This window comes from Camelus dromedarius, chromosome 2, assembly GCF_036321535.1.
Source record: "Camelus dromedarius isolate mCamDro1 chromosome 2, mCamDro1.pat, whole genome shotgun sequence".
NCBI classification, from domain to species: domain Eukaryota; kingdom Metazoa; phylum Chordata; class Mammalia; order Artiodactyla; family Camelidae; genus Camelus; species Camelus dromedarius.
In genome coordinates this window covers 120,606,448-120,723,712 of record NC_087437.1, presented here as the reverse complement: position 1 = coordinate 120,723,712, position 117,265 = coordinate 120,606,448, and the positions used below count along the sequence as shown (strand labels likewise).

The 117,265-nt window shown below is 54.8% G+C and overlaps 1 protein-coding gene and 1 long non-coding RNA gene across 5 annotated transcripts; one reads left to right on the top strand and one right to left on the bottom strand.

Annotated features, from left to right (window-relative positions):
* Positions 1-11,388: 11,388 nt before the first annotated feature.
* On the bottom strand, positions 11,389-90,019 carry AGPAT3 (1-acylglycerol-3-phosphate O-acyltransferase 3). 3 transcript variants are annotated; one of them, XM_064476460.1, is made up of 10 exons: positions 89,883-89,990; positions 67,211-67,312; positions 30,460-30,686; positions 24,280-24,449; positions 23,565-23,726; positions 22,572-22,725; positions 21,953-22,055; positions 19,128-19,203; positions 14,197-14,395; positions 11,389-13,632 (listed from the first exon to the last, which is right to left on the bottom strand). In XM_064476460.1, the coding sequence occupies exons 3-10, from the start codon at positions 30,635-30,637 to the stop codon at positions 13,544-13,546; spliced, it is 1,131 nt and encodes a 376-aa protein (XP_064332530.1). In that variant the 5' UTR covers positions 30,638-30,686; positions 67,211-67,312; positions 89,883-89,990; the 3' UTR covers positions 11,389-13,543. The 3 variants fall into 3 exon arrangements, with proteins under 3 accessions (XP_064332530.1, XP_064332527.1, XP_064332535.1); XM_064476457.1 differs by lacking the exon at positions 67,211-67,312 and having other exon boundaries at positions 89,883-90,019; XM_064476465.1 differs by lacking the exons at positions 67,211-67,312; positions 89,883-89,990 and adding an exon at positions 88,341-88,479.
* Positions 90,020-90,195: 176 nt separating this feature from the next.
* Positions 90,196-99,315, top strand: LOC105106084 (uncharacterized). 2 transcript variants are annotated; one of them, XR_010377537.1, is made up of 6 exons: positions 90,196-90,463; positions 94,396-94,514; positions 94,748-94,833; positions 95,005-95,182; positions 98,578-98,729; positions 99,003-99,315. It is a non-coding gene; the product is annotated as an uncharacterized LOC105106084 (long non-coding RNA). The 2 variants fall into 2 exon arrangements; XR_010377535.1 differs by having other exon boundaries at positions 98,578-99,315.
* The last annotated feature ends 17,950 nt before the right edge of the window (positions 99,316-117,265 follow it).

The following is a 117,265-nucleotide window of genomic DNA, read 5'->3' as shown; positions in this document are numbered from 1 at the left end:
GCTGGCCCCCCACCCCGGGCAGCCCAACGCAAGTGCAGGGCTTTCTGCAGGCTGGGGGGCAGCTGGCTGACACCCTAGCTGCCCTGTCCCCGCCTCCACCTTGGATGCTAGAAAGCCAAGCATGCACATTGCCAGCCGCCTTCCAGCCGGGGTGGCCGAGGCAGATGACACGCTGGCCAGGGAGGTGCAGGCTCTGGCCTTGGCCTTGGCCGGCTGCAGAGCAGGTCAGCACGGACCTGGCTGTGTTCTCACTGTGGGCAAACTACTCCCGGTTTAGGTCACCGTTAGCATGTCCCTGTCACTTGCAGCCAGTGCCGTGAGTCACAGACCCCAGAGTGTGGGCTCTGCTCTGTGATGACTAAGGACTCAGACACAGTGCCATCCGTGGGCTTGGGTGAAGAGCATGGCTCGCTGGGGCCCTGAGGGGACAGCAGGTGCTCTGGCCGGTGATGGTCACAGCAGTCCTGCAAGGGGAGGCTGGACTCAAACCAGGGGCCACTCTGGAACCTGAGAGGCACAGCGACAGCCCCTCCCTGTCGGCCTGGGAGCTGCGATCCAAATCCACTGGGGTCCCCCGAACCACGGCCTGCAGGGTTGGAGTGTCAGACCCCGCAGCCTGCGCTGGGGCCGGTACGCTCAGAGCGCGGAAGATGGAAACCACCCGTGTGGGTTGCTGACGCGCTTTGGTGCCTTTGAGCAGGAGACAGGCCACACACAGCAGCCTCACCCTCGCAGCCTGGGCTCTGTCCTGATGCTCTGTGCGTGTGCAGGCCCTGACGCCTGCTAGGCTACAGACAAGCCCCAGGACAGGAGAAGCCTGTGACAAAGCTCAGGGCGGAGCATTCGCCCCGGGAGACGTAAAGCAGATGCTGTTCCAGGGCCCCCGGCCCTGCTGGACAGACTGCGGAGTTCCATCCTCCCTGGGCCACCTGCACCTGGCTGGAGCCCAGGTCATGCATTGTTAAGTGGCCAGTCATCTGGGCCAGCCTCTAAGTGGGTTGTGTGGCAATGGAGGCTCCAGCTGGATGGCAGGAAGGCCAGGGGTGGGGGGCTGCAGGATGTGGGCACACCTCCACCCATGAAGGCCTCCGGGCAGGACCACAGTGTGACCACTGAGAATAGGCCCCTGTGTTTCTATTTGCCCTGTCTGTGTCCCCAGATGACTTCTGAATCCTTGCTGGAAACTCAGCCTATCAGTGAGAGGAGCGCAGGGCCCGGGACACAGGAGAGTCCCCCAGATGAGTTTAACCTCAGGTCTTCAGTGACCCAACCTCACTCCCTGTCCATTAGTTAATTCCTAATTCTGCATTTTTAAAGTAAATGAAACCACCTATTGCTCACTCTTGGGGTCCTCAAGTTCCCCTTATTTGAAGACAGTGTTATTTAAGAGACGTTTCCTTGATTTAAATGACGATGGTTCCAGCTGGGGCTTGGTTTCAGGTGGCTCTGGGTTCTGTCCCTGATAGTCACCCCACTTGTCATCAGCCTGCGCTGAAAATCAGGCCCAGGATCTGACTGTAAGCTGGTGACTTACTGTCCCGTGACAACTGCCTGAGACTGAAGGGTTTTGTTTCCAGAATGTGGGACTTCCAGGGTTAAACCCAGGACTGTCTCAGGAAAATTGGGATTGTGGTCACCTGAATCATGAGGAAGGCAGAGCCGCAAGGCAGTCCTGTGACCTTGACGGGTCTCCTTTGCAGAGGACGAGGCATGCGGTCGGAATGGGACTCAGGAGAGACTCAGGAGGGACAATCTTACTAGACAAGCCCGCAAATCTCCAGCTCCAAATTCCCCGCCCTCCGGGCCAGCAGAAGCAGCCTCCCTCTCCCTTGCGAGGGAGAGTGTCTCCCCCACCCCGACCCTGTACCCGGAGACCTGCGAGACCCCACCTGAGTCAGGTGTCCCGCAGGTGATCCCAGGCCGGGATTGCTGACGAGCTGGGAAAGGTGCACGGAGCGGCCCTGCCCTGCTGTGGAGGTGGTCCCTGAGTCGTTGTCGTGGAGACACCACATAGCCGATGGAGCACAGAACTGCCTCAGTGGAGTGGTAAGGGCAGGGGCCAGACAGCTCAGGAGGGGAAAAGCTGGATCAGGTTCTCTGTACAACCAGAGAACCCGCCATCTGACTAGTGGACCCAGGGAGGTCAGAGGCTCCCACACTCTTCACCGAGGCAGTGGGGATGTGCTAACATGGGGCACTGTCATCACAGTGCCAACTAAAACAAATTGCACAGCCTGCGAGTTGAGAGTGACATTTTCTTCTGTGGATTTCCTGAGGACTCGAGCCCGGGTAGGCGGCCTCTCAGACAGATCTAAGGGACGGCTCCAAAGAGGCAGGGAGGAGCCAGGATGTATAAGAGTTTCTGCAACAAAGACAAGGGTGGGTGGGCGCAGCACGGTCTGTTGGATGATGGAAATGGGACATTTGGGACCAAGCTCGAGCACGAGAAGTTACACAGACCGTGGTCCAGACCCTCGTCTTGCCTCTGTCACCTGACCCCCCCCCAGCCCCCCTTGGCCCCTTGGGGGTGCTCCCTAAGTCCCGAGGGGCTGCTAGAGGGAGCATCGTAGGTCTGATTCTTGAGTGGCTCAGCCCAGTGTGACTGCACAGTGGAAACGCACCGCCGCGCCGCAGCCCGAAGGCAGTGGGCAGAGGTTAGAGAGCTGCCCGGGCCGGACCTTCGGACGGAGGGAGACGTGGCTTGTGGTGGTGCTGTGGGGTGCTGTCTAGGCGGCTCGGCTCGCTAGTCCATTGCCAGAAGCAAAACTGGAAGCAAAATCTGTGAAAATAGCAACAGTGACTTTGGGTGTAAAAACGGGAAAGACCTCAAATGCTGGGAAGTATTCAGGGGTGAGCAGGTGTGAACACTTTTTTTAAAAAACTATTTTTTGTTTTTTTGTTTTGGGGGGGTAATTGGGTTTATTTTTGAGCTCAGGATCCTGTGCACGCTAAGCATGTGCTCTACCACTGAGCTGTAGCCCCCCGCCCCACCCCGAACACTGACTTAAGCTCCTGCATTGGTTGGAAGGAGAGGCAAACGTGCCCCTGAACCTCAGGACGAATCACGTTAAGAATGTGTGTTAAGAGTAGCCACTCAAAGAATAAAAATACCTTGTAGAGGAGGGAGAGTTGGGGAAGGAAGCTTAACCGGAAGGCAGAAAGAGACAGAAAATGCTGAAAAGTGGTAAAAATAAAGTGAGTCCTAAAACCCATGAAGCTCACTGGTTGAAAGGCATTTATTTTCTTACTGGATTAAAACCAAAATTGACCAGTACATGTTGTTTGCAAGAGATATAAGAGACAAACTCCCAAATATAAGGACACAGAGAGGTTAAAAGAAAGGAAAAATTATACACTAAGCAAAAAAAAGTAATATGTAGCTATGTTGACATTAGATTGGGAGGAGGGTACAGCTCAGGGGTAGAGCGCGTGCTTAGCATGCACAGTCCTGGGTTCAATCCCCAGCACCTCCGTTAAAAATAAACAAACAAATAAATAAATCTAATCACCCCCCGCAAAGAGGTCCTAAGACAACCTGTTCCCCAGGCAGAAAGTGTAACTGAAATAAAACGGGATATTTAATTCTGTTTCCCACACCACCTCCAACTTAGCTCCAGGTGGACGAAAGTCCCAAATGAAAAGTAAACGTTACGGTTTTCAGAACAAAATGTAAGCGAACCGGCTGTGACTTCAAGAAGGGAAAGGGTTTCGTAGCGAGACACAGAGTGCACAAAGCACAGAGGAGACAGGGCGTGCGCGCAGAGCCATTAAACGAGAAAGTTCTACACATCAGAGACACAAACGTAAAGGGAAGAACAAACCAGAAACGGGAAGGCTTTGATAATGTGTAAAATCAACCCCAAATCCGTGCGTATGACGTATATAGAGAATGCTTAGGAATCAGAAAGAAAAGGCCGGCAACACCACGGCAGACCAAGGGATGTCCCCACAGCCCTGCGGAGGAAGCGCCCGCAGCCAGGCGAGGGCTGAACCACTCAGACCCCTGCGCGCAGCGGGGTGTGCGGCAACGCACTTGCCTGGGGAGACAAAGGTAGGACCCGAGAAAGCAGGGCCTCCTCCTCCCCAGATGCACCCATTCCCGCTGCAAACGTGCGCCCGACCAGAGCAGGACCAGAGCACAGAGGAACGTGGACGGGAGAGTCACAGCGGCACAGAGCACTGCAGCCAAACACGGGACACCTGTAGGTCCAACTGGGCAATGGACGGACTCGAGATGGTCACCCAAGGAAGCGTGATGGGGTGGCAAGGATGGACTGCACCGCCTGCATGATCACCCCCTCCCCCCAGAACACTGAAAGAGACAAACAAGAAGCAGAGTGACCGCTCCATGCGCTCCCCATCCCGCCCACCTGGATAACACCCTGCAGGGCCGTGGGGGAGGGCAGAGGCGGCGGGTCCAGGCTGACCGCTGGCTGGCCACGCTCTCTCCGCTGTCACTCTCTGCGTGTTAGTGTTTCCTCCTGGGTTGATGTGACCTTAAGCAAGTACCCCTGTGAATTGCCCAGAACAGGGCCAGGCCCACAAGATCACCATGGAAGTCTCAGCTGTTACTGTTTAGGGATAAATGCACAAGGCCACTGGGCAGGATGGGTGAGACGCGTGAGGCTGCAGTGTTTGGGGACAGGCACCTGGGCGTCTATTTCACTGTTCTTGATGTCTTTCGGTATGTTTCAGACACTTGGTTAAATGGTCACTTTGTTGGTGGTGCTCTGTTTTTCCTTAAGCTGTTTTTCCTTCTGAAAGTTCATCTTGGGGCTTCCTTTCAAAACCACCCCACTCATCCCTCACCCTCCCACCCCAGGCCTTTGGAACAGTTCCCGTAGAGTGATACACGGGTCATGCGCTGCTGGGGACTTCCAGTGTCATTGTGAGATTCCCCTTCGAAAGTCACTGGCCTGCCACCCTCCAGGACCCTCCCAAGTTCTGGCAGCTTCTGTGCAGGATGGCTCTCCTTTGCTCTCCAGTTCTCTTGACCCCAGCTTCAGGGGCTCTGGGCCCCTTGGGGCCACACCAGGAGCAGCCAAGATGTCTGGGGGGTGAGGGGCAGGGAAGCTGGCATGTGTCCCCCTAGCTCCTCCTGCAGGGGGGTGACATCTGCAAAGACTCTGGAACAAAGGGCTCCTTCCAAACCCTTAAGGGCAGTCATCAGATCCTAGAGACTGTGAGACTGACCAGCTGTAGCACCTGCCTGTTCAAGGCGCTGCCCTGGGGCCACCCCGGGCCCCTCAACATGCTCAGTGCTGCCAGGTGAATTTCCTGCTCGTCCCAGCCCAGACCTGGTGACAGGCAGGGGCCCCTCTCAGAGCAGTTACCTTGGCCACTCCTGGTGATGAGTCCTTCTCTGCCCTTCAGACGTACCTCTCCCCGCCCAGGGCCGTCTCTCCAGGACCAGGGAGCAGACACTCACTCTCTCCCCGTCCCGTCCCTGGGGAGGTCAGGGCCCAACCTCTGGCGCCTTGCTCAGTGCACCACTGCCTCCTGCCCTCAGGGTACCTCTGGGCACGTCCAGTTAGCCCACCCGGGTGGCCTGGTCACGTGGCCCCCACCTCACCCTTGTGCCTCCCCTCCAGGGCGCCCGCCTTCCGAGAGCCTCCTGCCCGGGTCTGGGGATGCTGGGCTCAGCTTCCTGCAGCAGCTGTCATGGAAGAAACCTGCCTTTGCCGCCTCTGACTGGGGTCTGGCTTTGTTTGTCTTTGGCGGGGGTCAGAGCCGGCTGCTCCTTGCATCCTCCATTTGGGGCCTTGGGCAGCCGCTGCCCACTCCGGGGGCAGCCCCTCCACTACCTGCTCCTAAAGGGCAGAACCTGTCTTTGTCGCTTTCTGGCTGGGAGGGAGCTGGTAACACAGGCCCAGCCAGAGCAGATGAGCGAGCACGCAGCCAGCGCTCCTGCCTCTCCAGGTGGCGTGGGGTAACCAGCTGTGCTCTGCAGGCCCCCGGGACCTGGGAACCAGCTGTTGATTGAGACCCAAGGTCCCTTTCCCAGCCCCCCTCCCACCTCCCCCAACCCTGGAGACCCAGACGGCCCCCTCTTCGAGGGGTCCACTCTGCCGGCTACCAGGCCCTGAACGAGGGTGGCCTTCAACCTTCAGACCGTTTTTCAGTGCCCGCCTGGGGTGGGGGAGCGACCGTTTCTGTGTGTGTGTTCTGGGACCAGCAGGAAGGTCGCCCCGAGTCCTCACGGGTTGCCTGCATCCTACCAGCGAGAGGAGCCTCCTGGAGACCTGGGGAGAGCCCACCGCTGATCTCCTAACCAGTGATTGTGACAGAAGTCAGAATCCCCTTGGGCTCAGGGCAGGAAAAGGCATTTCAAAGAGTCTAAAAGAGGGAACAGTGTTGTTCGGGGTAGTAAAGCGGATTTCCCCCCTGGGGCCCTCTGCTGCGTGGTCTGGGTGGGTGGGGGCTTGTTTCCCGCTCCTTCAGTCCCCGCCCCAGCTAGGCAGTCATCAGATTCTAGCGTGCGTCTAGGAGACTGACCCAGCAGGAGGACCTGCGTTCCGTACAGCTGTCCTGACTCAGCGCCATCGCAGCCCCGAGGACCCCGGAGATGCACGGGCTGTCCCAGAGAAACAGGCAGCGAGGGCCCAGGAAATTGTTCTGGCCCAGGTACCTCCCTGAGGGTAGGGTGCCCTTCCAAACCCGGAGTCCCTCCTGTGTGACCCCAGGGGTGGCCCTGTGGCAGGACACACTCCCCTGAACACTGAGCCTCACTGGGGCCCTCAGCACCCATCTCCTCCGGCACCAGATCTTTCACTAGCGAAGAAGACATGGCAGGTTGGCCTCCACCCCTGATTTTCTGGTTGGAAGCAGCAGAAAAGGGGGCTGAGCAGGAGGGATGGCTGTCTTGGGGCTTGAAGACGGCATCCTGAGACCAGGAGCGTAGCCCCAGGCTTGTGTCCTGATGGCAGGGTCTCTGGAGGTGGCAGCTACCTCCCCACTTTCCACAGGGTGGAGGGTACTTCCACGGCCCTGGGCTGGCCCAGTGGGTCAGGTTTCTTACAGCGTCCTGGGCAGGTGGGACCGACCATGCGATCAGAGACAGCATTGGAATTCTTTACCAGTGAGTGATCACAGTTTAAACAGTCTGTGGGGGAGCCATGTTCCAGAGGCTTCCTGGCCCTGTGTAGTGACTGAGCTGGGAGGGGCTGAGGAGCCCTCGGGGCAGGTGTACGGCCTGGGCGAGGGCAGACTCCAGGGACGGACAGCACTTGGAGTCCTTGTAAGTCTCTGATCTCTGGCATCACGTCTGGGCCAGGTGGCTGATGGCAGGAGAACCTCATCCTCCAGATGTGTCCCTGGAAGGGCCTGAGATTTTACAAACAGGATGGACCTGCCTGGCAACAGGCGGCAGCCCCCCCCACCCCGACCCCCAACCCCTGTTTAGGGCCACTGAGTGTCTCCTTGTACCCCGACACCCCGTGCGCTGCACAGCCTCCTGGTTCAGGGCCTGGAACCCCGTCCGCTCCTGCCCTGGGTGCGGAGGAGGGAGCAGGGCTGCGATTGCACTGGATCTTGCCCCTCCTGACGGAGCCCACACCCTGTGCTGTGAGACTCATCTTTCTGGAAGGCAGTCTGAGGGCTGTGCTGGACTCCTGGACTTCAGGAGTGTGATCTTGGGGGTCCAGCTCCAAGCCAACCATTGGGGATCACTTCAACCGCAGGCAGAGCCCAGTGCCAGCCCCATCCCACCTGTCACCCAATCCATCCATGTATTCTGCCCGCTTTCCACAAAACACGCCCCTCGGCATAGTGTTCCTGTGCATGTCACGTCCCCCCACTCACTGACGGAGCTGGAGCCCGGAGCAAGGGACATTGCCCACTTCCCTGAGCTGTCACACGACCATTTGCTCTCTTCACCGAGTTTTGGGCCTTTGGGGAGCACTTTCTTCAAGTCCAGGGCTGTTCAGGGGGCCTAGACCACGTGTGCCCTCAGGCTTTACGCCCCTGGGAGGAGGTGTGGGGAGGGGGGGCCCCGGTGCAGGCCTGTGGTTTCATCCCATCTCCTAATGGGGCTGTGTGGCCTCCCTGAGCTTCCCCCTCACTCTCTGGGGTGTGTGCACCTGTGTGTGTCCGTGGACAGGGCCCGTGTGTGTGCCTGTAGGCGCGTGCTGGCCCGTCCACACTCTGAATTCAGGATGTACACTTGAAGATAAACCGCGTGGAGACGTGCGACCATCAGGAGGCCGGCCTTCCCGGGCCTCAGGAGGGCTGCGCTGAGCAGCCGGGCAGCAGCCGGGCGCGTCCGCCGGGGCAGCTCCCAGAGCACACGGGACACCGCGCTTCTTTTAGCTCAGTTTATTTTCACAAGACAGACAGAGCAGACCCTGGAATAGCTCTTGGTTCTCACAAGAGATCTTTCCTCTATAAAGAAGAAAAAGGGTTCCTGGGTTTTCTCCACGGAATGAATTTGGTTTTACAAAAAAATAGTTTTTGATATATACATGCCTACTTTGGAAAACCTCATCCTCGATGGCTTTCAAGACCCGTTTTAGGTAGAGGGCCTCAGCCTTGTGCACCAACTGGTTTTCTCCCTTGCTTTTGCCAGATGATCACTCTCCGTCTCAATTTCCCTTCCAGAAGCAACTTATGGGCAAGGGAGAGGCTGGGAAAGTGTCCTCAGCAGGACAGCCTTGGAGAAACACGCGTGGCCTCGGAGTGTCTGCGCAGGCGAGGCCCCGGCCCGGACGTGTGTGCCCGGAGGGCCCTTCCTTCCCCTGGGAAACCCTCTGCAGACCAGAAGCAAAGGGACAAAAGGAGGCGGCCGCTCCCTCCTGCAGTGTGATTTTTATCCCTCACTTTCACAGCAGCAATTAAAAAAGCAAGTATGACGCCCACAGTGTTTTATCTAGAAAACACCGTCGCACAGGCAGGCTCAGGCACGCCGTGTGCAGAGACCAGCGCAGAGCACGGCGATCGCGGCCGGCTTTTCAGGAGACAGGCTTTTAGGGTCTCAGTTAGCACCCCCACGCCCCCCAAGACCAAAGCCAGAGACCAAAAATACTGCTATCCTCAACTGCATAAAGCTGTAGCAAAATTGTAAAACTGAAGCGTACAAAAGGAAACACGCGTATAATACATTCGCACCCTGTATACAACGTCTCCCTCTTTGAACCCGGCCAGCATCAGGTCGGCAGAGCATCAGTAGAAAAAGAACCCAGCGTCTGTCCCACACGTCTGAGTCGGTGGTTCGTGTGGTTTTCCAAAGAGAGAGACTTTTCCGTTACAGTTACAGTACTTGCTGACGGTCATTATGGTTAAGAAGCCAGCTGAATTTCCTGGCAGTTGGGCAAGTAACATTTGATTGTCACAACGTACAATTCTGAGACAATAAATACAAGGAGATTGGATGCATTTCTTCATCGCGTCAAGTCACCCCGGTTGGATTTGATACAATTCAGTGCACTTCAGTATCTCACTCACTGCTCAACCTCTGTCCAAATACTCTTGCAACAAAAAGTTAAGAAACTGAAAAGTTAACGGAAGAAGAAAACCCCAAGAGGCCTTTTCATCACAAAGCGATTCAAAGTCAATTGTTTTTGAGAAGAGTGTGGGGCCACTGATGGGCTCACTGGCATCCAAGCCTCTGGGATGTCCCGGGCTCCCTAAAGTGCTCCAGTCCCTGGACTTCCCGAGGGTTCTGTGAGAAGGCCACCGATTACCCTGACTTAACCAGCGGCCAGTGCTTGTGGTAAAACTTAATGCACGTGTCCATCCCTTCAACCAAGCAGAGCAGTGTGACATCTCCTACCTAAAATGTCCCTGTGTTTTTGTGCCCTGGCCCTGAAATGCAGGAATGTGGGACCCGCACACCTGCGCCCTGGCAGCCCTGCTCAGGAGGCGGGACAGTGTGACTGGCCCCACTGGCCAGGCCCAGGCGCAGGGGGGAGGCCTGCCTTTGCTCGGGGAAGTAACTCACTGGAGCACTGGAGCAGGGCGGGGGCGGGGGCGGGGACATGCTGGCTCCGGAGGGGAGGCAGGTGGGCATGTCAGGCCCACTGTTTTAACCCTAAGCCTGGTTACCCTGCAGAGGGTGGCAGCCACTTGACCCTACAGACCCGTGTTGCCTGCCGGGGCTGCACGAGTTGCGGCAGCAGAGGGTGAAACAATTCAGCTGCAGACCAGCCGGGCTGAAAGGTTCTGTTCCGCGTGTCCTCTAGGTGTCTCGGGCAGGGACAAAGCAGCATGAAGAGTCACTCTCCACCCCAGATCTGACACAGCGGGCGGTCACCTGGATGTGCACAGCCTGGTGACTCCAAGGCGCAGTGGCTAAAGCAGTGTAAGAGAGTGCTCCTGCCCCGGTGTACACGGCACAGGGAGTGAGGAGGCAAACAAGCCGGAGATGCCGGCCGGACCCCCGGCCACACCGCACTGCCTTTGCCGGACGTGCCCGCATGGCATTGATTCTCGCTATTACTTGGCGGGCTGTGCACTCAGAGCTCATCCCTTCCACCTGACCCTGTACTTCTCGAGGGATGACGGCGACTGGGGAGCACCTCCCCTGGGCCATGCACCCAGTACACTGCCACCAAGGGCTGGCTGACTTGTGTCACTGCTTGCTTTTGGGTTAAAATTCCGTCATTGGGCAACCGTTTCAAACCCTTCTCAAAGCCTCAGTTTGGGGGAGAAGACGGGTAAAGAGGCGTTTGCAGCCTTTCCCCAGCATCTGCTCATCAGCGTGGGTGGAGGCAGTCCCCACTCACCATGCTGTCAGAGACCCTGAAGAGGGAGGCCAGGAAGTCTACAGGAGCTGCGGGCTGCCACAAAGTCACCAGGAAAGGCCACAGTCACCTTAGAAGCCCCTGGAACTCCCCAGAGGGGACTGCTGGACACATAGGGAGGGCCCACAACCCAAACACAGCACCTGGGCCTGAGCTGAGAAATACTAGTTGGCGGCCCCCTGGGCTCAGAACTCAGCCTGCTGGTCACTCCTGGGAGGGGCCCAAGGCCTGGGGCCGCCTCTGTGTACCTCTAGTGGGAGGGGAGCTGACCCCACAGAGAGGCTGAGCAGACCCCTCCTCCAACAGAGAGGCTCAGCAAACATCCATGCTCACACACCCTCCCACAATGAGGCTCAGCAAACAGCACAGAGACCCCCTTTCCTGACCCAGGACCTAGTGTAGAGGGCACCAGCGACTTCAACCTAGAGCACACTCTCCCCACTGTGACCAGCACAACTGTCCCAGCATTCAGCCTGATCTGGACATCACCAGCAGCAGAGGGGGTAAAGGAGAAAAAATAAGGAAAGCACTGTTCTGTGGTTTATTAATTGAGGGAAAAAAAAAGAAGAGAGCTTCTCTCCCCCTTTCCTTCCGAAATGGATGAAAAGCAGAGTCTACCCCTCCAAAAAAAAAAAAAAAAAAACCCCAAACATTCATGGTGTAGTTTTTATTGCTGTCAAAGAGCTTGGTATTCAAGTGCACAAGCTAATCTGCGTTCAGTGGGAAGGAAGTCGCTGAGATTTGAAAATTAGAAGTGGTCAATCTCCATTTACCTCGAGTCTTCACAGCTCATCACTGCCTCCACACAGAATTTACACATTAGGTATTAATTTCAAGGGGAGGGAACTTATCCCAGAGGCAAGAACTATTAATTAAACGGTAAAAAGATCTAATTTTGCATTTTCCAGGTAATGTACCCGCACAGTAGTACTCTTCAACTGTTTCCTTTAAGATTTGCAGGGTTAGTGAACTAGCAAATAACATAAACACACAGAGAGACGGATGAACAGCACACCGTGTGCAGAGAAATGAGACCTAAGGTAGCGCTGACCGCAGTGGGAGCAGCTCTTCCGCAGGGGCTCTGCTATGCGGGGGGGGGGGGGGGTTGGAGGGGCGTGCTTTGTGGCAGAGGGAAGCACGCGTCTAAGAAAAGCACTTCAAAGCCGGTTTGTTTTACCCTTCAACCTCACCAGGACTCGTGTGCACCCACTGTCCCTCCTGAGCGAGTACAGAATCGTGGTTCGCGTCCCTGCGACCTCGGTCCCTTCACCAAGGTCACTAATGCAGAATTCAGTAGTGTCGTTACAAAGGATGTGGGCTGTTTCCCTAGACCTCCCCAAAATACGTACTTAGGACCAATGCATAATTATTTTTCCAATTTGGTTTATAATTTTTTCCATGCCTCTTCCCTCCATTTTTTCCCCTAGAAAGTTCACCCTGCCTCTATTCAGGATGCTGGTTACAGTGCATCAGAGATAACACCCGTTATTTTTCGTTCTCTTGCTAAAAAAGATGAGGGGAGTGTGACTTTTAAAAAGCAAGGTAAAGTTTCAGAGGAAAGCCGGATGCGGGCGGGGGGCGGGGCTACAGCGGAGGGAGGCCGGGCGGGGCGGCCGGCCCCGGGGGCTTCCGCCCCGCCGGGCGTGCGCTGGAGGCGCCTCCCTCCGGGAGGAGAGGCGAGCACCCCGGCGGCAGGCTGCGGGGATGCTGTGCGGATGCGGTGCCGCCAAGCACAGGCGGTCAGCACACTCGGGGGACAGCCCTGCGGCAGGAGCCGCCGCCGGCCCTCCCCCCGGACACATGCAGCTGCCCGGGGGGGAGGGGGGCGGAGGTGGGGAGGGCTCACCACCTCCCGTTTTCGTCAGGACGCTGACAGCCGTCCACAGGTCCACTGTCAAAGTATAACCTCTCAAAGCAGACGAGCTCCGTGCTGTTTCCAACCACCTCAGAAGACAGGGTGATGGTGACACTGCCTTCTCAAAAGCGTCAACAGTCCTGCAGGCTGCGGGCCGAGGCTCCCCCACCCCCGACCCCCGGACACAGCGCCTCCGTGCGGGTGGCCGCCCTGCGCTCGGCGGGGGACCCGAGTCTGACGGTCGCCGGGGACAGAGGAGCTGCGCCCGGGGCACCGGGAGGACGCCGCACCTCGCCGAGTTCTCGGGCTCCATCCGCCTTGAAACGGACTGAAGGTGTTTCCACGCGGGCTCAGGTAGGAAGGGGCAAGGAAGCTCTGGAAGCTCAACGGGGCGAGGCGCGTGTCCGCCGCCGGCTCGCTCGGTGTGCTGCTGGCCCAGAGAACTCTCCCGGGGCCCCGCGCCCACCGCCTGGAGGCCACGGTGCCAGCAGATCGGGACGAGCAGGTGCTCTGAGGCCCGGGGGCCCGGGAGGAGCCTTGAAGATAGTGTGCTGGGGGTGCAGGGGGAGAGGGGGGGAAACTCCCAAGATAACTGGTAAAAACCCAAACCGGGATCTAAGTGTGGGAAGAGAAAGCGACCGAAGGCTCCCTCGGCAGACAGCGCTCTCGGAGGTGACGAGTCGGACGGCTCTCCGGGCGCCACCTCCCCCCAGAGCGACGCCCCGGAGACCGGCTTCCCGGGGGAAGCGCAGGGGCGAGGCTGGCGTCTCCATCCGCAGGCCTTCCGACTGCTTTACTCTTGGCTCAAGTTTTATTGGTCAATATTAGTCACCAGTTAATAAGAAAAATAGTTTCTAAGTGTCTTTTTCCCGCTCTGTGTGTGTTGTTCTGTTTTTAATTGAGTTAATTGGATACCACCGTCAGGTTATGTGTGTTCAATCACAGCCATTAATTATTCCTTTTTCTTAAACTCTTGGTTTCCATAGCTGGAGCCCTTCTCTATTTCAGTCACTCCTATTAGTCGGCGGACTCCAAAGGAAGCTTTAAAATAGGAAAAAGGCGAGGTTAGACGGATTGCTTTGCTGTCAAGCTGGGAAAATCAAGCGGGATGGCCTGCACCTTTGGCCTCAGACTCTCCCCCTGGGGCTGTGGGCCCCTCCCCCTCTTCCGTCTTCCCTGACGCGGCCGGCCATGCACCCTGTCCGGGGGCATCAGAGGCCCCTGCTCCTCCAGCCAGCGGGAGGTAGGGTGTGGGCTCCTGGAGGGGTGCAGTTCTCACCCAGGTGCCCAGAGAGACCGTGTGCCCATCCGCCTTGCGAGAATAAAAACGTCCTGGGAAACTTCAGACCATCACGCCAGCCCCCGCCCCTAAGTGCCCAAGTGCAACCCGAGTGGCCCAGGGCCCTCCCCACCCGGCTCTCAGAGCACTAGCCTCGCTGCTGCATGGATGCCTGGCGGGCAGATGGCCCTAGAATCTGGCTGTGGTCTGAGCAGCCGGAGCCACATTTGGCGGCCGGCAAGGCTCAGGTGGGAGCCCGGCTGCCAGGCCACTGCGGCGGTACAGGACTCCCAACCTCAAGCCATGCCTGCGTTCCCGTCCATTACCTGCCCCGACAAACCCCAGGAACGTCAGGATCAGCAGGGGAGATCCACTGGCGAAGACCCCCAAGACGAAACTGAAGAGAGGAGACAGGAGAACCGTGGCCCAGGAGAGGAAGTTCAGGAGCGTCCATGGCCGCCGAGCAGGTCTGAACTGCTCCCCAGGGAACACACCCTTCTGGTTGTACATCTCCTGCAGCGCGTCCTGGAAGAGGCAACCGGGAAAGTGGCTTCACATACTGCTGTCATAACACGACAGTGAAAAATGACTCTCCCCATAAACAGACTAGACGGACCACGCCTGCTGCAGGTGGGAGATGAAGTTGGAGTGACCATTGCGGGGAACCGTGGCGGCCTGTACCAAAAGCTTGAACGATTCCTTTCGACCCGGCAAGTTTCCTACAAAAACAATTAGCCAGTGCCGGGCGCACAGCACACACCTCTGACCCCCGGGACTGCGCTGCCAGCCGGCCCCTTCTCTCCCCACCACACTTTAAGGCAAGGGCGGCGGCTACCCCTTGCTGGGACTTCAGCCGTCTAGGCATCACCCCTGCCAGCTGCGTCACCCACGGAAAGCTACTTAACCTCCCCTTCCTCTGTGTCCTGGTGGCTAACGATGGAAGGAGGGAGGAGCAGGTGAGGACAGCAGAGCATCAACAGAGACATGGCGACGTGTGCTCCACACTGGGCAGCGGCCAGCTGAAAAACCAGAACGCCCAGCATAACAGGTTTCTCTGCAGCCATGCCAAGAAGCATGTTAGCGAGCATGGAGATACACTCGTGTTTTCAGTTTTCTGAAAGGAGTTAAGTCCCACATAATCCCATGTAAATGACAAGTATGCGTGACTATGTACTGGTATAGGATCAAGGTTGGAAAGATGCACACCCACTTGACCTGAACTTCTCGGGACAGTGGAATGTCACCTGTCTTCTTTATTTTCTGCGTTTAATTTTCTACAGTTGTGGGGGTTTTTACCTAAAAATGGGGCAAACACCTGGGGCAAACACCTGGCCTCGCAGCTTCTTCCAGCCTGTAGAGAGGCAGCTGCTCCTTCCGACCCAGGGCGCACAGGGTGGGCAACTTTCTGTGGCCTTTACACTGGAGCAGACTCCTGGGGGTGACCGCAGTGCTCCCCTGCGCCACCTGGAAGGCCCTCCCCGGCGCGGGGCAAGAACATCTTCAAGCCCAGTCGGCGTCTCCAATCTGAGCACCTGACGCTATGCCCGCGGGCCAGGCCTCCCTCTCCGCCCAGAGCTCCTGTTGGGTGGGAAACCGTGGTCCCCCGTACAGGGGGCACAGGGCCTCCCAGTGGGCTCACAGTCAATGGCTGTTCAGGTGAGGTGGGCCCAGGGGGACACTGACAAACCAGAAGGCAGGCCCTTGCCCTGCAGGAGAGCACATCGTGGCTGCAGATTTAGACCAGGTTTGTGACAGGGTGTCTCTGGACCATCTGTGCACCACCCACGTGCACACACATGGTCCACCCAGGGCCCGTCCTCCCTGGCAGGGTGCCCTGTGGGGTGAGCCCTCAGACAGTGGTGTGACCTCCGTCTGTCCTGACTTGTCAGCAATTCCATGCACAACTGAAAGGGCTCCTCTCCTTACACCCGTCCCACCAGCAGACGGCCCCCAGATGGTGGTCCCCCTTCCTGCAGGCCTGCTCTCCTTCCAGTGGTTTCTCCAGGAGCCCTGAGCACCCCCCAACCCCAGCTTTGTCGTTCCAGGAGGCACACGGCAGGGTCCAGGGCTAGCCAGGATCTGCCCACCATCTCCAGCCGGCTACTCAACTCCTCGGCTGGAGTCCCCTCGCCTGTGCTCTGCTGGCAGGCGGAGGTGCAGCTAAGCGAGGTGACCATCAATGGCTCTCCGGAGGACAGGCCTGCCACACATGTGCTGCTGCTGTGACCAAAGGCACAAAGTGCCACGCCTCTCAGAAGTGTGTGCATTACAGCAGGACCAAAGAGCTGAGTTTGGTCACTTCAGGGTCTGTATCTCCCTGGCAGGGGGCAGTGGGACCAAAAGTGTTCCAGACCCTGCCGTCTCTCCTCAAGACAGGGAGAAAAAGCAACTCGCGCTCAGCTGGGGAGTGACGCACAGCTTAGAAAAGTTCTGCAAAGGCAGACGGGGTTCTGCCGCCAGTCACAGGGCTAGCTAGTGTCTCACAGAAACGCTCCCACACTTGCATAGCTAGTTCATAAATGTTCACAGATGGGAAGACACTTAACTAAAACGGGGTGTCATCACATGGTGGAGCTCGGCATCTGAAAGGAATGGACTAAATCTGTCTATGTCCATGTGGACAGGCAGAAGAAACAACGGTCACTAGAAACAGAAAAAAATGGGAGAACATGACACGCAGTATGGTGTCCTTAATGCACATTAAAATATAAGTTATACAAAAAGCAGTATTATATGTTTCAATATTAAAGGAGAACATAGAAAAATATCCGTATAAATCAGTTACATCAAAACTTGTATCAGATTGTTTTAGAAAGCCCCCCTTACAGACTGGAGATGAGACCTGTGGTTTCCCCTCTAGAAACGTCATGCTTGTGGTGGGGGGGAGATCTCCATCCCCAGGCAGGGTTTACACCTGCACTACCTGTGCGTGGGCACTTCTACGGTAATATACGGTACTGCTCCCGTGCCGGGCACCTCTACTACAATATACGGTACTGCTCTGGCCTCCTGTGATCTGAGAGTAGCGTCCTACCATCCACCCACTGCAATCTGTTTTTACACTTAACATTCTCAAGATTCAGTTAGACTGATAATACACAGTTCATTCACTGTAACTGAATCACCGCAGATGAACACGAATACACAATGGCCTCTGTCCTAATTACACACCTTTAGCTTATTTCTCATTTCCTGCTAAATGCTGTTGCGTGCACGTCACTCCGTGGAAGAGTTTCAAACTTAAAACTCGACCCAGATCCAGAGACGCGCTCTCCGCTGCAGCCTCCTGCGTGCGCGGTCCCTCTGCCCATCCATCTACCTGATGCGCACACACTGCGCTTCTTTTCTGTTTAGGTTTCTTTATCTTCTGGAGAGGCTTTGAATGTTCTTGGAAATCACACATTTTATCCAAGTTTCCAAATGTATGCGCATGAAGTTACTCGTTTTGCTCCTCTGTTCTTTTCACTCCCTGCTCTTCGGTGGTGCCATCTTTTCTATCCCCATTAATACCGTCACTCTTTTTAAATTGGTCAGGCTTGCCCAAGGCTTTCTATTTTATTAATATTTTTATAGAAAAGTTTTGGTGCCACAGATTCACTCTTTTGTGGCGTTGCTTCCTGCTTCAATAATTTATGCTCTTTATTTTCTTTGCTCTTTCCCTGGGTTTACTCTATTTGGGGTGTGTGTGTACAATGCGTGTGTGGGGGTGTGTACATACGTGTGCACATGCCCGTTCTTTCTGTCCATCCTGTTCCACGCTTGTGCTTCCTGAACCTGATGAAACCCGTTCAGGGTTCCGGAAGCTGCATGTCACTGCCAACCACTCTTCCGAGCTTCTCCTCTGGACCTCCCCCTGGACATACTTTCCCGTCCGTGTCCTCACCTCCCTTTCGTGTCCCCACTTCCTCTGCGCTGCTGCTGGGCAGCGCCCTCAGCGCCTCCCAGTTTGCCGCCTCCCCCTGCGGCCGTGGCTTTACAGTCACTAGGCTTCCTATGCCTGTGCATTTTGCTGGGTTTTTCTCAGATCTGTTTCTTTCTTAAAAAGGTCTTGTTCCTTTGTTTTCAATTCCTTCTCTTTTGCTTAATCATTTCAAACACACTGCTTCTGGTTGCTGCCTGGGAGCCCCACAGCGCAAGCTTAGTTTTGTGTCTGTGTGTCTGTCGCACCTGCCCGTGGCGGGTCTTGCTGTGAGCGTGTCTCTGGCAGACGCTCGCCTGAGGGAGTCGGGGCAGCTTAGGCTTGGGGTCGTGTTCGTCCAGTTTCACACGTGCTTCTCTCAGGGATTCTAGGGCGATCATGTAGAACCACTTTTATGCTGCTGTTTTGGCTTTGTTCTTCCTAACCCGTGCTGTTAGTATAAATTCAAACCCTGCACCTGTCTGCGGATAGCACCATGATTATGAGTTACCAGGGAGACTTTTCAAGACCAAGAGGGGAAAGGCCAGCTTCTGAGTCACTTCCTGTGCTGGCAGGTACATTTTCCAGTTTCACTTCTCTGAGGGCGAAGCTCCCTGAGGATCCCAGCTTCACTGGGGTCTTCAGTTCTAGCTTCTGGCCTTGAGTGCAGGCAGACCTTCGTCTTCTGTTTCCACGTGGGCACTAAAACTCGACTTCAGGCTGTGGGGACCAGCAAACTCCACGAGCTTCCACCCACCGCCTTCCCTCCTGGATTTCGGCCCCCCTCTTTGATCCCTAGAGGGCTCCCCTACAATCTCAGAGCTTGCTGATGCATTTAAAATGCTATGTGTTACATACTGGCAGGATTTTCTGATTACCTAAGCCTCCCTTAATGCTGAAAATGAACACCTAGTGTCTGTATGTTTGTGTCTATAAAATAAACTGAAAGTAAGAGTCAGAGGTGAAGCGTCCTTGGGGGAGTGGAGAAGGGTGAGGTCATCATAGGAAGCCTGTCATGTCATCTAGATTGTAATAAGCCATATGTATACACACGTACAGTGTGTTATAGAGCTATAATTTCCTTTACGTGAGAAAAAGGAAATGAACATAATGAAGTGTTACCGGCCACGGGCACACAAGAGTTAGGATATCCTTTAGACTTTTCTCTGGTTTGTCAATTTCTCAGAAGCTAAGAAAAATGAAGGAAGAAGGAGAAGGATCAGAAAGAAGGATCTGAGGACGGCGCGGCGCTCCTGTCCCCAGAGCTAGGCCGTGGGACGCCCGCCTGCCCTGTGGGCCGCCCCTTCGACATCTCTTCATGAGACCCTGGGGTGCTGGGAGGGGGGCTAAGGCCTTTACCTTCTCCTGGTACAATTTATGAAGCCACTGAGCCGCTTCCTTTTCATCCAGTGGAATCTCTTCCAGAGGAAATCTCCTGTTTTATTAAGAAAAGTGAAAGCAAAGTGAATCACCAGATGACATCAGACTGGAAAGGGGAGAAACAAATCATTGTGCATCAGGGCTGGTTGTCTATCGTGCCTTTTCTATTCAAATCTGACTCTCAATTTCTGAAAACACACAAATGTCAAAGCAGCCTCTCCTTGGGCATACGCTGGTGCTCCGAGGGGGCCGGGAGGCGCTCTGTGTTCACGGGACCGTGGGAGCACCACACAAGGGACGCCCGGGAGCAGGTAGCTGAGCGGGCCCCGCCCCCAGCTCCACCACGAAGGCTCATCGTTTTTTCGCAAGAGTTCTGGTCTCTCTTAATAGTTCATTCCTTGGAAGTAACCTTGACTGGGTGTGTCTCATGATTACGAGTTTCACAAATGAAATCTACAGCTTCAAATATGAGGAGCAAGATAGATTTAGAAACTTTAATCTCAGTTAACAAATGACTGACTTCAATTAGGAAACGGACTTACATTTAACCTCACCACCAGCTGGCCTGCCAGCCCCACGAGGGGCAGTGTCTACCTGGTGAGACACGGCAGGGCAGGGGCCACGTGCCACGGCCACTGTAGTACCTCAACATTGCCGGGAGGGGCTGCCGAACACACGCGTGAGCTAGAATACTTAACCCGGGGCCTGGCTGCCCATCGGGGAAGGACCACAGTGAGAGAAGAGACAGGAGAAATTTCCACGGCCAGAGGTAAATCTCCTTGTTTCAAGGTGTCTCCATCTTTTTCTCTCTGAGAACTGAGAACGTCAGGTTTTGTGTGTTTTACCTGTTGGTCTTTACCATATTCTAAATGAAAACTTGAGAAATTTTACAAGCATGCATGTGATCAGACATCCGAGCAATGCTGGTGCCACACATCACGCAGCCTCTGGGAAACTCTACTGTATGCGCAAAGGAGTGAGGAAGACATATAACCTCCTAGTAAACAAAATGGGTTAACTTTGTGGACCATCAGTAGCAGGTATGGAGCTGACACAGAGGCGGGGCTGCACGATTTGTACACACATAGGGAATGCCCTGCCTTTCTGGCAGTGGAAAGGTGCTGGGGGGCTCCAGGAGTCCCCAGACCACAGATACCACTTCAGGAAGGAAAGGCATCCCCCAGGGCTCTGCCAAGGGGGCCGGGAGGTGCTTTGTGCTCATGGGACAGTGGGAGAACCACACAAGGGATGCCCAGGAGCAGTCAGAAGGGGTTTGTCTACAGAGAGAGACGACCACCAGTGTCAAACTCACATGATTGTGTTCCCCTGATTTCATATGTGTGACACATATGCCATATACAGGCTCTGCTGTACATCTATTACATGCAGGATAAAGTATATAAAATAACTTTAAGTGATGATAATAAATACAATATTTATTAAATACTTCATGAGGCAGAGAAGCTTGGAAAGTCAGAACATGGCAGTGACATGGCCCACCTCCGGGAATGACTCTGATCCCTGACCCTGAGCTTGTGTTTCAGACAGGGATCTACTCTCCAAGTGAAGCCTCAAATGCATTTCACAATGAGCCCAACCAGTGGCCCAGGACGGCTCCCCTCTGACCCCGAGATCCCTGCCCCTCTGGGCCGAAGTCACCAGTGCCAGCAAAAAGTCACTCCGGAAGCAGTGCAGCTTCTAGAAGTTTCCATAGGAGGGAGAGCCTGCACTGCCCCCTCAAGGAGATATCTGGGTTTCTACATGGGCTGAAAGGCCAGCACCCTGTGTCCACCTTGGGGAGCCCCCTGGGGCCTCCAAGGAGGTGGGAGGAGAGGGTGCAGGGGCCCCTCCCTTCCCACCCAACTACAAACTAGGCAGAAGGGCAACCATGTGGTCGTTTCCCTCCCTCTGCTCCCAGAGTGTGCCTGGAGCACAGCTTGCCTGCCTGAGGCCTGGGGGGGAATCCAGGGAAGGTACCCCCTCCACGCCCCACGGTGTTCAGGTTCCAGGGCAGGCCTTGGGACAGGCCCGTGAGCCGCAGCCACCTTCCCCCAAGCCCCACGGTTCTGCAGCTGCAGCAGCGAAGCCTTTCAGAAACTCTGTTCTCTCTGATCCCGCTGCCTGCCTCCACCTATCTCTACCCTCCTGCTCTGCATACAGTAGACACTCAATAAATGCTCACTGCACAAGTTAACCAGAACAGTTTCTGATAACCTGGGGACATTTTAAGGGCTACGTGGGGCCCCGCTTCCGACTGAGGTTTGCTTCTGGAGATTTCTCCGGTGTCCCTGCGGCCAGCCAGCCCCAGCAGCCCTGCATTAACCAACCGGATGTCCTTGAGGCAGGGCTGACTCTGAGCAGTGCGGCTGAGGCTGGCTGGGGTGGAACTCCAAGGCTCAGCCCAAGGTCGCCAGGAGCTGGAGGCCAGGTGCGTGGCCGAGGTCAGGGTGGCCGTACACCATGAAAGGGGGCCACGTGGGTGTTCCACTTGGGCTGGGACAGCTTGTCCTTCTCCTGCCTGTGAAAGTCCTACACACCGCAAATCTTAGCTCAGACGCTTCTTCCGAAAAGCCCCTGCTCCCTTCGAGGGGAGGGGTCACTCTTCCCTCAGAGCTTCTGAAACATTCTGCATGCACCTCGCACCCCACTCCTTGGCTTCCTACTGTCCTCCCTGGTGCGGGTCCTGGCTGGATGGTGGAACTCCGCACCACCCCCACGTGGGAGCAGCGGGGAGGTGAGAGGGGCGGTGCGCCGCGAGCCCCGCCCCGCCCGGCCCCGCCCCCGCGGGAGCAGGCTGAGCTCACCTCACACACATGTCCGCCTCGTACTTCTTCCCGTACAGGATCCCCAGCAAAGACGGGTTCTTGTTTCCTCGGAAATTCAGCGTGACGTCGTAGACAGCTGCGACTGCAGGGAGGGGCGCAGAGGGTGAGCGGTGCCAGCTGACATCCTGCAGCCCGGCCCACCGCGGTTTGCACCTGGATCGCTGGCTTCTGCGGGCTCCCATCTCTTACTGGCGCATCCAGCTGACTCACATCACCGGACTTACGGCACGTTTGAGTTTCAAGTTGCTGTCTGGCTGCTTCCTACCCGCCTGCTCTTTGTCCCTTTCTTTTATCTTGCCTCCTTTTGGCTTAATTTGCTATATACATGTATTCCCCCCCCCCCTTTTAAGGTTTTGGTTACACACTTTTTAATTTAATTATCACTTCAGTTACTTTCCATTAACTAGTATTTTATCACCTCAAAAATGACCCAAGAATCTTACAGCACGTAAGGTCCGCTTACTCGATTCTCCCTGTGAGGCTAGCGGCCTCCCGTATTCTACGCGCAATTCACTGATTGGCGTTTTGGCAAATCACTGACTTCGCGGCTAGCTCTGCTCGGGGCGCAGGGGCGGCGCGGTCCCGGCGGGGCGCTCACCTGTCCCGCGGAGGCACTGGACCGCGGTGGTGAAGCCCTTGGTCCGAGGCAGCAGGTGGTACTTGAGGGCGGGCAGCCCTTTGGAGGCGGCCACCTCCATGCTGACGCGGTGCTTCTTCTCCGTGAAGCGCGTGCCCTCGCAGTACAGGAGAAACTGGGCCGGACCCGGGACGCGGGTCAGCGCGGGCGCCGAGGCCGGGCGCCACCCCGCAGGCCCCGTGACGCCCGCGCGCGACCCCGGCCCGCGGCAGTCTTGTGGGGAGGACACCCGCCCCCGTCCCGCGCGCGAGCAGCGAGGCGCGAGCAGAGAGGCTGCGCCGTTCCAGCCGCGGCCACGCTCGCGCGCAGACAGCTTTGCCCTTCCAAGGAGTGAAAAGACGCCTCTCCCAGAGAAGGCGCAGCGCGCCCCCCGACAGCAGCGTTCGGAGGGCGCCCGGAAGCCGTCTTGCACCCACTAGCCCAACGCGAGTCACAGACGCCGGGCACGTAAGAGCCGGTTCTCGAGGAACTGCCGTCAGGGACCAGTAAGAGGGGTTCGGCGGGGAACTCGGGCCTAAACCGACTGACGCGAGCTTCGGGACGGCCGTCCACCAGCCTCCGTCCGCTCGGGCCGGCCCCGCCCTGCCCCGAGGGGCAGCTCTCTTAAGTGCAGGGCCAGCCTCCGCGGAGCCCAAGCACACGGCGACCCGCGGGCGGCAGCTCCCTCACCTGGCTCCACACGAGAGCCTGCCTGCAGAGAGGCTCCTCAGCCCGGGCGCTCGGCAGACGGAGCGCCGACTCAGCCCAGCAGGCTCTCCTCCGGCGGCCGGCTGTGCAGTGGGGGCGCCCTGCGCACAGCGGGTCCCACGGGGCCGGCGGGAAGCAGGCGGTCCTCGAGGCCCCGAGGGGCGGGGCACAGCTTCCCTGGTGCTCAGAGGGCCTGCTCGGTTGACAGCTAACAACTCGGGCTGCCTTCCTGGCACCGCGGGGCTCCCCTCACGCTGCCTCACTCACCCACATGTATTCGGGGTAGTCAGCCAGGCGCTTCAGTCCTTCGATGACGGTGTCCCGGTCTTCCTCCCACTTCCGTTTGCAGAATACGATCTCCAGGAAGTACCAGGTCCAGCCGATGAGGGGCACGTAAAGCAGCTCCCTTTTAGCCAGGACTTTGGAACTCTGGGGGGGAGGGGGCAGCTGGTGCATCAGGGCCGCCGGGTCCCAGAGGGCAGCACTGCCTCAGGCCACCCCCAAGACTGGCTGTCATCGGGAGCCCCTGACTCTGAGTGTGGGGACCAGCACGGCCCAGACGAGGAAACCATGGAAAGACCTGGCTGGCACAGGCCGATGCTGGCAGGCGGGCGGGCGGGGAGCCCAGGGCACAGACTGCACACTGGACTCCTGGGGCTGCTCTGACCACCAGGCCCAGGGGTCCCTGGGGATGATGCCAGGGTCATATCCCACAAGCTTCCAAGCAGAGGCCCCCTCGGCCTGTCTTATCTGAGGCAGCTGAGCTGACCAGGGAGGAAGGAGCTATGAGAGGAAGTGCAGCGACACCTGATCACTCGAGCCAGCCCCCCGGGGAGCTGGGGGCAGCCTGCAGCCCCAGGCACCTGCGGGCAGCCATTCACCCGGACTCCTAGCTTGGAGGGACTGGGGCGAGACCCAGAGGCAAGGGAAACCCAGAGCCACGCCCGCACCTCCTGGGGCCCCGGGCCCCCGCGCTGCTCACCCCCAGCACACCGAATCGCTCGCACATGGTCCACCCGCAGAGGAAGTCGATTTCGAAGTTGTGATTGAGGATAATGACCGCGTGCTCCTTCCCAAAGCGGGCCACCGTGGCCTGGTCGGTGAACAGGGTGCACGCAGTGCACGACCACCACTCCAGTAGCATGACCAGCTCTGTAGACACACGGGGAGGGATGTCAGCGAGGTGTGGGTGGCCACCCTCCGGGCCCTCCCTTCCCGCTCCTGATGTGGGTGGGGCTCCTACAGCCTTCATCCAGACTGGGATTTTCTGCTAGAAAGGAGTTTTGATGGCTTATATTTAATAAATTAAGGTTTCTAAAATTATAATTACCCTCTCTAAGCAGAAGTCGGGGAGAAGTCAAATGAAAAGCAGGAGAGATGGAGGAGGAAACACATTTTACGTGGACTTTTCTCTAATCATTGTATCTAAAGGACGTGATTTAAAATATTTTTTCTTAAAAATCAGATATTCCATAAAATAGTACAGTGAGCAAAACATTCACTTAATAGAACACACCATTATCATCATCATCATCATATTATTATTACTATCGACAACCACTTCTGAGTACCGACGGGACACCAGGAGCTCTGCTCTGTAAGTCGCACCTGGCACCTCATCTAACTCTCAGGCACCTCGGGGTGGCGCTACTATTGTTCCCAAAGCCCAGAGGAAAGGTAACTTGTCCGTGAGTGCTGGAGCTCCGACTTAAGCCCAACACGCCGACTCCAAGGCTCTGTGGAAGGTTTCAGAGGAAGCTTCAAAACGCAGAAGTAACAGCAAACTCGGGCCTGGTCCGGCCATAAAGGGACCTTAAACTTACATATGTCAAGCACAGTCACTCTCATCCACATTACTCTTTACAGAAAGTTTAGGTGGATTTCTTCATCTTCCTGTCGGACTCCGATTCTCCCGTGCGCCGTGGACTGACGGGAAACCACACGCTGCATCCACGGAATAGGGGAGAGGCGGCTGCGGGCACACAGCCAGCCCGCGGCGGTGGCCAGCATCACGCCCACCATGGCCAGGCACCCTGGAAGGGTGGTCTTAGATCAGAAAGGACGGCTCCCAGGCTCAGGAAGGTGGCCAGACAGCCTGTCCTTTGTGAGCTGGACACCAACCCCTCCGCTTTCGGAGGGGACCAGCCCTGGAAGACAGAGGCTGGGGAACGCTGACAGGCAGGCAGCCCGGTGTTTAGAGAGGCTCCAAGCCTGACCGCCTGGGCCCATCTCCCCGGTTACAGGAAGGGGCCGACAGTGGCTTCCTCACAGGGCTGCCGGGAGCGCGGAGTGGGGACCAGAACATGAAGTTAACACCTGAGAACCAGGGGGCCAGGGCTGGTTCCCCTCCCCAAGAGCGTCCCCACCAGCCCAGGTGGAAGTGTGGGGACACACAGCTCTGTCCCACAGGCTGGGGTCCCAGCTTCCTCTTCAGCACAAGGCGTGGCTGGGCGAAGGCTGTCTCTCGGACACCCCCACACTTCTGGGCCCGATGGCCAATCGGAGGAGGGGCCCTAAGGGGGCCAGTGAGGAGGAATGAAGTGCAGACAGACAGACAGAAAGACGCAGGTGGTTGTTCTCAGCATCCTGGAGGGGGCGCCAGCAGAGGCCCACCTGCGGGAGGCGGCCTTTCCACGCAGCGCTCTCCCGCCAGCTGCCAGCACCCGCGGGGCGGCGGCTCAGCCTTTCTAGACACACTGGCCTCCCGGTGGACGGATGTGCTGCCGCGGACGAAGCTGGTCTGCTCACAGCCGGTCTGGGGACTATTTCAAATTAGGAGTTTTGCCGGTTGGCTCCTGGGTCCAGCACTAATTTTTTTGTGACTTCTTTTCATTCAAACACGGGCTTGCCCTTGCACACATGTGAGCAAGCCGTTCTCTGCACACTTCAACCAATGATTTTTGGAAAAAACTCAAAATCTGCCTGTCGGTAGTAACCTTCTGGGCAGTGCTGCCCACAGATTCTACACACTGACGCGACATCTGAGAGGCGACATCTGCTTCCCCGGTGAGAAGGGCAGAACCTTGGCTGGGTCAGCAGGGAGCCAGGGCCCAAGCCGGGAGGCCTGGCTCCACGTCTGTGCCCTTCACACGGCACGGAGGCTCCTCAGCCCGAGGACGACAGGGTCACACCAGAAATGGGCTCAGGGTGGGCAGCGTAAGGTGCCAGGCATCACAGACTGAGGAAGGTGTGGCCGCAGACTTGAGCACAAAGCAGTGGCCCAGGGCCACCTAGACAGAGCTGTGACTCCCGCGCTCACCATGAGCCACGCAGTTGGGGAAGGGCTTCCACCAGCTCGACTCGGGCTCACATGTTTGAGAAATAAGCAAGTGAGAACCTCCCCAAATCCGCTACCTCCTGGGGGCAACTCCCACAGCGCGGGGGTGTTCCTCCCAGACAGACAGGGGATTTTACATAAATCTTAATTTCTACCTCAAGTTTTCTTATTTTTATGCTTTTCCCCCCTACTTTCTTGTCTTAAAAAAATGAACTTGTCTTTGCTTTTTTTTAATATACTCTTTTTAAAGTATGGTCAGTTTATAATGTGTCAATTTCTGGTGTGTAGCTTTAAAAATCCACCTTTTCTAATCGTTTGGAAGTTCTGTTTGACTTCTCTGTCCTCTTCCCTACACGCAGTTAACAAAGCCTGGCGGTGAGATCCCCGCTCTGTTCCCAACAGACACGAGAAAGACAGTCTAACTGTGACCGTGCCGTTCCGGGTACACGGGCTGCGGGTGTCAGCCCCGTGCACTTGCAGCCTCGCAAACTGGGCATCGTTACTGCTGGTAAGACTGTTTAGACTCACCTGCTAACCAGTGTCTCTGGTGCCGGACCCTGTAACTCAGACCCGACTTTGAGGATGGCTTCTGTTCTCACTGAAGAACACGCTTTACGGAAACGTCAGGTGAAGGCGGGCGGGCGGTGATCAGCTCCCTTTCTGTTTCCTTCGGACTGTTCCTCTGTCTCCTCGGGAAGCTCCCTCTACTGGACGTAGAGTTCTGGGCTGGGCTGCCGCAGCCCAGGGCCCCGGGCTCTAGCCACGTCCGCAGGGGCTCCGTCCGCCTTCAGAGGTGTTCCAGCTTTCCCTTCTGGGGGTTTGTAAGATCTTCTTTTTGCCTCTGATGGTCTGTGATTTCTCTATGATGGGCAGAAGGGTGGATTTCTGTTTATCCAGCCTGCCTGGTGCCCACGTGTCTCCCAGAGCAACAGGATCGTGTGTTTCATCCACCCAGGGAAGTTCTCAGCCACCATCTCCTCCAGTGAGAACTTCTCCTTACTCTCCCTGCTGGGCCAGGGGTCCAAGATGGCTTCACAGACCTGCATCCTCTCCTCACACCTTTAACTCAGATTTTATACTTTTCATCTGGTCGCTCACTCTGCGGCAGTCTGATGACTTCTTCACATTTATGTCTGGTTTACCTACTCTCTCGTTAGCTGCATCTAATCTGTTGTAAAATCCAATCACTAGGTTTTTTTACTTCAAAAAACATTATAATTACAATTTTTATTCACCGAAGTTCTATTTGGCTGTTCTTCAAATCTGGTCACCTGGGCTGTCTTTTGTCTGTCTGTTGCTGTATGTTTGTTGTTCTTGAGCTCACATATGGTTTGCCTTCATCTGTGTGGCTCCTCAGGCCTGAATTACAGACACTTCCCCCCAGGGCATACTTCTCTTGGCCTCTGCTGACCCACGGGAACTGCTAGCTTCTCACTTCAGCCGTCTCTCAGGATTCTGTTTTGTTTTTGTTTTTAATTGAAGTACAGTTGATTTACAATGATGTTAGTTTCAGGTGTACAGCACAGGGATTCAGTCATACATACATACATTTCTTTTCCAGATTCTTTTCCATTATAATTTATTACAAGATATTGAATATAGTTCCCTATGCTGTACAGTAGGACCTTGTTGTTTATTTTCCATATAGTAGCTTGTATCTCTGAATCCTAAACTCCTAATTTATCCTCCTTTTCCCCTCTGATAACCATAAGTTTGTTTTCTATGTCTGTTAGTTGGTTTCTGTTTTGTAAATAAGTTCGTTTGTGTCATTTTTAAGATTCCACATGTAAGTGATGTCATATGGTATTTTTCTTTCTCTTTGTGACTTACCTCACTTAGTGTGATGATCTCCAGGTCCATCCATGTTGCTGCAAATGGCATTATTTCATTCTTTTTTATGGCTAAGTATTATTCCATTGTATAAATACACATCTTCTTTATCCACTTATCTGTCAACAGACATTTACGCTGCTTCCATGTCCTGGCTGTATGTATAATTTTTCAATTATAGTTTTTTCCCGGACATATGCCTAGGAGTGGGATTGCTGGATCATATGTAACTCTATTTTTAGTTCTTCAAGGAACTTCCATACTGTTTTCCATAATGGCTGCACCAATTTACAGTCTCACCAGCAGTGTGGGAGGGCTCCCTGTTCTCCACACCCTCTCCAGCATTTATCATTTGTAGACTTTTTGATGACAGCCATTCTGACCAGCGTGAGGTGATACCTCATTGTAGTTCTGATTTGTATTTCTCTGACAGTGACATTGAGCATCTTTTCATGTGCTCAGGATCCTGGTTTAGACTCAGCCCCTTTCTTGCAGCTGCCCAGGAATTTGGCTGTTTTGCAGTGTTTTACCTTCATAAGACTGCTGGAAGTGGAGTCGACAGCTTTCATTAACTAGTATTTTCCCTTCTGCTATGCATTCCTCTCCCCAGTGACACCCATGAGTAACTCATCTGTATATTTTATATGGTAGGATTTCTGACTCTCCCTCTGACACACGCAGAAAAAAGGTAGCCCATTATTTAGTAAAAAATCACCTGGGAATTGAAACGACTGCCCTTCTAAGGTGAGAAGCCCGGGAGGGGCTGCTGTCCCTTCCCAGGGGGGCCGCATGCACTTGGGCTCAGTCACCCCCACAGCCGCCACAGCTGCCATCTACCTGCTCCTGCACTAGGCAGGGTGACGGGGTGACGGGGCGATGGCGTCAGGTGCACAGAGTCACTGCTGCCCGTGCGACATCAAATGTGTGTTACTTTCTCTTTATTGTAAAAGAAACGTGCTCTTCTGCTAAGATCTTCTGCTAAACAGCACACCCTGAATAAGCAGTGTCCCACCTTCCTCGGCTCCCCGGAGGCACGTTTTCTGCTCATCCTGCAGCGTTTTCCTGTGCAGGTGCAGCCACAGCACACACACGTCTTCAACAAGCAAGGAAACAGTAGCAACTATGCACTTGGTGCTACAGATTCCTTTTTCACTTAAACATGTGTCTTGAGGGTGGTCCTCTCCCAGTAAAGAGAGATCACCCTTGTTGCTCTGGACGGTTGTGCAGGATTCCATCCAATGGACAGAGTGGAGCTGGTCTCCATTCATGGGCATTTAGGCTGCTGCCAAGTTCTGTGCTAATATCAAAATGATAAAGCGAGACTACCTGTGCACATGTGTACTTCTGCAGGTATCTTTCTAGGTTACATTCTTATTTTGTGGAAAAATTGGGTCAAAAAATAGACCCGTTTTAAATTGCTGATCACTCCTGACCAAAGCTGCCGACCAAAGATGTGCCTTGTCACCCAGACCCACAGTGTGAGCATCCACCGTCGTCAGCAGTGGGTGTTGCTACCAGGCTTTTAAGTCTCCGTCCATCTGACGGGCAAAGACTGATTGTATATGTACAAACGCACACACATCACAAGTGCATACAGGTGACACCTGTACACGTCTGAACACATGTATTTAAGAGACGGGTGAGAGTCTTCTTCTTTCAGAGAAGGATGCTGAAATATTTACACGTGAAGTGACAGGCCACACGAGGGTGGCCTCACAGTGCTCCGGAGCCAGGGAGGCTGGGGGGTCGAGGGGATACGAGACTGGCCACGTCCTGGCAGTGGTTAGGGCTTGGTAGCCATGAGCTCTGCTTACTATTGTTTGTTTTCAAACATCCCAAGTTCTAAGGAGTCAACCTCAGTGTCCCGAGCTCCTGGTCAGGGAGTGAGAGGTGGCCCACTGCCCTCCGTCACCGCAGCAGGAGTGAATATCCAGCCCCGGGGGCCCTGCACACAGGAGCATCAGACTGGTCTGCACAGGGGTCAGGGGTCCTCCAGCAGAAAGGGCCCCCCCCCAGCCACCCGCCCCCCCCGCCGCGCGTCCCCGCCGCACTCACGGCTCCAGAGTGAGTAGGCGAGGCGGCAGTTGAGCCGGCGGTACAGCTGCTTGTTCACGGGCCAGAGGATGAGTGTGCAGAGCTGGACGAAGTTGATGACCAGCCCGCTGACCACAAAGACGAAGCCGATGAGGAGGTGCACGACGAACTGGGTCTTCAGGAAGGCGAGCAGGCCCATGGCCACAGCTCAGTAGCGCGTGCAAGGTCCCTCACTGAGAACGGCCGTCCTGGAAGGAGAAGCAGTGGTCAGGGAGTGCCTGGGACCCCCGGAGGAGGGGCTGCAGGCGGAGGAGAAACCCACGGTCCTCAAGCCAGAGCCAGACCTGTGCGGCCTGTGAGCCAGCAGCTCACCTGCAACATCCTCTGCATCTGTCCCGTCTACAGTGACACACGGTAGACAGGTGAGCGAACACACACCATTCACACGGGCGTCATGTGCACACGCACACACCATGCCACACCATATACACATACGCCACACCACACACACACATCACATACACACATACACCAGACACACACACACACACTCCCATGCATACAAGAAAGGAAGAAAGAAAAGACTAGCAGAAATGTACACAAATATTAATAGTGATTGTCTCCAGGTAAAGGCATTATGGGTAATTTTTCTTTTCTTTTTTAGCATCTTATTTAAAAGATCAAACCAGCACACCAAATCTCTATAAAAACACTTCAACAACAACAACAAAAAAACACTTCAACGAATGTCTTTTAACCCCCGAGCCGTTGTGCACTTTCTTAGCTGAAAACCTTTCATTTTGGCCTCTGACGCAGAAGCGGGGACCCCAGGACTTAGCCAGCCTCTCCCTTCTCCTCAACACCGGTTTCCTGGCTTCAAAGGCAAAGCCAGAAGCTGGCCTTGCCTGGCGGTGCCTGCCCTGTGCGCTGCCCTGAGCCCCTTGTGTGGACAGAAGCAGGCGGGCAGTGGGGGTCATGCCCCGGCACCATCGAGCCGGCCTGGTGACATCCCAGTGGCCGCCCGCCACCAGCCCCACCCTGGGTCCTTGGTCCTTGGGAGAGGTGACCACACGCTCTCCTTGGTGCTGCAGGGGGAGCGGGCTCTGGAGGCTTCCAGGTGCGCCACACCGAGCACACGGTGGCACGAGGGACCTGGCTGCCCCCCACCCGAGGTGCCCGTGCCCGGAGAGGCCCAACTGTGCCAGCAACAAGGCCAGTGACTCCCGGGGCTGAGTTGTAGGCAGGACGCCCCCTGCCTGCCCCAGGCCCCAGCGGCCATGGAAGGAGGATGCCCTGGAGGACATGGGAGGGGCTGAGACCCGGCCTGGGCCTGGGAGCCTCCGGGAGGCGGCCCTTCAGACGGGATGCACGTGAGGTGTCTCTGCCGCTACACGGTGGGTCACAAGAGCGTCAACGCAGAAAGCGAACCATTACTCTGGTGAGTCAGCTGACTGGGCGCCCACCCGGGATGCAGAGGGGAGACAGCACCGCAGGGGCCACTCCCGAGCCCCCCAGGCCCCGGCACCCTGTCGCCGCCCCTCTTCGACGGGCGAGCAAGGGAAGCCCAGAGGCTAAGTGGCTTGTTCAGGGCCACACAGCACAGAGTGGGAGGGCTGGACTCCGATTCCGGTGAGGAGACCCGAGTCCACACTCCTTTGCGGGCCCTCCGTGGGCGGGGACCCTCTGTAAACAGAGCGTCACACACGTCAGCCAGGTCCGGCCGAGGCCCGCTTCCTTCTGGGACTAGAGACAATGGCTTTCACCAGACCTGACGATGCCGCCCAGCCTCTGGCCCCCGACCTGCACCTGGCAGGCTCTCTGCACCCCCGCACCATTCCACGTCAGGCACAGGGCTTCACCAGGTAGGCCACAATTACCAGGGTCCCCAGAAAGCCAGCTCAAGGATTGGCCCATCAGCTGTGACGTTGTTAGAAGCAGATTCCATCATTAGGGCACCAGGTACAAGACTGACAGAGAGCCAGCTTCGTCGAGGCCAGATCCACACACGCGCACAGAGGGACGACCGCTGCCCCAGCTAGACAAAGCAGCTCCACCGCCCCTGCCCAGTCCACGCCCCCGCCCCCCGCCCCCCGCAGCACCTCTCAGCTTTCTGATGGCAGATCCGTCTTCCTTTCCTAGAGGGGCACAGAAGCAGGGGCACGTGGGGTCTGCCCCACGGGCCCAGCACGGAGCCGAGGCCCAGCCGCACAGCGCGCTCTCCCGTGACGCGGGCGTGGGGTCCAGCGGGGCTAATGTGAGCCCTGGCAAGGGCTCCTGGCCTGGTGTGGGCTGGCCGGGGCCCAGAAGCTCAGTTCTGACCGCCAGCCTTCTTCATGACCCAGTCAGGTTCACTACCTGCTGGTCCAGGAGCAAGCGGGAGCCAAGCCTGACAGGACTCCTTCACGGGTGGCCTTGGCCCTCGGCGGTATATCTCTGCTGGAGCAAATGCTCCCACGTTACCTGGGGCCATAATGACCTGCTGTCTGCTCCAGGCGGTGACAGGCAGGTTGAGATGGAAGATGAACATCTGGGCAGACCCTGCCGCTGTCTGCCGACCCCCCCCACCAACCAACCCCTGCCCCAGGCGTGAGCCTGGCGGGGGCTCCTGGCTGCGGCCGTCCTCCCTGCTGCGGACCACCTGCCGGGGTTGTCAGTCCACCCTCCATGCCCAGAGGTGGGTGTGACTTCACTGCTCCCTGGGGCAGACTCCTTCCCAAGGGACACCAGCGGCTGCAGTCCAGGGCCCCTCCCACCTGCCCTCCCCCACAGAGCACCCAGAGTCCATCATCTGCTTGGACATGGCTGTCACTTGGCCCCCTACGTCTGGTGCAGTGGGGTCTGCCTACTGTGATAACACATCAGTCACACGCGCTAACTGGGAGGCCCTTCACCAATGGCAGGCCAACCAGAACCCCTGCAGAGGGCGGTGGTAGGAAGACGCCCCGCTCCCCCCACTCTCCCCAGCTCCCTCAAGGCCTGCAGACCCGCAGGTGGGAAAGCATTGGCTCAGAGCCCTCAAGAGCACTGGCTTGTGTACACCCCTTCAAAAAAGTATTTTTAAATTATGTATCACCAGACAATTTTAAGTTGATTTCTATATTTTTAAACCCAAGTTTAAATATGCAAGGGGTATAAATTCTGGCATTTCGGGAAGTTTTACTTTTCAAATATACAGATCTTTCTTGACTTACAATGGGACTACATCTGGATAAACTCATTACAAGTTGAAAATATTGTAAAGTTGAAATGCATTTAACATGAGTCCCAGAGAGGATGGGAGGCCCGGGAGCCCCAGCTGGACCCTCCTCTCAGCTCTGGTTCTGACACTGTCCCTCCAGAGGCTTCTGCTGCAAACTCTGAGCCCATGGATCCTGTTGCCACGTTGCTGGGGGCTCAGGGCCGGGGGTGAGGGAAGAGCTGGGACCCGAGCCCCGTGGAATCACTGACCATCACCCCGTGCCGGGCGTGGCTCTGCCCTGGCTGCTCCCAGCCTTAACTCGAGCGCTTCTTGTTAGGGGTGAACTGTGCTCCCTCAAAAGGGTATGTTGGGGTCCAGTACCTCGGAGTGAGGCCTCCACAATGGGGTCAAGTTCAGCGAGGCCGTCAGGGCGGCTCTGCTCCAACCTGCCCGGCCTCCTTGTGAGAAGGGGTGAGGATGCAGACCTGCAGGGAGGGAGGGCCCCATGAGGACACAGAGGCGGCGGCACCCGCAAGTGGACACGTGCACCCCCCTCAGAAGGACCGGCCCTGCCGACACCCCGGTCTCAGGCGTCCGGCCCCCAGGGCTGAGAGAAGCAATGTCTGTGTAAGCCCCCAGCCTGTGGGGCCGAGGCACGGCCCCTGGAGGATGAGCACACCTCTCACCAAGATACAGGCCTTGCTCCCGGGTCCCGCAACCCTGGATGTGCACAGGCCCCCCCGCCACGTCCCGCCGCCCGAGACCCGGGGCCTGCCACGACCCTGGCCCAGCCTCGCCCTGCTCAAGGGCGGGCTCCTCAGCCCCTGCCCGGCCTCAGGGCCCACTGCCAGACGCCCGCAGGACTCGCTCTCCCTGGCATTGGTCCCTTTGTCCCTCTTCCTCAAAAACTAGCCTCCAGTCAGATACTCTGACCTTCAGATCTCCTTCCCAGGCACCCCTCATCTTTGCCAAAACCCCACCCTTCCAAGAGTCTTTCCATAGAAACGGAAGTTGAGGTTGAGGGCCTGCCATCCTCCCCACACCCAGAGTGGCGGCCAGGCCCCTCTGTTCCTTCGTTCCAGGTAGAGAAGGCCACGGCCCTCTGCACATGGAAGACTGCTGCCTCACTGACACACAGGGCCCGTATCAGTCCCCCCAGCCTCCGCCGACGGGGTCTAATCATACACCTCGGGGAGCAGCGCCCGACCTGGGCTGCCCCCTCAGCCTGCAACAGCAGGCCCTGCCCCACAGCCGGGCGTCCGAACCTGCGCTGGAGCAGGAACTGGCCAGCCCTGGGGACACTGCTTCAGTGGACCTGCTGCCCTGGTTCCTGAGACCCAAGGCCAAGGCATGGTCACTGACAGCAACTCCAGGACCAGTCACCCCTCGGAGCTGCGGTCACAGCCGGCAGCTCACCCTGCCCTGTCGGAGCATGTCTCCTGAGCAACTGCCCTTGTGCACACAGTGCCGGTGAAGGGAGAAGACACTACATATGCCGAAAGTGCTCACTTCGGATGTTCCAGCTGGGAAGTCTGGGTTAGGATTAAAAAGAAGTGTTCAGTTACATGTGACCCAAACTCAAAGTCCATAATGCAGGAAAACCGAGGAATGGATGTCGCCTTCCTTCCTTCCTTCCTTCCTTCCCCTCCTCTGCCTCGCTCACCGACCTACCTGTCCATCCACCCACCCACCCATCCGTTCACCCTTCCTTCCACCTACCCACCCACCCACCTTGCCCATCCAACCACCCATTCATCCTCTTTCCACCCACCCACTCACCCCTTTCCATCCACCTGCCCAGCGATCCGCTCACTCATCCATCCATCCATCCACCCATCCACCCACCCATCCATCCACCCACCCACCCATCCATCCACCCATCCATCCACCCATCCACCCATCCACCCATCCACCCACCCATCCATCCACCCATCCACCCATCCATCCACCCACCCATCCATCCATCCACCCATCCACCCACCCATCCACCCATCCATCCACCCATCCATCCATCCACCCATCCATCCACCCATCCATCCACCCACCCATCCATCCATCCACCCATCCACCCATCCATCCACCCACCCATCCATGCACCCACCCATCCATCCATCCATCCACCCACCCATCCACCCATCCCATATTTGAGTGTCTACGTGTGCAGCAAGCAGAGCTGACCTGGTCTGCTAGGAGGCAGCAGAGCGGCAAGGCCGTGCCGGCTGGCTGCACTGGGGGAACATACTGGGACAAGCCCTAGGTTTCTGTTCTGCTGTGGATAGTTTTGCTGTTGCTGAGCCAGGAGATACTGGAGGAGAAAGTCTGTGAACAGGACTGACTATTGGGAACATAGGGCAGTAGAGACATAATCTTATCTCAAGCATTTTAAAAGCATCTTAAGATAATTCAGGTGGCAATGGCTCCTGTTCAGAACACAGCCAAGAACGGGAACAAGCCCCCAGCACTCCCTGAGCAGCCAGCTGGGGTCAGGAGGCAAGCACACCTCACACGGTAGCGTTCTCAGCTCCTAGACAGGTTCTTCCTCACTCTTGCTTTCAACACAGCTCGGACAAGCGGGACTGGGTGGTCTCCTGGCCCACAGCCAATCTGAAGCGCCAGATGAGAAAAGTCAGGGTGGGGGGCGCTGGAGGCAGACATCCTGCTGACGCAGCCTGAGGACAGAGGCAAGCCCGGGACCTGAGGCTGCGCCACCACGGGGCATCGGGCGTGGGGGCAGCTCTGCAGACCCAGTGCCCGCGGTGACATCACGGGTGAGAACATAATGCAGTGATTGTTGTCCCGCCAACCTCACCCGGCGCCGACGGTGCGCCATGCTCACCGGTGCTGGAGACGGCGGGGAGCCGGGGAGGTATTCCCATGAGTCGAAGAAAAATTTTAGAGTAGACACACACAGTCCTATCTGGAGGTTTAAAGAGTCTAGCGTCAGTTCTTGGGTAAATTCACTTACAGGGACTATCTCAGCTTTCAGTAAGGTTGAAAAATATGATGTATTTTTGTGCTAATAATGATCCATTGCTGGTCCGACCTCAGCAGCGTTTGAAGTTGCCAAGACGTCTGAGAAGCGACAAGGGGGAGTAAGAGCATCACCGTTCACCGCGGGTGGGTTTGTGTTACATAAACCCAGGGGCATCCACTGCAACTGAAATGCTGCTATAAACAGTAAGAGATTCCAGTACTGTTGAAAGGAGTAAAATTGATAGAATTTACAGGAGTCAATATTCTAATAATGTTCAATGAGTGGTTCCACCTGAAGTAATTAGGAGGGGCTAAGACAATAGAAAGATCTCTTTCTTTCTGACTTAATGGATCCAGGTCACTGGCCCCAGATGGTCACTTGGGACAGCGGAGGAGTTCAGGAAGCCGGGCAGTGAGGACGTGGGGGCCCCCAGCAGCCTGGCAGCTGGCCCCTGGGGTCACCTGGGGACGACTGACTGTCCTGTGCGTTTGTCTTAAGGCCAGCCTGCACTTCAGCTGCGTCACACATGGTGACAATAAACAGAACACGAAGTCGACCTAAAACCACTGCTGGGCTCATGAAGCTCTTCTGGCGTTAACCTCTCTCAACCGCCATGAAATGCCCATCAGAACGGCCCCTCCAGGCCTCCCTCACAAAACCCCCTCATAGGAGAGTTCTGCTCAACCTCTGGGAGGGGAGGGGACCCCCAGCCCCAGACCTAAGCCAGAGAGGTAGTAACTCCACGCCCAGTTTGAGCGACCGATGCAGGGTAGGCACGTGGCCCAGTCCCAGGCACTGGGCCACCCAGGGCTCCCAGGAGGCGTCTGCTTCCCTAACACCCAGGACAAATCCCCCTGGCACAGCCCCTCACTCTTCTGCCTCCTTGAGTGAGGAAGGGGCGTCTGCGGCAGCCCCCTTAGAAGCATGGAGGGACCCACACTGCGAGCAGAGGGGGAAGACCCCGGGTCCTTGTGGGCATCGGTGTGTGGCTGAAACCACGCCAGCAACTGCCCCTCAAGAGGCCGGGGGGACCAGAGCTCACCATTTCTGTCCCCTGGGCCCATCAGTTCTGTTCCTCTCACTCCCGTGGGCCTGGTGCCCAACACACGGCTGCTCCATCCAAGTTCGCTACACGGATGCTCAGATTTACTACATACACTTGTGATCATGGTGGCGTGCCTTCCTAATCTCGTGCCACTCCCACATGCGTGTGGCCGTCTCCGTGCAAAGCTTCCTGAAAGAGCAGCGTGACAGGACAGCCCGTGCAGCCCTTGGCCGGACGGTCTCATGGGGACTCTCCAGACCCTGCCAAGCTCCCCTCAGGCCAGTGGGGTAGGGCTGGGGGCTGCACAGGCTGGAGGGAGAAAGGACTCAGCAGAGGAAGCTGCCCGTCCTTGCAGCCCCCACCAGGGACGGCCGGGGCCTTGCCCCGGCCGGCAAAGGTCAGGCAAGGAACTGGCTGCCCGGGCCGAAGGGCAGGGGTCACACACGGCCAGCACCCACCCTGACCACAGGCTGCTGGAGGAGTCATGTGTATCAAAGGGTCCCCGGGTCCCAGACCACCTCTGAAGGAGGTCAGAACCCCGCCTCGCCACCGCCAGTTGCTACGAGAAAGCCTGGGAACCACAGGCCAAGGACAGGCGTGGTGAAGTGGCACCGTTTCCCCGGGGAGGAGGGTCTGCTTCCACCGTGGAAATGGAGCACCCTGGTGGGAGGGAGGGCCGGCGGGCAAGCCGACAGGGCAGGCGGACCCTCAGAGACGAGGGCCCCACTGCCCACATGCCCCAGTTCTCTGAGCTCCAGAATCTTTTGTCCTTCCAAGGTGGTGGTGATGGTTTTACTGGCCTGAGCAGCAGTGACCCTTGTGGTGGGGGTGGGAGGGATGGGAAGGGCTTCCAGGGACCGGTGACAAGCCTCCGGGCCCGAGGACTCAGCGGGCACCCCTCACACTGGGGCGGCGGCCAGTGGCACACACAGGCAGGCACACGTGTGCACACATGCACACGCCCCCACACGACAGGCGCGACTAAGTTGCCTCGGATGTAGTTTTGTGACAATGATCCGCCCTCTATAATAGTGACATTTTACTTAGAGAAACAAGTGGATGTTTGCTTTCTAATTATTCAATAAACTGGCTGTTAATGGACTTTTCAACATGGACAATATACTTCACAACTTAAAATGTCACATTGAGCCCTGGTTTCCCCTTGGGAATGGTTGTCACTCTGGCCCTGCAACAGGATAAAGCCAGACAAACTGCAAGCTGACCACTTCTCTTGGCCCCATGGGGGACCTGATATCACAGGACAATTAACAAAAAATCTGGGGTGAGGCGGGTGCCTGCAGTGGTGTCGGATGGAGCCCTCAGCTCCCTATGGCAGACACCGAGGGAGGAGCTGTTCGGAGGAGCTGAGAGCCCGGGGAAACTGCACAGCTGGGGAGAGTGCGAGGTCCCACAGCTGCTGGGGGGGGGGCTCACCCTCCTGCAGGCTTTCTCTCCATGACCCCCACCCCAACCCAGCATGACAGGGGTGCCTGGGGGAGCGTGGGGACAGCGTCTCCACCACAAACTCCAGAATCTGTTGGTGTTTAACAGTGCTTTTTAATGAGACACAAACCTCAAAGGATGAACAAGGACATTCATAAAGATTTAAAATGTCACATTTGCCATTAAAGAGGCACCAGAAGTCACATACTTAAAAAAAAAAGATTTTATGCAAAGTAAAACTACAATGAGGGAGAGAAGCAAGATGGTGGAGTAGAAGGACACTCGTAGCTCACTCTCTCCCACAAATACACCAAAACTCACATCTATGGACCCACTCAGCCAACCAGAGCACCTGCCAAACTCCAACAGAACATCGCCCTCCTCAAAAAACAAAGACACCAAAAATCTGGGAGGAGAAAAGGAAAAAAGAAAGAAAAAAAAGGCAAAACAGTGCGGGACGGGTCCCGCGGGGAGGGAGCGGTAGAGGAGGACTGGCGCTCACTGGCTGGGTCTCTCCTCTCCAACGCAGAGGCCAGCGGGACGGAGGGGGAGCCCCCGAGGCTCAGATCTGCCCCGAGCACCCCTTGACTGACAGAACTGAGTTAAACGGGCACAGAGGGTCCCCGCGACACCCAGCCCGAGACGCGGGCCGGCAGTGGGGTGGGGCCAGGCCGCCCGAGCCGGGTGGAGGACCGGGGTGGCTGCGCTGAGGCATCCCCGGGGAACTGCAGGGGGCTGCGCGCCATGGCCAGGAGGAGACACGGAGCAGAACAACCTCGGTCCCCCATAAATTGCGAAAAAAGCAAAGCAACACGGCTGGTGTGCCCTGGGGGGAGGGGCGCTGTAGCCTTTGTCTCCTCAGACCCGCCATTACCAGCACTTCTCGCAAGAAGAGAGGCGGGGCGCGGCCACGGCCACTGTCTCCTCCTGCGGGGGGGGGGGGGGGGGCGGGCCCTGAAGCTGCACCCGGGGGCTCCACGGCCTCCTGGGCAGGACTGAGACTTGTTCACAGCCCCAGGCACATTGGATCTTTCTGCCCTGGCACCTCAGAGACCTCGCACCGCCAAGACAAACAAGGAGCTGAGATTTGGCACGGAGCAGGGGCGGGGCCATTCCGCGGTCTTCCCCGAGCCCGCCTTCGGGTCGCTGAAGTAGCGGAGCGACCGGCGCTGGGAGAGGGCGGGTGGTCACCCGCCCTCCTGGCAGGAACGCAGCACCTGACCATGGTGCTGGGAGGGGGCGTGATCCGCCCACCTGCCTCGCCTGAGCACAGCATCTGACTGCGGCATCGGGAGGGGGAGTGACCCACCTGCCCACCAGGTAAGAGCTCAGCACCTGACCCAGTGTTAGGAGGGGGCGCGATCTGCTAGCCGACAGCCACTGGGAGCAGCACAGATGAGGGCACCAACAAAGAGCCTCTGGAAACAGCAAGCTGAGTTCATGAAATACTGCGAATACACAAAGATCTCTCAGTAAAATCATTAAGAGCACACTGTCTCCAGGAGAACTAGATAACTTATACTCCTTAAGCCACAGTGCCAGAGAGATATAAGCAATATGGACAAGCAGAGGAACCACTCCCAAATAAAAGATCAAGAGAAATCCCCTGAAAGCACGATCAAGGAAATAGACATTGATGGCCTACTAGATCAAGATTTTGAAAAAGGAGTGATCAGAGTACTGAAGGAACTAAAAGAAATAGTGTTTAGAGATACAAAATATGTCAAAACTGAAATAGAAGCTATAAAGAAGAACCAAGTAGAACTAGTAAACTCATTTGCTGAGATGAGAGCTGACCTAAAGGCCGTACAAAGCAGGCTAGATAATGCAAATGAACAAATAAGTGACCTATTAGGACAACAGAAAGCACCCAATCAGAACAGCTGAGAGAAAAACAAATAAAAGATAATGAAAACAATATAAGGGACCTATGGGATAATATAAAGTGTGCCAATCTATGCATAACAGGGGTTCCAGAAGGGGAAGAAAGAACAAAGGGGATTGAAAAGGTATTTGAAGAAATCATGACTGAAAACTTCCCGAACCTAAAGGAATCAGATATCCAAGTGCAGGAGGCTCAGAGTGTCCGAAACAGGAAGAACCCAAACAGACCCACACCAAGACATATTATAATCAAGATGGCCAGAGTCAAGATAAAGAAATGATCCTAAAGGCAGCAAGAGAAAAACAAAGAGTGAGTTACAAGGGAACCCCCATAAGGCTCTCAGCTGATTTCTCTACACAAACACTACAGGCCAGAAGGGAGTGGCAAGATATATTCAAAGTCCTGAATGAAAAAAAGATGCAGCCTAGGATACTCTATCCAGCAAGGCTATCCTTTAGAATAGAAGGAGAAATAAAGAACTTCACAAACAAGCAAAAACTAAGAGTTTAGCAACACTAAACCCATGCTAAAAGAAATATTGACAGGTCTACTCTAAATAGAAAAGAAGCAGGATGCTACAAAAATGAGAAATTCATAACTGGAAAGGAGATAACTGCCATGAATTACAAATAGAATAAACACAAAATTGTAAAAGAAGACATCTAAGTCATTAAGAGTAGGGGAGGGAAGCAAGGAAAACCACTGTGGAAAAGAGTATGGAGATTCCTCAAAAGACTAGGAACAGACTTACCATGTGACCCAGGAATCCCACTCCTGGGCATAAATCCAGAAGGAACCCTACTTCAAAACGACACCTGCACCCCAATGTTCACAGCAGCACTATTTACAATAGCCAAGACATGGAAGCAGCCTAAATGTCCATCAGCAGATGACTGAATAAAGAAGAGGTGGTATATTTATACAATGGAATACTATTCAGCCACAAAAACCGACAACATAACGCCATTTGCAGCAACATGGATGTTCCTGGAGAATGTCATTCTAAGTGAAGTAAGCCAGAAAGAGAAAGAAAAATACCATATGAGATCGCTCATATGTGGAATCTAAAAGAAAAAAAAAACATAAATACAAAACAGAAACAGACTCACAGACATAGAATACAAACTTGTGGTTGCCAAGGGGGCAGGGGGTGGGAAGGGACAGACTGGGATTTTAAAATGCAGAATAGATAAACAAGATTATACTGTATAGCACAGGGAAATATATAGAAGATCTTATGGTAGCTCACAGTAAAAAAAATAAATGTGACAATGAGTATATATATATTCATATACAGCTGAAAAATTGTGCTCTATGCTAGAATTTGACACAGCATTGTAAAATGACTATTACTCAATAAAAAATGTAAAGAGAAAATAAATAAATCAAATAAACACGATCACCAGTTTAAAAACAAAGTCTACAAATAAATGCTGGAGAGGGTGGAGAGAGGAGGCCCTCCCACACTGCTGGGGGGAATGCAAACTGGTGCAGCCACGTGGGGGACAGTATGGAGGTTCCTTAAAAGACTGAAAACAGACGTACCCTATGATTCAGCCATCCCACTCCTGCACATGTAACTGGAGGAAACTCTGATAGACACATACTTCCCAGTGCTCACAGCAGCACTGCATACAACAGCCAAGACATGGAAACAACCTAAATGTCCATCCACAGATGACTGGGTAAAGAAGCTGTGGTGTATGGACACAACGGCATTCTACTCAGCCATAAAAGAGAATAAAATACTGCCATCTGCTGCAACAAGGACCTGGAGATGGTCATACTAAGTGAAGTAAGACAGAGAAAGACAAATACCATATGGTGTCAATTTATGTGGAATCTAAACTACGACACAAATGAACTTATTTATGAAACAGAAACAGATTCACAGACGTAGAAAACAAGTTTATGGTTACTAAAGGGGATAGGGGTGGGGAGGGATAAATTAGGAGTTTGGGATTAGCAGATTAAAAACTACTATATATAGACTAGATAAACAAGGTCCTGCTGTCCAGCACAGGGAGCCATATTCAGTATCTTATAATAAACCATAGTGGAAAAGAATCTGAAAACGAGTATGTATATATGACTGAACCACCCTGCTGTATACCAGAAACTAACACAACATTGTAAAATCAACTACATTTTTTAAAATAGATTTTAAAAAAGGTAGGGATTGAAAATGGAGTAAACTCAATGGGTTCCAAATGCCCACGTCGGCGTCTGTCCAGGGTGGACGGGTCCCCACCCACTTCGCGGTCCCGGAGCCACCCCGACCCAGGTGTGGCCTGGAAAAGGTCAGACTGCCCCAAGTCAGAGCACGCAGTCCCCTGTCCCTTGGCAGTCTGCCTTATTTGAGCTTCCTATCCGAATACAAACTCAGACCATCTCAGACATACAAACATTTCAAAGTAAAGGATGGTTTCCAAGAACATTAATCAGACCTGTGAAGCGTCATGTAGAAAGTTAAGTGAAGGCTGCCACAGGCTTCCCCGAGGTGGCGCACCTGCGACCCCACGAGCTCGTGCCCCCAGGAGGTGAGCCCCGCCCTCCTCCTCACTGACCTCGAGACCCTGGACGAGGAGGGATCAGAGGAGTGCCCAGCACTCCAGAAATCACAGCACAGCAGTGTCTGAGGAACAGACCTTGCTTGTGTTTTTCTGAGGGGACCCAACCTCTTTCTGAGGCTCCTGTCAGACCACCCTGCTCAGGTAGGACAGGCCAGTGGCTGAGGGGGTCAGCTGCCTTCAGGGCAGCCCTAGCCCCGGGCTGGCTGCAGTCCCGCCCCGGCCCGGCCCCAGCCCTAGCGCCCAGCAGAAACTGCACGTGAGCTGAATACGAATCCCACAGGGGAAGTGACCAGTCACACATCTCTCACCAGAAGCCCCAGTACGTAGACAACACACTTACTTCCAAGGATACGAGTTATAACAAAATTTGCTAATATTTAAAAGGCATAAGAGAGAAACATTTTCTGAGTTTAATGCTAACATGGCCAGATAAAGAGTTACCAGGGAATCTGGTGACTTTTACAGACTCGTCCAGCTGTTACAAATAGTTAATACTTAAGCCTGAGGAAGAAGACGGAGCTTTCTGCCTCTTTCTAGCACTGGACTTCTCTCCTCTCTCAATAAACACTCATGAAGCACTGCCGTGGGCATCCAAACTGTTTTCGAGCCCCAAGGGATGAGGAGTGTCCCAGACCGCCTGAGGTCAGGGGGCAGGCTTTACTAGACAGAGGACCAAGAGTCAGAGTAATGCGCTGGGCGGGAGGCAAGAAAATGAAGTTCATGAAACGGCAAAGATTCAGAAGGATTAATTTCACCTACTGATTAATTTCCCATTATGGTGGTGATGATTGTGCAAATTTACATTTTTTAAATTGCTTATTAACTTTTAATTCCTTCTAGTCAGCACAAAACAGCGTAGGAAGCTGGGCAGGGCTGCTGGGAAGTCCTAGCAGAGCTGGGACGCCCGCCCCCGCACCGCGAGGGCGCCCTCCGTCCAGCTCCCTGGAACCGTCTCCCCCACCCCTCCCCCAGCTGCTCTCTCCTTCCCGCCCGGCCTCCTGGCTCCACTGCAGACGGGAGCACACACACCAATGACGGATCTGCTGACCGCACCAAGAAACAATGCTGCATTCATCCTACACGTTATCTCCATAGTGCATGTGCTGGAACGGCCATCTCACCGTTCAGTGCGTGCTCTTGGGCTGAAATCTTTAGGTCAACAGCAGTGAGTGGGGGCACAACAGGCTTTTCTCTAGGATCAGATGCCAGAGCACAATCCAATATGTGGTCACTTTACAAATGTCACAGAATTTGGGCCCTGGGACCAAGAACAGTAAATTTTAATTCCATTGATACTACTACTTTTTTCTGGACCCTTTCCTTCCCCACAAAAAAACAGTGGCTGAAATAAGCTACACTATCAGCAAGAACTCGTTAACTCAAGTTCTTTTTTCACTTTCTTATTGCTTTCTTTGATCTCTGCCTACATCTTTGTAAACAGCCCTTTTACTAAATTCTCCTCCCTTTATGCAGCTTGAATCCCATTTGTTTTCTATCAGGATGCTGACTTATACAAAGAATGAAGACAGAAATTATGATAAACTCAGGATAGGCAGGGGTTCAGAAATTTTAATTTCCACTCATCCTTTATGAAAAGATTACTTGAGGATATTGTCCAGCCAAACAAGAAGGAATCTAATGAAGAGGAAGACATGAGATTTAAGAAAAAGAAGAAATAGCCCCATTAAGAAATTAAAAGAAATGCCAGGATAACAACTTTCTAGATGGCCTGGAAAGAAATTGGTCCAAATAAAACAGGAAACCTTTTAAAGAGAAAGCAGAATTTGTTCAACAAAGATTATAATTAAGGAGCTGACAGTTTTTGCTATTGAAGAAGGAATATGTTTCTTTTCTCAAAAATAAAAAGCAAAGCAATTAAGATTTTCAAGTAATAAAAAATGATATGCAAGGAAATTGTGACCCAAACATAAATCAAATTAACATGGGGTGTGATGTCCCACAATTGGTTTAATGAGGTGCTTAAAACGCCCTCCTTCAAGCAGCAAAAACTTGGATTTCCAGTTCCTTCTTGTGGCATATACAGCAACTAATTTTTAAATTTTTATTGTGAAAAAAACTTTTTATTGTGAATGCTATTTCTGGCCTTCTAATATTTAAAATCAACCTAGAAAGAAGCATGGATATTTTAATTACAATTAAACAACAGAACATGAACATCATAAACCTAAATTATTTTACATAATAGGGGGGTCAAGAGATTTTTTTGTCTAAGTCGATCCAACAAAAAGTGGAAATTTAAGTACGTTAAAGTTTTGAGGGGGCAGTAAAATAACAAAAAATAACAATACAACTAACAAAACTTAGTGGCAGCACTGGAGAGAAGGTGGGAGGCCTGTGAGTTGACTAAATCCCTAATCCCTGACAGTACCGCCGAGGAGGCAGAGGGTCTGGTCTGTCTTACACACTGACAGCCAAAGGTCTAGGACAGTGCCTGGGGCACGGTAGCTGCTCAGTGAAAATCTGTTGGGGAACTGAGTAAAATTAGTAAATCAAGAAACAGAAGCAGTAGATCTTAGCAATGTTTTCCTAGGGCAGTCTACCCAGGTAATGGAAATATAAGCGAAAATAAACAAATGGGACCTAATTAAACGTATAAGCTTTTGTACTGCAAAAGAAACCATAAGCAAAACAAAAAGACAACCTACGGAATGGGAGAAAATATTTGCAAAAGATGAGACTAACAAGGGCTTAATTTCCAGAACATATGAGCAGCTCATACAACTTAATAAGAAAAAACAAACAACCCAATCCAAAACTGGGCAGCAGACCTAAACAAGCAATTCTCCAATGGAGATGTACGAATGGCCAACAGGCACATGAAAAAACGCTCAATGTCGCTAATTATCAGAGAAATGCAAATCAAAACCATGAGGTATCACCTCTCATCAGCCAGAATGGCCATCATTAAAGAGTCCACAAATGATAAATGCTGGAGAGGGTGTGGAGAAAAGGGAACCCTCCTACACTGCTGGTGGAAATGTAAATTGGTGCAGTCACTGTGGAAAGCAGTATGGAGATTCCTCAAAAGACTAAAAAGAGCTCTCATGATCCAGCAATCCCACTCCTGAGTATATATCCAGAGGGAACTTTAAGCTGAAAAGATACATGCACCTCAGTGTTCACAGCAGCACTATTTACAACAGCCAAGACATGGAAGCAACCTAAATGTCCAATGACAGATGACTGGATAAAGAAGTTGTGGGGTATTTATACAATGGAATACTACTCAGCCATAAAAATGATAAAATAATGCCATTTGCAGCAACATGGATGGACCTGGAAATGGTCATACTGAGTGAAGTAAGCCAGAAAGAGAAAGAAAAATACCATATGATATCACTCATATGTGGAATCTAAAAAAGACAAATGAACTTATTTACAAAACAGAAACAGACTCACAGAAAACACACTTATGGTTACCGGGGGGAAGGGGGTAGGAGGGGATAAATTGGGAGTATGAGATTTGCAGATACTGACTGATATATATAAAATAAACAAGTTTCTGCTGCACAGCAAGATAGTCAATATCTTGTAGTGACCTGTAGTGAAAACAAATACATGTGTGTACATGTGTGACTGAAGCACTGTGCTGTGCACCAGAAATTGACGCAACATTGTAAACTGACTACACTTCAAAAAAAAAGAGATATTCTTCTATTATCTCCTAAAAAAAAAAAAAGAGAGAAACAGAAGCACGTGCAAACTATGCAGAACCAGACCCAGGGCTGACTGGACACGGCCACCTCTGAGGACAGCACTACAATGGGGAGGCAGCTGGGAAACCCACTTCCCTGCCGTCCACTCTGTGCTGCAGGAGTTTTTTTATTTTTTTTATTTTATTTCTTTTAACATTTTTTATTGGTTTATAATCATTTTACAATGTTGTGTCAAATTCCAGTGTTCAGCACAATTTTTCAGTTATTCATGGACACATACACACTCATTGTCACATTTTTTTCTCTGTGAGTTATCATAACATTTTGTGTATATTTCCCTGTGCTATACAGTGTAGTCTATTCTACAATTTTGAAATTGCAGGAGTTTTTTTAAACCAGTGCACATTACTATGTTTATAGTTATAGAAACGTCAAAGCATTTACGTGCATGGATCCACGCTGATTATGAAATAACATCTTCAAAGTTGAAAAACAGACCCTTGTGTAACTCTGTCGAGCAAGAATGATCCACAGGTTTCAGTTCGGTTTAATGCATCCGCCCCCCGCCCCTGGGGCCCCGCGCCCACCGCAGTTTTCTCCACCTAGGAGGGGAACGTGTTGGGCCCGAGGCTCAGGACCCTGGATTCTTGTCCCATGTCTGTGGCCTCAGCACGTGACACGATCACTTTGAAATCCAGTTTCTGGTTTGAAGACGTGACTAAGACAACCTTACTACCCACCCGTGGCCTGGGGTGGCTCTGAGGGTTAATAAGAGCATGAACGCCACGGGGCCCCCCTTATTAACTGCTGAGGGCCGAGGGACCCTCGTGAGCAGGTTTTACAGGGTACTCGGCAGGTCAGCAAAACAAAGGTGCTGTTTTCCCTACAAATAACAGACACTGGACTCCTGCGCATGTGCAACACGGCACAGTTCAGCTGCTAATCCCAAGAAATGCCTTGCTGCCAGAGGGTCGCACTGTCACATTAGTTGGGGAGGTTCTGTTGCCCCCCTCCCCATGCTGAACAGAACAGACACGCACTCTGAGAGGCTGGGCAGGAAGGAAGCAGTCTGACCGGTGACCTTCCTGAACCATGAGCCCAGGGACGCTTTCAGCGTCTCCTGTCTGCAGTGGCACTAACTCAGACTCACTGCCCCCCCCGACTCTGCACTGGTGAGGTTTTAAATAACATTTACACACACAGGTTTCATTTCAAAGGTGGGGCTGAAATCTGATTACTGGATATGGTTATAAATCAGTAACATTAAAAACAGCTACTGTTATAATTTTGAACAAGTTTTTGGTGCTAGGGAGGAAAAAAAAAGCAAAAACCCCAGAGCAGTAACTACACTTCAACCAAGATGACAGGGAGGGAAATTTATCAACAAGCCAGGTTTGGGAGGCTGCGGACAGGTGGCACTGGCAGTGCCAACCACACACGTCCACGGCGGGGGGCCGCCGCCGGAGAGCGCGGGATAGAGTGTGAGAAGTAAGACTTCCGCCAGGGCCGCCACTGCGCACCTGCGCACATGGTACACGAGCCACTGGAATGTCTTTTCCTACTGGGTATTTCTTAGTGGCAGGAATTTTGTTTCTTTAAAGAAGAGGAAAATCATAAGCCAATGCCGCAAACAGCTTCAGCAATAAGGGCAAGGAACCTGCGAAGTATTTACAACACGAGGAAAGGGCAACACAGCTCTGCCTGTTTCCCCCAAAGGGAGTGACCTTAGCCACGCCTCAGCCCCACGCCTCCCCGCACCCGCGGGGTCCTGGGCAGTGGACACAGCCAGAGTGGAGTCCATCGGGCTGACCCAGCATCTTCTCGTGCACTGTGCTGGGTCCTGGGGCTCTTACCCCTGAATCTGAACCTGATCCTGAGAAAAGCAAGCTTGCACCCCAGCCATGGTGTCCAGACGTGGTGACCCTGCAGACAGACATGTAAGGGGCTGAGCTCCCGCCCCCCCTCACCCCGGTCAGAGGTTCTGTGGCACCTCCTGTGGCCCTGCGCTTGGCTGGACCAGACTTCCCTGCGTAAAGAGGCGCTCCCTCACAGGTGGGGTGCCTTCTCCCCAGGGCACGCCGGCCGCGTCCAGCCCCTTTGCTAGTGACGACCTGACACCCGGCACGAGACGGAGCCCACCTCGGCCAGAGTCCTTGCCCATGGACCGGACAGACGAGGCAATGGCCTCTCCCCCGGCTGCTGTGACGTCTGGTGGGGCAGCTGGGACCGCTGCGGCCTCCCAGGCGTCCGCCAGGGGAAGGCCCCACCTGCTGGACTTTCTGTATTGTTCCCATCAGCGGGAGCTGAGGTTACACGATCCACAGCTGAAAATGTCCAAGAGAGGCCGTGCACCCTTCCCTAGACGCGCCTCCACGTTTAGGAAGGTGCAGCACCTTCCGACGTGGAGCTGAGCGGTGCTCGGTCCAGGGAGCTGTGGACTCCCACTGCCCCACAGGAAGGCCTTGGCCAGGCCGCTCTCAGCAAGTCCGGAGCGGGACTCGGGGTCCCCAGGGAGAACGGCAGCGGAAAAGGCCGTGCTCAAGTCCCACACTGACCAGGAGGAGACAGCTCTGCAGACCCGGAGAGCAAAACCCTCGCTGTTTCCTCCCAGTTCTGAGCCCCGGGGACTTGACTGGCAGATCACAGCTGCGCCGGGAACGTTCTTTGAATGGGGTCTCTGCCCACCTATGGATCAGTGACCCTTTGGTCGCCGGGACAAGTGTCAGAGAAGGACACATGGATGACACACTGGACTAGAAAGCCAGCGAGCCCCTCCCCCCGATGCAGGTGTGACGCAGTCCGTGGCCCTTCTCAGGCCAGGCCGTCTCTGACCTGGGCCCAGCAGCCCTGCCGGCCTCAGAACCTGCACACACTGCTCCCTCTTGGCTGGCCATCCTGACAGGGTGACGCATCAGGCAGACACCGCCACCACCCACCCCGGGTGCCCGAGGACGGCCCCACACGGAGGCCACTTGTGGGCAGAGGTGTCGCACACCTGTGCCGTGGTCCTGCACCCTCAGAAGTGTCCTGAAGTCCATGATCAAGGAAGCAGTCCCTCTCATGGGGCCTTGCTGGGGCCTGGGGCCACTCCGTAACAACTGCCCCACTCACCCTCAAAGAGGCCAGAACCCATCTAATAAGGGACCAGTGTCTGATTAGGAATTAGGGCTAATCCCACACCAATGTGCTACCTCTTGGTTCTGTGCAATCCTCATTTGTCAGTTGTTCAACCACATTTACATAAGATCTGAAACGCAAAAAGCTCTGGGCGCGAATTCATGCTGCTGAGTTCGGAGGGGAGGCCCTGCTGGAGAGCACATGGGGCTGCACCCCTGGAACAGCGCCCCCCCCAATCAAACACAGGCATTAATCAGATCTACCGGAGAGCAAGCTTCCCAGTCAGAACAGAATTCCCAGCCCGATCGAGTGTGCTCTGAGGAGACACGACGGCCTGGGACAGAGCCCTCAGAAGATGGGCCACTCTCCACGGGAAACCACCCCACTTCCCAGCTCTAAGAACAAAGTGCTCCCCAGACTGGGGCCTGGGCTTCCTCGTGGCCCCCACCCCACCCCGGGCGGGTGGCTCTCCTCCTGTGGAGCCATGGTTGCAGACTGTGTGCAAGGTCGTGCAGACACCGGGCTGACATCCTTGTCTGCTCTCCAGGTAGAATCTGGGGGCCCAGAGCTCACAGGCCCCATTTGTGACCCCAGCCTCGTGAGGGGCCAGCTGGACCAGAGAACCCAGAGCCCCAGGCGGGCGTGGTCCCCAACCCGCCAACTCTGCGTATGCACAGCAGGAACGGTGGGCACCCCCATCACAACTGCGCCAAGGGTCATCAGTGACGCTCTGGAAACCAGGTCGTCACTCATGGCTACAACAGATCACGTCCATTGACGGAAATGACCCGTCTTCTGCTTAGCTTACAGACTGACACATAAGTCAGCGGCCCCTGCAGCACCCACCCTGGGGAGACGTGAGGTCAGAGGCCAGAGAGCACGGGAAGCAGACGGGCCTGAGCGTCAGGCACTTCTCCTCGGAGACCTCCTGAGCACCTGCTGGTACCAACTCAATGGGCGGAAACCTGAACCTTCTTCAGGAAGGCTCCGAACCAGAGCGAGTGGCGAGGGGCCGGTCAGTCCCTGGAGCAAGTGCCCTGGGCAGAACTGGCTCCTGCCGCCACCTCCCTCCCCCGCCGCGAGGTCGCCATCCCAGGGGAGGGAGAATGGAGCGGAAGGGCCACAGCAGAAGCAGACGTGGGCATGGGACCCCCCAGGTCGGCCCAGCCGGCCACGCTCACCAGTAGAAGTAATAGGCCAAGGCCACGGCCAGCAGGCCGGTGCAGACGCCCCAGAACAGGCAGGTCGAGTAGCTGGCCAGCATCTTCAGACCCTTGTGAGAGTCGGTGAGAGGAGACGGCGGCGTGGACGGGTCAGCCTCCCCAAAGGATAAGGAAGGGGATTATGGCCCCGTCTACACTGCCTGGGTCTGACAGGCTGTGGCCGCCCAGACCATCTGCTCAGCAGAGGACACTGCTTCCGGGGTGCCGCCTTCCCTGCAGCGGCCTGCGGGTCTCAGAGGCCAACTCGGAGGAAAACAGGGACGTCCTGGGGCAGCACGTAAAACACAGGCCTTCCCTCTGCCGTAGGGGGGGCTCCACTAGGCGCCCGCTAATCCAATAAGCGGCTTTCGGCCTGGAGCCGTTGCAAGCAGGTGGTGTCACGGGGCTCGGCCAGGAGACAGGTCAATGGGCTCCACCCACCCCGACCCAGGACTGTGGCCGGAGGGCACACACGGGACCCCGACGTGGCCTGGGGCGGGTGTGCAGTGGGCTAGACAGGCCGGTGCTCGGCCCTGGGCTGGAAGGGGCTGGGCAGACCCCCTCTCAGTGGGGCCAGGTCCCAGGCCCACGGGCTCCCCAGCCTCCCCACCACCCCGGACGCCGGGAAGTTCCAACTCCAGGTGCCGTGTGCATGGCCGCTCCGGCACTGCCAGGGGCGCCTCTCCCTGTGAGGACCTGGGGGAAGGGTGTGGAAGGAACCGGACACGTGAACAAGCAAACGTGGGGTCTGTCCTCCCATGCCCCCCAAGCCTGAGAAGGCTGGGCCTGCAAGGAGGGGCTGAGAGCAGATGAAGGGACCCAGGACAGAGGCATCCCCTGAGGAACCTGTCCCCAAGGCACAGGGCCCGGCACAGAGGAGCTCCTGGAGGAGTCTTCATGCTGGATTGGGGTGAAGTGACACTCATTCCTCTGTGCATCCTTCATGGTGCTCAGTACAAGAGACCCTCTTCCAAAAGCAGCTGCCCCAGCGGCTCCCAGCGCCCCCGCACCCCCCGCCCACTCGCAGCCCCGGGCTCTGCACAGCAGAGGACCTGCCCTGTGCTCCACGGTGAGTCTGCAGTGCTCTGGCACCCCGTGTGACCCGAGGCTGCTGTCCTGGGGCCTCAGACAGGCTGCCGTAAGGCTTCTTCTGATACTCGGTTCTGCACCCCGGCCTCCGGCTCCGGGCCCGAGATGCTCTCAGGAGAGGAGGCGGCCACTGCTCCCCACATAGTCCATGGGAGGGGCTGGGAGGGCTGCCCTGAGGACTGTCCCACTGGATGAGGCTTCCCGCGTCCTTAATCCCCAGAGCAGCCGGAGGAAGTGCTGACCTGGCTTGGGGGGGGGCGGTTCCCCAAGGAAGGACACCGCCTCCATCTTCTGATGAAAAATGACAGAGCCCTCCTCTCTCAGAGCGGCTCCCTGATCTCCGTCTGCATGACCATGACGGGCCACCTGACGTCCGGCAGACCCAGGGTCCTCGTGGCATCTGTTCTCGGGTCGGGGACGCTGCCCAGGAAGCTGTCTGGCTCGGAGCTCCAGGAAGGGCAGCAGGTGCCCTTGACTGACCCACGACTGGTGGCATCTGGATTCGCCCTCTGCCCCGAAACCAGTTCTCATTTAAAAAGCTGTTGAGAGGACGTTCTGTGGCCCGGCTGGCTCTGCCCCCTCTGTGTCTGCTGGTGCCTCCGGGCCTCCTCCACCATCAAGGTCGGCCCCTGTACCGCAGGAGACAGGCCACAGCCCAACTGGCTGCTGCTGGCGGCATCCTCAATGGTCGCCTTCTGACCAGGCCTTTAAGACACTCCCCACATCCCGTTCCCAGCCTCCTGCCGTGTCCGCAGGGCACCAGGCAAGCTCAGGGGTGGAGGGTCGGTGGCCCACGTGGCTTCGGGCCCCTCAGAGCCTCTGTCCTCAGACCGCACCCCTGGGGGCTCCTCCAGGGGCTGAGCTGGGTCTGTCCTCCTCTGTTCTGCACTGGACGCTGGGCCCTGGGTGGGCAGTGACGGGCCTTAGACCGTCCCTTGGGCCCAGTGCTCTCTGAGGACGTGTGGGGATGGAGGACAGAACGGTCAGGCTAAGCCTGCGTCGCTCCCACACCTGCGAAGCCCAGTGTTTGACACTGAGGGCGCAGCGGCTTGGGGAACAGGCTGTCTGGCCGATGTGGCCCTGACCCCTGGGCTCCCTGGGACTGTGGACCTTCAGGGTCTCAGCGGGTCCTAGAAAGAGTCCCGGTGAGGGGTGCACAGCAGACGTGGCCATCTGGCCAGGTGCCCCCCCCAAGCTGGGCCTCAGTCTTCCCTGCTGTAAAGTGAGGGTGACAGCTGCACCCACGTCAACGACTGGGGGAGGCCTTAGACGGTCCCCAGGGAGGCAGCTGGGAGGGTGCCTGGCCTGAGCGCCAAGCGGGCATCTCTCACGATGCCATCACCACCGCCCCCGTATCACTTCCGAAGGAGGTTAAAAGGAACACCCGAGATTTCTCTCCAGCCGTGAACCAGTGGGAAGGACAGCCTCAGACTGCGCGGGACGCGGGGGCAGCTGCCGCTGTTTGCGACGCTCCGTGTGACTTGTGTGAAACGCAGCAAACCTGAACGTTCAGTCTCTCGGTTTCATTTATTCTGAAATAAAGGCTGGCACAGGAATTTTGCCCAAGTCCCCCTGCGCAGTGTTTCTGCTGGACGGAGACCCCCTGTCAGGGGCCTGCCTGCTGGGGCTCGGGGCTCCCCGAGGGAAGGACCCTCACCGCCCTCGGCTGAGAGCCACCCCAGGAGCCAACGTCACCTCCACTACTGCTCAGATTTCACTGCCCGAGAACAAGTATCACACGAGAAAATGTCACCGGAATATAGGATCTCTAGATTATTTCCCTGGACCTGAAAATCAATGATTTATACCAAAATATTAAAAGACCAGGGAGCATGTTGACAGAATTTTCTGGTGGTTTCCAAAGAGCAGCAACATGAAAGGTATGTTTTTAAAGCTTGGTGAACCCTTCCTTAGACCAGATGACTCTTACGACATTCCCACATTCCCTTCCGTCCGCAGCTGCGTGACAGACGCTCAGGGGTGGCTGGTTGTCACCCTGGGCTAGCAGCGGTCATCACGCCCACCAGACTTGCAGAAGTACGGAAGGATGAACAGGCAGTCGCTATCACTGTGCAGTTTCAAAAAGACATTAACCCCCGCTGATACCCCTCGTCCCGCAGAGGACCCCTTGCTGTCTGACCCCAAGGACAACAGGCAGCCGTCGGGGCCCACGAGGCAGAGCCCTAACGAGACTCAGACCCCGTCCCCAGGATCTGGGGTCCCATAAGCTCCTGCCCCGGAAACGCAGGGCCAACACTCACGTGGAGAGCAGACGCGAGACAGCCCAACAGGAGGCCACGGGGGCCACACCAAGGTCACGCCAAGCGACAGGAACTGCGTGAGAATTATTTATTTCACGATCACAGTAACTCTGCCAACTCCACAGGATTCTGCCCAAGGTCACCAAATCACCGGCAGACCCAGGGCCTGAAACCAGTTTAGCCAACGAGGCCCCTGAGCCCTTGGCTGCCCCAGGGTTAGTTCCACCCCAGACGCCCCAGGGACGAGCCTGGCACCTCCCGTCCCCAGCAGTTCCCGGGGCCAGGGCGCCTGCAGTCGGTCCCGGCTTCTCCACCTGTTAAGGCACAGTCACCTGCCCCGCGGTCTTCCTGCAGACCTTAGGAGGACGGGCCCCGCCTACACTCAGAGGAACAGCAACAAGGCTCGAGGCTCAGGTTTCAGGACAAAACCCGCTTCTAAGCCCTCCTCTGCTCTGGGCCCCGGCTCTTGGCTCTCGGCGCGGGCAGAACACCCGCCCCGGGCGGCGTCCCCCTCACCAGGTCCTGCTGCATTCACTGGGTTACCGAGATGCCGCCAGCCTGCTGGGACGGCGCCGGTCCTGCAGCCTGTCTGTCCGTTGGCCCAGCACTCGAGCTGGGGAGACCCCTCAGACAGCGGCCACACGACCCACTTAGGGTCCAGGCGCCCAAAACTCTCACTAACGGCCCCCCGGGCCCCCAAGGCCTCGTGGGGCTCCTTCTGCGGAGAACGTCAGGCCCACACCTCCTTCTCACGCCCAGCACATCCTTCCACTGATCGCCGGCCACGGAGCTCCTGGTGTTTGCCGGCAGCGCTTACCTAGAAAGGTTATGAGTTTCCTGAGCTTTCTCCTCGGGCCCCAGAGGAAGCAAGGAGAGGCCGTGTCCGCAGCCCAAGCACTTCCCGGAGAAGTCGCTCGACCCGCGTGCGGGAACCAGCCCTGAACACGCGGGGGAGGCGGCTTCCGGCCCCTCGCCTGGAGCTCTCACACTCCACGCTTCAACCCAGCCTGCCCTTCCACAGCTTAAATACATGAGCAAATAAGTAAATAACCGAAATAAACCGACACGTGGAAAGCTCTTTGTTTTGCCCGGCTCTGGGGTAAAGGAGCCGGTGATGGCGGAGGGCCCAGGAGGAGGCTGGCGCTCTCGGGGACCAGCTGATTCAATGTCCTTCCAATCCACCCCGGGACCTCGGAGGACGCGGGTTACTAGGCAAACCAAACACAGGTAAACAGCCTGAGGTGCGAGCCCAGGAAAGCCCGCGGCCAAGTCCCCAGTGCTCTGAAGCACATTCGGGAAGACTGCGCAGCCCTGTTTGTGCGGCTGCACTTATCCTGCAGTGCCTACCCTCGAGGGCCACGCACAGGGGGCAACGGCACGGGGCCGGGGACAAGGCTGCCACGTGGGGGGCTCACCTCCTGTGGGGCGGGGGGCGCTGGGAGACCACCAGCTCTGATCTAAGACATGGGGCCAACCTGCAAGCCTTCCAAGGACGTGGGGCAGCGCTCCGGCCCGTGGCCACCCAGGCATTCAGATAAAACACACTGACTTTCCTAAGATTCTGCAGGTCAGGACTGGTCGGCAGGAGGCCCTCAGAGGGCGATGACAGTCCAGTGGCGACAGCAGTGAGAAGACATACACAGAGCACAGAAGCACCTGCAAGAACTACCTCGTGGTCCTGGCGCCGTGCGAGGCGCAGCGTGGTCCTGGCGCCCCAGCCCTCCAGCTCCGGTGAAATGTCTCGAGTACAAAACACCCACAACTCTGTTTTTTGAAGATTTTGCAAATTGGCGAGATTCTGCAAATTGGTAAGTGGAATACATTTTTTTGCCATAAAATTTTGAAACCATGCAGAAGTACATAGTAAGAAGGGAAGAGTTGCTCTCAGCCCCGTCCCACCCCGGGGCCGACTACTGCCACTCTGGTGTCTCTTCTTCGGACCCATGTAGCTTCTGAGCGCGGCAGTTTCAAATTACCACACACCGTGATGCTGCGGCCTCCGCAACTTGGCCTCCTCACTCAGCGCCCTGTGCTGTGGGTGGGCCGCGCCTCCCCCAGAATCACGGCTGAACTCCTAGTCGTCCCCAGTGGGATGGCACGTGCGGTGGGGCCTTCGGGGTGATTAGGTCGTGAGGGTGGAGCCCCTTGTAAAAGACCCCGGGGAGCCCCCCGCCCCTTCCACCACACGAGGACCCAGCGAGAAGACGGCTGCCTATGAACTAGGAAGCGGGTCCTCACCGGACACCGAGTCTGCCGGCACCCTGACCTTGAACTTCCAGCCTCTAGAACTGTGAGAAATAAACGTCTGTTGTGTGCCAGCCCTGTCTGCGATTTTCTGTTACGGCAGCCTGGACGGACTAAGACACCGTACCAGGAAGGTCTTCTGGGTCAGCACAAACTTCTCGTCTCCTCTGAAAGCAGCAGAGAACACGGAAGGCACTACCTGGGTTCCAATCCCGGCCTCTCCACCCAGGAGTGTGTGACCTTGACAGACGGATGGACCTCTCTGAGTCTCCACTCCCTCACCTGGGGGAGCAGGGTGGAGGCGTGCCCGATGGGCCTGGCTCTTCTGCTGTCCTGAGACACTTCTCTCAGGGACCCTCCTGCCCCTGCCTATCTGGGATCAGAAGGTGTCCTCACTGAGGGGCACACGCCCACTGCAAGCGGCCCGGAAAGCAAACTGCGCCCCCCGACCCACAATTTCTTACCTCCTGGCACGTCTCACTGGCACCAGCCACCAAAACCCCCTCCTTCCTCCAGCTTCCTCTCCTCAAGCCCAGATCCTGGGATTAAGGATTTTAATTCACAAAAGGGGAAATCTTTTTCACTAGACAGAATTTACTCCAAACAAAGAAGCCCATGTTCTCACAACAATCTATCAGATGTTTGCTAAATCCTCACAAAAACAGGATCAAGATGTGGAGAAACCAGTAAAAAGACACCCTGACACTTGCACCTACCGCTGGACCCCCGCGGAATGTCCTCCAGCACAGCTGTCCCCCGCGGTGGCTGCAGCACACGCCCAGCTCCCGACGCCCGCCTGGCCCATCCTGGGACTCTGGGGTCAGAAGGCGGTAAGCACGGTCCCTGGAGACCCGGCTGAGAGAGCCGGCAGCATGGAGCTGCTTACTGATTAACAGGAGGAAAGCCACCAATCGCAAATTTTATCATCAACTGAAAACAAGCTGTCAAAGCACCAAACAGTGGAACTGCTCCAAGGCCATTCACTGCCCTGATAAAGCCAACATCTTGCCAAGTTGCTGGTGTCACCGGAGCTGGGACAGGACGGCAGCCCCGAACCCCACCTTCACACAGGAAGACACGCACACGCACACACACGCGAGGAACAGGCGTGTCACCACACAGGACACCTGCCGGCCAGTCCAGAAAGCTGCCGCAGGAAGGGTCCCCAGGCTCGGGGGTGCCAGCAGGGTGAAGGCTCAGAAAGTACGGGCGTCTGGAGTGGAGAAGGAACAGGACAAAAGGCACGGCCCTGGGAGGGCAGGGACGGAAGTGGTGGGCGGGCGTGGCGGCCCAGAGTCACTTCTCCGAGCACCCCGATCCTCACCTGCAGAAGACGCCCAGAGCCCAGGAGCCATGGCGGAGGCTCCATGAGAGCACAGAGGGGCAAACACCTGGCACAGGGTGGCTTGTGCTCCAGAATCAGGGCTTGAAAACACTGTGAGCCCAAATCCCAGTTCTCAGGTCTCCGTGCTATTTGGGAAGAAAGCAGACACCAATGCTCTGTATCTCCGTGCACCAGGCCTCCTGCTGCCGGAAGGGCACCGCTCCGAGGACAGGAGCTGATGAGCACATTTAACAGATTAAAGTCAAGAGAAGGCAGGAGAACAAAGGAGAAGGAAGATGAATGATGAAGGTGATGAAGTAGAAAGTCCAAGTCCATCAGTGACCACAGTGAGTCTCACCAGCAGTTTAAGAACCCAGCAGCCCGCTAGATTCACAAGAGACAAATGACGCTAAGACATGATGTCACAGAAAGACTGAAACCGAAGGCAAAGGAAAGACACGCAGACAAACGCCCACGGAGCGAGCACTGGGTACCAGAGTAAGATGCAGAAACAGCTTGCAGGCAAGAGGTCCTGGAGGGGTGACAGGGGCTGGGACCCGGGGAAGAGTGGCTCCGTTCACACGGACAGTCCAAACCCGTGCCCACGACTGATCCAGACGTGGTGAGCCACCAGGACGTTCAGGTGGAGAGAGAAGGCCAGGCAGAGAGGGCTGACCCAACGGGACATGCTATGTGCTCCGATAACCAAGCAGGGTGCCATCATTCCACCCACCACGGCAGGTAAAACGACGTCGGGGCAGCTGAGCGACCGGCAAGAACAGCTCAGGTGTGCAGGGGCGGCGGGACCAGGTGCCGGGGGAGGGAAAGTCTTGGGGACGGGGAGGTCACAGGGCATTTTATTGTCCCTCTTAGTAGAGAAAGGACAGATAGTATCCAAAAGGGGGAACTCAGGATCTGATGTAAAGGCATTCATATGAGGTAGCCACTAAGGCAGAACACACACTGCCCCAACCATCAGGGCAGCACCACCAAGCAGCACAAGGCAAAACACCAGAAGGGCGACGGGAGAGAGCACTGCGTGCATGGAGCACCGTGTCTGCGCCGTGCGTGTGCTGTGCGGGCAGCAGCCTCTCTGTGCTTACCCCCCAAATGCACAGAACACCGACAGCACTAATCCAAACACGTGCATCCTATCGGTCAGTACGCGGGGCTAAGATCAGCTCCTAACAGGGAAATAGTTTCACAGCAGCTTATGAAACAGAACCCAGCCCCGCGAGGTGTAAGAGAATTACTCAGCGCGGCTGCAAGCGAGGAATGAGGGTGCACTCAGGAAACGCCCCCACAACAGGGGCAAGACCTCAGTGTCAGAGAACAACCAGGCGAGCGAAATGCAATGAGACAAACCAGGAACACCTATGATGCTCCGGACTAACGTTCTTAAGGAAGATGCAGCAGGTTAACACCCGCGGGCCAAGTAATCCAGCAACACTCTTCATAAAGCAGAAATTACTGGGGACGCCACAGGAACAAATCAAAGGCGCTAATAATAGGAGACACTAATACATCTCTTTCAACCCAGAAAAGAACAGTGGTCAGAAGGACCAGAGGAGCTGTAACAGCAAGACTGATGGAGTGGACTCCGAGGACGTGCAGCCAATCCTGTGCTTGGTAAGTGAGGCTGCCCCCCCTTCCAGCTGCTCATGGAAACACTGGTGAACAGAGCCCCTAAAATACGCAACCAAGAAATTTTCAACAAATGCCAAACAGTAACTAAACACAAACAATATTCCCTAGAAATTATAAATAAAATCAGGAAACAGAAAGGGCTCCCAACAGATGTAAATGTTTTCCTCTAAGATGCTCCTCCCGGGGGAAGTAGAAACCCAAGCTGCAGAATTTCTAGAAACATAATGAAAACTAAAGCAGTGTTTAGAGGAAAATTTATCACATTAAATACTTTAAGTCTTTAGAAACGAAAGCATGAAAATAAGAGAGTGGAGGCTCCGATTCAGAAAGTCAGAAGAAAATAAAAGAGTAACTGATGGAATTAATAAAGGCAAAAGCAAAAAAAAAAAAAAAAGAGAGAGAGAGAAAAAAAGCATTCCGATTAACAGCTAAACTTTAAAAGTGGGTTTTGGAAAACATCAATAAAACAGATGAGTCCCTCATAGCAATAAAAATAAACTAAGAAAAGGGGGAACAAAATACATAAAATAAGAAAGGAGAGAATAACCTTCAAAAGAAGACAATTTTTTTAAATCATGGAAATAATTGCACATCTCTATGCAGATAAATTTGGAAACCTAGATGAAGCAGGTAATTTTCTAATAGAAAAAATTTACAAAAACAGTGACCCCAGAAAAGATAGAAAGTCTGAACAGACCTATTTTTATAGAATTAAAAGAGGTATCTGTCAGCGCTACCACTAATGAAAGCTACCAAACCCAGGTGATTTCACAAGAGAATTCCACCAATCCTGTAAGAACAGATTGTCTTACAATGATTTAACCTCAAGAACATAGAGAAGGAAGGAAAATTTCCAAATGATTTTTTATGAAGCAAGTGTGAGAATGAATCCAGGAAGAATGAAGAAGGCAGGCAGCAGGGAGGAAACGTGTCTAAATCAATGGTTCTCAAGTGTGATGTGAGGACCCCAGGGGTTCCCAAGACCCCGTTGTTAGATCTGAGAGTCCTTAGTTTTCCAAGCACGCACTTGGTGAGGCAGAATTTTCCGTATCAACCTTCATCAAACAACCCAGTAAAACAGTCTGAATGCAGAAGCAGCTATTTTCGGGGGTCCCCTAACAGGTAAGACATTTGAGAGATTAATTGCATTGCCAAAATATAAGACAATGCCCCTCTCCTCACTATACTTTTTTCAGTTTAGGAAAGCATAGGTTTTCTTTATAAAAATGTTATTTATGTGAACATGTAATGAGTTTATTGCTGCTCTTTTAAAGGAATTATTTAATAAGTATTTTGAAATGCTCTCAGGGTTAATTTCTAAACTATTACACATCAGCAGCAGAGCTTCTCAACTGTGACACAAATGCCATTTTGGACCAGGTGCTCCTTTGCTGTGGGGATGCCCTGGGCTTCGTGGGATACCTGGCAGCGTCCCTGAATCCCCCACTAGATGCGGCAGCTGCAGCCCGCCACACACACTGTGTCCGCCAAAAACATCTCCTGATCACACCGCATGTCCCCTTGGGTGGGAGAAGGCCCACCCCCTGCTGAGAACCACAGTAGATACAACTCACAAAAGCAAAAGTTCTTTAGGGCCTTCAATAATTCTTTAAGATTATTGGTAAAGAGACCAAATATTTGAGATTCATTGCTCTTTACTTATGAATACAAACATAAAAATTCCCTTAAAAATTAGCAAATTAAAATTAAATTAAAATTTAGCAAACAGAATCTAACAGCACATTAAAAAACAATACATCGTGACCAAGTGGGGTCTATTCCATGAATGCAAGGATGGTTTGATAGTGGACAATCTACCAATAAAATCCATCCTATATCTTTAAAAAGAATGCTAGGCAGGTAATTTAACAAAATCTAACTTCACTTCCTGATTGAAACACTCAAAAAAGTAAGAGCAACTGGAAGTATTACATATGCTCACTACACGCTTCCCCCCGAGATGGCACACTCACTGTATAGTTCCCTGCGAGGTGACAGTACCTAAGACCCAGAGTCAGTGTTTACTTAAAGGACAAACACTAGGGCCACTCCAGCAAACAGCAGGAAGCAGGCAAAATGCCCATTACTTAACCGGCCGGTCACGTGCGTGAACACAGATGGGCCACTGGCAACAATGTGCATTAGCAAAGTGATTCCAGCCATGTAGTCACCAAAGCACACTTGACCGAATCTGGTTTATACCAGGACACAGGAATGGTCTACCACAGAAAATCAAGAAATCTAGTTACTGTCAGCAAGAGATAAAAGGAAAAAACCGACACGATCGTGTCATTAGATTCGGGAAAAGCAGAGGGTGAGTTCAACCCCACTCATAGCTGCTTACAGGCCTCTGCCACCGAGGCTCCTGCTGCTCAGAGATCTTACCGCAGCCACTGTGACAAGACACATAAAGAAGTAAGAGAAATAGGACTTAAAAGAAGAAAACAAGCTCTTGTCATTCGTTGATGACAAGACTGTCTACACAGAAGATCCAGTAAGTTCTTGAGGCAAGTCCCTGGTGAGGACGGGGTGCCGGTGGGCTGGCAGCAGCACTCAGGCCGGCAGTGCCTCCCCGCCGGGCCTGCCAGGGGCTTCCTTGGGAGATGCTCACGTCGCTGGAGGGACCAGAAAGACACGAAGTGGCACTAAAACCAAGAAGGGGCCCCAGGTGTGTGAGGCGACAGGTCTTCCTTCAGCATCCAGGGCTGTCTGAGCACCACGGTCCCCTGCCTGCCTCTGTCCCGACGTTTCCACGGGAGACCACTTCAGGCAACGCCAAGTGGGGGCGGCGGCTCAGGGAACCCTGGCCCCAGGAGACGCGTCCCCCAGGCGCAGCCCCACTCCTGCCCCAGTTGGAGCTGCTGGCGCGGAGCCAGGCAGGTGGCAGGATGCCTGGTGCTGGGACCTGGGGATTCAAGAGGGTTCTCCGGTTTTCAGGTCTATTCACAAGAGATGAAGCGTTGCCAGGCCATCAGCGTCCATGGGACAAGAGACAGGGCCCCGATACCGCGGCCTCGCGGACAAGCGGAGTCAGCGGAAGCCCGGCCATGCTCGGACTTTAGGTGCTTGAAGGATGCGGCCTCACTAACGAGCACTGGCGACCAGGCAATAAAATGCCTGCAGACGTGCGTGCACATCACAAGAGGAACAGCGTGGAATGTTCCAGAAAGCAGACACTCCCTGGTGGAAAGGGACTCTGGCCCAGGCCACTGTTCATGCAGGGCCTCCCCCCTCGCCCCCTGCAAACTTAGGAACTGCACCAGCCAGAGACGCCACGTGGGCAGGGGGCAGAGTCCACCTTCCAGCGGGTCGGGCAGCTGGGCCGGGCGGGGCCGGTCCGACACGGCAGAGGCACGGGGCCCTCGCGGCCGTCTCCGCGGACCAGCTCCACCGCGCCCCCGGCCCCCGCCAGCCCCTCCCTCAACACGAGTCCGAGCGTGCTGGCTCTACGACGCCTTCTGAGACACGCAAACACATCTCTGGAAAGCGTACTCTGGTCCAAATAAACTATGACCTGTGCTCTGAAACCATTACCAGACACTTCCTGTAAAGCATGTGTGTGTACGTGTGTGCATGCGTGTGGACACACGTGTATACCCAGCTCTTTAGCATATACACATAAAAGAGGAAGTCAAGTTTTTAAATGAGGTGGGTCTGTGTGCACTAAGGCTCCCAAGGAAGTTAACAATCACGTTGCACAGATGCACGTTGTGACGGGCAGACACAGGTTTAGAAACGCTGTGCATGTATGTTCTCATGTGTGTTTTGACAAGCTCTGGAAGGACAAACCACAAGCCATCTATAGCAGTTCCCTCCAGGAAAAAGGGTGGGATTCGGGTGGAGTAAAGAATAAAATTTTGATTATTTATCAGATTTGGTTCTGTGTTTTATTTTTATAAGCACGTATCACTTCTTTGATTAAAATTTAAATATTAACAGAAATTATCTTGCTTGCTTATAAAGCGCCCATCTTTTGTCTCTGCAGCGGGTACGACAGTCCCACCAATCACGCTGAACACCGGCAAGACTGTTTTCTAAGGAAAAAGCTTACCCTGTAGGGGCCACGTCTTCTCTAGACACTACCTGGCGGTCACAGTCTGAGCCCTCTGCTCAGCCCCTCACGTTGCCTTTAGAGCAAAGAGAGCCCGTCCTCAAACTCGGGCCAGGGTGGAGCCGGGCAGGGGCTCCCACCGACTCCTCCCTGTGCCCACCTCCCGCACCCCGGCCGCAGGGCCCCTCCCTGAGGGCGTGAGGGCCTTGCACTCGGTTCTGAGTCCATGGTCCACATGGGCCACGGCAGGAGGGCTGGGGTTTCAGCATCAGTGCCCAAGACAGACTAAGGAAAGCCTTCTGATCATCTTAAACCTGTAAGGAGAGTTGGCGGAAACCAGCACGAGCCAAACCTGCAGTAATTACACAGAAGAGACGCTTGCTTTGTCCTGCGGTTTGTCAGTGAGGGGCCACAGCCAGTGACTGAGCGCTCTGCCCGGGGCCACGCTGGGCTGGTTCTCAGGAGCGTCAGTGCCTGGGGGTCCACGTGGAGGACCGCCCCACAGCCCGGGCCCCAGGGGTCTCCCGGCCTCTCCCACCAGGGCAGCGATGGCTGGTTCCGCAGGGCTGGCGCAGGACGTGACTGCCAGCACGAGTGTCCTCCAGGGCACCACACATGCCCGCCCTCAGGGCAGGGCAGGGGCTCCGAACCCCAGAGGGGCCACGGGGCAGGCGAGAGCAGGCAAAGGGCTCGTCCTCATCGGAAAAACACAAATAAGAGTCACTCGGCACAGAGCGGGAGAGAACTGAGTGATGAGGGGTTTTAAGGTGCTCAGCTCCGCCGGCATTCCTAGTAAGAGTGTCAGAGTTCTCCAAGGGGTTGGACCAGGCTGTGGCCACCAGGACGCCGAGTGAGCCCCCCGCTCCTCACCCGCAGCCGCCAGCTCCGTCTCCCCTCCGCAGCCACGGGCCACACAGACCCCACACTGGGCTTTGTAACTCTCGTTGCTCTGACGATTAATGAGGGTGCACGTCCTTCTGGGTGTTTATGAGACATTTGGACGTCTTTGGAGAGGTACCAGCTCAAGCCATCAGCAAACAGTTTGCTTTTAAACTCCAACACCGGCGACAGCAGCCTGGGGCGGGGGGCGTGCTGCTGCCTCTTCCCTGCCTCTATGAAATGGCAGGTTGTGTGCACGTAACTGGAAGTCGTTTCTGTAAACGTTGAGTTAACCTGGATGCTGGGTTGTGAATCCGATCTGGTATCATTCCGTAGCTGAAAAGCATAAAGTTACTGGTTCTTTTTCCAGTCCTCAATTGTTAGGGAACGTAGAGGCCCCATCCTCAGAAAAGATGGAGATGAGACTGATTCCCGTCTCCAACCTCCCAAATTCCATCCTTCTGGGAGAAGGCTGCCTGATAGCCAGTGACCTCGGCCATTCTCCCCCCGGAAACAAACCCCTGCTGACGACATGCCTGCCTTACACAACGCAATACACTTCACAGATCAAAAGGCTCTTGGTGCCACCCACAGCTCCCGCGCCGCCGCCCGGGGCGAGGGCAGTTACAGGAAATTCTCCTTTCTGCCGAGTACAGTTGCCCCGTTGCCAGGTGATAATCAAAAGGGAAGGAACACACGGAGCACTCAATTTTAGGATACAATGTAGTTTGGCTTTCTTTTGCACAGAATAGCAGCTTGCAACAGTGTAACAGTGGAAACCATAACTGGGTACTGAATCAGTAATGAGCAAAAAAGGCGACTACACCTTTGCTGACTCGGGAGGTTGGAGACGCTCAGAGAACGCAGGGGCTGAGGGCTGTCATGGGTCTCACATCTGTCACCAGTTATCCGATGAGCATGCATAATAAAACATTTAATTATAAAGAGACACTAAGCAAAGTAATTTTAATTTGAACACTGAGGAGGAACAGCGGTGCCATTCATGTATTCAAGCAACACGACTGGTAACCAGGCAGGACCATAAACACAGAAAGCAGGAGACCAGCCCTGGGCTGCACTGACCCTGCCCCACCCCAGGGGCTTGACCTTGAGTGACGAGCAGCTCCCAGCACGCGGGGTCACTGTGACAGGAGGTGGAACTGCCAGCCCACCAAGAGCTGGGGACCACGAGCTAACCGTGTAAACTGCCAAACAGAACGGCTGGACTCGCTCCCTGCAGAAGGGGTGCTAGGAGACAGATGTCGCCCGGGCCCAAGAAGCAGCAGCAGGAAGAGGCCTCCTGGTCGAGGCTGATTAAGACAAAAGGAGCCCGTCGCTCAGGCACCTCACACAGCAGATCCCAAAACGTCTGGGTGCCGGTGCAGAAGGGAGGTGGTCAGCATGGGCCCTAAAAGGCCTGGGCTGCCCGGAGTCAGGACACGGAGGACAGGAGAGCACCCAGGTCACTTGAGGTCACTCTGTGGGACAGGCTCTGTCCTCAGTCCCAGATAACTAGGGACACCTGGTTAACACTGGGCTTCCCAGGGGAGCTCCCTGCAGAAGCAGAAGGCTCCGATGGCAAACAGGGCTCTCCTTCTCCTGGAAAACGTGCACTCTGACCACCAGATCATACGTCCACCCTGGATGTCTGAACTGGGCAGCTGCATCCATCTCAAAGACACGTACGTGCATGACTGAATCACCGTGCTGCGCGCAACCAACTATGCTTCCATTAAAAGAGAGACAGACAGAAAGACTCAGGGACTTCCAGGTCTGCGGGGTGATGCCCACAGACGCCCCCACAGGTGCCCCTGCAATTTTAGCTCGTCCCCCCAGGAAAGGACAGAAGGGGAAAGAAACTGCTCTGCCTGAACTTTTTCATTTGGATTTGGGCCAAACGGGAACTGATTATAATAAATATCCTTTGGCTGGAGGAAACCTTTAAAGTATTCACCCCTTTAAGAAAATCAACCAACTACACACTAAGGCCGGACCGCGCCCCAAGGGCCCCTTCCATGTCATCGAAGCCAGATGGGCAGGCCTGGCTCTCCAGGTGGCAGACTTCCGTGTCTGCCAACAGAGCAGGCCCGGGGCACGGGGCAAGACCCACTCCAGCGCTGCTCTGGGGGACAGAAATAAGCACACACACGTGGCTCAAGCGTCAGGCGCCTCCTCTAACTCACCGCGGCACGGGGGCAGGGGGGCAGCGGGGCAGCGGGGCAGAGTCGTCCTCAGAAGGCTCCGACTTGAAGGCCCGAGAGTGAAAGGCACAAGCACAGATTCACCTGCGCAGGAAAGACACAGCGTGAGTGAGCCACACGCAGCCACGTCACATCAGAGCCTGCACCTCAGGGAGACAGACAGTGACGGATGTGCCTTGTTTCCCGATGTACCCAACCGGCCACCAACAAGCAAACAGCAGGGACAGCCTGTTTGGGCCTTTTCGAGCACTGTTGCTGCCCCCCGCCTCATAAGGAGGCCCAACAGATGGCCCATAAATGAACAAACCAGAGAGGCCCACAGGTCACGCCCCAGGAAGGACTGCAAAGCAATTTCAACCTCCCCGCGGGCTCCCAGAGCAGCTGACAGTGAGCTGTCTCCCACAGAGGAGGCCGAGCAGACTGGCCTCCAGGCGGGGGGCCCTCTGGGCCCTGGTTCCCCGCACAGCAACCTTGCGGCCTCAGCTGCACACCCGCTGCCCCCCAGACCCCCAAACCCGGCGGGATGGGCTCTCCAGACCAGACCAGCCCTCCTGCCACACAGCTTGGCTGCAATCAGCAAGCAAAATCCCAGCCTACTGGCTAATTTAGCCCTTGTTTTTGTTTGCTTGTTTTAAATTGTGGTAAAACACACACACAAGTCACCACTGGAACCACGTCTAAGCGCACAGGTCAGTGGCATCAAGTACGTTCGCAGTGTGTGCAACCATCACTACCGTCCACCCACAGACCCTGTCCCTCTTCCCAGACAAACTCGGCCCACGACACTCGCCCACCAGCCCTGGCCCAGCCCCTGGCACTCCCCACCTGACCTTCCGACCCCGGGAACTTGACACGAAGGTGCAGTCACACAGTATTTGTCCTTTCGTGTCTGGCTTACTTCCCCTCAAGGCTCATCCATGTTGTAGCGTGGGTCAGAATTTTGTTTTTAAGGCTGAGTAATATTACACTGCATGTAGATACCACTTTTTTCTTCTATAAATCTTACAGTTTTAGCTTGCACGCTTAGATCTGTGATCCACTTTGAGTTAGTTTTTTAACATGGGACGAAGTTGGGCAAAGGTTCAGCTTTATACACAGCTGTGCGAAGGTCCTGGTATGTTTATTGACAACACGCTCGCTTCTCCGCTGAACTATGTTGGAACTTCTGTTGGAAATGAAGTGACTATAAATGTGTTGCTTTGTTTCTGGAATCTTTCCATTCTGTTGATCTTCATCTACACTTTTTTTGCTACTTCCACGGGGTCTAGATTACTGTAGCAACAGAGGAAGTCTGAAAACCAGGGACTCTTTTGTGTGTCTCTTCAAAATTAGCCCGGCTCTCCCAGGTCCTTGAATTTTCATGTAAATTTTAGACTAAGTCTGTAACTTTCTACAAAAAGCCTTGCCAGGATTTTGATTGTGACTGCACCGGATCTATGTATCAATTCTGGTAGATCGGCATTTTAAGAACATCGGGTCCTGCGGCGCATTCACAGAGCATCTCTCTCCGTTTACTTAGGTCTTCGGTTTCTCTGGCACCATTTTGTTAGATTGATCCTCCCGACGTTCACACTTTTGATGCTATTATAAATGGTGTTTTATTACAGCTTTTATATGTTCAGTGCTGGTGCACAGAAATAAAATCAGTTTGTTGTAATAACTTGGTGTCCCGTAACGTCACCAAACCCATCCATTGGTCTAGTAACTTTCTTGTGGGTTTCTTAGCATTTCCCACATCGGCCAGCATGTCATCTGTGAATAAAGACAATTTTACTTCTTTTATTCCATGCTGTATGTCTCTTCTTTCTTTTCTTGCCTTACCTTTCGAGGACAATGTTGAGTGAGGTGAGAGCAGATGTCCTCTCCTGGCTCCCCGCCCGGAAGGACACCGTCGGTCTCTCCCCATCAGGCAGGACACTCGCGACAGGCCTTCCACAGAGCCCTTTACTGGGCTGAGGGCGTCTTCTCTGTTCTGGACTGCTGCGGTCTTTTTTTTTTTTTTTTTTTTTTTGGCTTTGCTTTCGCTTTCTTTCTTTCCTTTTTACCACGAATGAATACTAAGTCCTTTCTTTTGTCTTTTCTGCACCACTGAGATGGTGATACGGTTTTTCTTTTTCTGTCTGCCAGTAGAGTGAATTGTAACAACTGATTTAGAATGTTAAACCAACTTTGCATCCCATCCGGTATGACGCAGTATCCTTTTCACATGTCGCTGGCTTTGATTTGCAAAAATTTTCTAATTCCTGAAAGATTTTGCCTATGATGGATACTGGTCCACGGCCCTTGTTTGGTTTTGGTGCCAGGGGGACGCTGGCCTCACCGAGTGAGCTAAGACGCATTCCCTCCTCTCCCAACTCCCGGGGGACTTTGCAGAGAATCCGGGCTGCTTCTTCCTTGAATGTTCGGTAGAATTCATCAGTGACGTCAGCCGGGCCAAGAGTGCTCTCCGTTGGAAGGTTTTATACACAAATTGAATTTAGGGGACAGGGTTACTTGGGTTGTCTACTTTGACTTGAGTGAGTTTTAGTGATTTGTTTTGTTCCAGGAATCTGCCCCTTTCGTCCATGTGGCAAACATTTCTCAGCATCGAGTGCTTCATGATACTCCCTGACCACCATTGTAGCACCTGTAGGGCTCGTAGCGATGCCTCCTCTCTCATTCCTGATTGTGGTACTTCCTCTTCTCTCCCTCTTTTTTCTGATCAGTCCAACTAGGGGTTTATCAATTTTAATGATTCTTTCACAGAAACAGCTTTCAGTGTCATTGATTTTTCTTCTTTTGTTCATTTTCTATTTCATTGATTTCTGCTCTTTGCTCTTTATTTTTTCTTAAGGTTGAAGTTTGAATCATTGATTTGAGGCCTGTTTTATGTTCTGATATAATAATGCTACTCATTTCTAAGCACTGCTTTTACTCGCATTCCACAAAACCTGCTGCGTTGTTGTAATTCTCAGTCAGTTCAAAACGCTGTCCAGTCTCCCTCGTGATTCTCCCTCTGGGTTATTTAGAAGTGTGTTCATTTAGTTTTCAAATATTTGGGGGGGGGTCCAGATACCTTTTAATTACTGATTTCTAGTTTAATTCTCTGTTGGTCAGAGAAATCTTTGTAAGGTTTCAGTCCTTTTTCATTTATCAAGATTTGTTAATAAAAAATGTTAAAAAAAAAAAAAAAAAGATTTGCTTTTCGGCCCAAATTTGGTCCACCTTGGTGAAAGGTCCACGTACATGCAAAGAGTACGCATTCTGCTGTTTGGACGGGGTGCTCCATGGATTGGTGGTGCTATTCAAGCCTTCCACATCTTTACTGATTTCCTCTCGATTATTGAAAGAGGAGTGTCGAAATATCCAGCTACAGTGGTGGGTTCACCTAACTCCCCTTTCAGTCCTGTCAGTTTTCGCTCTGTGTATCTTGAAGCTCTCATTAGGCGCGTACTCACTCAGTGCTACGTTCTCTGGGTGAACGGAGCCCTCTGATCACCACGAGGTACCGCTCTCATCCCTGGTAACATTTCCTGTCCTGAAATCTGCCTTGTCCCATACTCATCTATCTACTTGGATTACCCTTTGACTCATATTTGCAATCAATGGTATCTATTTTTCTAACCTTTTACTTTTAACCTATCTGTGTCTTTATATTTAATGTGGAAAGCACTTTTACCTAATGTTTTTTTAATCTGATCTGATACTCTGACACAATGCCTTTTATTTGGAGTTTTCAGGCCATCCACAATTTGATGTGATCATTGACATGGCCGGGATTAAATCTATCCTCTTTCTACCTGTCCTATCTGGGTTTGCAAAGTCAGGGATGATTAATTTTTTCAGCTTCCGAATATCTGAAGAAGTCTTTATTTTGCCTTCACTTTGGAAAGGGATTCTGTGGCTGTGGGACTGCAGGCTGCATTTTAAAGATGCCCCTCCACCGTCTTTGGCTGCAGAGCTCCTGGTAAGAAGTCCGCTGAGATTTCACCTTGGTTTTCTCTGAACACTGTAGGTTTTTGCCTCTGACTGCTTTTAAGATCTTCTGCTATTAAGATTTCCAGAAATTTGATTATGATTGGTTTGTTTTCTTTATATTTCTTCTGCTTAGGATTGATTGATCTTGAAAAATAAGTTTTCATCAAATTTGCAAAAATCTTACCCATTATTTCTTTCAAACATTTTCCACCACACACGCCTTTTTCTGGAATCCACGTTCATACCTGTTTCTCTTCTCGTGGTGCGCTGGTGCCATTCCTTTTTCCCCTGTCTTTTTCCTGTGTTTCGTGTTAGAAAGTTCCCAGTGCTGGATGTTCAAGAACCCTGACCCCGCCTCTGCAGCGTGGGACCTGCTGTGACCCCGCCCACTATGTCTTCCTCTTCAGGAGACTCGGGTCTTTTTTATAGCCTCCATTTGCCCATCTTGTTCGTATTTTCTCTGTGACATTGAACACACGCAGCACATTTATAACACACATTTTAACATCCTTTTCTGCCAATTCTATCATCTGGGAGGTTGTGGATCCACCCAGATCTGTTTCTGATAACTGACTTTTCTCATCTTCTGGGTTACGCTTCTCCACTCGTGTGTATGCCGAGTGCTGCTTGCTTGGTTCCGGGACACTGTGAACACGATGTGTTGAAGGCCCGGCTTTGCTGCAGCCCCTCAAACGCTGTCAGGCTCTTTTCAGGGGTGCAGTTACCTTACTCAGAGTGGTCTGACCCTTTCAAGGCTTGTTTCAAGCTTTGTTTAGGTGAGTCCTGGGGGGGGCTTGTGTTGAGGGCTATGGGGACCCTAGCCGATGCCCTTTGAATTGGGACTCCTTCCACCTGGCGGGTGAGAACACTAACTTCCTTGCAGCCCTGTGTGAACTAAGGGACTTGTTCACCTCCTCCTTTCGAGGCTCTCCCAACCTTGGTGGGATTCCCACACACGTGCGCGGATCAACAAGCAGCCTCAGCCTGGGGCCCCTCGGCTCCCCAGAGCATTTTATTCATGCAGTCCTAGCCTCTCCAGTACTCCTGTCCACTGATTCTAGCCCAACGTGGTCTGCCCCGCCGCCCTGTGCTCCGCGGATGCTGCCGGTGCTAAGCTGGAGGGCGGCCCCCCACTCCTGCCCTGTCAGGGGTCACCGCCCCGGGCTCCTGTTGTGCACTGTTTGAAGTCTGCAGCTTCACGTACTTTGGTTTGGTTTTCCCATGTTTCAGTTGGGGGTGAAATCCAGTCCCTGTCATCCCATCACGGTTAGCAGTGGATGCTAGAATCATGCACCCCATTTCCCACTCAGCCAGGGCAGCTCCCCTAACAGATCTGACGGCTGCACCTTATCTGAGAAGCACTGGGCAGCACCTCGAGACAGAGGCTGGGGCTGCACGGAAGGGGTGATGCCTGCGAATTCTCAACAGGTGTCCAGCGACCCTCCTGCACTCGGTTAGGTATTGGGGGCAGGGGCAGCACAGGACAGGAGGGCGCATCTCAGAAGCACAGCAGCGTTTAGCTCGCCCCCGTCCCCCCTTCTCAGTCTGTGTCTGTTCCCGAGACGCTGAGCACGCCGAGGGCATCGCTGGCGCTCAGGCAGGGGCGGCTCTGACGCACCCGAGCTCCTTCTACGCCCTGGGACAAGCCCCTCTCGGATGTGCAATTTTTTTACTCCCATCCTGTGTGTTGTCTTTTCACTTTCTGGATGGTGTCCTTTGAAGTACAGAGGTTTTTAAGTTTGATCTCAAAGCCAGAAAAAAAAGCAGATTATCTTCAAAGGAGAGTCAGCCTGGCAAGGACCTGTTAGCAGACGAAGGACGTCAAAGGCCAGTGCATGACGTCGTCAATGTGCTAAAAGAACTCAGCAGCCAGCCCAGATTCTACAGCCCCCAATGCATCTCTGAAGGAGCAAGTAAAACTCAACAGAAGGGGGAAGGGGAGAGCTTGCCACCAGCAGAATCGAACTAAAGGGACGTCTCACACGTGCACTTCAAGCCAGAAGAAATGACCTCGGATGGAAAGTCAGAGATGCAAAAAGAATGAGGAGCAAAGAAAGTGGCAGGTCCATCTACAAATCTAAAAAAAGCAATACTGTGGGTTATTAAGCAACACTGAGGGCGCAGCAACGAAGGCTCGTGGGGTGAAAAATCAGGCCCCCAGCAAGCCGCGGGGGGGGGGGTCAGGGGTGTTGTCGGGCCCTCGGCACCCTGAGGAGTAAAGTACTAGGTGATCTCAGATTTCTGACAAGTAAGAATGTTGTAATTTCTGGGAAAACCATCAGAAAAACAGTAAGAGTCTATAACTTCCTAATTGTAGAAAAAATGGTCCAAAAAATGAAAGGATCAATAATTAACTTGAAAAAAACAAGAAAGGAGAAAGAAAGAAAAAAATACAGCACAGATAACAAAACATAAGACAGCAGATTTAAACAAATCCATCTGTAATCACATTTAAAGTAAACCAAATGAAAACTCCTGTTAAAAGTTTTTAATTGTCAGACTTAAAAAGATTAACCAAACTTCAATTAAAAAAATACTTTAATCATAGGCTGTGCACAAGCTACATCTAAGATATAAAGATACAAAAGGGTAAAAATAAAACAGAAGGAGGATACAAGGCAGTTATTTCCCAAAGGTTCAGCTACGTGAACTTCTGACAGAGCCGACTGTGGGCAGAAACCCCCCCAGGAGACAGATGCCTTCACGTGACAGACACGTCGTTCACAAAGGAGATACAGCAATTGTAAACCTGTGCCACTGGTAACGCAGCCCCAAACACATAAAGCAAAACTTGACAGAAACGCACAACTGAACAGGCAGATCCACCGTGATAGCTGGGGATTCTAACAGACCTCGCTCAGTAGTCGATAAAGCAGGTAGACATGAGAAACCAATGAGGATGCAAGAGTTGGAGACGTTTTCTGGAAAGGGCCAGAGAGCAAATATTTTGAGTTCTTCAGGTGGTCTCTGTTGAAACAACTTAGCCAGTCATACTGCGAAACAGCCACAGACAATACATAAACCAACGGGTGTGGCTGGGATCTCATTAAACTTTATTTCTAGAAACGGGTGGTGGGCCAGATTTGGCCCATGGGCTGCAGTTTGCCAATGCCTGATACTGAAGGTTTACACAACGCGATTAATAAACTTAGTGAGCTCACCAAAAACTAACCCCACCAACTGCAGAACACAGTCTTTTCAAAGAAGCACAGAGTACTTCCAAAATCTGACCACATGCTGGGCCACAGAGCGAGTCTCAACAAATGCCAAAACACAGGCACCAATCAGAGCATATTCTCTGACCAAAACGCACGGACACTTAAAGAAAGGCCACAAAAAGATATTTGGAAAAGTCCTCATATGCTTAGAAATTCAAAACAGTTATCAACAATCAAAAATAAATCAATTCGGAATTAGAAAATCTATTGAACGGAACAGTAACAAGAAGATATAACATCACGTCCCTGAGGCCGCGGCTAAGGGTCACGCTGAGTGTGTGCTAGAAAACGTCAGAAGGCTGAGAGCGAAAAACGAAAAACATAAGTTAGAAAGACAAAAGAGAGGAAGGAAATAATTTAGAAAACAGAAACTGATGAAAAAAAAAACAGAGAAAGCCACGAAGGTGGTCATTTGAAAGAATCAGTGAAACTGGCAGTTTCAGCCAAAGGACCAACATGGAGAGAGGCGTCACGGATGGCGTCCAGAGAGAGGAGAGGGCGCAGCCAGACGCTGCGGATTTGTCTAAACAAGAGGGAACTGTGAACAGCTTAGAGTAATACGCTTGAAAGTGTTAGCTCAGGGCAAGTTCCTAGGAAGAATAACTGACAAAACCTTAAGAAGATGCAGAAAGCCCAGTGAACACTGCAGCCCTTAAACAGCTGGAGCAGAGGTCACCACAAACCCAGGCCCTCCACCGTGGCCCCTCACCTGGGAGCGCCCCCCTCGCAGGCCCCTGGCACCTCCGGGCCTGCCTGGCCGGAGCCGGGCCCTCAGACCCGCAGGACAGGAGACATCGTCTCCCTCCTCAGAAGGAGAGGAGAAATTTACCTGAGCGTTGTTTGTTCAAGAACCAAGGAAGGGCTGGGAGAGCCGGTGTGCATCTGGGTGGAGGGCTGACAGCAGGCGTGAAGAGAGTGTCTGACACCCCGGAGCTTCTGCGCTGGTCCCAGCCCCACCCTGCAGGGAACCTGAAGGGAGGCAGCCACCACACCGCTGTGGGCCCAGGGGACACTGACCGTCCAGACCCACAGTCCTGCTGCCACGCCCAGTCACAGGCCCAAGGCAACCCCTGTTCTTCAGGAAGACCAGTGTTTCCCGACAAAGGGCGAAGACTCTGCTTTGAAGAAAACAGAGGGCATTGCTGTTAACGGATTGTCAAGGGTCGGAGGAGAAGGGAGCAGACAGGGTCACAGCGCACAAGGAGCCACGCCGCCAACACAGGCTGCCCCACCTTGGCTGTCCCAGCCCAGCCCCAGCCGCACGCGGCCTGCCGCCCGGTCCAGGGTGGCCGCCCTGACTGCACGGTCCACGCAGGCCGGCCGAGGGTCAGGGAGGGGCTGCCTGGTGGCTCCGCTGAGAGACTGTGGGAAATACGGACGGAACGAGAGACTCCCGTTCTACATGTTGTTCGTCTTACACGAATGAGTTGAGTATGAAAAGCTGATTTACTGAAAGAGGCATCTCCTGCGTCACCCGCTTGCAGTCAAGTGTCCTCATGACACACGTGGTGGGGGCTGCACGTGGGCCCCCCAACCCCAAGACTATTCTGGGACATCCATGACCTGGTGACAGTAAGGACCAGCTGGTCAAGGGTGTCCCTTTGGGAGACAGACACCCAGGCCCGCGGCAGAGAGGTCCCAACACGGGACCTCAAGCTCCTCGGGGCTGCTGAGCCAGGACCATGGCCGACTCTCCAGGACCAGCGGCTGAGCAGGAGGAGCAGCTGCCCTGGGCTGATGGCCTTCCTGTCCCGGGGCCAGAGTGGCCTGGGGAGCCCAGAGCTGTGGCCACCTCGCTCTGGGCCATGTGCGCCCTCCCCAGAGACCCAATCCATGCAGGTTGGCCTCCAGGGGGCCCCTGAGCCCAGGCCCAGAATCGCCACCCAGAGGGGACAAGAGGGAACCCCGCTGTGTCATTTTCCCAACTGCCTGGTCACCTCTTCCCCAACACGTCCATGTGCAAAACGCTCCCAGCCAAGGAAGGCGGCTGCTCCTCCGGTCGTGGTGCCTCCGGGGAACCCACATGGGCCGCAAGACAAGGACAAACGGAGGCCCCAGGGCCCCGAGGACAGATGACGGCAGTGGGGCTGGGCCACATCGAGGGCCCGAGGGCCGGTGAGTCTCCCAGACCTTCCCACTCGCTGCACAGGAACTTCTGTGTCACTGGGGGCTGGTGTCTGCAGCACAGCTGGTAGTTCTGAAGGGTGGGTCCCACCCTGCGTCTCACTGGGCTCCTGCTCTCAGAGCTCAGAGCCTGACCCCACTCAGAGCAAACACAGCAGAGCCCTGTCATCACACACAATGACCGGTCCAGGAAAGCAGGTGCCTGCCAGACACGACCGGGAGACGTCCCCAGCCTGTCTCCCCCAACCCCCACCACGCCACGCCCACCAGGGCCCGGGGTTCCCACACGCAGAGCATGTCCAGATTGTAGCACACATCCTTTTGAAATTTTGGCGGTGGACAAGCACTGAAACCCATTTCCACACAGTAAAGAAGACATTCCCAAATAGCCCATTACTGATAATTAACGTCCAAGGGACACACGACGGGGCCTAGAGTGCAACCTTAAATCCCCCAGCAGCAGCGCACAAAGAAGCAAGCAAACGCAACTTGGTACTACATTTTATCCCACCCAATGCATCCAACATATTATTTCAACGTGTATTCATATAAAAGAACATCAGGGAGACATTTTACTTTTTTCCCCACATTGTGAAATCAGTGTGCAACCCACCCCGACAACTCCTGACCACTGCTCCCCCCAACCCCGCGTCTCTGTCTCCCTGGCCCCCTACCTCCCAGCTGGGAAGGATCTGCTCTGCAATCACCCCCCCACCTCTAACAAACCTCTCCTGCTGAGCACGGTTGACAGACACCCCGCTACGTGTCACGTGGGTCGAACCAGACGCAACACCAGGGAAAGCGCGTCAGAAACGTCCAGGCGTCACTGCCTGCTCCCCCGGCGTCGGCGCGGGTGCGGGGGTCGCTGCTGCCGTCGACCTACGTGCCTGTTCTGATTTTTGGTGGATGTGTGTGTAAATAAATAGAGTAAGTGGCAAAAGTCACCGTTTTACATAAAACCGCCCTCCCGTAAGTGTGGTTGCATATTTTGACATTTATTTTCAAAAGGCCACAGGTGTCTATGTGACACCCACACGCACACTAATAAAACTGCTGAGGAGGCGCGATTGTCCTCTGAGCCCAGCAGAGACCCTGACCGCACAGCGGGGCAGGCCCGCTTCGGCCCGCGTCACCGAAAGCCTGACGCTGAGCTCGGCTTCTCCCAGGGGCGCACAAACGCAGCCTCACATCCCTGGGGAGAAGCCTCAGAGCCGCTCAGGGACGGATGGACCGGGCGCCTGCCCTGCTCCCGCTCCACGGCCCTGCAGGTGCCTCCCCGGGAGCTCGGGCCAACGGCTCTGCTGCCCTCGGGCCGGCGGTTCCGGGGAAGAGACGCTCTTCCCAGAAGTGCTGAGCCAGGAGACGATTCAGCAGCAAGGGAGCGTGAAGCTGGCCCCGGCCCGCGCTGACCGCGGGGACAGCCAGGCACCCAGCGTGGCCCGGCAAGGGAAACCCGCCTCTCCCGGACACGGCCGAGTCCCCTGCCACGTGCTTCTGCAGAACAGAGAGTGACACGGATGGACAGAACCCACCACTGTCTGCTCTGCACCCGAGGGGAGGCATCAGAGGAGAGGCGGCTGGGACCCTTGTCAGCTGCCCGAGGACACGGTGGCCAGTTTGGGGACAGGCAGGGCAGAGCTCAGCCCGTGTCTGTTCCTGCTTGCCCTCCGAGCCGTCACCCCTGGGCAGCCCCCAGGCCTGGCCACTCACCCCATGAGCAGCACCCCCGCCTTACGAAGCCCCTTCACACGTGATGCTTTCTGACCCTCGCTAACTCCTGGGGGAGACGCCCCAGTGGTCCATCCCACACCCCCACAGAGGAAAGGCCAGTCACCGCCACCTACGGGCGCCGCTGGCCTTCACAGACGGGGGCCAGCATCGGTTAGGTGCCTGTGAATTTCACACACTCGCAGCACGTTACATCCCAGAACTGGAAAGTGAAGCAGAAACGAGGAAACTGTTAGGCACCCAGAGTGGGGTGTTCGTTCAGTCGCTCCTGGTGGGGGCGCAGGCGCGGTCTTGTCCCGGGGAGAGTCGGCCACGTGCCGGTCAAGCCCCCGGTGAGCTGAGCCTGTGCCCAGCGGCCGCAGGCAGGCCTCGCCCTCACCTGCTCCCAGGCAGGGAGGCAGCCTCAGTACACACAGGGAGTCAGGGCAGCGCTCAGGGCAGGGCTGGGGAGGAGGGCGAGGGTCAGCTGTGGGATGGGCCTGATGGAAGTGGGCCGTGAAGAAGGTCCGCAGACGTGGTCCACACGTGTGCGCGTGTGCGTGTGCATGTGTGCTTGTGTGATCGTACGGGGCGCGTGTGCCCAAGGGGCAGACTTGCGGTGGGGGAGGCCTCCAGCCTCGTGACAGCAGGCTGCACGTCGAGCACAAACTCCCCAGGCCAAGGTCCGAGGTGCAGCGCGACTCAGTGGAGAACCCGAGGCCAGTGTAGGGGGCACCAAGGAAGAGGAGGTGGCCTCAGCAGGCATCACCACGGGGCCCGGGGGCAGGGGAGTGACAGGGACAGGTCAGGGGCTACTGAGACGCAACCTGGACACACAGTAGGGAGTGAATCAGATGGGAACAGAACCACAGGCATGAGGACTTGGCGGGTGCAGGAGAGTAACAACAAGCTTTTAAATTCTCAGGAATTGAACAGTGTCATTACTGCACACCAAGATACACAAAGCACAGGACGGCAGGATGGAAATCAGGAAGGAATGTTGCAGCCTTAAATGCTTATGATAGAAATGAAGTCTGAAAATTAAGAAATTATGCTTAGAAAAAGTAAAAAAGAAGTTACACTTTCAGCTCAATAACCTATAAAGAGAACACCAGAAAAAAACCCAAGAAGCGGGGAAAGAAACGCTGACAACAAAAGGAAAAGTTAACGACACAGGAAACAGAAGTACGAGGGGTGGATCTACGAAGCTCCGTGTGCACAGCAGTGAGCCTGTGAAGCCCTGCCGAGGTGAATCAACAGAAAAGAAAAGCAAAACCAAGACCAGGAGTGGGAGGCGAGCCTGATGTCAGCTGCGGCAGAGATTTAAAAATTGGGAGATTATGACCTCTGTAGCAAGGCACTGACAGCTTTACTGACATGGATACGGGGCGGAGAGCTCTCAGATGGCCCCACGGGTCACATCCTTGTGAGACCTGCACCCTTGAGGTGGGGCTAGACCTGGTCACTGGCTCCCAACAAAAAGTACCACAAAAGCAGGGGGGCTGCCCCCGAGACGAGGTTTACAAGCTCTTGGTCCTGGTCTTGCTGGCGAGCTCGCTCCCCTCTCCCCTCCCCGCTCTCTCCCCACCACCTCACTCTGACGGACAAGTCGCCAGGCTGCGGGGACCCTCAGGACACCCACTGGCAAGGACCCGAGTCCTGACAACAACCCCATGAGTGAACTTGAAGAGGGACCCTGCCCTGCTGAGCCTTCAGATAAGGCCACAGCCCCCGGCAGCACCTCCGTCCCAGCCCGTGAGGGGCCCTGAGCCGGGGGACACAGCGAGGCTGCTGGGTTGCTGGACCACAGACGCGAGAGCTGGTAGCTGTTGTTGTCTAAAGCCAGCAAGTGTGGAGGTCATTTGTTACACAGCAACAGATAACCGATGCATATCACCACTAGAAAAATAATGCCAAATCTTACGCAAAAAGGATTGGAAAAGCTGAACAAACCTGCAACTATTAAAGTGATGGACCAGGACGAGAAAATCTATCTGCATGAAAGCCAGGCCCAGACCAAGAAGCTGCGAAAGAAACACACAACCTCGGTCTCACATGTGCTCCTTGGACAACAGCGACGGTGGCAGCGCCGCCCACTCGCGGTGAGACCAGCGCGAGCCAGCACCAAACCCAGACGGGGACAGCACAGTGACGGACAACTGTAAGGCGCGTGCACTTCCGGACACAGGTGCGAAAAATGCTAAGCAAAGTACTGACAAACCAAACACAGTAATGCAACAAAGAGTGATGTGTCATGGCCAAGACGGGACGGTTCCTGAGAAGCAAGGAAATCTGCTCAGTACTTCACGAACTAACCATTAAAGGGAGAAAATCTTACGGGGTCAGCTTAACACACGCAGAAAAAGTCTTTGATAAAACAACTTTTTCAGTAAAATATTCATATAAACAAGGGAACCTTCTCAAGCTGAAAGGGGGATCTACAGAAAACTAAGCGTTCTCTTTCTTGTAAACATCATGGGTTTAAACGGGTAACTCAATCCAAGACGCATCAACACGCTGTGACCCCGCCCTGCTGCGCCGTCCCAGCCCTTGGGAGAAGTGACTGCTTATCCCCTGGGTCTCCCCCGGGGGTGGTCTCACCTCTCCCCCATTCCACACACAGGGCTCCAAGCCCTGCCCTCTGCCCTGGGTCCCCTGTAGGCAGGAGGGCGGCCTCATCCTCAAGGTGCACAGCGTCCAGGTCTGTGGGCACTTCCTGCTCCTCCGGCCAGGGCCCCGAGACAGGCCCCCGAGTCACCAGCGCTGAGACGCACAGCCCTGCCTAGGTCGCCTCACACCTGTAAAGGGCCCCAGGCGTGCGGCTGCCCAGCCCAAGGATAGAAGCCCTGGGGCCGTGTAGCGGTGAAGCCCCCCCGCCCCTCCTCCAGAGCCTCCTGGGCAGAGCGTGCCCAGCTCAGGGATGTGGAATGGCTGGGTTTGAGGAACGACAGCCCCTCCCCTTTCTTCCCAGCTGTGCCGACAATGTTAGGGCTCCCCAGTTCACTCCGAAACACACCAACTGCCATGCAGGGTCTGTCTACTTTGGTCCCCAGCCACAGAACCTGGCAACGGGCCCTCCTCTCTCCACCTCCCTCCAGTCCCTCCACTCTCACACCAGCCGTCTCCTGGGACAGTGCTTGTCACCGCCCAGCTGACCCCACCTGGGGGTAACCGGCCCCGACTCCCCTGTCATTGTGTAGCGGGCGGCAGCCTGTCCTTCAGACGCCTCCCAGAAGGGCTTCTACAAACGCGGCCCCTGAGCTCCATGCGCCCCAGAAGGGCAGCGTAGGGACACAGTCTGTGGCCCATTTTCTTTCCTGAGTCCCTCTCGTGTCTAACGGGCACTGGTTGCTCTCCCGAAGAGTCGCCGGCCACCTGCTTTTCTCTCCTTGAAGGTGGCCATCTCTTGGCCCCTCGGGAGGCTGAACCTGGGCCTCCCATATTTGCCAGGAGAGGCCCCTGTGGCCCCGCCCGGGTCAAGGTCAGCTTACACATCCACCCCCTCAGACACACCCGTGTCACCAACACCTGGATGGAGAGAGAAAACGTTTCCAGTGCCCCTACAAGCCCAGTGTCCCCGCCCAGCCGCCCAGCCTGCTGACAGCCGCACCCTGGACGCCAGTGGCACAGACACCTGGCCACGTGAACAGAATCCAGGGCGAGCACCCAGGGCCGCACTCCCTGCTCAGCCCGCAGGCCGGATTCATGCACATTCACCTGGGGTTGGAGCCACTTCCCGCTGTGTGAGCTATTTCTCCTTTTGTTTGGAGCGTTTGCAGGGTCTGCCATTGTTAGGTGTGCTGCTGTGGGCGTTCGGCCCAGCCCGGGGGCGCCCAGACGTCCGGGGGAGCACACACGAGGGGCACCCAGGTGTGAAAGTCCTTTGCAGACACGGCCGGCAAGTCTCTAATGCACACCTGTTCACGCTTACACCAGCACTCTGCTTGCGCACGTCTGAGCACCCCCGGGGCCCCGGCAGCCTCTTTGCATCGTGGCCGCGCTCCCTGTGCCCTCACAGGCCGGCCGGCCTCTCACTGTGCTCTTATTTCTGCATCTCCCTGGTGACCGGTGAAGGTAAGTCTTTCAGCTCTTCATCTCTATCTTCTCTGTTTGTTTGCTCCCCTGTTCCCAGGGGAAGGCGGAGGCTTCAGAGCCGGGCAGCCTCGGTGTCTGTACCAACACGGGACGGCTGAACAGCATTTCCCAAAAACCAGGAGCGAGACAGGAATGCCTCACCGCACTTCCACCTGGCACGGCCCTGACGGCCCCGGCCCAGGCAGGAAAGCAGGAGGGCACCGTTACAGGCAGGAGGAAGAAACGAAGCCGCCACCATTCCCAGATGAAAGGGATGTCCGCACAGAAAATCCCCAAACCTACAAACAGAGTTTCAGAAACAGAGACTGGCAAGGTGGCCAGCTGTCAAACCGATTCCCCAAATCAACTGCGTTTCTGTTCAGCACCGAGAATCAGAAACATTTTAAAATAAAAAATTTAAATACCACTTAAGAAAGCAACAAAAATACTAAGGACAGCTGGGAATAAACGTGCCCGTGGGGTGCAGGGCAGCCTGTGGAACAGGGCACATGGAGCCTCGTCGGACGCCGTCTAAAAGCTACACTGACGGAGGCAGACGCAGGTTCACAGCAGGAGGACTTCAGCCGTAAAGATGAGAGCTCCCCTCAGCAGGTCCGCAGGATCCGTACAGCTTCATTCCAAATCCTGACAAAGGTTTCCATGAATGTGACAAACCGTTTAAACGCGCACACAGAAAGGCAAAAAGCAAGAAGCAGCGGGCGGGGGGCGCCCGGCGGGACAGAGAGCCGAACGGAGGGGACTGGGCCTGTGGCTGCAGTGGCATCTGGGGCCGGCAGGGAAGGAGGGCCGACTCGCTGAGGACAGGAGGCAGGACTCCTGTTACGGGCAACGCCTCTTTTGAGCGCCGCTAAGAAGCCCCTCCCGCCCTGGGCTCGCTGGCGCATTCTGTGTTTCCTTCCAGAAGTTGTGCGGTTTGCTTTCCACACTGAAGCCCTGAGTCCCCCAGGAGTGGACTCTGTGTGGTGGCAAGTAGGGGGCCTCTGTCCCCACATTATTTTATGGCATTACCCGTAAAAGAAAAAAGCCAAATTCTACATTAAATTAAGAATTTCTATTCGTCAAAATTAAGTAAAGTAAAAAGACAAGACGTGGCTAGGAAAGGCGCCAGACGCACGCGTTACGACAAAGGACCCAACCTGAATGTGTAAGAAGGCACGGCACCTAGAGCTACAGGGCACACGTGAGACAAGGCTCCCGCCCAGCCGGAGGGGGCGAAGGAGCACGCGGAGGAGCGCGCGCATCTAGGTGAGCACGGGAGCTGCCCGGCTGCACTGGGCAGGGGTGTGGAGCAAGGCCACAGTCACGTATTTTGCATCCATTCTATTCGCAAAAATTATTGCCAACACCATGTGCTGAAGAGCACGTGGGTCCACTTACACACTAGGGGTGGCTGTGTAGTCCGGGGCCATCGTTCTGGGAAACAGCCCAGGATCACCGTGTAAATTCTAACCCACCTGGACCTGCCCGCCCAGCGGTCCACTCCGAGCACACCCGAGGGCCGCACGACTCTACTAGTGAACCAGGAGGGTGGACGCAGAACGTTCCACCTGCCTTCTGGTAAATGTACGGGTGCATTTGGTAAACATTATTTTTTGCAGATTCCATCCTCACATGGCTCTTAGGGCCTCCGACCTGTACACGGAGACCTAGGAGCTCTTGCATTCCTCAACAGACGCTGCTCTGGGTTCTACCTGCCCTTCCCCTCCGCCAGCTCCACGGACCCACCCTGCTCCCAGCAGCCGTGCTTCAGACGCAAAAGACAGTTGTATCAGTTTTCATCTGTACACAGAGTCTTGGGTTTCTGTTCTTTGCTTTTCCCACACATTTTGAAAGTGCCCACTTTGTCCTCATTTAATTGGCTCACTTTATTTTGAAAATTAAATAAGCATTTTAGACCAGAAATTGTAAAAATAGTAGCCCACAGGCTAAATCCAGGCAGGAACATTTTTCATTTGCCTGCACAGTTTGTTAAAGATAAGTAACTGCATATAAAGATCCAGATTTCTGACTTGTCTCAGCAGACCAAAGACCTAGTGACTCTGCTCCCCTCCCCGCCTGGCATGTCGGCTGGGGGTCAGAGGCTGGGGGTCAGAGGTGGGGGTCAGAGGTGGGGGTCAAGCACGACCCACCCGAAAGAAGAGGCACTCGGGCATCACTCACGTTCACACGGCCACCCCTGCCTGGCACCTGTCGGATCTGCGTTTACAACTTTCACACATAGCTTTTGTTTACCAAAAAAGAAATATTTATACCCAAAACATTTATACCCATTAAAATTTAAAGATGGTGGGTACAGCTCAAGTGGTTGAGTGTGTGCTTAGCATGCAGGAGGTCCTGGCTTCAATCCCCTGTGTGTTCATTAAAAAAATAATAATAATTAAATAAATAACCCTAATTACCTCAAAAAAAAAAAAAAAAAAAGGAGGAACAGAAATGTCAGTGCAAAGCAGCAGGGCCCCGGAAAAAGCCCTGCTCGCCTGGAGCCCGGACCACGCTTTCCTCACAAATGTTCTGGAACTTCAGTTCCCATGGGAAGTGCCTGGGCTCAGGAAGCTGAAGACAGGCCCATGTCCTGGTCTCTGCTGGAACCCAGGAGCCCTCCGCCTCTCTCCGTGGCTGGACCAGCTCACCCCTGTCACACAGAGAGCCGAAGTAACACCTACCGGCCCCGCCAGGACCTCAAACTAAACCGGGGCGCTGCCCGGGCTCAGGACTGTTGGCGGTTTGGGATTAATTTACTGTCCTTCTGCTGGTGTGGGTTCCAAGTCACTGAACTCTTGTCTCTGAGGCCATCATGGACCCTGCACACTCAGACCCCCCACAAGAGGGAACCTGCCATGGGGGCATGTCCCTGCCACCCTCCAGCCTCACCTGGGGCGGGGAGGGCGGGGAGCTGAGGGACAGGGACTCCTGGCGGGGGGACCCCAGGAGGAGGCTTCCCCAGAGCTGCCTCTGAGGCCCAAGGCCAGCCTCCTGCCCTCCCCACTCCGCAGCCCCTCGCCTGGGGGGTCGGACCACCTCCTCCTGTGCCTCCGCAGCCCCTCCCAGCAAGCCTCCCACACGCCCTGCACCCCGCGCCTCGGCACCTCCTTCCCGAGTGACCCGGACTGATGTCAGCTTCATTCACCAACAACTTGCCTCTTGTCTTCGTTTGGCAAGAATCACTGCTGGCAAGCCATACTTTGCAAGGCACACCCATTGTTTAATTTCTCTCTAAACACGAGGATTATGCGCGACTTCCTAATACAAGGTACACCTGCTCACTGGTTCAGTCACTCTCACTCCAGTCAGCTAGGACCACGGCCTAAGTAGAAATCTCTGCAGGAAAAGCACAACCCAACAGCAGCACGTGCTCCATATTGACAGTCGGTAGCCGGGGGAGGGCACAGCTCAGCGGCGGAGCGTGCGCTCGGCACGCACCAGGTCTGGGTCCAACCCCCAGCACCTTCATTAAAAATAAATAAATAAATAAACCTAATTACCACCCCCCGCAAAACAAACAAAAAATAAACCAACAGAAGAGTCAACAGACAGCTCTTCCCTTCACTCCCACCGAGTCTCAGACGAAAAGCCGGGCACAGGCGAATCTGCATACGCTGAGTTTACCCCCAGCCTTCCCCAGACACCATCGCGCCAGCACGGACCTGTTCCCAGCACCCTAGGGGGATTTCTGAACCCCAGTCACCAAGTCCAGCTTCTACAAGTAAAAAGGCTTGTCATGACTACTTCCGTGAAGTCAGTCACCGAGTTTCTGTTTTAAAGGTGAAGATTTTCATACATTGATTGGGCTTTTTGAGTGTTGAGCTGGTTTGGATTCAATCAGACCTCTATTCGAAATCAAGATTCATGGCTTTCCCATCTCAGTTTCTCCACCTGTGTAACAGGGCAGCACCCGTCCTTCCAGGGCTGTTCTGAGAAGCAGACAACATAACGAGCACACGCAACGCCCCACAGAGATGCAGTCATTGCAGCTGCTGTCATAAAACTCGAAGCAGGGACACGTTTAACGTCAGCATCTACTTAGAAAGTTTCAGGTCAGCAAACGATGGGACGAAGAGAAAGAGCCAGCGTTCCTGCAGCTTCGGGATGCAGGCCCCTCCCGCCGAGCCCCCGGGTGTGTGACCCTCAGGCTCACAGGCGCCCTGAGAGCAGATCTGGGTGGAGGAGCTCCCCGCTCTCCCCGCTCGGCGTTCTGCGGGCTCTGGGACTCCTCTCTGTCCCTCCCGTCACTGATTCCATCCCCCACCCACTTTCAGAAAGGAACTGAGAGGAGCCACATCAATGATGCATGGCCTCCCCAGGCCGCCTGGGGACAGGCCTCCGGCTGCTGGCAGGCAGCTCCCACCACGAGCGCCCAGTTCCTAGTGACGCCAAGCACTCCCGCCAGGGAGGAGAATTCTGCCTGTCACTGCTGAAGGACACGTTTCTTTCAACTTAGTAGCACTAACCTCCAAAATATATCTTATCCGTGACCTTCTGGCTACACTTGGGAAAAGACATGGCCATTTAAAGCCCCATGTCCAGGGTCAAAGACTCCAGCCCTGCAGTGGGAACTCGGGCCAACTTTCCCCAGGCACCTGCTCCTCCACCTCCAAAGAGAAACCGATGCCACCCCAAGATTACCTGTGCATCAGTTTTCTCAAGCTTTGCTCCACAAAGATAATCAAAACATGATGAATTCTCCTAAATAACTAAATGAGACACTGTCCAAGGATGGACCACTAAGATGTTTCCCTAAAATGCAACATTTTGAAATCAGCAATGTAGGATTAATTTTAAGATTATTACAAAGCGGTTTTAGGAACAACAGATGAAGTCATAGCCATTTCACTATGCAATGGGAAACAACTCATGTAAAACCCCGAGCACGCCTTGCTTAACCAAGAGTAAAATCAACGGAATTTCTGAGCAATTGTTTTACAAAATTCAGTCTAACCTCGCTGTGACGTGAATTTCTCAGTGAGAAGGCTGAGCAACTGAAGGTCTCGCGTCACATAGCACAAATCAGTTAAAGAGGAACAGGCAGGTGCGGTCAGTTGCATCCAATGCTTGGCTCTCTACGTATCAATCGGCCACAACTTGCATGGTAAAATATTAAGAGTGTTTGACAAAGCCCAAGAGAAGGAAGAAACAGGGGAGCAGAAGCCACTGCTTTTCCACAGGTGGATTCTGACTGAGACAGAGACTAGCTGCTAACGGCGAGCCCGGGCCCCTAACCGGCACCGTAAACGCCTTCTTGTGTCTCCCACGCCAGGTCGGCTGGAGCCGATGGCAGTTGTGTGCTTTGGGGTCAAATATGATTGGAAAAGTTAACCCCACCTCCCCCACCCCCAGGAAAACGCAGTAAATTTGGCTCTTCTCAGACACAATTTCTATGTCTCATGTTCCCTGTTTATAAGGATTTCAACATTTGATTTGACCAGAGATAAAGGTTTACAGAGTTTGAGCCGAATGAGGGGAGAAGATTGGAGTCCATGGATCTTAGTTTAAATCCTGGCCATGCCGATTTGTGACCGAACCTTCAGGAGGTAACTAACCTCTGTGTTTTCCCAGGTTGAAGTGTCATCCGAGGTGACCCACGTCCAGGACTAACCCTGTGTATGGAGACCCACTGCCGGTGAACACGGAAACAGAAGTAAAAGAGGGCAGACCAGGTCACTCTGGCAGATACGCATTTTCTAACATCCAAAAGAAACACGGACTCTTAGTTTGCCTCCCCAGCCGGGCCCGCAGACGGGTGTGCAGCACAGGAACACCAGCAGGCTGGCCTGGGCGCAGCAGTAGCCCCTGGAAGCCACACCCTGGCAGCTCAAGGAGCCCTCCCCCAACTTCCTTACCATCCCACGACACCGACTTGCCCCTGCGAACTCCCCAGGCTGCTGCTAAGCCTCAGATCACTGGGCAGTGATGTCTGGGCAGAGTCCCACTTGGGTAGGGTGACCAGCACCCTCCAGCCAGCACAACCAGTCTGGGTGCGTGGGAAGTCTGGTTCAAAACATTAAGGCACCTACCCTTTCCGAGGCCAAGAAGAGGCCCTGTGTGTTCTGACCGCCAATCACATGTCCGTCCATTCTGAATGTCAACCAGGGTGTGTAAGAATCTCAATCACATGTAACTTCCTTTTTTTAAAACAATGTAATCAAGAAGATGCCCTGAGTGACTGAGAAAAGGATACAGAAGTGAGTTGTAACAGCCTAACTCCTAAACTTTGAGGGAAGGGGGGGCGGGGTCAGGATTATCTAGAAAGGGGGAGGTGGCAGTCAGGAAATGATCAAATTAGAGAATGTTCAGAATCTCACTGAGACCCCTTAGGAAGTTTTTAAATGGAAAAAACATTGATTAGCAATCCCTAAAAGAATATTATGGCCCTGCAGAGCTCTAATTTAAAGCATGTTGGGGACTTCCTGGTTTAGTCCCTCAGCACCAGCCAGGTGTTCGCACCAGCACACTGTCATCCCCCACCAGCCCCACCACTGGTGGGGCTGGCTCTCTGGGCAACTGTCACCCTTGACGTGGGTGGTACCACTCATTCCTGTCTGCCTCAGGGGGAACAGCCCTCATTTCCCCTTCTCATAAGATCATATTTCCTACAAAAACGGACTTAATTGCTCTAGTATTCTCTTAAAGGAGACTGTTTTTAGTGTGCTTTAAAAAAAAAAAAAGGTTTGGGAAGTCATTTATAAAAAGCATTTTCCCTATTTCACTGAACTTCTCAAAGTTGAAAGGAGGGAAGGAAGGAAGGGAGGAAGGGAGGGAGGGAGGAAGGGAGGAAATCTGCACAATTTTTCAAGGTAGCTTCAACGGCTCATCACCCTCTTTTCCTGAGACCCTTGGAATCCCAGGTTCCCGGGTCCTCCAGGCGGCCCTGGGGGTGGAGGTGGCTTTCCTCCTAAGGGGCTCCTAGGTTATTGACTGACCCCATCACCTGACTGGAACCGTGGAGATTCACCGTCGGCCTTTGGTCCAGACGCCAAAGTCAAATCTGGAGAGTCAGCACGCACCCCCTTGCAGTCCCGCCTGCAGCCCTCCCTCCGGGCTGAGCAAAAAGTGAAACTAGACCGTGGCCGCAGCGCGCAGGGTCGGGGGCGCGCGGGGCCCTCGGTCCCAGCGCCCCGAAGGCGGGCGAGGGGCGCGTATGTCCTCGGGGAGCAGCGGGCCTGCGAAAGTCCTTGGGGAGCGGGCGGCGATGTCGCCCCTCGCCCAGCCCGGTCGCCCGGCGGCCCGCCCGCCCCTCCCGGGCGCCCCTGCCCCGGCCGCGCGCAGCCCGGGCCCAGCGCGCCCGGCTGCAGCGCCCCAGGCGGGCCGGCAGGGACGGGGACCAGGCCTGGGCCTGGCCGGACGGGGCCCCGGGGAGGCCGGGAGGGAGCCCGGGGCCCGCGGACCCCAGCCCCCGTCCGCCCGCAGGCCTCCCGCAGGAGGAGCGCAGCCGGCCCACTGCGGCGGCGCGGGGCCCGGGTCGCGGTGGGGGTGGTGACAGGGGCAGCGGGGAGGGTCCCCGACCTCCGGCGGCGGGGAGGGGAGGGGGCCGACCTCGCGGGGGCCCCGCCGCTCACCTGCAGCCGCCGCCACCTGCTCGTCGCGCGCGTGGCCCCCGGCGTCGCCTCCGGGCCGCTCCGGCCGCCGCGCTCCGGCCCTGGGCGCGCCCGGCCCTGCGTCGGGCCTCAGCGAGTGCGGCGCCCGCCGCCCCCGGCCCCCATCCCGCCCCGCCCGGCCCGCCGCCCTCCGCCCTCGGCCGCGCCGCCCCGCCACTTCCTGTGCGCGGCGATCCCACAGTTCCGCCGGCGCGCGGGGCGGCGGGGACACGCGGGGGGACACGCGGGGGGGGCGACAGGGGGACACGTGGGGGACACGCGGGGGGGGCGACAGGGGGACACGGAGTCCGGCAGGGGAAACACGCTAGGGGCACACTCGGGGGGGAGGTTGGGGGGAACACGTGGGGGAGATACGCCAGGGGGACTGGGAGGTACAGCGGTTCAGCGGGGGTGGGGGACACGAGGCACCAGGGGACAGGGGACGCGGTAGGAGAACAAGGGGACACCCGGGGTGGGCGGCCTGGCTGGGGTCCAGAAACGGACGGGGCTGGAGGATCCGGCGAGCTTGGAGCCAGAAGCACGTGGGGTGCGGGCTCAGCTAGGTGAGTCTAAGGAGGGATTGGGGGTGCAGGGAGGGGGTCTGGCTGGGGACACAGACGGGGGACTGGACGTAGGGCCAGGGGCACTGCATGGAGGCGGCGAGTCACAGGGCGAGGGAGGGCAGTGGGGACCGCCCAGAGCCCTCATCTCTTCAGAGCCCCCTCTGCGGGCACTTGGGGGTGTTCCCCGGCGTGAGATTCCCCCAGTTCATGTTACTGTCCGGGGTTACTCGGGGGTTGGGGGGTCCTGGGGAGCCACCGGTCCACGCGGGGATCAGGACCCAACCCCGTCGCACTTTGACTTATTTATAGTTGGCACCCGGCAACATTGTATCCTACTTGACCCTGGAGGAAGCCTCCCGAATTGGGGGGATGGGGTTCCCGGAGGTTGAGGGGAGGATTGTCGCCCTGAACCGGCCTCCTAGCCCCACCCCTCCCCTGTGGTCAGTAACCACAGCCCCTCCTGGAAGAGAGTCATCAGAGCCGCGGAACAGGGCTGCCTGCATCGCCCATCAGGCACCCGGGGAGCGGCCAGGGAGGGCTGTCCTGCCACTGGATTGTTAAGGATGACGGAGGGCCATCTCCGCTCTCCTGCCTGCTCCCTGCCTCCGTGGGACCTGCGCCTGCTCAGGCCCTCAGGTCCAAGCTGGACCTCCTGCACTTGGATGAGTTTCATCCCAAAGCTATTTAAAATACCAGGTGCTGTCACTCTCTGCTGTGCCTTATTTTAAGCCTCCTCAAATTATTTCAGAAAACACCTAGACTAAAATAAAATAAACATACCTGCACCTGTTTTACTCACAATTCTCTTACCCTTGAAAAAGAAGACATGGTTTGCAATGTTCGTGTAAAGTCCCTATTTGTAAGATCGTGGACTTTTCACTGCCACTGCAGTCATGTAAATCCTACAGACAAATTCCCATAGCCACCTGCAGATATGGACACAGATGTTCTGACTCACAGCACGCATTTACCCTAAAAACCCTGAAACAACCAACAGATGCCCCATTAAATAAACTAGGCTATTCATTTAATGATATTTTTTATTTTAAAACATTTAAAAATTATTGTAGTAATCCTATGCATGCTATTACATAATTTCTGAGATTTTTCAAGTTAAAATAAAAAACAAAGAGAAGCTGCAGAGCCATGGGTATGCAATGAACCTCTTTCTGTATTTAAAAGCAACATCTGCACATCCACACCCAGGAAAGTCCTGGAAGGACAAACATGAGACTCTTGTTGGCTGGGCAAGGTAAGGGGACCTTCTACTGTGTGCTAAGTGTATCAATACGCACTCACTTTGTAATTACTTTTTTTAAACTGATAAAAACGCACCTCATCACTGAGCTTTCCAGTCAGCGCCAAATACTATCTTTGTCTCAACAGCATAAAGTGTCAGCAATCTAATCCAGACTTGGTTTAAATCTGTGATCTTCAGACCTCAGCTGAGCAGAAACGTGCTCTGGAAAAGCAGGTCTGAACATATAAACAGAGTAAACACAAAAAGGGAACTTGGAAGCCAGCCCAGCAGCCCTTGACTGCTTCCTGGGCCCACGTGCTAAGATGACGGGAGATGTGGTCACTGCTAAGATTTATTGAGGGCTGTCACACGAGTGTGTTCTTTCAGCTGCTTATCTAAACAGGCCGTGAGGTAGAGATGATTGGCATCCCATTCTACATTTGCGGGAAACGAGGCACAGCAAACTCCGTAACTTCCACCATCAGTGTACAGCCCACCCGCCCCGGCTGCAGGGCTGGAGCCTCTCACGCCCCAGGCAGGACGTTTCCTTGCAAGGAGAGACACTCACGTCCCAGCCTGCTGAATTAAAATGGGGAACGGACAAGCCTACCTGCAGTGCTACTTGGCACAGGGAGGGAGTGAGGGGATTTCTGCCATGAAGGAACCAAAGGCAAGTGGGGTCTGTGTACCTGCCAGGAGCGTTTGCTCAGCCCTGGGAGAGGGACTCCACTCTGCTCATTATTGGTTCTCATTCTCAGGACGAACTTGCTAGCATCCCATTTCATAGACAAGTAAACCAGAGCCTGAGAGGAGACCCCAAGATGGAAGGGCAGCCAGCTGCCCACTTCCAAGACCAGGAGGGGTCTTTCCAGCCCTGAGACACTCACCGGGAACTTGCCCGTCAAGCCCTGCTCAGGTGCACGGAGTACAGGCGTGAATCCCGGGAGGGGCCCGTCCAGCTGGCCGGTGGCTCCTAGGGCAGTAGGACACAGACATCTGGTTGTTGCCACTGCCTGGAGGAGCTGGGAGCCAAGGCTTAGAGCCAACCTCTGACCTTGAACAAGGACATGACCCCTTGGGGTCTTAGTTTCCTTTTCCGTAAAACAAGGAGACTCCTACTTGCACTTCCGTGATCCCCAAGTGTGTGCCGGGGAGCACAAGCCTTGGGGATACTTCAGGCATTTTTAGAAGTTTAAGGCAAAACTTCCTATCTACCCAAAATGTAGAAATTTACCAGCACTTAAGATAATGACTTTGCTGGAAACGTATTAACTCCTGCACGTTAACACACTCTCCAGTGGGTAAGTGATGCAGGTTCCTGTTTAACACGTAGGAGGGAACCACGATAAGTGCAGAATTTCAGAAGACAGGTTATTTTAAATATATTCAATATACATAGTATTTTAAACATAGGCTCTACAAGGGCAAAAGTCACAAAAGGGTTTTTCTTACCAGCACACGCTGAGACCCATCCTCGAGGTGCCGCTGAGAAACTGAGCTCGGCCTACAGGTGCAGAGTCAGACAAGACTGTTGCCGTCCATCAGACATTCGAATGTCAGTGGAGAATACAATACAGGGGGCACAGGGAGAAGCTTGGCCTGACCAGCCTGCAGATCAAAGTCAAGTTCACAAGAGCAGTGAAGCCAGCGCCCGGCCCAGGACAGACCTCGTCCTGCACACAGGGAAGACATGCCTGCGGGGGTGAAGTCCTGAGTTTGAATCCTGCACCTCAGAAGAGCGTGAGGGCAGTGTGGTTGGCCAGGTGTGAAAGGCAGTGGCTGCTGTGTGTGGCTGTCCTATAAGGGGGACTGAGCACCTGCGACCTGAGCACAGGGCTGGCTCCAACAAGAGCCGTGGAACTATTAGCTACGGACTGTAGGAAGCATCTTTGTACAGAGCCTCACGGGAGAGACATGGGAAACAGAAGCGGGGCAGCTGGGCCAGAAAGCAGGCCAAGGGGCAGAGACAGGGAGGCCCAATCGGGGCTCCCCAGGTGCCAGCCAGTCGGAGCGGGCTGGGTACCAGGACATGTCTGCCCATGGCCCAGCATCCTATGGGGCAATCTTTGCTCTGAGCGTCAGTCAGATGCATCAAGGTCTGAGGCTTTGCCTGCCCAGTCCTGCCTCCCTTTATCTTTCACAGGTGCTACCATGGCCCCAAACCCCTTGCACCCCAACCCCACTCAGTGTGGTCTGCCCAAAGGCCCCACTCCACCCAGGGACCTGGCCACCACACCTCACTTAGAAATGCTACTTGCCCAGGGCACCTGCGAGGTCTGCAGCCTGATGGAAGGAATTTTCACAGACTGGAGTATGGGGAAGCCCCCAGCTTGTGCATGATTTGGCCGGTACTTGATGGATCTTGCATCAAACATCTGCTTTAACCATGAAAGAAAATAAAGCGTTATTCGGAAGTGGAGGATGTCTGCTCCAAAGACAGGGGTAAACGCTAGTGCTCCTTCAGAGATCAGGCCCCCCCGGAAGCCGAGGCCACCTGACTCGCTGTGTATGTGCTGATCTGTCTCTTCTGAAGCCTGGAAGGAACATACCCCTGTCATGTTTGATATTTGTTCTCTGTTCTGACAAGGTGCAAAACTGCCGAACGCCGTGCTTCCTGCCTCTGTGCAGGTGGCCCTCCTGGGCTGTAGTTCTCGGTTTGGGTCCAGTAAAACTTCTTCTGTTCTTGTTGTAGATTGTTTATTGATTAATTGTGAGGCCAAGACAAAGGTGGCGTCCTGCGCACATGCGCAGTCCTCTGACCCGAGGCTGCAGGTGTCCGGCTCCGAACGGTGATGCAGCCTCCTTGCTAAGGTGGGAGCCCCCGCCCTCGACAGGCTTGTTCACAGAGGGGTGGGCAGGGCCTCTCAAGGGCAGGTCTCTCCGCCTGCGCACCCCCCAACTCGGACGCACACACGCTCGAGCAAAATCGTTCACGTTTTCCTTTGCACCAGATTGTTTTTCCAATTGTTCTCTGGGGTTAAAAAAGAAAAAGTTCATGCTTTTCCTAAAAATTCACCCATGCAGGTTTGGTGTTTCTCCCGCAGGTGGGAAAGCTCTAGCAGACCTCACAGGCCCGATATGCTGCCCACCTCCTGAGAAACGGGGAAGGAGCCTTCAAGCACTGCTTTTGGTGGGTCTGAGGAGATGCTTCCAGAAAGCAATAGACCGCTGCGTTAGCACGGAGGGGGAGGGCTGGGGTGGGCCTAGGGGAGGCTGTTGAATTTGGGCATAGATGCAAGATCACGACACGACGCGACTGGGAACAAAATACACTAAAACCCCAAATATTCTAAATAAACAGAGAGCTGTGGAGAAGCATCACTGGCCCACGGGAAGAAGCGTGTCCGCACCCCTCCCAGCGCATGGAACGCAAGCCCAGCGCCGCCTCCTGGAAAACGCGTAGGAGAGAAGCCTCCCTCCGGGGTCAGGTCTCTCTGAACAATTTGCCGCTGTCATCGGTCACGACATCACATCAAAATGTAAGCTCAACCTTCGGCATCAGGAAGGGCTGTAGACTGGGAACTGGGTAGTTGTGAGGTAAATCCGTTTATGTCCTTTTATTCCTTGAGGACTGGTGTTGGGGGTGGGGAGCTCAGCCCTCAGGTGTCCCGAGCCCCATAAATGGAGTGACTGCTGTCAGCACTGGTGGGGAAGGCTGTGGTGGTCCCAGGAGGACCCTTGAGCCTGTGCTGCAGGCAGGCTCCCTTGGGGGACGTGGCCCGGCCCCCCACCGTCTGCACACTGTCTGTATGAGCAGGTGCAAACCTGCTTTCACACCTGGGAGTCTGAGCAGCCAGGCTTCCCAGGAGACCTCTGAGCGGGCGTCCGCGGGGAGGGCGTTCCCATCACTTTACTCCTCGTCTGAGTTTGTGAGGGCTGCAGTAACCAGGCACCACGGCCCCGGTGGCTCAGAGGACAGAGGCCCCGGTGGCTCAGAGAACAGAAACCCGTTGTCTCACGACTCTGTAAACCAGAGGGCCCAGAGCAAGGCGTCAGCAGGCCAGCTCCTTCCAGGCCTCCTTTCCTGCTGTGCAGACGGCCGTCTCCTCCTTGTGTGCCCCATGGTCACCCCCGTGTGTGTCTGTGTCCTGATCACCTCTTCCCCTAAGGACACCTTTCAGATTGGATTAGGGCCACCCTAGTGACCTCATTTTACCTAAATCACCTCTTTAAAGACCCCCCTCCAGATACAGTCACATTCAACACATGTTGAATACACAGCTTCAACAGATGGATTTGGGGGTGACACAGTCCCCCAAACCCTCAGCCCATAATATGAGCATTCTCTCTCTTTTTTTATTTTTTGTAATAAGCATGCATCCCTTATGTAATGCTAAAAGGCATTTTAAATTAGCCTATGTCTTATAGACATGAGGATGCTGGGAAGGTGAGCTGTACTGGAGCTGCCATGGAGAAAGCAGAAGCGGGCTCTCACTCTCCCTCCTCTGGGGGGAGCGGAGATGCTAATCAGCCAGGCCACCTAGAGCCCCTGCTCCTTTCTGCCTTCTGCTCTGTTCACTGTAGCCGGGACGCAGCTGGGACCTCCACCCTTTGGACAACAGAATTGAAAGGGAATTTGAAATCTGGAGAGCTGGTGGGACCTTGCTCTTCTGCCCACCCTGCAGCCGGGCCCTGGCCTTGCCTTGGCATCCTCAGGGTCCAGCTCCCAGTCAGTCCCCAGCGGAGGAGTGAGGGGACACACAGGGGCATCGCCAAATCAGCACAGTGAGGACAGCAGTGCCTGCCAAGCGGGTGGACAGAGCCGCTCACAGGGCAGGGGAGCAAGGCAAGGTCCCATCAGCTATCCACGATCCTGGCTCCATGACCTAAAAGTTATAGAGGACAAATGACAAATGCTGGAGAGGCTGTGGAGAAAGGGGAACCCTCCTACACTGCTGGTGGGAATGCAGTTTGGTGCAGCCACTGTGGAAAACAGTATGGAGATTCCTCAAAAGACTAGGAATAGACTTACCATATGACCCAGCAATCCCACTCCTGGGCTTATATCCAGAAGGAAATCTACTTCAGGATGACACCTGCACCCAAATGTTCACAGCAGCACTATTTACAATAGCCAAGACATAGAAACAGCCTAAATGTCCATCAACAGATGACTGGATAAAGAAGATGTGGTATATTTATACAATGGAATACTACTCAGCCACTAAAACCGACAACATAATGCCATTTGCAGCAACATGGATGTTCCTGGAGAATGTCATTCTAAGTGAATGAAGTAAACCAGAAAGAGAAAGAAAAATACCACATGAGATCACTCATACGTGGAATCTAAAAAAAAAAAAAAAAATAGAACGTAAATACAAAACAGAAACAGACTCCTAGACATAGAATACAAACGTGTGGTTGCCAAGGGGGCGGGGGGTGGGAAGGGACAGGCTGGGAGTTCGAAATTTGTAGATTCTGACAGGCATATACAGAATAGATAAACAAGATTATACTGTGTAGCACAGGGAAATGTATACAAGATCCTGTGGTAGCTCACAGCAAAAAAAAATACGGCAATGAATATATATATATGTTCATGTATAACTGAAAAATTGTGCTCTACACTGGAAGTTGACACAACATTGTAAACTGACTATAATTTGATAAAAAAAAATTTTTTTAATTTAAATAAATAAATAAACACAGAAAAGTTTTGGAGCGACCCAAGGCTGCTCTCCCCGGCCAAAGCGTGGCCCTTCCCTGCTGCACACCCAGCCCAGGACCAGTGATCAGGGACATGCTGGGGCTTGGTCGTCATCTGCCGAGGTCCTGGGCTGATTTGCTTCTGCGTTAGACGCACTTTCCCATGCGGTGTTACAGCTGCAAATTAATAGAGTAAATCAAATTGCTGAGGGAATGTTGAAAATACTCAAAGACGATTTTCAGAGCAATTTAGAAGCAATCTTCTTACAGAAATTGAAATGCAAATTGTAAGTAATTACTATCTATTTACTGAGATAATCAACACTATTATACTGGTCTGAGCTTCTGGTGGCCTCTGAAATAAGAAAACAGCCCTCACCCTCCAGATGGGCTGAGAGGGGAGAGGGTGAGCCAGCCACAAACTCAGGCCAGCCTCCTCTCGGCTCCTCCCAGCAGCCTCCGCCCTCTGTCTCTCCTCCCTCCTGGCTCCAGCAAGAAGTAACATGTGCCCCTCGGAAACGTGCTCGGAGAAAGTTAGGACCTGGTTCCACCCCGTCTGGACCAGTCTCCTGGGTTTGAGTCCTGACTTTGTAACTTACAGCTGTGTGACCTTAGGCAGGTTTCTTAACCTCTCTGTGCCTTAGTTTTCTCATTTCAAATGGGGACAATAAAAGCACCTACCTCTTAGAAGTGTTGTGCAGATCAAAAAAGATCGCAGCAACAGGGCCTCACACGGCACCTCGAGTGGGATAAGCATGAAATAAAATCAGCTGCGTTGACAACACCAGGGACGAGGTCGATGAGCACTGTACCTGCCCCTCCTCCCTCCATTCAGCATTCAGTATGGAAGCTCAGGGACTGTGGTTTTTTTTTTTTTTTTTAGGGACTGTTTTTATGATCTGAATTATTTATGCATTGATCGTTCTAAAAAGGTGGACCCCAGACCAGCCCTGACACAAGAACTGGGCATTAAGCAGTTCTCCAACCTTGTCCCAGACCTGCTGAATCAGAAGCTCTGGGACAGGGCCCAGCCACCTGCATTGTAACGAGCCTTCCAAGGACACAATGCATGCTTGAGCTCTGAGAGCCTCTGCTCTAGAGCTCTAGCTTAACAAAATAAATAAAGATAAATCCAGTCTCCTAGGTTGCAAGGCTGCACAGGAAGACAGAAATGGCCATCCTTTCTCTTCCTGTACCGAACATGATGGTTTCTTTGTGATCACAGATAGCCACACTCAGCCCAGCTCAGACCCTGAGCCCCCAGCCAAGCCCGCGTGTGTGTCCCACGGCTGCTGCAAGCAAATACCATAGACTGGCGTGCAGAGACAGCAAAACTTTATTCCCTCGCCGTCCGGAGGCCAGAAGTCTGAGATCAAGGTGTCGGCATGGCTGGTTCCCTCTGGAGATGCTTGGGAAGGATTGTTCCCAGCCCCTCCCCCAGCTTCGGGGGTGGGGGTGGGGGGTTGTTGCTGGCATCCTCGGGGACGCTTGTGGAGGCACCCCGCAACCTCTGCCTCCATCTTCACGTGGGGTTGTCTGTGTGCATATTCTTCCCTCTGTGTCCAAATGTCCCCTTTTTGTAAAGACACCATATTCCAGATGACCTCATCTTAACTAAGAACGTCTGCAATGACCCTGTTTCCAAACAAGGCCACGTTGTGAGGAACCGGGGGTAAGACTCCTACATACGAGTTGTGAGAGGACGCAGGTCAACCCATCACATCCAGTGACACCCGCCTTCACACTGGCATCTAGATGGAGGCCACACCCAGGCCTCCCTCCTTCCACCACGGAGAGGTACAGGACTCCGACGTGTAGAAGTGATCAAGGCTGGGCGTTTAGACCTTCCGGCCCGGAGCTGAGTACGAGGAGCATGCTGCCTGCTGAGAACGGGCTCCGCCCCCGGGCCCGGGCCCAGGCTGGACAGATGCCCCCAGCCCCGCTGGGGCTCGCGGCCTCCTCCCCCCCCCACCCCCGCACCCGGCTCTGCTGTGAGCAGGTAGCGGCCAGCCCCCCTGCCTGGTGGGGCCGTTCCCTGACTCGGCGCTGCCCTGCCCTGGCCTCCTGCCCCAGAGCTTCACGCGGCCCTGGAGTGTTGCCCCTGTGGGGGTACAGGTCTCATTTTATTACGGAATCTGATGTGAAAACGGTGCTTGTTTTACAGAGCTTAGAACACAATTTACAAACTGCCTGTAGCGAAATAAAATTACAGATATCCGTGTAGCATTTGCTCTCATGAACATCATTACTTCTGTTTGTTTGTTTATAACGAAAGTCTGTTTATTCAGGGAGACACGCACTCCGTGGACAGAATGCAGGCTGTCTCCAAAGGTGAGAGAAAGAGAACCAACATCATTCTTTTCTTTTCTTTTCTTTTTTTTTTTAATTTTTAAAAAAATTTCTTCTTCTAATGGAGGCACTGGGGATTGAACCCAGGCCCTCGTGCACGCTAAGCACGTGCTCTACCACTGAGCCTCACCCTCCGCCATAACGTCATTATCTTCAGAGAGATGAATGCCGCCTGTGAAGCCCGAGCAGGCTCGCGGTGCGGAAGTGTCCAGTCGGCCTTTCTCTCTGGCTGCACCACTTCCAGGCTTGACGTGAGAATGTTCTGATAAAGTGACGAGGCCCCGCTGTCACCTCCCGTGTGTGTGTGTATCATGACATCAAGGGACCTGAGGCGTCGGAAGGGCTGGTTTCTGGAGGTGAGTGAGAGTGCACATCCTGAGGCAGCTGTGCCTGATGTCCGCTCAAGGTCAGGACAACTCACACATCCTAGGGTATCGGGGTCACGGCCCTCGGGTCCCACCAAAGCCCCGTGGGAGGTTGACCTGTGTGTTCCACGTGGGGTCTGTTTCAGGAAGGAAGACGCCAGGGTTCCAGGCTCAGAGGTGAAGACAGCTGAATAAGCCCCTCCCCCCAGGCTGCCCGCCGCCCAGCTAGGATGCAGCTCCTGGCAGAGGCCCCCCCGGCCTCAGCTTCAACTTGCCTCTGCCCTCCCCTCCCCCCCGGCCCCTGACCCCCTCCCAGGGCCGCCCCTAGGGCCTGCAGCCTTGGCACCAACTTGGGAGCTTCCGAGGGGCCTGTCCCACCTCTGCAGCCCCCAGCTGACCTTGTGGTGATGTGGGGACCGAGAGGCACTCAACTCCAGGCCATTGAAAGTTTCCTGACAAGACACATGTGACCTAGCAAGGCCTCAGCTTGGTGCTGGGGGCCAGGACCCAGCTTGAGAAGGCCCAGGGCACGGGGTCAGTGGCCTGGCGTAGATGGACCAGAAGGGAACGACTGTGGCCCCCAGTGTAGACAAAGGGTTGATCTGTCCTTTCCATTGGAGCTGAGCAATGTGAGCGCCAGGCTGCAGCAGCTGCAGGAGCAGGAAGGGAGCTGGGTCTGCGGAGCCTGGGCCTCCCGAGGCCCGAGAAGGTCACCAACAGGGAGGCTTCCTGCCCAGAGCCCTGGGTTCTTTTGGAAACGGGTCTGTGTCTACACTGCTGGCTACCTGTTTCCTTGGCTGCCTCCAGTGCAGTCTGTTTGGCTGTGGTGGCCTTGGGGCAAGAGGACAGGTTTACGGATGTGCCTGTGCAGAGCTTCCACATTCCAGGGGCGTCTAGGGGGTGGGGACGGGTCCGGACAAGCCAGGAAAGCTGCTTCCTGACACTAGTTAGCTGAGGTATGAGTGTCCTGGGGCAGCTGTGACAAAGCACCACCAACAGGGGCTGAGAACAGAGCTCCATCCTCTCCCAGCTCTGGGGCTACAGTCTGGAGCCAAGGTGTCGCAGGGCTGCACTCCTGCCAGAGGCTTCAGAGGCGGGTCCTCCCCGCCTCTCCCAGCTCTGGGGAATCCAGAGGTCCCCTGGCTCGTGGCCACATCACTCCAGGCCCTGCTCCAGTCATCATGGGGCTCCTCCCTGGGTCTGGGCCTTCGCACGGCCTCCACTGAAGGACCCCATCTTGAATTAGGCCCCTGGCTCCAGGGTGACCTCATCTGAACTCTTACATCTGCAATGATCCAGTTTCCAAATAAGGTCCCAGTCACAAGTAGAGGTCAGGACTTCAATACGTCTCTTTTTGGGACACAGTTCAACCCACAGCTCCTGACAATTGTAGACACAACCTGAGTGAGCCTCACCCCAGGCCCCGGGCTCCTCATCCACGGCCCATCTCTGTGCTTGTCGGCGGTGACAAGCACACGCAGGACACAAAACTCCAGGGTCACGGGGTCTGCGAGATGGTCACTCGGCAGTGCCTCCGCTCTGGACCTCCGGGCCAGGCAGCTGAAGCAGTCCTCGGCCAGGGGAGGGGCTGGGGGCACCCAGCTCGCAGGCCCACCCACACCCGTCCCAGAACAGGGACCCAGGCCAGCTGACTCTCAGGACAGAACCTTTTTATTGTGCTTCTCTGGAGAGGTTCTCACCCCTGGTCTCACCCTCCTCTCTGTCCCCGCTGACCTCCCCAGACGCTGGCACTGTCCCCACTGGGGTGAGAGGACTTCCTGCCGCCTCCACTGGTCCAGCCCCCACCTGCATCCAATACTCTCCGAGGGCTCCTCAAGCCTCAGATCTCTGCAGCCCCCAGGGCCCTGCCTTGCCGGGGGCCAGTTCTCTGGGTACCGCCTGTTTGCTCACAGTCCACATGTGGGCGTCCAGAGTCAGCCTCTGACACAGGTAATGTGCGCAGGCTCGCCCTGCGGCACTGACTTGGGCCCAGGAGGGACACCCACGCGGCTGGATGGTGGCCCTTTGAGCTCAGCTATGAATTTCACAAAGCCTGCTGCTGCTTTCCAGCGAATGTTTCTCTTAAAGACCAAGAAAGTTATGGACTTGGGGACAGTTCCGGTCCTCAGAGAGCATGATCCCCCAGGAATGCACACAAGGCGACGGGCAAAATAGAAACGCTGGCTGGGTTACGTCACCCCGTCCCTGTCTGCTAACAGAGACAGGGCAGCGGGCAGAAGACCGATCGAGGAGGGGCTTTGACTCTGGATTAAATCTGTCGGCGTTGCTCCAAACAGCATCTGATATTTGACATTTCAAAAGATCTCCAATGCGTGGAGCTGGATACACAAAACAAATACCCCAGTGACGCGTGCTGTATATATGACGCCATTTATGGGGGGGACACCTGCAGAAACCACAGGCACAGTATGAACACAGCCACCTTATAGCAACCCTTAGAGAAAGATCTGGAAAGATCCACCCCAGCTCTCAAACACTGGAGAAAGAGGCCAGGGTTGGGGGCGATAGACGGACTTGAACCTTTCTCTGTAATTGTTGGGGCTTTTCCATGTTTCCCACCGTATCACAAAGGGCACAAGTGAACACTCAGATGAAAAAGCGCACAGACAAGGCCCGAGGGCCCTGAGCATGGAGTTCCTGTCCCCGAGGAGCTGGGTGCGACGCCCCGCCTGGCACGCAGACACAGTCACCAACACGGGAGCTCCCTGAGCTGCCCTTTTCCATGTTTAAACTTTTACAGGGAGACTGCATTTCTGGATCACTTTGATAATGAAGAATTAGTCCTTTTAAAACCACAGCATTTTCGAAGGCCAGCAACCATAAAAACAAAAAGCACTAGAAAAGCACAGACAGAAAGTGCGTGTGGCCAAGGGAGCACCAGGCTCTGCCTGAAGTGCTGGGCCTTAGGTTAACGGATTTTTGCTTTCTAACTACGTAAGGGAAACCCGTATATCTAACGAGGAAAAAAACCATTTTTCTCCCGGAGTTGAATTGGCAAGAACTCATTTTGAGGGTCCTTGGAGGACACATGACAGTGGCGTGGGGGGTCTCAGTCCCGTCTGTAAGACGAGAGGCTGCCCAGGCCGCCAAGGAGCCCCTCCCCGCCGGTGACTGGCCAGCATCCCCCTCCCGCAAGGTCCTGCCTGTGCTCTGTGACAGCAGGAGGCTCAGGGGCTCCCCGGCTGGGGAGGGGGCCCTGAGGTGCCTCCCACATGCAGGGGCCCATCCCGTGGGAGGACAGGACCGTTTATCCGGACACGTGGGCCCAGTGAGATGGTCATGAGCATGCGCCTCTCATAAACACTCCATGAGTAGGAATTATTTGTTTATTACAATCATTCTCCCATTTTACAGTTAAGGAAACTGAGGCTCAAAGAACACACACAACTTGCCTGAAGTCTTGCAACTAGTGAGAGGCAGCTCCTGGGTCTCTGACACCAGGACTCGGTGCTTTTACAGGGAACACATTTTCCACAAACACGCACACCTCTCTTTCCCCTCCCTCTGCGCTCGGGGCACTTGTAACTGCATAGCTGCTGGGGGGTTATCCCTTCGGGAGGCCTCCCTCCCTGGGGCACATGGTAGCTGTTTGTGCGAGTTCTCACTCCCCCACGGCTCACACCGTTTGACTGGAGTTTCAGAAAGGCGGGACCCACCCTGATCCAGCTCTCGGGAGGGTCTCAAGCAACAGTCATGGATTCAAATCCGCACCAGCCACCAACATCCTGCAGATGATGGCGGACGAAGATCTTCATGCTCCAGGGAGCCCCAAATATAGCTGCAGGCAGAGTCCCCAAGGGGCAAATCCACACCCACAGGGAGAGGGTCTCACCTGCAAACACTGAGCGAGGCCCCTGTGGCGGCTTCTGGCACCTGGGGAGAGAATCCAAGAAGGGCTCCTCCCCCTCGCGGAGGCACAGCCCCTGCCACCTGGGGGCCGGAGGGAAAGCCGCAAAGCAGCCCCGCCCCTGCCTGGCCTCACTGCACACGGGACGGGAAGGACGGGGCAGGATGACTGGCGTGCCTCTCGGGAGAGAGAGGGAGGCGCACGGTTCTAACTCCAGTGCTGGCAGACCCACTCCATTCCCTACGGGGAAAACTGGTGAAGTACATGTACCATGCAATTCACCGTCCTAATCGATTTGAAGTGGACAGCTCAGTGGCATTGGGAGCATTCGCGACTTACCACTGTCCACTTCCAGAACTTTTCATCAAGCCGTCCCTCCCTCCCCATTCCTCTCTCCCCGAGTCCCTGCAGAGCCTGGACTACCGACCTACCACCTACATGGCTGTGCGAGGTCAGCTGTGCCCGCCGCCACGCCACCTCCAGGCTGAGTTCCAGGCCCCTCGGATGCCTTGTGCAGTGGGAGGCCTGCGGGACAGGCGCCGCAGCCGCAGTCCGGGAGACGCGGCGGGTGTTTACTTGCTTTCCCGGGAACGGGCTCCCCTGTTGTGCCCAGGGCGTTGTTCACACATTTCCCCCCAAGAATCCACAAAAAGGCTTGAGTTTTAAACCCCTAAAGAGTAAAACATTAATTTTTTTATGATGGAAATATTTTGGTTTTGTTGATGACAGTAAAACCTGATTACTGTAAAAAAAAATTCCATCACAAATAAAGCCAGACGCTGGTTGCAGCGGTGAGAGCTGCGTTCCTCAGTACGTGCTGCAGAGGCTGAGCTCCGCTCGGATTGTGCAGCGGACACGGAGGGTGTTTTAAAGGGAGGATGAGGGAGGGGGCCAGCGGGGACAGGACAACTTCCCCGGGTGAGGGGCGGGGGTGGGCCGCGGGAGTGTGATCACATGCCTGCTGGCTGCGGGGTCAAGTCAGGGTTCGACCGTCCCCCGAGACAGGGTCACAGAGCCCTGTCCTTCCTGCTGACGACAGAGAAAGGGCCTTCAGGTGCCTGAGAGTTAGACATGCGCAAACACACACACGTCTCACGAGGAGGAGCCGCAACGTGGACCCCTAGTAAGTGCACTGAGGCAGGAGGTCGAGCCTGTGGCCACGCGCTGGTGGGGACACTAAACTCTCACTTCTGCAAGCAGGCGCTCGCAGGGGCAGGGTCCTGGGACTTGGCCTCGGGCTGCTGGGGGCGGGCCAGTGTTAACTGAGTCCTGGGTGTGCGGTTCTGGTGGGCAGCTCCTGCCAAGAGTATAAGAGACAGAAGAAAGGACACCGACGCAGAGGGAAGCCGGCCTCTGCGGGAAGGCAGAGGCAAGCCTGGAGAGATGCAGCCACAAGTCAGGAGCCCTGGACCACGGAAGCTGGATGAGGGAAGGACAGATTCTCCCCGGAGCTTCTGGAGGGAGTGCGGCCTGGCACACACCTGGATTTTGAACATCTGGCCTCTAGCACCCTGAGGAAGCATTTCTGTCATTTGACGCCAGCCAGCTTGCGTCACCTCTGGCAGCTGGGCAAGCCCTCTCCCCCAAGCTGCGGCCCCTTCCTCTGCAGTGGGAGAGCAGTGGTCCTTCACAGGGTAAAACAGAAAATGGACATGAACTCCACTGCACCCCCAGCCCCGCTCCCTACTGGGCAGCCACGAGCCTGGGAGACCCCACTCCCGGCCCCACTGTGTCTGCAGAAGGCAGACGGACCTCAGATCCCACTGTTCCCAGTCACGGCCGCCTCTGCCTTCTCGCACCTGCTCAGCAAGTGTCCACAGAGCAGCCACTGTGCACGGTGTGGCAGCAGGATTCTGAGATGAGCCCCGAGATGCTCACTCCTGGGGTGCCTTCCCTTCCTCCCGGCTACTCCATCCAAGACCCACCCGGGTGCTGCTTGGAGGGGTCCCTGCAGGTGTAACTGAGGCCCCAACCATCGACCTTAAGATGGGGAGACCATCCAATCTGAGCACAGGGGCCTTTGAATCTGGATCCAGAGGCCAGAGCAGAGAACCAGAGAGTCCCGAAGAATGAGAGGGACTTGACAGGGGCCAGATGCTCTGTGGCTGCGTTTGAAGAGGGTGGGGCCCATGGCAGGTGCTTTGAGTGGCCTCCGGGGAAGCTGAACTCCGCCAACAGCCACGTGAGCTTGGAGGGAGCCCGGGGTCTGGATTAGAAGGCTGCCAGCCCGCACCTAGACCTCAGCTCTGGAGACCCTGGGCCCCAGACCACAGAACCTGGGAAGTGACCACACTTGTGTCGTTTGTCACCCAGCCCAGCTGGCCAGCAGCAGCCTGAGTGGGGAGGAGGCTCAGGCAGCAGGTGAAGAACAGAGAGGCTGACGTGCTGGGCCAGGTGTGGCCGGGAGGGGTCAGGTGGGCAGGACAGACGCCGGGCCATGTGGGGCGATCAGAGCAGGTGTCCGACACGAACCTGTGGTTAACGGGCTAACAGTGGCCTCGGTGGCGTCCAGAGGCATCCTCCAAGGTCAGACCCGAGGTGGCCACTGTGACTCAGATACTTCGGGGGTTAGAGGCACCGTCCTCTCCGGTCGTCAGGACCTTGCACACCCCCCTTCCCGCTGCAGAAAATGAGTCACCCAGGGTGACACCCAACACACGGAAAGGGCTGAAGCTGCTGGGTCACGATGAACCAGGGTCAGGGCTCCTGTCCCCGGTCCTCCACCCTCCCGGTGGCCCTCTTCCAGGTGACCAGCTGTGCCCCGGTCACATCATTCGGATTCCTTGACCCTGAGGCCACAGTGAGGCCATCTTGGCTGTGTGTCTGCCCCTCAGCTGCCAAATGTTCCCTGCGCCGACTTGCAAGGCTGTGCCCTGTCCAAGACTGTGGGTCCCGGGCTGCTGTCCGCACGGCCGCACGGGCCATCCTTTGCCTGGAAGGCGGGCCAGCGGCCCCAGGCGTGTGCGGAGGAGACGTGTTTACCTGGCAGTTACACAGACAGTGTGGCTTTTGTGCATGCAGAGCTTCCCCAGGGGCCACGTGGCGCTCACGCTGCAGCCATCCTAGGGAGCACGCCCAGGGCGGTGTGTCCCCAGGGCCTGGGGACAGGGAAGGGACCGGGCCGGGCAGGAAAGCACCCTGTGAACCTTAAATTAAACGACGGAATGGAGGCGCCGACGTCAGGAATCAGAAGTTCCATTTCCTCTACCCCTTTTGAGGCCTGCATCAGTCCTCGTGCCTGTGTCATAATCCAGAGGGATGGCCCCACCCATCAGCACCCTAAGGAAGACATGTTCTCTCTAGACCGGCTCCCAGAACCCATCCCCAGGGAGCCAGAAACCCTGGGAGGTTCCAGGGTCAGTTCCATCCGGAGGACACCGAGACTCCGCGGGCAGGGCAGAGGCGCCCCTCCCCCAGACAGGCTGCACCCAAAGCCTGGCAGCGTCACTTCGCGCTGTGACTGTGGGCAGGAGCCGGAGCTCACAGGCCTCCCTGCAGGCTAGTGGGGTGGGGGTCATAATGAGCCCTGCAGATCTGGAGATGGAAAACTTTCCCACACTCCTGCTGACTTTTTTGATTTCTTCTTTATCATTGGAGTAAAACATCCGTAACACGACATTTACCACTAACGACATTTACCATTCTACCCACTGGGAGCTGAGTGCAGCCAGTGGCACTCAGTCCATTCACGCTGTTGGGCAACCATCACCACCATCGTCTCCAGAATTTCCATCTTCCCAACAGACACTCTGTCCCCATTAAACACTCACTCCTCCTCCCTCCCCCGGCCCCTGGCCCTCCACTCCCTGCTTTCTGTCTCCGTGAGTCTGTCTCCTCCAGGGACCTGATGTAAGTGATCAGACAGTATCTGCCCTTCTGTGACTGGCTTATGTCACTAACATGACGTCCTCCAGGTTCATCCATGTTACAGCCCATGTCAGGACGTCCTTCCTTTTAAAGGCTGAATAATATTCCATTGTGTGGATGGACCACCTTTTCTTTGTCCATCCGTCCATCCGTGGACTCTTAGGTTGTTTTCACCCCTTGGCTGTTGTGAGTAACACTGATGTGGACATGGGTGTGCAAATCTCTGTTTGAGACCCTGCTTTCACTTCTTTTGAGTTTATGCCCAGAAGCGGGGCTGCTGGATCACGTGGGAATTCTATGTTTAATTCCGTGAGGAAGTGCAGTACCATTTTCCACACGGGCTGCCATGCATTTCTGTTAACATTTTTCAAAAGACCTTTAAAAAAGAAGCAAGTCGCAGACGGCAGAAAGCGAATGGTTTGGCCTGAAACACAAAAAGTATGGTGGACCCCCAGGTCCCGTGGGGCCAGGGCACTGTCCCTGGGCTCTGGCAGCAGCAGTGTCCATGCTTGGGGCCTGACTCAGCCTGATTCCACGCCCACCCCTCCTGCTGCCCCCTGTGCCCCACATTTGGGCGAGAGGGGCTCCCTCCCTGGGTGCAGGATGGAAGCATGAAGCCCACCAGCCAGGAGAACCCTCCCCAAGCCGAACCCCACATGCAGCGAGACCCCAGCCAGCACCTCCCCGGCTCTGAGGGTGTGTTCAGACCTGCTCAGGAACCCACCCTCACTCTCCCCCCAAAGCCCAGGCCCAGGAGAAGTAAACCTTCTGGCCCCCATGGGTGCACTGCAGTGCCATTAGTCTCCATTTTGGAAATGAATTTTGGGTGGGGGTCCATCTGGCTTCTGAGGAGTGAAAAACACAGGGCTTTCCCAGCAGGTGTGCTGAGCTGCACCGGCTGGAACAGTCTCCAGCCAGGGCAGCACCAGGAGGCAGAAACACCTGGGTCCTCATGTCCACGGGACGCTGCAAGCTTGGGCCATGTAGGTCTCAAAACCTCCACCTGCTTCTTTTTCACCTGAGGTGGCATCCTTACGTCCTGACAGCGTGTGTCCTAACCCCACTCTGCTGGGAGCATCAGAAAGGGGATAGATCAGAGCTGCCATTAGGTCCCAGCCCAGCCCTGAGCCCCCAGCGCCTGCCAGCCCTCGGCAGCAGTGGACAGACAGGTCAGCTGTGGGGTCACCTACGACCCCTGCCCAGGGCAGGTTGGTGACAGACAGTCCCACTCCCGCTCCTGTGGCTTTCCCAGTGAGCACACATTGCCCATCTCAAATGCCACCCCATCCGCGAGGCAGGGCAGATGCCATCACTGTCCGGTTCCTCCTCGGACTACAAGACTAAAGGGTCCAGCCTGCAGCGTGGGACTCCCTCCCCAGGAGATGGAAGCAGTTCAGGGAGGCCGTGGGGGCCTGACCCTCCTGGACACCAGCTGTGCCCACAGTGGGAGCCACGCAGGGGTCCATCCCTGGCCCACGTTCACCTGCTGGAAGTGGGGGGGGCTCCCACACAGCACTCACCCTCTTAGGCCTCAGTCTCCTGGTCTGTAGGGTGGGGTGATGAGGGCAGCTGCCTGGGTGGGTCATAGGGCTTAAGGAGTTGATGTGCGTTCTGTGTTCAGCACAGGGCCTGGCACAGGGCAGGTACTCACTGGACACCTGGTATTACCTGTCATCACCCTGGGCTGCAGTCTGACCAGCCCGATAAAGCATCTTCGGATCAGCCACTTGATTAAAGATTCATGTGAAGGAAAAGAAACCGCCTGCAGAGCCCAGTCTCGTCCCCAAGTCCCCTCCTGATTCCTGGGTCCCTGGCTCCCTCTCCACCATCATTTCACCTCTCCAAGCATCCAAGGGGCTATAACCTGGGGGTTCCCGAGGCCTAGCCCAGCCCGAAGTCAGGAGTCTGGGTCCAGGTCCTAGATGTTACCTGGGGACAAAATACCTCCCTCCTGCCTCCCCCATCCTCCCAACAGCACTGCGCTGACCATCTCACCCTGTGTGGTGGGTCGGACCATTTGTCCACAAACCCTCCCCTCCTGGCCTTCCTGTGATGGAATAACCTCCCCTGTCCTGAGGATGGGGTGTGGCCACGAGACCTGCTGATGGTTCTCGGAGGGAAAGCACTGAGCCGGCTCTGGGCTGGGCTGTACGAGGCCGGCAAGTTTCCGGTAGCCCCTTTAGAGCTTCCTTCCCCCCGTAGTGAGAAGAGACTCCTGGTGGGTCAAGAATGAAGACGTGGGACGGAGCTGAGCCCCTCCCGGAGCCCACGTCTGCCAGCCCACAGCCAGCACAGGCTTGTGAGCAATAAATGAGTGTGAGTCGGCATAAGCCACAGCACCACAGACCCACAGTGTTTGTTATGCAGCTATAACTGACTGGTGCATGGATGCAGCATCTTTATTCACTGAGGGGGGCCGAACACATGGGAGAGGCAGAGCGGCCTCCGTCCTGAAGTCAGACGAATGCAGCGTGTCACAGAGACAGCACTGGCGGGAAGCCTCTGTCCCAGCTTTTCCTGCGCTGATCCTACGGGGCTGCAGGGATGAGGAGGATGCGGGAGACTAGCGGGGTGGGGATGTGGGGAGGAGAAGGCACTAACTTGCCCACGTCCAAATGGGGCCAAGTCTGAGGACCTGGGGGCTAGTTGATCTGTCCAACAAACGCTGGTTGTATCCACAGCGTGCCAGAGCTGGGGCTGTGGCAGGGGACCAAGAGGACAGGCCCCCTCGCTGGCGGAGCTGACGTTCTAGCAGGGAAGAGCGTCACCTAGATAACAGATGCGACAGTTAGATGCGCAGAACGCCGGGCAGCGGCAAGCGCTTCCCCGCGGAGTGCGCACGCGCGGACGGTGGGCGTGTCCCTGGTGTGACCCGGGGGCAGCCAGGCGCCTGGTCAGGGCCAGGGGTGTGGGATGGGAGCTGGACCCCGGCGGGCAGGGCCTCGCCGGCCAAGGAGAGCCTTCAGCCTCACCCGAGGAAGGCAGGAGCTGCTGGAGACCCCGAGCAGGGCGCTGCGGTGGGTTAACATCTGAAGGCATGGGTCCCGGGACGAGGGCCCCTAGGTCAGTCCTCATCACACTGACCGAAGGAAGCCCGGCAGAGACCACGCACGACACAATTCCGTTTATGCCAAAAGCCCAGGAGAGGTGGTTCTTTAGACACGGAAAGTGAATTGGTGGCTTCCTAGGGTGAGGGTGGGCTGGGAGGGTGAGAGGGTTGGTAGCTAATGGGTTTGGGACCTCTTTTTCATTTTCTTGAAAATTTCCCCTTTATTTCCCCATTTTTAATGCGGTCATTGGGTTCTCTACCATTCTCCATATAGGAGGGTACTTTTTTTAGTAGTATTTAAAAATACAGGAATCTGACACATTTATGCTTAAAGCCATTGCAAACATGAGTTTGATGTAGAAAGTGCTTCCTGGTTGTCCATGGGGAGGGGTTTCTTTTCAAGGTGATGAAAATGTTGTGAAATTGACTGTGGTGATGTTTACCTGTAACTGTGAATATACTAAAAGCCATTGAATTGTGCATATCACATTGGTATGTTTGCACTATCTCCCAATAAATCTATTTTAAAAAGTTGGGGCACAGTTTAATGATCGCAGCCACGCAGTTGAAACCCATGCTTCTCAGACCCACTGTGACATCCTGCCTCTCCCTCGACTGCCGTCCTGACCAAAGGCCGGAGCCGCAGCCCGGCCCCTCCCGGTGGCCTCCCAGAGGTACAGCTCTCAAGCGAGGGAGGCCTCCCGGGGAGCTTAGCCCCTGTGGCAGCCCCTCCTGCAGTCCGCGCACGACGTGGTGGTTCTGCTCCACAGAAGAGATCTTGTGGTCCCCTTAAGCCGACTGTCCCTTGTATTCTGTCCTTTACGATGGCGCAGGCTTGGAAAATCAGACGTCAGAAACTCGGGGCACTTGAGCTGTGCCCCTGATTACTGTGCCTCTCAGAGAAGTTTAACTGGCTTAGTTATTTCCGGGTGACGCTCCTTCAAGGGAAGCTGGGAAGGTGCTATTTAAATCCAAGATCTAATTTTTGTCCTTTTCTGAAAAAAGCAGCTGTGACAGTCAGTACCTGCTCCAGAGGGCTGCTGTTAAATTTAATTGTTTCTTAGCTTGTGAGTTTTCCTAGAGTGAGATTTGGCGCCGGCACCTGTGATGTAAGTAAACACGTAAACCCACCAGGATGTCCGTGGGAGGCAAGAAGACAAGGCCCCGATTCTGCATGTGTCCCAGGGCTGGGACCTCAGATGTGACAGCTCTTTCCCTCGCCCTGACCCCAGCGCAGTCCTGCTGTGGTTCCCTCTCCACAGCGGTGGCCTGCGCAGGGAGCCCCGCTTTCAGCACCACGGCCAGCGCCGGAGACGCTTCCCGCGTGCGGAGAGGCTTCCCGCGTGCGGAGAGGCTTCCCGCGTGCGGAGAGGCTGCCTGCCCAGCTCTGCCCAGGCCTTCCGTTCATTCCCAAGGCTGGACATCACTCAGACCTGCCTCTCTCTCCAGATAACTCACCCCACATTCACCGTCCCTCCCCTGGCTTCTTTGACATTTATTTGCTCTGCATGTTTACTGAGCCAGCTCTGTGCTCACCATGGCTGGGTTCAGGGGCCGGGGATGAAAAGACAGTCCCAGTAGTTGCTCCAGGGAAGGGAGTCTGGAGGCGAGGCTGGTACTGATGGGGAGAGTCTTGGGCCTTGGACCACCCACCATTGTGACCAAATGGGCTTTGGGGACATGCCTGGGGGAAGTCGCCATTCAGGCACCACATTAGCAAGGAGACTCCAGGTCAAACAGCCAGGGAGCAGCAGGCCACAGAGCCCCAGCACCAGGCTCAGGGGCCAGGGCCAGCAGACTGACTTGCAGACAGGATGCCAGGCATCCAAATCAGGACTCTCTGAGGCCAGGACCCTGGGAGATGCTGACCGCTGGAGTGCAGGGGACGGAGCCCAGAGTTGTAGTTCCAAGCTGTCGTGAGATGAGGTCCAGAGTCTGAGAACCAGGCAGGGCCTGAGAGAGGGGTCCAGACCCCAGACATAGGCCCCACCCCCAGGAGGGGAAGATAGAGAAGTGCCGACGGGGCCAGAGATGAACCAACTCTGACAAGCCTGTCTCTCCTTCCCATTTTAATGGCCCCACGTGTGGGCCAAGTTTTCAGCAAAACCGCTGTTCTTGTTGAGGGCATGGACCCTGATTTGGGGAAACCACCCACCCCATCCCCGGGCTGTGTGATGCCATGGTGTGTTGACTCCACTCCCGCCTGCGCAGAGATGGTGGGGCTCAGGCCAGGGGCCACAGCTGAGGGGCGGGGACTTGAGCCAGGCCCATGAGATGGGATTCTAGAACCTGGATGTCTCCAAAGTTCTGATCTCTGCTTTTGCAGGGTTCCCAGCTGTAAGGAATGGAAGCTGGGTGCTCCTAGGGCTGCCGCAGTTGACATGGCCCACACGGAGGAAAGCAGAGCAGAGAAGTGGAGAGAGCGAGGGGGAGGAAGCTGAGGGAGACCCAGAGGCCAAGACAGGCAGAGAGCGCCCTCCAGCCCTGGGTCCGCCCCGCGGGACCCGCCAGGTACCCTTGGCCATTTGGAGTTGGGTTTCCAGCACTTGCAGCCAGACTCTGACTGGCACCTGGGACTGCGGGGCCCCCACGGGGATGCCCCTGACTGCTTCTTCTGGAGGTTTCAGGAGGCACGGAAGAGAGGGGAGGTAGACACTTGGGGTTGTCTGTTCCTAGAGCTCCCTGGATCTCCTGTGCCTGCTGCCAACCTTCAGACAGACTCAGAGCCTGGCTGCACCTCTCTCTGGTGTGAGCCAGATCAGGGTGCAGGGCGGGCTTCAGAGTCTTCCCCACACCCGGCCTTGGTGCTTGTTCTTCCACTTGTGCTTTGCTTTTCCCTCTAATATTCTCCATTGTGTCTCTTCATCTTGAGACAAAGCAGCCCATTTCTTCTGAATCAGGGAGTGTCACCCCCCATCAGCCATCTCTGTAGGGCTCTGTAATCAAGCAGGACCCCTGGGCCTTCCCAGGACAGACCCCCCCCCCGCCCCACCCCATGTCCTCTGCCTGCCTTTTGTCTGTAGAAGAACTTTAGCCAAAGAATAAACTTAGTCAGAGAAGTGAGAAAATGCAGAAACAAAGGAAAACAGTCAGCAAGATGAAATAATAATAGTTTAGCCATTAAACAAAGTCAAGGACATGCCATTCCTCCTCCAGGGCTGGAGATCATATTCTGAGCCATGTCCTTCCAGCTACTTTGCAGACACTGAAACCCCCACCAGGTGGAAGAAGGTAACTGTGTGCAGCTCACAAGCACATAGACCCCAGACTGGTTGGAACCAGAAGGTTGATGACGTTGGCTCTTGGTTACCTCACCACCAGCCAATCAGAAGAATGTCCACAGCTGATCATGCACCCCACAACCCTCTCCTCAGCGCGTAACCCCTTCCTCTTTTCCCTGTGTAATCTACCTGCAAAGCCTGGAGGGGGGGAGTTGGCTCTTTGGGACACAAGTCCGCCTTCTCCCCAGGACTGCTGGCTTCCTCAATAAAGCTGTCTTTCCTTTTACTCAGCACTTTTCTCTCAATGTTGGATTCTTGAGCAACGAGCAGTTGAACCTGAGTTTGTTAGCAGCAACTCCACCCCTTTCTCTTGGTTCAAAATAGTTTCAAACGCTCCCATATGTGGCACTAAACTCTACCATTCTTTTGGAAAAGCAGTTTGCTATGTGCCAAGAGCAATAAAGTGCTTTATTTGACCCAAATCCATCTGGGACCCTACCTGAAAGTAATTATCCGCATCCCAAAAAAAACTTTGTACACAAAGATGTTTGTCACAAAGTTTAAATTGACAGCAACTAAGTGCCTATCAAGTATTACTGCTTTACAACGATACAAAAAATTCTATATATTGGGGGTAAAGATTGGAGGAGTACCAGCCAAAATATTCACAATTATTACCTTTACGTGGTCAGATTGATCTACTTTCTTTTCTTTTCTTTTTTTTTTTTTTAGTTTTCCAAATTTCTCCAAGTTTATTTAATTGAAATTTTATTTTTTAATTTAAAAATATGCTTTCATGCCGGTTACCCAGTTCCTGTGGGGCAGCTCCTGACACATGATGAATTTAGCTCCCATCCACAATTACAGTGACGTGCATGGATGGTTTTGAGTCAACAGTGAAAGGATGGTAATTACATACCTATAAAATTGGAAATGACAGTTATTAATTATAGCCCCAGTGACTAATCTTCTGTCCACCTCACAGTTGTGTTGGTAAAAACCAGCCGGAAGGTAGATTAAAAGGTACCTGGGAGGAAATTAAAGCCCATTTCAAATGCTGGGAACTCACACTCTGGAGCGAAGCCTGGAGCTCAGAGGTGCACTTTCTAAAACCTAAACAAGACAAGGAGGTGGCATTTTATTTTTAACCAGATCAGATTCTCCTCTAACGCTGGTGCGCACAGCTGGGAAGTGACAGGCAAAGAGCAGGTCTGTTCAGACCTCCCCTGGGTCCCCTTGAAAGACCTGAGATGGGTCTTCTGCACCCTTCAGTGAGGACAGAGTTCTGCAGGGGAAGCACCCCTGGTTTCAGGGAGCTCTCTGGCCACCTCGGTCCTGAAATCCCCGTGTTCACCATCCTCCCACTTGTCAGCTGTGCCCCCAGGGGTGTGTGAACCCCACGGCGGAGGGACCGTGTCCTTCCAGCTTCGGTGCTCAGCACAGCAAATGTCGGGCATGTGGTGACTCACTGTCTCTGCTGTAAGGGTGCCCAGGATTTGTTTAACGAGGTGTATTTAATGAGAAATGGAAACAATGTCACAAGGGAAGAAGTTTTACTCACCGATTCCTAGAATCAGGAGACATGCATTCCATGCAGGGCCACGCAGGGAAGCACCAGGGTTGGTCAGGAGGCAGGGACCATGAGAGGAAAACGGAGGCAGGAGTTTTATGGTGGTTTCCACAAAAAGGAACAGGCGAGACTGGGTCAGTAGACTTGGGGTTGGCTGGTCTGAATCAGCCCAGCAGGCTCTGGGCGCAGGCACTGTCCCCAGGTACGTGCCGTCCTGTGTGATTAGGGCAGGTGGACGGTGGCCCAGAGTTTGAGAGCCCCGTGGAGGAGGGGTTTGGGGTGTGGGTTCTGGATTGGTTGGTCTACATATGAAAGGAGCACTCGAAGGCGAGTTGTTTGCCATCTCTAGGGATCAGCTAACCGGGGAGGGACAGCCCCTCCGAGGTCAGCAAGGCCCCAGTGTGTCCAGGCATCAGAACACGGGAAATAAAAAGGCGTGGTGACGCAGCGTCCACAGCTGCGTATCTCAGCGGCAGGAGGTCGAGCTGTGGCTCGCTGTGCCTCTGCTGGGTGCCCTCCTCTCTGTGTCCCTTGGACCCTGGCATTGGCTGTAATCCTTAGGACCTTTTCCAAATGTTTCTTCTTTTCTGTGAGTCTTTGGTGCTACCTGCCAAACACCCCCATTGTCCCCTCAACAAAATTAAAACAAATAAATTTAAATTAAAAAACTATTTTTTAATGACATCGGGTTACTTTAGATTTTTCCATTGTCGATACACTGTAAAGAATTTTCTTGCACCAAAGAGTTTTACCTCAGTTAAATCACTCCCATGGGATTAATTCCCAGTCAAGGAATAGAATTTCTAAAAATGGTTCTTGTAATGTAGTCTGTGTCTGTCTCATTTTTTTACTTTATCATTTTTGTATAAAAATTTCAAACTCCAACAGAAAAGTTGAAAGAACCAGAGAGGGGACTCAAGGTCTTGATTCCACAATCACAGAGCCAGTCCTCCAGCTACCCCACCTCCCCTCCATCAATCTGTCTTATTTTTATGCATTTCAAAGTAAATTCCAAATATCAGTATGTTTCTCCCCACAAAATACTTCAACATGCATTTTGTTAACTAGAGTTTAAGCTCGATGTTTACTTACGGTTCTCCTGAAATGAAAACTTACACACGGTGAAACGCACGGGATTTGCTGGCGTCTGGCAAATCCGTACCCCTGTGTAACCCAGGCCCTTGCGAGTACATACTGTGGCCACTGTTCCAGAAGCGTCCTTCACGCCCCCACCCCCCACCATTGTTCTGATCCTGCTCTCCCACGGATTAATTTTGCCCGTTTGCCTTTTTAGAACTTCATGCAAATGGAAGGACACAGTGGGTGCGCTCTGGGTAAGGCTTCCTTCAGCACGACAGGTTTCAGACTCATCAGCGTTGCTGCGTGCGTAAGTAATTCTCTCCTTTTTACTGCTGGCTCCAATTCCATACTATGGAGGTAGCACAGTTGATCTGTTTTCCTGTTGATGGGTATCTGGGCTTTTTTTTTTCTAATTTGGGGCTGTTTTGAATAGAGCTGTGCTGTGGACCAACTGTGTCCCCCTCAAAGTCTATGTGTTGAAATCTAATCTCCAGCACGTTGGTACCAGAAGGCGGGGCTTTGGGGTGATCAGGTCGTGAGGGCA

Bases quoted from the DNA above. Each gene is read 5' to 3' on its own strand.
- AGPAT3 (XM_064476457.1), bottom strand. From the start codon at position 30,637: ATGGGCCTGCTCGCCTTCCTGAAGACCCAGTTCGTCGTGCACCTCCTC. The intron at 19,204-21,952 runs GTGAGCTCAGCC...TTAATAAAACAG, and splicing joins GAGGCGGACATGTGTGTGAG to GAGATTTCCTCTGGAAGAGA. The intron at 14,396-19,127 runs GTAAAGGCCTTA...TGCCTCTTCCAG, and splicing joins ATAAATTGTACCAGGAGAAG to GACGCGCTGCAGGAGATGTA.